Source organism: Saccopteryx bilineata, chromosome 2 (genome assembly GCF_036850765.1).
Source record: "Saccopteryx bilineata isolate mSacBil1 chromosome 2, mSacBil1_pri_phased_curated, whole genome shotgun sequence".
Lineage (NCBI taxonomy): Eukaryota > Metazoa > Chordata > Mammalia > Chiroptera > Emballonuridae > Saccopteryx > Saccopteryx bilineata.
Genome location: NC_089491.1, coordinates 40,845,419 through 40,967,314, shown reverse-complemented (window position 1 = coordinate 40,967,314; position 121,896 = coordinate 40,845,419). Strand labels below are relative to the sequence as shown.

Sequence of the window (121,896 nt, the reverse complement as noted above, 5' to 3'; positions counted from 1 at the left end):
CCCCGTGCTCAAGCTGGTGAGCCCACGCTCAAGCCAGCAAACTCAGGCTTTCAAACCTAGGTCCTCAGTGTCCCAGGTCGATGCTCTATTCACTGTTCTACCACCTGGTCAGGCTCCTATTGGGATTCTTGAACAGAAGCATTCAATAAAGGCAATTCCATATTAAAAGAGATACTTGTGAGATTGCGATTTGTAATAATATATATTTGGCCTTCATATCCCCAACCACCACCCCCCCATTTCTGGTACAGAGTTCCTAAGACCCTTAGGTTGTCCTAGGTGATGAGAGAGACAAAGATATCTCTTGTTATGTTAATTAGGTGACTTTTGGACCACCAACATGAATTATAAAACACTGATCTGGATCTGTTTTAGGAAGATGCTTAAATTACTATAAAGCCTACCTTATATTTAACACAAAATACCTCAATCTGGATAGAAACAACAGAACACCTACTATTGGGAAATGGCTTGAAATGACCATTCAAAGGGAACAACAGTATAGGTTATGAAACAACAAGGCAAAATGTACAATAAACAAAAAATAGCCTGACCAGGCGGTGGCGCAGTGGATACAGTGTTGGACTGGGATGAGGAAGGACCCAGGTTTGAGACTCCGAGGTTGCCAGCTTGAGCGCAGGCTCATCTGGTTTGGGCAAAAAGCTCACTAGCTTGGACCCAAGGTCGCTGGCTCCAGCAAGGGGTTACTCGGTCTGCTGAAGGCCTCCGGTCAAGGCACATATGGGAGCAATCAATGAACAACTAAGGTGTCACAACGAAAAACTAATGATTGATGCTTCTCATCTCTCCATTCCTGTCTGTCTGTCCCTATCTATCCCTCTCTCTGACTCTCTGTCCCTGTAGAGAAAAAAAAAAAAAAAATATATATATATATATATATGTCAACTTCTCAAGAAGTACTGTATAATTTACATGCCCCATTACTAGAAGTTGTACACTATAGAATTTTAAGATTACATACCACACATTGCTACCTAAAGAATATAAGTATATATAACCATTACATCCATATACATGTATATATGTTGAATCTTTGAAATTATCAACATTTAAGGGATTGGCAAAGAAGAAATAATAGAAAAGACTAGGATAGAGATTGAAGCCAATAAAGAGTTCTGAGCTTGACCAAGTGGTGGTGTAGTGGATAGAGCACCAACCTGGAATGTTGAAGACCCAGGTTCTAAACCCTGAATCACAGGTTTGAGTGTGAGCTTACCAGCTCGAGCGCAAGTTTACCGGCTTGAGCATGGGGTCATAGGCAATACCCCATGATTGCTGGCTTGAGGCCAAAGGTAGCTACCTGGCTTGAAGCCCAAGGTTGCTGGCTTGAGCCCAAAGGTTGCTGGCTTGAGCCCAAAGGTCGCTAGCTTGAGCAAAGGGTCACTGGAGACCCCACCCAGTCCCTTGTCAAGGCACATATGAGAAAGAAATCAATGAACAACTAAAGTGCCACAACTATGAGTTGATGGTTCTTATTTCTCTCCCTTCCTGTCCGCCCCTTTCTGTCCCTCCCCTCTTCCCTCTCTTGCTAAAAAAAAAAGAAATAAAAGAAAGTGCTCTGAGAAAAGAGTACTCCACAGGGCCCAAAGCAGCAAAGAGCTCAGAGAGAAGGACTAATGGATTTAGCAGCCAGAGTCACTGGTGACCCTGACAAAAACAATTTCAGTAGCTTGTTAAAGGCGAAAGCTGGCTTATATTAGGTTAAGGAAAGAAAGGGAAGTATGAAATGAACATTCCATTCATTCATTCATTCATTCATTCATTTTAATGTGTACTGAGTGGCTACTAAGGATACACTGGCAGTTGGTTCCAAAGGGAAGAACAGAAAGAGAAGTTGAGGCTGTTAAATTTTTCCCAGTACTTAGCATTCTATTAACCTGCAAAGCATTCAGTGTTATGATTTGCTCATGTGTGTTTTACATATATGATATAGTACAAACTGCTGAAAACAATGACCAGAACATGAATTAAGTGATAAACATTCAGTCCAGTACAAGCCTTACGTAAATACCACCATATTGGTACAAGCAAGTCATGATTTACCCACTGGGGACAATTTCTCCTTTCCTCAACATCACCCATTCCCTGTAGCTGAAGACTGGCGTCCTGAGGTCATTGAGACATTTCTTCAGGATCAAATGGTATCTTCTCAAAAGGAAAGTCCCTCCACTTTGCATATATTCTCTGAGCTCCAGTGGCAATATCCTCCACCACAAAACTTTCAATTTTTATAATTGGAATCTCAAATGTCTTATACTTCACATGGATTCCCCAGTCGTGGAGGCAGTCCTGTCTGGCACAGAAAATCTTTGCTTTCTTTTGAAAAATCCCCACGTCCTTTGGTTTGGGATGTAACTTTTTCACAAAGCACTTCTCAAAAGCATCTCCAACCACAGTGTAATGGCATTCCTATAGATGAAGGGACCGAACATACAAAGCAGATTGTTAGAACCAGTTCACAATTGTGATTTAATAAAACAAAACAGCCTAACCAGGCAGTGGCACAATGGATAGAGTGTTGGACTGGGACGCAGAGGACCCAACTTCGAAACCCTGAAGTCGCCGGCTTGAGTGCGGACTCATCCAACCTGAGCACGGGCTCACCAGCTTGAGTGCGGGTTGCTGACTTGAGTGTGGGATCATAGACATGACCCCATGGTCGCTGACATAAGCCCAAGGTCACTGGCTTGAAGCCCAAGGTTTCTGGATTGAGCCCAAGGTCGCTGGCTTGAACAAGGGGTCACTCGCTCTGCTGTAGCCCCCTGGTCAAGGCACATATGAGAAAGCAATCAATGAACAACTAAGGAGCTGCAACAAAAAATTCATGCTTCTCATCTCTCTCCCTTTCTGCCTGTCTGTCTTTGTCCCTCTCTCTGTCTTTCTCTCTGTGTCTGTCACAAAAAAAACCCAAACCAAAACAAAAACTCCACAATAATCTGAGAAGAAGATCAGGTGGGACCCTATTTAACAGATGAGGAAAGAAGGCAATATGAGTCACCTGATGGCCAATACAGAATCAATGCAGCCTGACTCCCAGTTCCAAGGGCGGAAGTGACAGCTGGGGTAAAGGGGCAAGTGAGTTGTTAGGCACATCTCATGAAGAGGAGGACTAAGAAGTTTCCAGGCAATTTAACTTCTTAAAGTAGATATTCTTACTAATTCAGAAACAAAAGGGGTATTTGTTGCAGATCTGTGAAGGCTGAGTTTACCAGTGGCCTGGCAGGCATAATCCAAACATACAAGGAAAAACAACAAAATATAAATATGGATCCAACAGGGTCAGGGACTGTGCCCACAGGCCCTGCCTGCAGCCATCTTTAGAACAAACCTGAGAAAAGCCACACCACACAGAACAAATGCAGATCCAACATAGCAGTCCCTGAGGAAAACTTACCATAAAAGGGCCCTTTTCAACAGAAAAATCACCCAGCTGAAAGGATCTTTTACAGCTAAAGAAGACTCAGAAAAGTCTGGGAATTTGCCAGTATCTCCCTAATATGCTTCCTGCTCAAACAGCTGGTCTGATGAGAGACTTCAGCTTTGTGAAGACCAAACAGAACTCTCAAGTAATCACTCATCATCTGAACCAGCCCAAGGTCCACCCAAACCTCCAATGGCAGCTGTTGAGTTATGTCCAATTTCTACCCCAGAAGATTTTTCTATTCTTAAAAGTTAAGCATATATATAAATATATATATGTATGGCTAACCTGCAGATACTGTGTTTTAAAAATAAGGAAATACTTTGTTTATAAAAGTGACCCATATCCCAAAAAGAAAGTTTAGAAAACATAAAATAGTACTAAGAGAGAAAAAAAAATCATGGAATCTCACTTCAAACTATTAATGCATGTTAGTATGTTTCCTGTAGTCTTTTTTGTTGTTGACAGCGACAGTGATATTGCTGCTATTACTCATACAGCTGCAATCAGAGCAGATTTATAATTTTGTATCCTGGTTATTTTTTCCACTTTACCATTATACTAGATAAACTTCATAGTTGTTTTGTTTAATGAACCTTATCTTGGAATAATTTTAGATTTATAGATTTGTTACACATGTAGTCCAAAGAATCCATATGAACCCTTCCCCCACCCTCTAACATCTTACATACCATAGCACATTTGTTCAAACTAAGACGTCATATCAGCACATTACTATTAACCGAACTACAGATTTTACCTCTTTTCCTGGTAATAACTTTTATCTGTTCTAAGATCTAATCCAAGAAACCACATTGCATTTAGCATAACCATTATTTTTAATGGTTGCGTAATAGTTAACTAAGTGGCTGTGCAGCAATTTTTAAAATGATTTCTTTATTGTTGAAATTAAGGGTTTCTTTTTAACTTTTTAGCTTTTGTAAAATACATGGGCCATGATATAATAAAGTTTTAAGGAAATAATAGTGATCTTATTACAAATATCTCACCAACAGTTGATCTCTACTTAGTGATAAAAGATGACCTAGTGCTCTTTGTGGAAAAGGCTGCTTACCTCCATCACTCTTATGTCAGCTGTATAACAGGCAAAGGTTTTGCACTTCCTGCAGAGAAATTTTTTAATTTTCTTATCAAGTACAGGTTGTGCTGCTTTTCCTTGATGATCCCTGATTAATTTTTCATGAATCTGTATCTGGTGAATCTACATGGAAAAAGAAAAACACTTCAGAAATATAATTTAAGTATAACTAAGATATATATAAATATATATCATTCATTCTGAATTCATATACACTTTCATGAACATGTCACGTATACCTGGCAGCTTTGTAAAAATCCCATAGATAATTTATTGGTTTTAACTCTTTGTTAGTCAATGTTTATTAATTATGACATCCAATTAGTCTAATATCCTCATCAAAGTTGCCCATAAAAGCACTAAAGATGTCCATAAAATAGTCGTGTAAATCATGCTTTCTACTTCAGTAGCTGAAAAAACCTAAAACGTCCTTCACAAATAGACATATAATATGTACTGACTGTTTCAGATATAATTACACCCACTTCCAGGACACAAACTCATTGAATGCAACAGCAAGTAGAAAAGCCCCCACTATCTAAAATATTATTTTCTCTATCCTCTTCCAACCACAGAGAGTACTGTCAAATTACAGTATAATTAAATGTATGTAGCCCAGGTTGGTTAGCTCAGCTGGTCAGAGTCTCAATATGCCAAAGCTATGGACTCGGTGCCCAGTCAGGGCACATACAAGAATCAACCAATGAGTCTGACTAGGTAGTGGTGCAGTGGATAGAGCATCGACCTGGGATGATGAGGATCCAGGTTTGAAACCCTGAGGTCATCACTTGAGCATAGGCTCACCAGCTTGAACATGGGGGTCGCTGGCTTGAGTGTGGGATCATAGACATGAACATATGGTCATTGGCTTGGGCAAGGGGTCACTGGCTTAGCTGGAGCCTCCCGGTCAAGGCATATAGGAGAAAGCAATCAATGAACTAAAGTGCCACAACAAGTTGATGCTCCTCATCTCTCTCCCTTCTTCTCTGTCTGCCCCTGTCTGTCTGTGTCTCTTTCTCACTTAAAAAAAAAAATCAACCAATGAATGCATATATAAGTGGAATAACAAATCAATGTTTGTTTCTCTCTCTCTTCCTTCCTCTCTTTCTATTTCAAAATTTAGGCCTTGGCTAAGTATAAGCTCAGGTTTACTTAAAATAAAAAATCAAAATGAAAAACTGTGACACAACCTCCACCCATGTCAGCAAAGACTGAATGGGGAACCTTGATTTCCACTTTGCAAGACTCTAACTAAGTGCCCTAACACTCCTATCTGGTGCTGTCAGAGAAGGCCAAGTAGGAAGCCAGGACTTTCATCCCTGCTTAATACTAGTGCCCCTTGCTTATGGTGTCAGTAGAGACCCAGGTGAAGAGCCAGAACTCCCACTTTCCTCCAGCAGTAACAAGCAGCCTTCCCTTAGTTGGTATCAACAGAAGGTGGGTGGGAAACCTAGACTTCTACCTCCACCTGGCAGTGATGAGGCAATATCTCCCCACTTCTCTGCCAGAATGGTATCAGAAAAGTCAGCCAAGATCCTCAGTCTCACAATATAATGTGAAAATATCCAGGTTTCAAAAAAAAAAAAAATCACTCTTTGTACCAAAACCCAGGTTGATCTAAACTGAATGAAAAAAAAAAAAAATCAATGGATGCCACCTCTAAAAAGTCAGAAACGTCATAATTATCAGAGAAAGATTTTAAAACAGTTATGATAAAAATGTTTCAGTGAGTATTCATAAACACTTTTGAAAGATAAACAACTATAAAGGCTCAACAAAGAAATGCAAGTTTTAATGTATGTGCTGCTGAAGCAGGCAAAAAATGGAAGTTGTAAAGAACCAAATGAAAATTTTAGAATTGAATAATGTTATAACAACAACAACAACAACAAAAAGGCTCAGCAATGGGTTTTACATCAAAATGGGGGACAAAATAATCAGTTACCTGGAACACAAAATAAAAGAAATTATCCAATTGAAACAAGTATATATAGTGAAAAAAATGAACATAGCCTTAGAGATCCTTAGGACTATAAATAAAAGGCTAACATTGGCCCTGGTCGGTTGGCTCAGTGGTAGAGTGTTGGCCTGGCGTGCAGGAGTCCCGGGTTCGATTCCCAGCCAGGGCACATAGGAGAAGCGCCCATCTGTTTCTCCACCTCTCCCCCATTCCTTCCTCTCTGTCTCTCTCTTCCCTTCCCGCAGCCAAGGATCCATTGGAGCAAAGTTGGCCTGGGCACTGGGGATGGCTCTGTGGCCTCTGCCTCAGGCACTAGAATGGCTCTGATTGCGGCAGAGCGACGCCCCAGATGGGCAGAGCATCGCCCCCTGGTGGGCAGAGTGTCGCCCCTGGTGGGCATGCCGGGTGGATCCCGGTTGGGCGCATGCAGGAGTCTGTCTGACTGCCTCCCCGTTTCCAACTTCAGAAAAAAATACAAAAAAAAAAAGGCTAACATTCATGTTACTGGAGTCCTGAAAGGAGAGAAGAAAGACAGCAGAGCTTAAAAAGTACTGGAAGAAATAATGGCTGAATACTTCCCAAATTAAACATAATATAATATAAACTTTCAGACTAAAAAAGCTGAATAAATACCAAACAGGATAAATCCAAAGAAATCTACACCAAGACAAATTAAAATTGAACTTCTGAAGACTAAAAACATAGGGGAAAAATTTTTTTAAGTGGCCAGAAAAGCAAGACACCTTACTTATGGAAGAAAAAGCAGTCTGAATGACAGCAGATTTCTCATCCAAGACCATAAAGGCCAGAAAGAAGTGAGATGATATTTTTCAAACACTGAAAGAAAAAACTGTCAACCTAAACCCTTATACCCAGCAATATATCCTTCAAAAATAAAAAGGAAATCAAAACAATCTGATATGAGGGAAACTAAGAGAATTTGTTCACCAACGAATGACAAAACAATGACAAGTGGAAATTCTCTAAACAGAATGAAATGATAAAAGAAGAAATCTCAAAACATCATAGCCTGACCAGGTAATGACGCAGTGGATAGAACATCAACCTGGGACACTGAGGACCCAGGTTTGAAACCCCAAGGTCACCAGCTTGAATGTGGGCTCATCTGGCTTGAGCACGGGCTTACCAGCTTGAGTGCAGGGTCGCTGGATTGAGCAAGGGGTCACTGGCTCAGCTGGAGCCGCCAGTCAAGGCACATATGAGAAAGCAATCAATGAACAATTAAGGCACCGCAACTATGAGTTCACACTTCTCATCTCTCTCCCTTCCTGTCTGTATGTACCTGTCTATCCCCTCCCCTAAAAAAAAGAAAACAAAAAGAGGGTAAAAATATAAACCTGCCATTTGGGCATCCAATTTCTAAAAGTTCCCTTATATCTAATGATATTCATTATATACTAAAATTCAGCCCGATCAGGTGGTAGCACAGTGGATAGAGCATCGGACTGGGATGCAGAGGACCCAGGTTTGAGACCCCGAGGTTGCCAGCTTGAGCACGGGCTCATCTGCTTTGAGCAAAGCTCACCAGCTTGGACCCAAGGTCGCTGGTTTGAGCAAGGGGTTACTCGGTCTGCTGAAGGCCCGTGGTCAAGGCACATATGAGAAAGCAATCAATGAACAACTAAGGTGTCGCAACAAAAAACTGACAATTGATGCTTCTCATCTCTCTCCGTTCCTGTCTGTCTGTCCCTACTATCCCTCTCTCTGACTCTCTCTCTGTCTCTGAAAAAAAAAAAACAACTAAATTTCACTCAAATATGATGAATCCCAAATATTTTAAATGTTGCTATAGGCAATGAATCCCAGTAAATTAAAACTATTATTGCTATACTTAAAACTAACTCAGTAACTGCATAAAGAGACTCTACCAACGTCACACGTTAAATCTATAGCACACTGCCTCTCCCCTCCACCTGTGGTTAAGAAACAGCCTAATTCCGCGCATTAAAGTGGAAAAAAGCAAAACTATGGGACCTCGATTGTGTGCAGTCATGAGCACATATCACTCTGGAAGTTCTTTCATCAAAATGAACTTTTTTTCACTCCAAATATTATTCTCTACTCCATGAGGATGAAAAGTGGGATTCCTCATTTTGATTTCAAGCTAGAACCATAAAAATATTCTTTATTCCTCATTTCCCCAGAAAGAAATACTCCCAAATCCTGAAGCATCCCTCATGAAGATCAGTCCTTGGATACCTCTGGACTGGAATCTACATGTTAAAATGGCTGCAGGAACCAGAGACTCCCCGGGGACCACAGCACTCTAAGGAAGGCCGGCCACATGCAGACAATGGATAATGCAGCTGTGGGGCTGGGGAAGAAAGCGTAGTCTCCCTCTCCATCTACCTGATGACTGCCTCAGAGAGCACCAAACTGTTACCCTCTCTTCTGCAATTTCTTCCTCCCATGAAAGCCAGTATTCAGGGAGCAGGGTGCTCAGATCCAACACCCAAACCCTTATCAAAGCAACATAGAAAGGGTTCTCACTGCAAGAAACATAATGCCTTTCAGTTTTAAGAATATAAAGTTGTCCCTATGTTATTATACTTCTACTAACCCTTTGCAAGCAAAGCCTTCCTCTTTCTACAGAGCAGCTGGTCATCTACGATAGGACAGGGATGATGCCAAGACTGCAAGCTCCCAGCTACACTTGTCTGGGTTCCCTCTCACTCTTGACCATCCCTGCCCATGTTCTACAATATCTATGGGGTTTAGGGAAATCCCAAATGCTCTTCTATAGCCTGGTGTAACAGATATCAATACATCATCTGTTTTCTCTTCACTCCACTCCTTGACCTAGTGTGCTGACTACAAAAGAATGTCTATGCCTGGTCCAGCCTCCATCTTCCTCAATAGACTTTTACTCTATTGCTTCTGCCATACATGAGTCTAATAAGTAGTTAGTCACCCCATGGAGGGGATAAAAATTAGTCTTTGGGTATTAACGCTAATACGGCTGTATGGTTTTTATTGGCACCATCCCTAATGTCCTATATAGGTGGCTCAGTGAAAAACCCCTATCCCTCAGTAAAATTAAGGAAAAAAATTAAGAGGAACTAAAGAATTTCTCTGCAATTCTTCTCACTGAAAATATGGAAGAAGTGTTTTAAAATATCTTGGTCTCTAGCCTGACCTGTGGTGGTGCAGTGGATAAAGCATCAACCTGGAATGCTGAGGTCTCCTATTCGAAACCCCAGGCTTGCCTGGTCAAGGCACATACCAGAAGGAACTACTATGAGTTGATGCTTCCTGCTCCTGCCCCTTTTTCTCTCTCTCCTCTCTTTAAAATCAGTAAATAAAATCTTGAAAAAATAATCTTAGTTTCCAAACTGTAGGAAGAAATATTTTTTAAAATAAGTAAAGTTGGCCTGACCAGGCAGTGGTGCAGTGGATAGAGCATCGAACTGGGATGCCGAGGACCCAGGTTCGAGACCCTGAGGTCACCAGCCTGAGTGTGGGCTCATCTGGTTTGAGCAAAGCTCACCAGCTTGGACCTAAGGTCGCTGGCTCGAGCAAGGGGTTACTCGGTCTGCTGAAGGCCCACAGTCAAGGCACATATGAGAAAGCCATCAATGAACAACTAAGGTGTTGCAATGCACAACAAAAAACTAATGATTGATGCTTCTCATCTCTCCATTCCTGTCTGTCTGTCCCTGTCTATCTCTCTCTCTGTCTCTGTAAAAAAAAAAAAAAAAAGATTAAAATGAGTAAAGTTGTATTTTTGTCCTAAAATAAGTGTTAATTTGCTTTATGTCACTCTTTCTCAGTACTTTTTGAGCATAAAGATTATGACTTTTTAAAATTGTGGACACTGTGGAGTTGGTCTACTGAATTGTAAGGCTCATTTTCATGAAGTTAAGCATGCCTCACACCTGTGTCCAATAGCAACTCTTATTTTTCGAGCACTTATTTTATACCAAGCACCATGCTAAGCAATGCATACATCTCATTTTACCCAAAACCACCCTGTGAGTTTAATACCATTATTTCCTCAAATTTACAAATGAGGAAACTGATGATTTGAAAGACAGAGTAATGACCTGAAGTCACACATCTTAAAATTGGCAGAACTGGAACTGGAGCCACTGAGTCTAATGTTGAAGTTCTCTTCTGGTTCTGCCATGTTGAATCCTTCCAGAGATTCTGTAATGAAAATCTCTGCAGAGTCTGGAAAAAAGGTAGATGTGTGTGTGTGTGTGTGTGTGTGTGCGCGCGCGCGCGCGCACGGATGTCTTTATTTTCCTTAATCTGGTTTCATGCTTCTGAGTTTTAAAGAAAATTACAATAAAATGGAGGTTACTACCAAGAGGCTGAACTGAACAGGTGTGCCACTCCAAGATATACATCCTCAGCTATGCCTACAATCTGGTGTTCCCACACCTGTCAGTGCAATGGGCCTTCCTCCGAGGACTCCCAATGTCAGAAAGAGCTCTGAGGAAAAGACCAGAACGGCGATGTCTTGCCGAGTTAGGGTGTTGGCCTCAAGATAAACTGTCAACCTAAGGGCAATTCTAGCTCAATTTCCCTTTTAGATCTAAAAACACAACATTTCAGGTATTAGCATTTATAGAATATATTTTAATCTCATTGAGACTTAAAAACACAGAATGAATTTGATGTTCACTGCGGGACAAAATTTTAAACTTAAACTTATCATTCTAATGCAACCCTCAGCCATGTGATACAAGGTGCCAACCATGTTCACATTCCTTATTTGTTACTTACAGTCAGATTCTGAAAGAGGAGCAGAGATGAAAAGGCTTACCTTTTCTTTAAATATTGCTTCATCCCATGTCTGAAGCTTTAAAATGCAGTCGTTCATCATTTTTTCTTTATATAGGTTGATTTTTTCTTTTTCAATTACATCAGCATTACTGGTCAGAAGGAAGCACTTGCTACCTCTTGCTCTTCCTCTGCCTGTCAGAAAACAAATATTTCACTCAGTGTCTGACTTAAAGCTCTGATAAATCTAAGAACAGGTAAGCAAAGGGAACAGGGTATTCCTAAAATTCAACCCTGGCTCACAGAGTCCTGCTTTCTAGGGAAGCTGAGCTGTTAGAGCACAGGCATAGAGGCCGGTGTGCACCTGCTCATTAAACATGCAGACGACCAGGGGCCCGCCGCTGACTGGCTGCCTCGCTGTGGTGTGATCGGCCACCCAGTCCTGACCACTGCCACGCTGCAGTGTGAGCAGACAGCCGTGTCACCAGAAACACTACTTTAAGAAAGACAATCTGACATGAATCCTCAGGGTGAGTCTGTAAGGGCTCTAAGATGAATGATAAACAGATTCTTCCTCAGGAGCCTTCTAGGAAGTGGAGAAATAAGCTCCGTTCCCCACCAGAATGTAGGCGGATAATGAGAAGTGCTGAATGATAGATAAAGAGAAAGAGTTGCAGATGTTCAAGAAAGATGATTGGCAGCTGGTTAGACTTTGGGACGGGTGACCTGGAGGTAGGGCGAGAGGTAACACAGCATCAGCAGCAGTACATGAGCAATTCCTTCAACAAGGAGAAAATGAGGAAGTCAGGCTGGCTGCAGTGAATAACGAGGAAAGGGACAGAATAGGAAACAAGGTTGGAAAGAAAAGGGGGTAGGTACTATACTGAAAATTTATAACATTAAGAAAATTGGGGAACCACTGGAGTTTCTTCTACACAGGGAAGTGACATGCTCAGAGCTGTTTTCCAGGAAAAGTAATGTGGCAGCTCTTGTTACAGAAAGTGAAAAAAGGAAGAGAGACTAATTAGGAGACACTCTAGTTCATATGGGACCGAAGAGCCCCTTGGAGTGTCTCTTCTGGGAAACAGGGCCCCAGCAGCACCACAAGCACAACCAGAAAAGGCCCACATGTTCATGGCCAAAGCCTCAGTGCTTGTGAGAACTATCCTCCCATAAATGTCAGTCAGTGTTGGTCAAGTATACAGTTGTGAACAAGAATGAAAACAGTGGACAAAACTGGAGCCACTCAGTCCTAAGCCACCTTTAGGGCAGTGACACCATTAGTCACATGCACAAGTATGACTGGCTAAAGAAGAAAGGCTGGAATGACAGACACACTCACAAATTAGACACATTGGCAGGCACTTAGTAATGGCATCAAAGCTTCTCTCACCTCTGGTTTGGATCATTTTGATGACATTGCCCACATACTCATACAGAATGACCAGATTGCACTGAGCAATGTCAACGCCTTCATCAGCAACTGAGGTGGCAATCAGAATCTTGCTGTCTCCACTGGCTCTGAATGCATCCAGTACACACTTCTGTGCTGGGAGGGTCATTCCTGTGTCAGAAGGCATGTACAACTCACCAAAGAGGGAATTTACCATTGGAAAAAATAGCTATTAATTATGGAATGCTTATTATATGCCAGGTACTTGGTACATACTTTATATTCATGATCTCTCAACAACCCCAGGCAGTAGCGCCTATTCTTATCATTGCTTTAGAGAGGACATTTAGGGTGGTGACAACTTGGACTCCGCCATGAGACTGCCTGAATTCAAATCCCAGCTGTGGTACTTACTAGCTATGTGGCTTTAGTCAGGTTGTCTCAAAACTATTTTTTTTTTGCAAAAATATTAATTAATCATAATGCCTATGTATGTATAGGAGTTTAGAGCTGACAAAACACTTTCATCTACTTCCTGGAGCCTCACCAAGCCCTCTTGGGTTGATGCGGTGAGTGTAATGAGTCCTCTTTATAGGTAAAGACCTTGAGGTTTTGGAAATATGGTAAACTCACAGTCTAGCTCACAGCAGAACTGGGCCTTAAATTTTTAAGTCTAGGACCCTGATAGCGTGTAGTTTTCAGCCACTGATATACTGAGAGGAGAAAAAATTTCAGTGACCACCACCTCAGAGTTAATAGAACTGATAAGTGTTCCATTCCCCCCCCCCCCAGTATATTGGCAGTCAAAATCTTGAGATGTATTTTGTGAAAGTCAAAACAAAATCTTTTCACCATCATCTTCTACTGAACAAGGAACATGCCCAAGACAGACACCATACTTCTTTATTTTCTGACCTCCCCCATCTGTTTGTTCATCAAACACTTATTCAGCATTACGGTTTGTCAATATGGACACAATTGTTAAAGGTGCACTGTTATCTGCGAGGAGCTCACAGTCTGAGGAGGAAGGAAGCTCATTCCACGTGACGAGATGAAGCGGGGCAGAGCTGGGGGTGTGGAGGGCTGGGCAGGCTGCTTGGCAGCAGCACGGCGACGGGCACAGAGTGAGTTCTAAATAAATGGATGGCTGAATAAACGAGGAAACAAAAATGTTTTCTGAGTGCTGATTCGTAGAGCAGTAACGAAGCTGGAAAATCAAATTGGGCTTATGTTGGAGTCAGATGGCAGAGAACTTTGAATTTCAACCGAATAATGTGTTGTTGGGATGTCATTTGGTAAACCAAATTTTCAAAATCTGAATTTGCTCTTTAGATGTATGAAATTTAAAATCTGTGTAAGGAGGAAGGGCAAGGGATGACTAGGGACTGACAGGGTGGGAACTGCTTACTATGAACACACTGAACAAGAGAAACTCAGCGAGGACCTGTCGCTGCTGGTCACTGAGCCGTGGGGAGCAGCACTGTGAGAATGTCACGTGAGGGCTGGCCACCAGGGCTCCTCCTGGATGATGGTGGAGGCTGCCTCACATCCTCTGACCACCCTCACTAGATTTCCAGATTGCCTGCGTAGACTATTTTTTAAATTATAAAATATTTAGTACACACAAAAATGATCTCTAGTTAAATAATAAAATAGAAACAGAACATTCCTATTTCCAGTTAATCTACTGGTGAGCAGGAGAGTGACATGCCCAAACAACATGGAAAAATAAAACTTTGGCTGGTTTTGTCTGCAGGACATATGGGAGGGGCAATGTTTACAAGTTTTTGGCGTGTGGACTTTGTGACAGCTTTTTGATATGTCAACCTGGCTAGGCTGCACTGCAGCCTCCAGTTATTCATTTAGCTGCTCTGTGAATGGAATCGACAGATGTAATTAAAGTTCCTAGGCCTGGCCCGTAGTGGCGCAGCGGATAAAGCATCGACCTGGAGGGCTGAGGTGGCCGTTCGAAACTCTGGGCTTGCCTGGTCAAGGCACATACAAATGAATTGATGCTTCCTGCGCCTCTCCCACTTCTCTCTCTCTCTAATTAATTTTTTTAAAAAGTTCCTAATCAGTTGACATTAAGTTAATCAACAGGAGTTTAGTTCTAGGTAGGCCTGACCTAATCAAGTTAGTCCTTTAAAAGAGGAGTTATACATTTCCTGAGCTCAGGGACTCCGAACAGCTCATGCCTATGGGGTTCCAGCCTGCTCCTGACCACCCACCTGCAGACTTCAGACTTGCTTTGCCAGCACAACTGTGCATGCTATACTGCTCACAAAAATTAGGGGATATTTCTTTCTTTCTTTTTTTTGTGTGTGTGACAGAGACAGAGAGAGATAGAGAGAGGGACAGACAGGGACAGACAGAATGAAAGAGAGATGAGAAGCATCAATTCCTCCTTGTAGCACCTTAGTTGTTCATTGATTGCTTCTCATATGTGCCTTGACTGGGGAGCTATGGTAGACCGAGTGACCCCTTGCGCAAGCCAGCGAACTTGGGCTCAAGCTGGTGAGCCTTGCTCAAACCAGATGAGCCTGTGCTCAAGCTGGCGACCTCAGGGTTTCGAACCTGGGTCCTCCGCATTCCAGTCCAACACTTTATCTACCGCATCACTACCTGGTCAGGCAAAATTAGGGGATATTTCAAAATGCACTTTCAAAATCAGGGAACATACAGATACTCCAGTACTTTCAGCCTTTTGTATAGTGCATTTTCACCAATGAAATAAAAGTTGGTTTTGTATCTAATTTGCATAATCGAACAACTTTCTTTAGTCATTTGCTTTTCTGATATTCTTGTTTAATAATAAAAGAAAAATCAAATGCTTCTTTTTTTTTATCACTTCATAGTCATTTTGAAATATCCCCTAATTTTGTGAGCAATGTAATGCCTTGTAATAAATTCATGTGAACACACATATATATGTATATATGCATAATCTTCTACTGCTTTTGCTTTAGTTGAACACTAACACAAGCATTAAAAGAATTGAATAGATTATATATACTCATATACAGTACACCATATATAAATACCAATGTTATGATCTGTTTTGCCACGTCCAGTCAATATGCCAGGTTTTAGAAAACTGAGTGTAGAATTTTCCTCAATCCATTTCTTTAAAGCCTAAAAATGAAAAGCAACAATCAATTAGACTCTATTTGTATACTATCTGTATTAATTCAATATTGAAATATATGCAAGAAGAAAAAACTTTAATTAGTACACAGGCAGCTTTCAGACTGATAAGCCTGAAAAAAAAGCTTCTTGGAATCAATTCTATGTAATAATTAACCATAAGTGTGTAGATCTTTGTCATCTATCATGATATGGTTTCATCTCTAAGATATTTTTTATGTGATAAAAGCTAAGTTCAGAATAATGGGTATGTAGAACGAAAAAGTGAGTTTAGCAAGATTTTAGGACCTACGATCAATATACAGAGATCAGTTGTGTTTTTGTATACCAGCAACAAGTAAAGGGCCATTTACAATAGCTATAAAAAGTAATACTTAGGTGTAAGTCTAACAAAGTATGTGCAGAATCTGTCTGCTGAAAACAACAAAACTCTGATTAAAAAGAAAACAAAACAGATGTGGTAGGTGGCCCTTAAGGTACCCTCAATGATCTGCAGCCTCTGGCATTCAGATCCTGTGTCCCCTCTCCTCAAGTGTGAACTGAACTTATTGACTTGCTTCCAATTAGTAAAATATGACAGACATGATGAGATATCACTTCCAAGTTGAAGTTATACAATGATTGTGCCTCCTTACTGGGCATTCTTTCTCAATCTCCTTTGGTTTACTCACTCTAGGGGAAGCCAGTTGCTGTGGACAGGCTCATGGAGAGGCCTCCATGAATGAGCTTAGAAGTGCATGTTCTGGGCCCTGGCCGGTTGGCTCAGCGGTAGAGCGTCAGCCTAGCGTACGGAGGACCCGGGTTCGATTCCTGGCCAGGGCACACAGGAGAAGCGCCCATTTGCTTCTCCACCCCTCCCCTCCTTCCTCTCTGTCTCTCTCTTCCCCTCCCACAGCCAAGGCTCCACTGGAGCAAACATGGCCCGGGCGCTGGGGATGGCTCTGTGGCCTCTGCCCCAGACGCTAGAGTGGCTCTGGTCGCAACATGGTGACGCCCAGGATGGGCAGAGCATCGCCCCCTGGTGGGCAGAGCGTCGCCCCATGGTGGGCGTGCCGGGTGGATTCCGGTCGGGCGCATGCGGGAGTCTGTCTGACTGTCTCTCCCTGTATCCAGCTTCAGAAAAATGAAAAAAAAAACAAAAAACAAAAAACAAAAAAAAAAGAAGTGCATGTTCTGGGACCTGCTGGGAGCCGAGGCTGGAGACCGATCCTCCCAAGTCAAGACTTGAGATGACTGCAACCATGGCCAACAGCTTGACTGCAGCTTCATGAGAGACCCTGAGCCAGAAACACTCAGTTAAGTTATTTCTGGTTTCCTGGCCCATAGATATTATAAGATACCAGCTGTTTGTTGTTTCTAGTCACTAAGTTTGGGGGCAATTTGTTATCAGCAATAGATAACTAATACAGAATTCCTATATAATTGAAGAGATTACAGTTGTGGATTGGAAGACTCAATATTATTAAGATGTTATTTCTCTCCAATTTTGTTTATAGATTCAATGCAATCCCAAAAGAAATCCCAGTAGACTTTTTCACAGATGTGGACGAGCTGATTCAAAAATATAAATGTATATAGAGTGACTATAATAGTGAAGTAAAGAAAGAACAATCTTTTCAATAAAATGCCACTGAGCCGATCTGTTATCCACAAGGAGGAGGAGGCTTACATCTACAAGTGCTCTGGTTTTCACAAAGAGAATGGTTCTTGTTTCCGGGTTTACATGGTACTCCTCTTGCAAGATGAAGCAGAGGTCTTTGAGTTTAGGGTTCTCGTTATTGGGATCCATGGAAATACTCTCTAGTTCTTGCAACTTTTCTGCAAAAGGAGAAAATTTTGGGGGGGGGGGTTTGTTCATTTTAGAGAGAGAGAGAGAAAGAGGGGGGAGAAGTGAGAAGCATCAGCTCATAGTAGTTGCTTCCCATAGGTGCCTTGACTGGGATGGGAAAGCCCAGGGTTTCGAACTGGCAACCTCAGCATTCCAAGTGGATGGTCGCTCTATCCACTGTGCCACCACAGGTCAGGCAAGGAGAATGCTTTATAAATGACTTATGAATTCTACATATTTAGAACATACTGAGCTTCAGCTATAGTTCAGTTAACCTCTCAATATTTAACCAGAATTTTATGTGATAACCACAGATTTAATGCATTCATTAAATACACCAATAAATGCATATATTTTCCCCCCAGAGAGATGGCTGTTCAATGTGAGCAGTATACCACTGAGTTACATATAGACGGCCCCCATTATTATTAACAGTAATTATCTTTGGGGAAAAAATTGGGGACAGGGAAAAGGAAAACTTATTTTTCATTTAATATCTTCTTCTATTTTCCTCAATATGAGGGATGTGGGATTTTGAGTTATTTTGGTTTTCTTTCTCACACAGAGGTATATATATATATAAGTTATAGTATTTTTAAAAACATTAAAACACATTTTTGTCTTTTTTGTAAACCTTTATAAAATTACTAAAAATAAAACTAAAATATGTTACTATTGACTAACTATTTCTGTGGACTGTATCCTTTGCAAATTCTACTATTTTTCCTTCTTAAAAATTGAAAATAAGCCACAGAGTCTTTCCCTAAGTACCAGATTTCACCAAAGTTTAATAGTTCTGCCATCCATAAGGTCTTCTTATGCCCAGGAAAACGCTCTGAGCATCACCATATACTAAGTATAATTCCATACAATTATGCTACCACTCGAGTCACCAGGCTCTGTGGCTTCCTCCTCTGGAACAACACCCACCTTCAAATCTCCGAGTGAGATCTTGCTCAATCTCATCAAATTCTGCTGTTCGGACATTACTGAAGAAGTCCTTCATGTAATCCAGAGCATCCTTTGTCCGTGCGTGCTCATTGATAATGAGGGCATCATTATATTTCTGTTCAAAATGAAAACTGAGTTCAGTATATTTCTAGCGTCTAACACAGCTGCTGTACTTAAGTTTAATTAGCTATAACTTTGCATGGAATTCAACTTTTCTCAAATCTCTTTCAGTTTAGTTTTTAAAGATGAACAGTCCCTAATGGTACTTAATAAAATCTTTGAATCAAATGATGTTTTTAAAAATCTCAATTAACTAGAATTATTAATTAATTAGGATTACCTTGGATTTTAGAGTTCTACCTCGGAAGAGAAGAAAAATTACAAGAAAAATGCATGTTGAAAATTAAAAACAAAAAAAACAAAAGCACATCAACTTCCATATATTATGCCTCATAATCCAGACATTCAACTTTATTCTCTTTATACATCTAAAGCCATCACTGATTGCAACTGCACTGGTTCAGAATGATGGCACTGATCACCTACACCAAATATTCAGTTAAGTTCATTAAAATTCTATAAATACCGGCCTGACCTGTGGTGGCGCAGTGGATAAAGCATTGACCTGCAATGCAGAGGTCGCTGGTTTGAAACCCTGGGCTGGCCTGGTCAAGGCACATATGGGAGTTAATGCTTCCTGCTCCTCCCCATCTTCTCTTTCTCTCTGTCTTTCCTCTCAAAAATGAATTTTAAAAAATAAAAAATATATTTTAAAAAAAATTCTATAAATACCTACTGATTGAATGTACTTTAAAACAATTGTGCCCTGGCTGGATAGCTCAGTGGTTGGAGCATCATCCCAAAGCACAGAGGCTGCCAGTTCAAGCCCAATCAGGACACATAAGAACAGATCAATGTTCCTCTCCCTCTCTCCCTCCCTTCCTCTCTCGCTAAAAATCAGTAAATTTAAAAAGAAATATTTTTAATAAAATAATTGTATCTTCCTTGTGTGCATGTGGCTTTATCAAAGGTAAGAAAACATGTTTCAGTCTGTGGTGGTGCAGTGGAGAAAGGTTCGACCTAGAACGCTGAGGTGGCTGGTTCAAAACCCTGGGTTTGCTGGGTTAAGGCACATACAACAAGCAACAAGCAAGCAACGAACTAAAGTGAAGTAACTATGAGCTGATACTTCTCGCTCTCACCCTCCCCTCTCTCTGTAAAATCAGTAAATAAAATCTTTAAAAAAAAAAGAAAGAAAGAAAACATGCTTCAGGGCAGGGCAACAGAAGCCACATTCTCCTTAAAGATGGTTATCACCAGTCCTGTGTCCACAATAATGGTCATAATCACCCAATTTTTTCTAATCCTGGGACTGCTTGGAGCCGCAGCATAGAATCTCCTTTTGTTTCTTTATTATTATTATTATTATTATTCAATTTACTGATTTTAGAGAGATCAATTTTCATCCTATTGCCTCTAGAGTTAAGTTTCAGAAAGCACACAAAGAAGATGATGAATGGGATAATTTTTGGAGTTGGCTTCATTAAGAACCTTCTGGAAAATTCCTAAGTGAGCTGCTGGAGACAGGATAAAAAGCTGGTATCCCCTCAGCTGCTGCAGCCCAGCTTCCAGCAGGTGCTACAATTCAAATACGCCCTCCGAAGGAAGCAGCATACCCGCAAGTGTGAAGTGTACAAGAACAGCGCTTTGCAAATCCTGCTCTCCTTATCTTTGTCCGGCAGCTTTAACACCGCGTACTGTTTCTGAACTGCCATGATCCACTGCTCATACTTCTGTGTTCCAAAATTCCGGTTTCGAATTTGAGATAAAGTTTCTGAAAAGAAAAAGTTTTTCATTGCTCCATATGTCACTTAAGGTTCAAAGCCTGCCTTTGCCTCCAATTTTCTTGCTCAGTCTCTGAACACCGAGTAGCCCTTCTCAGAGTCGGAGCGTTCGGCAGTCCGGGCTCCGTGCAGGGAGCTGGGGATAAAAGGGCGAGGGAGACACAGCCTTGTTTCAAGCACCTCAGTTTGTGAGTTACTCTGGAAACGGTTCTCCAGGACTTCTCAGTACAATCAAATTCACAGGCAAAAGCCACATTTCTGGACTCAAATGCTCTTCTTTTTAAATAAAAGGAACGGAGAAGGTTACCCAGACAAATGGCGTTGACATGTTTCTCTCCCAGCCCCAACTAAGAACAAGGTGGCCAGCAGCAAATTAAATGGATCAACAAGTACTTATTGAACGTGAGTCGGCGTGAAAATAAGCTAATTGGGGACAGGAGGTATAGAGGAAACCTCCATACATTCTGCTCAATTTTACTATGAACTTAAAACTGCTTTAAAAAATAAAGTCTAGGCCCTGGCCGGTTGGCTCAGCGGTAGAGCGTCAGCCTGGCGTGTGGGGAACCCGGGTTCGATTCCCGGCCAGGGCACATAGGAGAAGCGCCCATTTGCTTCTCCACCCCTCCGCTGCGCCTTCCTCTCTGTCTCTCGCTTCCCCTCCTGCAGCCAAGGCTCCATTGGAGCGGGGATAGCCCAGGCGCTGGGGATGGCTCCTTGGCCTCTGCCCCAGGCGCTAGAGTGGCTCTGGTCATGGCAGAGCGATGCCCCCGGAGGGGCAGAGTATCGCCCCCTGGTGGGCAGAACTTCGCCCCTGGTGGGCGTGCCGGGTGGATCCCGGTCGGGCGCATGCGGGAGTCTGTCTGACTGTCTCTCCCCATTTCCAGCTTCAGAGAAATACAAAAAAAAAAAAAAAAGTCTATTTAAAAAATACGGAGGTGGAGGAGGGTGGAGGAAAGTACAGGGAGGATCATAGTGACGGAAGGAGACTTGCAGTGGTGAACCCACAGTGCAGTGTACAGAGGATGTGCTGTGGAATCGGGCACCTGAAACCTGTGACCTCTTTAACCAGTGTCACTCCAATAAGCTCAATAAAAAGGGGAAAATAAATAAATAAATAGAATAAGCTAAGCACGAGCAGTCGACAGGATCTGGACTGCTGAAAAGGTGGAGGAGACAGGACATCAGAGGTGGAGGGAATCTGAAGATAGAAATTCATGTCCCCCCCACTCTTCTGCCACCTCCCCGAGTCAGACCACATCATAATGTTCCTGGATAATATCATGGCCTCCTGACTGGTCTCCCTGCTTCTTGCTGCATTCCCTCCAATCCTTCCTCACTCAGCAGTTAGAGGGCTTTTCCAAACTGAACATGAGAGACTAGAGCTTTCTCCCCTGCTTCAGCGCCTGTATTGGGTTCCTCTGGGCAAACTCCCACCCTGGATCCTCTGGGATGCAGCCCCGCCTGCTTCTGACCTGCATCTCCAGCCGCTCCCCTTCCTGCCTTTTACAGGACTAATGTGGGTCCCCATACTCTTTCCACCTGCCTGCTTCCACGTGCTGTTCCCGCTGCCTGAAACACGCCCATACCACCTCCCACCCATCCCCTTCCCTTATCACTTTATTTTTATTACTTACTAATTTTGGCTTTACTGTTATACTGGAAATGCCATGAGGTCAGGGGCGGTGTCTCAGGGTCCACACTGAATTCCTACCACCTAGCACTTTGCAACACTGAACAAATGAACAAGTTTATGAACATGTTCCAGGAATGGCTAAATCAAAGGACTCACCCAGGAAAGGGGTGGAAGGTAAAACTGGAAAGAGAAGCGGAACCAGACTGTGCAGGCAGGGCTCAGATGTCATGTGAGGGACTTAGGGGGCTCTGTCTGTAAGTTAAAGGGAGTCAAGCAGGACACTGACATGATAAAAGTGGCACTTCAGGAAGACCAACCATCAGAGGGGTGTGTGGGAGGGATCGGATGGAAAAGACAGTGAAGGTGCGCAAACCAGCTAGAAAGCTATTAGATTAAGTCCTACATCAAGCCGTAAAAGAGAAGCAAAATAAGTGTCTCCAAAACTCTCAACTCATCTGCAAAAACTGCTCATAGTTCTAGAACCGATTCACTCACTGGCAGGTGCCCAAGAGGAGCCTGGGGAAGTCTTCCATTCCCTCCGCTCTCTCACCCATACCCAAATCCAGCTAGCCATTAAATCTGAACACTTCCTGTCTGCAGTGCTTTGCCCAAGCCTCCTCCCTTCACCAACCCAGCCTCTGGCCCTCTTCCTTCACTGGTATCCTTATCATATTGCTAACCGGCTTAAAATCTTCAGTTGCTTTTAGGAGAAAATTTAAACTGAGCTTGGCCAACCAGGCCCTTCCCTGTCTGCCCCCCTGCCTCTCCCTGTGGGCTCACTCCTTTCTACCACTCACAATGGTGCTGAAATGCTTGCAATTTCTAAAACTCACTGTGCTCTCTCTTCCCTTCATGCCTAAAGCCTTTTTGATCCTGCTTAAAGTCAGTCCCTAACTTGGCTGACTTCAAGATCTGTCCCAGGAAGGCTTCCCTGCAGCCCAGTTCAGTTCCCACGCGCTCCCATAGCACCCAGTGTGTAACTCTGTCCTGTCTCAGAGAAACTACACACATCTGACTGCCACTGTTTGGCTGTGAGTTCCCCAAGGGCAGGGACTATGTCTTTAATTTTACTGTTCCACCACCTAGCACAGTACCCAGCCTATTAACTCCCTGGTGAACGAATGAAGGAATAAAAAGGAGAAGAACAAAACTTGGGGGCTTCATGAGAGAGTCTCAAAAGAAGAACGATCAAAGATCACCTCTAAGTTTAAATGTGAGCCATCAAGGAGAACGGTGCTTTCATTTATACCAGTGGGAGTCAACCTGGTCCCTACCGCCCACTAGCGGGCATTCCAGCTTTCATGGTGGGTGGTAGCGGAGCAACCAAAGTATAAATAAAAAGATAGTTTTACCTATAGTAAGTTGTTTTATAAAGATTTATTCTGCCAAACAGCGAAAATCCGACATAAAGTACTTGGTAAGTAATTATTATTACATGCTTTAACTTGCTGTAACTCTTGCTTTATAAATTTTATAAAGTAAAGTTACTTCCCTACTTTATAAATCACCATTACTGTGGAACCGGTGGGTGGTTAGAAAATTTTACCACTAACAGAGATACAAAAGTAGGCAGTAGGTATAAAAAGGTTGACTACCCCTGATTTATACAGTAGGGAAAAAAAGGACAAAAAATTAATTTGGAAGGTCAAAGAAGCAATAAACTGATTTAAATATATTATTTTTCAGGTGTGTATGCCCTGCTTTTACATTGGATTTACTGTAAAAAGAAAAAAGAGCAAGAGAAAATAAAGGCGGACTTAGAAGGTTCCTGAAGAACCTATAATCAAGGAAGTCAACCTCACCTGACCAGGCAGTGGCACAGTGGTGCAGTGGATAGTGTCAGCCTGGGAAGCTGAGGACCCAGGTTCAAAACCCCGAGGTCACCAGCTTGAGCATGGGATCACAGACATGATCTCATGGTCACTAGCTTGACCCCAATGTCATTGGCTTGGGCAAGGGGTAACTGGATCGGCTGGAGCCCCCTGGTCAAGGTACATGTGAGAAAGCAATCAATGAACAACTAAGGTGCTGCAACAAAGAACTGATGCTTCTCATCTCTCCCCATTCCTATCAGTCTGTCCCTGTCTGTCCCTCCCCTCAAGTAAAAAAAAAGAAAAGTCAACCCTGGATAGGGTCTTGATGTGTGAACTAAGGAAAATGCAAAGACTAGTAAACAATATACTACTCCAAAGTAGAGAGGATGCAAAATGAGATTTAGCTCACCGAGACTTACGGTACCGAGTTCACCGAAGACACTGTTTGCCAGACTCTCCGTCTCCCTCATCAGCTGAGAGATGATGCATTTAAATCTGTCGGTTGTCCGTGATTCCACTTTCCTGAAAACTAGAGGCATCGAAGGACAGTGAGTATTTTTCAGGGAGCACCCATCAGAGTTTAAAGTAGGCATCTCCAAACCTCTCTAACTTTGTTACTTCTATAAAACCTGAGGCCCTAAGCTCACAGGCAGGTAGGTCACCTAGATAACACAAATGCTCAAACACCTTGCAACAGCTCCCTCATGCTTAATGCACTGCTTCTAACATGTCTACTGTGCTCTGGGTCTAACCCAATTTCTCTGGCTTTCAGGTTACTCAACACAGAGCTCCTGCTCTGATGATGCTGGTATCCATCTTATCTCTGCAAATGCCACCCTTTTTAACCCTGTCTTTGTTCTTTGATCCTTTCCCACTATTCCTAACTTTCAGTGTTGCATTGTTTCAGCAGAAATGTTTTAATTGCCCACCGTGTGCCATACTCTGGTGATAGTTGAAAACAACACACTCCATGTTCCGGAGAGGTCTGTGCTCTCGGGGGAGAGAAAGACACACAGCCCAACAACCAGAGTACAGTGCTGAAACACAGTTATGTGCCAGTGTCATGAAGCACAGAAGAAGGAATCCCGAATTCTTCCAAGGGAGGCCACATTGTGGGATAAGCAGGACAAGAGGCCAGGGCGAAGCAGACGCAGTCAGGTACAAAGCATAGCATGGGTAAGAGCTAGAGAGAGGAAGCATCTGACACGTTTGAGGAGCCCTAGGAATGCAACAGGACTGGTTTTATGGACGTTGGGAGAAGATGGAATTCAGAGGGCAGCGGGGACCAGATTATAAATAAATGTGGACTTGTTACTATAAACTTCAGATTGTGCACCTTCTCTAAACCCCGTACAGGCAGCTCCCAGAAAGAAGCTTAACTGCCCCTCCATGACTATTTCAAGTGTGCTCGCTCCGCCTTATACAGTCATACGCTATTCAGAGAGCGAGGATGAAGACACATGTATCTCCTCGCCCTTCCCCGTCTTGCTGACTTAGTACAGCATTGGTATCCAATAAACATTTACAAGTCAATCTCATTTAAAAATCATATTCTGATTTTTTGAAGTAAGGTATGATGAATTCAGATAATTTAAATCAAAATGATCAGATAGGTAATGAAAGAATGAATGACCACACAGTATCTTCTTCAGCATGGAACACCAGGAAGGACTAAGCCTGGTTTTGGCCATTTAACAGGCGCAGATTTTCCCATAACCTCTCTCTCACTGTTAGTATCTTTAAGAGTTTTGTGGGAGTGGCACTGGCCAGTTGGCTCAGCGGTAGAGCGTTGGCCCAGTGTGTGGATGTCCTGGGTTCAATCCCCAGTCAGGGCACATACAAGAGCAGAGTGATGTCCGTCTCTCTCTCCCTCTTTCCCTCCCTTCCTCTCTTGCTAAAATCAATCAATAAAATTAAAAAAAAAATTTTTTTTTAAAGAGTTTTACGCCTGACCTGTGATGGCGCAGTGGATAAAGCATCAACCTAGAACTCTGAGGTCACTGGTTTGAAACCCTGGTCTTGCCTGGTCAAGGCACGTGTGGGAGATGATGCTTCCTGCTCCTCCCCTCCTTCTCTCTCTCTCTCTCTCTCTCTCTCTCTCTCAAATAAATAAAAAAAATATTTTTAAAAAATAAAATAAGAGTTTTATGGGCCTGAAGAATACGGCTGTTTGCTTTCTACAGGGCAGTGCGGAGGTTCATCCATTGTGTGGGGAGAAAGCTCAGTTGAGGAGAGAGGCCAGAAAAGTGACTATTTCTCAAATTTGGGGTAAATAGTTGCTACTAAAGAGAGAAAGGGTAAAAACTGACTGTTCATCCAAATGGCTCTGAACTAGTAATATTAGAAAATAACAAAGTCTCAAAGGGCTTGTTACTGGATCTCACTTACACTTCTGGGGCTTATAAACAATTTCCTCCAATTCCTTCAAGTTGTCTTTGACTGTCGATACCACTGATGTGTCGAGAGAAGCACAGAGCTTGCAGATATGTTCCAAGGCTTCGGTGACATCTCTGGCATCCCCAACGCCAACAGAGGCAGTCAGCCCAATGACCTGTGAAGAGCATTCCAACCATTAGATGTCTGGGACAAGCATGACATTTCCACAGCCCCTCATGTAACTCCCTCCTGCTAAAGTAGGCTTCCCCCTAACTTCACATGAAGAGCAAGAACATTTTCCCCCTGAAATTCTTTATGACATTGCCAATGGAAAGGTCCTCGTTAGGCAAAGCACTGAATAAATGCAGAAGTCACAACTCATCAACTGAACACCAGTCGGCATGGCAGTGCAGAGAGGAAGCCATTCCCGGGCGGGGCTTCTCTCTTCTTTACCCTTGTGTTCCCCGTGATGTATATAACATACTGAAAAGGAGAAGGCCTGAAATCAGACACACTGCCATTCCAATCTCTGCCATGTTGCACTGGCTGTGTGTCCTTGGAAGAACATCTTCCACTCTGCAAAGCTAGGTAGCAACAGCTATTTAAAATGGTAGCTGTGTGAATTTAGTAAGATAACATTTGTAAAGAATTTAGCTTAATGGTCACCTAATAAATATTTGTTTCTTCCTCTAATAGCCTCTCAATTAATATGGAATAACTGACTCGTTACCAAGGAATCTAGTTAACTATCAACTCTTTTTTTTCTAGAAGAAATAGCTGTAGGAAATGTGCTTGCTACTGAATTTTGTCTGTGGGCATCATACTGAATTTCTCCCAACTTGTGTCTCCTATAAAGCTAATTAGAGCTAAAGACTTTTACACAAATGTGAGATGAGTACACTATAAATTCATGACTTCCAACTTCACTTGATTCCCCCTCCCCAATATGCCCAGTTAATTCTTCTATGTATTAGTTCTCTCTCTTCCATTTCAAATCTTCTCAATGCACCCTCAGCTGCCTTCCCCATTCCCATCCTCATTATTCTCAGCAAATGATCTATCTACCTATGTTCCAGAGAAAAGAAGAGTATATGAGAGTTTCCCTACCTTTCCTGCTTCCATCTGAGAACTACTCTGTCTTGACTCTTCTGAAAACACCAAAAATAGCAAAAATGATTTTCATCTGGTCTCCCGTACAAATGCATCTACTTGCCCACTTATCTCAAACGTCTGGTCTTTCCTGGCACCTTGTTCTATCAATCATTCCCCCCTCCCACCCTGACTCACCTACTGCTCGTCACTGCTTCACAATCTACACTCAAGAGATATTGAGAAGCTGCGAGATTCTTGAGCACACTCTGTCCTTTCATTCCTCTGTGCCTCTGGACACACAGTAGCCTTTACTGAAAACCACCTTGTAAACTTTTGTCAATTTTTGCCAAACTTGACTTGCATTAGGGCTTGGCTTAGTTTCCCAGCACACTCAGGAGCTTTCTTTCTTCTGCTCCACAGTGTGCCACCAGGATAAATTCTGACATATTTCTTATATACGGTATTTAACTCCCCATGAAATGTGAGCTGTTGGAGGACAAGAACCATGTGTTTCTATATTTGTATTCCAGTGCCTTGCACAGTGCATGGAGGCACCAGGTTCATGTTTGTTAAGTGGATAAATAAATAAATGAATCAAAATTAATCAATGAGTTATACAGTATGGACTTGGAGCCTAATAAGGACATCCTCACTGTGGCCATACAAGCAAGTCAATAGGATTTAGAAAGGCCATAGCTCCTTCAAGGAATCCATCTGACTTTGCAGATACCTGGGGCAGTGGGTCTGAAGATCCTCCAAGTTTCTGATCTAGATAATTAAACATGATCACGTTGTAAGGATGGCGTTTATTGGTGTTGTGGCATTCATCAAATATCATCAAAGTAAAGATAGAGAGGGATGGAATAGTCCCACTTTTAAGGCTGTTCACAATAATCTGTGGAGTTAAAATGATGATGTCATTGTTCTCAACAATCTGTTCCACTGAGATTTTCTCAAATGTTGCTCCAGAAATGCCTCCAACTTTGTACCTGGAAAATGACAGAAACTACCTATTATTAACCACAGTGTGAATGAGGGACCACAAAAATATGACACACTAGATCAGAACATTAATGGATTAAGTTCTCTCTAAGTCTAAAAAGAGACAAATGCTTAGCCCGAAGTCTTATACATAGTAAGTAATTAGTTAGTGCAGGCTAGTTAAAATTGCTAAGAGTATGTATTAATTCTTTCAAGCTAGGAAAGAAAATAGTATTTAAAAAATAATAGTACATGAATTATAAAAGCATTAAAAAGTTAAATGTGTCATCTGAATGTAAAATTTCTCTTTTAAGTCATTTACTTATTCTGTAAGAGTTTAGGATTTCAGGTATAGCTAACAAAACAGACTTGAATCCATGAAGAAATTACATTTAGATTATATAAAAGCTGAATCTACTAAACATTTTTTGAATCATGGTTTTCCAAAAACAAAATAAGCAGAAAATACACAAGTCACATAAAGCTAGAGAAAAAGAAGTTGGAACAACTGTTATACCTACCCACGTCTTTCAAAATATTTTAAGAACACAGATTTCTGCTGTTCATACACTGGGAGTTGATTAGCAAAAAACACCACCTTTCCTTTTTGTCCTTGTGGAAACTTTTGAAGATGATGTTCACATATAAGAAGTGCAACAAAGGTTTTTCCACAACCTTTTAACGTAAAAAGAAAAAGAAAACATGTAACTAATATCATCTTAAAAAATTTCTGTGGAAAGGTAATTATTTTTGGCTCTCCTGAAACCACTGGGTGGACTAGTGAATTGGCAATGTGGATGGGTTAACAACAGCAGGATTTACACCATGACTAAAAAACATCAAGCTACTTCCTAAGTAATATTACTCAGCCAGAGCCTGGAGCAAGCTAAAAGATGGCCTTTTTCCTTCCCCTTGTGTTCTTTAACACACCCCGAGACTCTACTAATAGGATGGTTTTCTCAAAAGACAAATGGAACAAGGAGAAAACTAAAACTTGCCCATTTCATCCCAGTATTCAGTGAAAGGAGAAAAAGGGAAGCAAACAGAGAAACAAACCATGTAAGTACTGGCCAGCAGCTTACCAGTAGGAGCACATATTATTGTATTTTTTCCCTTGATAGCAGGAGAAGCGAGCTCTAATTGGTAATTTCTTGGCTTCATTGGGCTGTAAGTATGTGACACTTCTGAAACACAAAAGGAACAATATGACTAAATAGGTCCTGCTCTGAACAATCAAGGCAGTAGCTCCCTTGTCATACAGACAGGAATTCTGACTCCAGCAAGTAGGGCCTCATGTAAGCAAGTTTACAATTCTTGTCTCTTGTTACCATTCCAGCTTCTCCACTGATTTTAAGTACTGTACTGAATCTTCCCTCAATGACAAAGTACTGATGGCAAGAAGGAAAGAAAATAAAATTTAAAAATGAATGGCTTAATTCAGGGCAAGGCAGATGGCCAAAGGTTAAAAGAAATGCTACATAGAACAAAACAGTAACAAATCCCTCCAAGATCTTTGAAAAACTAAGACTGTAAATATTGAATTCCCAAACTAACCTCTTATTCAAGAGCAGTCATGCTTTGTTATTCTGCAGTCTCTCATGCTGTTTTCTCTCAAGAGAATCAAAAGTTTTTTAAAAATCAGAGGCTTTATCTCACTAATAGATAAGAAGATAAAATGTTAAGAGCCATCTGACTAAGGCACAGTGGATAGAGCGTAGGCCTGGGACACAGAGGACTCAGGTTCAAAACCCCGAGGTTGGCAGCTTGAGCACAGGCTCACCAGCTTGAGCGCGGGGCTGCTGGCTTGAGCATGAGATCATAGACATGTCCCCATGGTCGCTGGCTTGAAGCCTAAGGTCACTAGTTTGAACCCAAGGTCGCTGGCTTGAGCAAGGGGTCAATGGCTTGGCTGGAGTCCCCAAGTCAAGGCACATATGAGAAAGCAATCAATGAACAACTAAGGTGCTACAGTGAAGGATTGATGCTTCTCATGTCTCCCTTCCTGTCTGTCTGTCCCTATCTATCCTTCTCTCTGTCTGTCCTAGCTATGTTAAGAGCCACAAATACCTTGAAAACCATTTGTTAGGCCAAGCTATCCATTTTAAAGAGAAGGAGAATTTCTAAAAGGTTAAGAGAGTTCATTCACTAAGGACTTTTATATGTCAGAAAAGTTTAAGGCAACTTACATTTATTGATTTTATTCTGGAAACAACAAAAAACAATAACAACAAAAAGTATCATTTGGTTGCAGAAGTAATCTTATAAATTTGTTTTTTGTGTTATCCCCAAATCATATCTTTCTTCTAACACTACTCATTGTAAATCATAGTTTCTTTCCTGATGCACTTTGATAAATAGTGTTTTACTATGCCTTATTATACAACTTTCTGGTCTCCTCATGAAAATATGGCTCTAGAACCATAAGATGGGCCTTACAGGGCCACAGCAAAGGCATACATACAGTGCCCCTGTATGAGTTAGAAAAAGTGCCCCTTTTGCAGGACACAGCCCCTCAATGCCCTGTTTGACAAACAGCACAGGCTGGATCTCAATCTTCACTCAACCTTCCAGCCAGGTGCATAGTGCGGTGCACAAACGTCATCAACTTGCACTGCGGCCTGGGATCTTAAAAGGATGCTGAGTAAGTGACTCTCAGATAGTGGAAGGATTTCTTTACAACAGAGCTGATTTTTGAGCCCTGTCTATGAAAGCAGGAGTTCATAGACATTGAGTTTCTGGCAGGGCTATTTGCTATTTGTACTTTCAATGTGGACATGCCTATACTTGCTCAGTGCTGAAAGAAGACAAAAAACAAAAAAGATAAAGGAGGAAGAAGCTGATAATAGCTATGAAAAGGAGAGAATGACATCCCCAATGATTGAAAAAGGTATCTATTATAACATAAATTCTCTTTTCTTTTTTACTTTCCCTTAAAAGCCTTTTCATAAGACTGTGAGGTTTGGAACTGAAAATGTGTCCCTACACAAAATACTTGAAGGGCACCATCATGGTAAAGAACAAACAATGCTGGATACCTGAAGACGGACAGGCATTCTGACTAAGATTCTGGCATTCCGGCTCTTCCTTGTAGACAATCTGTACATCAGAAGTTTCTATCTCCTCGTCCTCAAGATCTTTCATTTCTTCTTTTGCACCTTTATGAGACCAAAAAGCATCTTAGCATTTTTATATAATTTGATTCCAGTCCTGATGGAATCATTACAATGAGGTTGTGATACTAAAACTTTAAACTTCCATTAAAATTTCTCACAGACATTCCCTCCGACTTTTACAACAATTAAAAGAACCCTTTTGAGTTTGCTATCTCAATTTGGAGTTTGAACTCGACAGTCATTTAGGACTTTATTATACAAAGTGTGGAACAGAGACCAGCAATTTCTGGAACTTTTTAGAAATGTAGGCTCTTGAGCCCCTGCCATGATGGCAAACCTTTTTAAAAAAACCCGCCCACATTTGCAGTGCTGGTCAACCTGGTCCCTCCCGCCCATTAGTGGGTGTTCCAGCTTTCATGGTGGGCCAATCGAGGTGTCTTTGATTACTGCCTTTGATTACTCTGCTACCACCCACCATGAAAGCTAGAAAGAACCCCCACTAGTGGGTGGGAGGGACCAGGTTGACCAGCACTGCAAAAGTGGGCGGTTTTTATAAAAAGGTTCGCCATCACAGCCCTAAGGAATCAGAATCTACATCTGAACAATATCCCTGGCTATTCACATGCACACTAAAGAAAAACACAATTTACCAGATATTCCCATCTTCCATTCCTCGCCTGATCCAAGAAATCAGATGTGCATTTATACAGATAATTCCTGGAACAATTTGTGATCTAAAGAAGCCTAGGAAAAGTGAAGGCCAAGATACTCAGGGTTTACCAAACTCAACCTTTAAAACAAGGCTCTGAGGTTAGCTTCAGGAAGCCAAATGGTGGTTCAGACATTTCACCACGGGGAAAGAGGGGCAGGCCCCTTCTTGGCTTAGAATGAAGAAACTAAAAGAATGCAAAGCAAAGGAGCCTGCAGGGGCAAATGAGTCAGCCAATTATAGATTAACTACTTTCTACAGTTCACTGAAAGGTTTCCTAGAGCTAGTTGCAAAACAAAGCAAGAAAAATCGGACTTGTACATAGCTGAGACCAGTGGTCTGGAAACCCCTCCCCCTTGCTTGCCCCACTGAAACTCGTCCCCTCCTGGAGTCATAAGGATGACGTATACCTCTAGACAAAGGGATCACTGGCCCCCTGCATGAACACATGTATTCTGTAAAAGGTATATAAGATGTAAGAGATCAAACTTTGGGGAGATCAAACTCGTGATTTGTTGCCTCTTTTGGGGTCACGCTGCTCTGCCAGCTAATAAAACCTACTTCCTTCATCAAGCTGTCTGGGCTACTTCGTTCCACTTGGTTCCTGCTACACCACAATAGATTCTTTTTTCCAGTCCTGTTCTAGTTCAGTTCCAGATGACTTCCAGGCAGAGAACCTAGCAGAGTCTATCATGAACGTACTGTAAAAAGGAGGTGAATCTTGGTTTGAACCTTTTTAACTCTAGAATTTTCAAGCTATTTCTCTGATCATCTAAACCCAGACAGCGAGCTCAGACTCTGCCTTCCCCAAATCCTTTGAACCAGATAAGCTAATCCTGGATGAGAAGGGTTTGCCCTGGTCCATATTTATGGGTTATATACAAACAAACTACTTCTGCAGGTAAGTAGCCACTTGCCCTCCAGAATTCAGTTTCATGCTGGTCTCTCATTAGAGATTTAGCCATGGGTGTCAGAGGAAAATGCCTCTGACAGTGAGTGAAAAACAGGCAGGCATGAAGGAAGCCCTAAGTAGAACTATGAGGAAGGCAGAGCACGTTTCCACATCCTCCCACCCTTCAGAGCTCTACCTTGAATATCTTACCTTTCTCTATAATCCACAATTCACTGAACTTGCTCTCTTCTTTCTCCAAAGCAAGTTTCAGATATTTGGGCCAGTTCTCCTTGTCTGATCTGAGAAGGCATTCAACTAGTTTCTCTGCACCTGCCATCAGCCCCTTGTTGGAACAAACCTAAGCAAGACAAAGGCAGTTGATTAACCAATTATTTCGATTTTCCTTTTATAAGTTTCTACTAAAGAAATACCAGTTCAAGTGCTATCTGATTAAAAATCATTTTATACTAGGATTCAATAGGCTTTATTTGTGACCATTTTTGCCCCATTTAACACAATCTTTTAAGAGCCCCTCTCCTTCACCCTTGTCCTCTACATGTTTGTTTTCTGTTGTTGTTTTTTTGGTGACAGAGACAGAGAGATGGATAGATAGGGACAGACAGACAGGAAGGAAGAGAGAGAGATGAGAAGCATCAATTCTTTGTTGCGGCACCTCAGTTGTTCATTGATTGCTTTCTCATATGTGCATTGACCGGGGCTACAGCAGACTGGGTGACCCCTTGCTCAAGCCAGTGACCTTGGGTTCAAACTGGTGAGCCTTGCTCATGAGCCCAATGAGCCCACATGAGCCCGTGCTCAAGCCGGCAACCTCAGGGTTTCAAACCTGGGTTCTCTGCGTCCCAGTCCGATGCTCTATCCACTGTGGCACCGCCTAGTCAGGCTGTCCTCCACATGTTACATCACCATGTCAAGCCAACCATTTTCACCTCCTCTGAGATCTTATATCTTATCATCATCAGCAATATTAGAAAAACAATCCATTCAACAGCCATTCAAAATATGCTGTATTGGTATAGAGAGACACTTGGAAGAATATAACTAAATATTAACAAATGTTTTTTTCGTGGTGGTAGGACTTACATGACTTTTACCATTATTCTTAATAACTAAAATTTATCAAGCACTTATTATTATGTGCCAGTCATATGTAAGCACTTTATACATATATTATTTTATTTAATGTTTATAAAAATAGAGTAATAAGGTACAATTATTATTTCCATTTTATTTTTAAATATATTTACTGATTTTAGAGAAGAAGAAGAAGAGAAAAACATAAATTAGTTGTTCCATTTACTTACGCATTTATCGATTGATTCTTATACATGCCCTGACTGGGGATCAAACCCACAACCTTAGTGTATCAGGACAATGGTATAACCAACTTAACTACCCAACAAGGGCTATTATTTCCATTTTATACATGAATAAACAGAGGCTTAGAGAAACTAAGTAACTTGCTTAAGGTCACACCACTAGTAAGTGATTGAGACAGAATTCCAACAAAATTTATTTGTGTCCAGAGACTGAATACTTACCCACTAGTGTCTATGGCTTTCTTTTTCTTTTCATTTTGTAAACTGCTTGATTTTATTTAAATTTTCATAAAACATTATTCACAAAGTAATAAAAATAAATTTACCTGAAAATAGGGCAAATCTGAAAAAAACTCATGACAAAAATTATTTAGTCCATAGTTAAAAGTACTACTGTAAGTAATTATACCTTAGATTTGAGGACTTTTATTGATTTCAATGATCTTTATTAGGTGTAAAACCCTGTATAGATATCTAATCTGTGGTGGCACAGTGGATAAAGTATCAACCTGGAATGCTGAGATTGCGAGTTTGAAAACCTGTGCTTGCATGGTCAAGGCACATATAGGAAGCAACGACTAAAAGTCAATGCTTCCCACTCCTCCCCATCCCCCTTGCACTCTCTCTCTCTCTTCTCTCTAAAAATCAATGAATATCCTAACCAGGAGGTGGCGCATTGGATAGAGCACTGACCTGCTACACTGAGGACCCAGGTTCGAAACCAGAGGTCGCTGGCTTGAGTGTGGGATCTTAGACATGGCCCCATGGTCACTGGCTTGAGCCCAAAAGTCACTGGCTTGAAGCCCAAGGTCGCTGGCTTAAGCAAGGGGTCACTGGCTCAGCTGGAGTCCCCCTACCCCATTAAGGCACATATGAGAAAGCAATCAATGAACAACTAAAGTGCCATAAATACAAGTTGATGCTTCTTATCTCCCTCCCTTCCTGTCTGTCAATCTCTCTTGATAAAAACAAAAATAAAAATAAATTTTTAAATGACTAAAATTAAAAAAATAAAAATTAAAAAGTACAGAAAACATTTTCCATGTTCAAATTATTTCCCCCAAATTCAGAATTCTATTTTAATTAAATTACCTGTATAATTTCTTCACAGTCCTGATTAATTAAACATTCAGATATTTCCGGAAGGATATCATTTGGATTAATTCTGGTTTTAAATTCTGGTTGCAAACGCCTTAAAAGCGATCTATACTCTTCCAACTTTTCAATTTTTTGGAAATCCCAACTTTCAATTGCTTCATAAAGTCCAGAATAACCTTAAAAAAATAAAGAAGAACTGGGGGTTTTATGAGACCAACTAAAAAGTACTGTGAGATTATTACTATCATAGGGATCATGTCTGAATGTACAGGCAGAGAACTCAAAAAATATCTGTAAATCACCTTAATTTTTAATCTTTCAAAGAAAACTCAATATTCATTTTAGTTACCCACCATTTTAGGCCCTCTAACAATATTTATCATCTCTGAGGATAAATGTGAAGTCTTACGTTTGGTCTTAGTATAAAATCTTCCTTCCACAGGAAGGAAGTCCATCCATGGACTTCACCTACAATCACCGTTTTATCTCTCAATGACTCAAACATCATGCTATCTTTGATAGGGCAATTTGAGTTAAAATTTTAGCTTTAGTAACCGTAGCTTTTAGTTTTTTGTTTGTTTGATTTTTGTTTTGTGTTAGTAGCTTTTAGTTATAATCAATAGGCTAATGATTAATGCAAATAAAAAGCTTTTTCCAGGAGTCGGGATACATAAACGGGCCCATATGACTTCATAAGGGCTGCAAACAACCCACCTTTTTGCTCCAGGCCCAGGAGATCTGTAAGTAACCAAGGCAGTATCTAAGCCCTGGTGCTCCAAATAAAGAATACAGAATTACGGGTCAGTGCCTGACCCACGGTGGCACAGTGTAGTAGAGCATCAACCTGGGATGCTGAGGTCCCAGGTTTGAAACCATGAGGTCACCGGCTTGAGCCCAGGCTCATCCAGCTTGAGTGCAAGCTCAGTAGCTTAAGTGCAGGGTTGTTAGCTTAAGTGTGGGATCATCAACATGATCCCATGGTTGCTGGCTAAGCCCAAGGTCACTGGCTTGAGCAAGGGGTCACTGGCTCGGCTGGAGTCCTCCAGTCAAGTCACATATGAAATGCAATCAATGAGCAATTAAAGTGAAGCAACTAAGAGTTGATGTTTCTTATCTCTCTCCCTTCTTGTCTGCCCATCTGTCTGTCTGTCTCTCTCTCTCTTTCTCACACACACACACACACACACACACACACACACACAAGAATTATTGGTCAATAGATGAAGAAATGCCAGAAAAATCTCTGGACTGTAACTTTTATCTAACAAATTTTTCTTAAATTCCAAACCCCTTACCCACCCTTTTCTTCCCCTTATAAAAATGGTTGGCTGAGATGAGGTGTTAGTGTGGTTTTTGGGGGGAAGAGAGGGCAGAAAATCCCCATCCTCTCAGATCTCCAGGCTTCTGAATAAATTGCCCATAAAGATTCAATCTCTGTCTCTACTTATTTGGCTGAGTGCCGACAGCATGAACACCAATATTTCTGGTTTCATCTTGTCAGTGCAAAGTAACAGAAGCAAAAAGAAATATAAATCTTAACTCTTTCCCCTTCAGAGCTTATATTCTGTATTATTCCAAACAAAGAAAACTAATATGAGAAATTTGAGGTGGAAAAATATTTCCAACTGTAATAATCCAAGAACGCTTCACTCTAAGGTTCTCTAAAGCAGAATTACCAGGCTTGTTTGACTTTAAGGCCCACACTCTTTTCATTAGAATGTAAACAGCACAACAAAATGAACACATGTGAACCCATTACCCAATTTAAGAACTAGAATATTCCATTATGTTTGTGGGTATGTGCCTCCTTTTACACTCTGTAGAGTAATATTTAAGATATTAAATGTCCTCTTCAAGCCTTAACACCATTGGACTTCTTATGTTTTGCTATCTAGTGGTTATAAAACGTTATCTCACTGTGTACCTAATTTACAATTCTTAAATTGCTAATTGGGCTGAGCATCTTTTCATGTTTATTAACCTTTTGTACTTCCTATTCTTTAAATTGCCCATTCACACACATCTGCCCTGTGAATGTTTTCTTTCTTTTTCTAACTGGTTTGTTTTTTTTTGAGAGAGAGAGAAAGGGACAGACAGGGATAAACAAGTCGGAAGGAAGAAAGAGAGATGAGAAGCATCGACTCGTAGTTGCAGCACTTTAGTTGTTCATTGATTGCTTTCTCCTATGTGCCTTGACCAGGGGCTCCAGCAGAGCAAGTGACCCCTTGCTCAAGCCAACGACCTTGGGCTCAAGCCAGCGACCATGGGGTCGTGTCTATGACCTCATGCTCAAGCTGGTGACCACACGCTCAAGCTGGCAACCCCACTCTCTAGCTGGTGAACACTTGCTCAAGCAGGATGAGCCTGTGCTCAACCAAGTGACCTCATGGTTTCGAACCTGGGTCCTCAGCATCCCAGGCCAACACTCTGTCTACTGCACCACCACCTGGTCAGGCTCTTTTTCTATTTGGTTTTAAAACATTTTAAATATATTCTATATAGTAATTCTTTGGTCATTATATATTGTGCAAATAAGCTCTCCTAGTCTGTGACTTGTTTTTTCATTTTCTAGTGTGTTTTGACAAGCAGATGTGCTTAAGATTAATATCATGGAATTCATCAATCTTCTTTTCATGGTTAATGCTTAAATGTCTTGTTTCATAATTCTGCCATAACCCAATGTCATAAAACTATGATTTTATATTCTTTTCTAACATTGCTAAATTTTTACCTTTTAAAATTAAGTATTTAATTCCTTTTGAATTCATATTATGTGTATATGTAAATGGAATGATGTAAGGAATACAAATTTATCTGTATCCAGATGGATATGAAATTTAGAGCTTGTTTTTCAACATTACCATCTTTAGGTTATCCTGTTTATATTGGCCAATTGCAATTTATCAAAGTCTCTCCTTTCTTAATGATCCTCCTTTCCCAGTGATCTATAATATAACAGGTTTCCATAAATATATGACCCTACTTGAAGGTTTTCTATTGTATTTTATTGGTCAGCTGGTGGATTCTAGGACCAGAGTGACAATGTCTCAATGCTATGGTTTTACAATAAATCTTGACATCTACAAGTGAAAACCGACCTCAGCTTACTTAATTCTTCTTTTAGAATTCTTGACTAATCTTGGGTCATAATTCTTCCATATACATTTTAGGATCAGCTTGTCAAACTTATAAAAAAGTATGTAGGATTATTATTATAACTGTATTGAATATATAGGTCACTGTAGGGAGAGATGACATTTTTATGATATCCTTTCCATGTGCATGGGTATATACCTCTACTTAGATAGGACTTCTTTAATATCTTTCAATAACATTATATCATATTCTCCATTCATACTTTACAAACTTTTGCTAGGTTTATTCCTAAATACATAATTTTTTTACTATTATAAATGATATTTCATTTTATTAATTTTTTAAAATAAATGTTTAAAAGATTTTAATTATTGATTTTTTTTTTAGTGAGAAGAGAGAGAGAGAGAGAGAGAGAGAAAGAAAGGCAGGGCAGGCGGGAAGAGCAGGAAGCATCAACTCATACTTGCTTCTTGTATGTGCCTTGACCAGGCAAGCCCAAGGTTGTGATCTGGCGACCTCAGAGCTCCACGTCAACGCTTTATCCTCTGCGCCACCACAGGTCAGGCTAATATTTCATTTTGGATTAGATTTTTTATTATTTGCTTCCAGTGGGTGAAGATTCAACTAACTTTTGTATACTGATCTTTATCCAAGACACTTGCTAAATTCTCCCATCAGTTATAATACTCTGTAGATTCTTTTGGGTATTTTAGGTAGACAATTATCTGTTTGAAAAGTCTTTACACTGCCTCAGATTAAAAGACATGAACTATATGTGGATATCTCAAACTTAATAGCATTCCACTTTTACAGCATTCATAACAGACACATAGTATACTCTGATTTGTGAGTAAAAAGAATGAACTAACCTGCATGGTAAAGAGCGTCCAAAAAGCCACGGAACCAGCCTTCCTCCTGGATCTCCAATAGGAACTTGAGAAAAAGCGAGGCAGCCTCTGTCACACCTTTGTTGTTTTTCTCAGCCTGAATATATTGCACCTCAACTACAAACAGAAGCCAGAATGACTCATCAAACTGTAGAACTACTCATTGGAAGAAAAACCTGAAAAAGGTTGTCAAACCATCTCAAAAACGGATAGAAACTGTAACAAATAACAGCAATAGCAGGAACTATGGGAAGGCAGCAAATTCTCTGCTTGTTCTTCACCAACCCATCCTCTCAACCTCTCTTAAAATTCTCCTAGTTTGGTATAAAAGTCTGGGAGAACACTCTAGGGCAGCCCTAAAGAAAAGCAGTCTCTTGGCTTTCAGTCAAGATGGCAGAGTAGGTAAACATTGTGCTCACCTCCTCCCATGACCACATCAAAATTACAACTACAGAACCACCATCACTGAGGATTGCCCGAAGTCTCGTCAAAGAGAAGTCCTGTAACCAAGGATATATAGAAGAAGCCACATCGAGATTGTTGAAAAAACAATTATTAAAAAGAAGTTTCTTAAAGATGTATGAAAAATCTCCCACAACAAGGGAGAAGCCCTGGTAGCACTGGATTAGATGGAAGAACAAAGGCTTCCTCCACCATTTTGATGGTCTCTTGTTCAAAAGTCTGAATCAACTGCAGGACTAGGAGTGTGAGGACAGGACCACTCCATGGCATCAGTAACAATCACAGTGGACTCAGCAAGCAGAGTTAGAAATAAACAAAGATATTTTCATGGTCCTGTTTCCAGGCTCTTGCTAAGAGAGTAGGCAATGTGGCAGAAAAAAGAAAGCAAAGGAGCTAAAGAGAAACACGGTGAGGCCAGGTAGCAGCTATCTACCAACCTGCAGGTTGTCATGCTGAGTTTGTACACTATCTCCGTGTCTGGGGTGGTAACCAAAGCATTGCTTTCATATGACCTGACATTTGGTAATCTTCCATTCTTTTTTCCCTATGTAAGTGGAATGTAAAGCCCAAGGGAGTAAGCCAGATGCCTGGATGTATTCTCAGAGATTAGAAGAGAACATGTAGCACATAACAGACATTCAGCAAAGGTATGTTGAATGAAAGGAAGGAATGCCTTCCTTCTCTGTTTTGGCAATGATATGATAAAATTAATGCTCTTTTTTTTTTTACAGAGACAGAGAGTCAGAGAGAGGGCTAAGTAAGGACAGACAGATAGGAACAGAGAGAGATGAGGAGCATCAATCATCAGTTTTTCATTGCGACACCTTAGTTGTTCATGATTGCTTTCTCATATGTGCCTTGACCGTGGGCCTTCAGCAGACCGAGTAACCCCTTGCTCAAGCCAGCAACCTTGGGTTCAAGTTGTTGAGCTTTGCTCCAACCAGATGAACCCATGCTCAAGCTGGTGACTTCGAGGTCTCGAACCTGGGTCCTCCGCATCCCAGTCCGATGCTCTATCCACTGCACCACCGTCTGGTCAGGCAAAAATTAACGCTTTTTTAAAAAGACTTATTTATTGATTTTAGTGAGAAGAGAGAGAAGGAAGGGGGGAGGAGGAGGAATGGGAAGCATCAATTTGTAGTAGTTGCTTCTTATATATTCCCTAACCGGGCAAGCCTGGGATTTTGAATCAGTGACCTCACCGAAGACAATACTTTATCCACCATACCACTACAGATCAGGTAAAATTAACCACTCTAAAGTGTAAAATTCCATGCTTTTTAAGAGTTGTGAAATTATTAACACTGTCTAATTTTAGTCCATTTGCATTACTGTACAAAGAAATCTTGTACTCATTAGCAGTTATTTATCCTCCCCTTAGCCTCAGGCAACCGATAATCTACTTAGGTCTCTAAGGACTTGCCCATTTTGGACATTTCGTTTAAAGGTATCATACAACTCATAGGCTTTGTAACTGAGTTCTTCTATTTAGCATACTGTTTTCTTTTTTTAAACTTTTTTTAATTTATTTATTCATTTTAGAGAGGAGAGGGAGGGAGAGACAGAGAGAGAAAGAGGAGAGAGAGAAGTGGGGGAGGAGCTAGAAGCATCAACTCCCATATGTGCCTTGATCAGGCAAGTCCAGGGTTTCGAACCAGCAATCTTAGCATTTCCAGGTCAACGCTTTATCCACTGCGCCACCACAGGTCAGGCCAGCATACTGTTTTCAATGTTCATCCATATATAGCACATGTATCTCCAGCTTCCCAAGGTAGCATTTCTTGATACCTTTCCTGTGCATTTGCTCTGACACAGCATAGTGTATAGTAACTGTTTGAGGGTCTGTCTTTTCCCTTAGACTATGACCATCGACATGCTGTTGAGGAAGATAGATGTAAGGAGAATTTTTTTGACAAGTGAGAAAAGGGAAACTGGGGCAAATGGTTAGACAAAAATCAAGCAATTCATGGTCCGCTAGTAAATTGCAAAATTTTAATATTCCCTGACCAAGAACACTTGAGAGTAAATAGTTTATACCTCTCTTCCCAACCAGAATTAACATAGCTTGAATCACCCAGGTCAAGGAGTTAGATAACAGAAAGCCAATAGTGCAATTGATTCCAGCCAAATCCAAGGATGGATAAAGTCAAAGGAATAAATAATAACCACAACAATCCAATTACAGTCAAACAAATCAAAGATATAGGCAAAGCTGACCAGAAAATGACCCTGGTCCCTCTAAACTCGTGATGGTGAACCTTTTAATAAAACCCGCCCACTTTTGCAGTGCTGGTCAACCTGGTCCCTCCCGCCCCCTAGTGGGCATTCCAGCTTTCATGGTGGGCCAATCGCGGCACTGTTTGGTTGCTCTGCTACCGCCCACCATGAAAGCTGGAACGCCCACTAGGGGGCGGGAGGGACCAGGTTGACCAGCACTGCAAAAGTGGGCGGGTTTTTTTTTGGGGGGGGTTGTTTTTTTTTGTATTTTTCTGAAGCTGGAAACGGGGAGAGACCCTCAGACAGACTCCCGCATGCGCCCGACTGGGATCCACCCGGCACGCCCACCAGGGGCGACGCTCTGCCCACCAGGGGGTGATGATCTGCCCCTCCGGGGCGTCGCTCTGCCGTGACCAGAGCCACTCCAGCGCCTGGGGCAGAGGCCAAGGAGCCATCCCCAGCGCCCGGGCCATCTTTGCTCCAATGGAGCCTTGGCTGCGGGAGGGGAAGAGAGAGACAGAGAGGAAGGGAGGTGGGGGTGGAGAAGCAAATGGGCGCTTCTCCTATGTGCCCTGGCCGGGAATCGAACCCTGGTCCCCCGCACGCCAGGCCGACGCTCTACCGCTGAGCCAACCGGCCAGGGCAAAGTGGATGGGTTTTATAAAAAGGTTCACCATCACAGCTCTAAACACCCATTTTAGTACATCAACATATTAAAAAAACACACACCTGGAAAATTAACAAATATTCTGCTGAAACTCTCCCCTGAGAACTGCCCTAAAATTCCCATCCTGAAAAACAGAGATAAGAGCCCTCAAGACAAAGGATGTCAACAGTGGGGCTGTCTGGAGCATGCCTACACCTTATCTCAGGTACGAACATTTTTGATTCTTCTAAACCAGGGGTCCCCAAACTTTTTACTCAGGGGGCCAGTTCACTGTCCCTCAGACCCGTTGGAGGGCCGCCACGTACAGTGCTCCTCTCACTGACCACCAATGAAAGAGGTGCCCCTTCCGGAAATGCAGCGGGGACCGCATGCGGCCGCGGGCGGAAGTTTGGGGACGCCTGCTCTAAACTATCACTGTCCCCAGCTTTAATAAATACATTCTTAAAATCACCTGAACTCGGCCCTGGCCGGTTGGCTCAGCGGTAGAGCGTCGGCCTAGCATGCGGAGGACCCGGGTTCGATTCCCGGCCAGGGCACACAGGAGAAGCGCCCATTTGCTTCTCCACCCCTCCGCCGCGCTTTCCTCTCTGTCTCTCTCTTCCCTTCCCGCAGCCAGGGCTCCATTGGAGCGGAGATGGCCCGGGCGCTGGGGGATGGCTCTGTGGCCTCTGCCTCAGGCGCTGGAGTGGCTCTGGTCGCAACATAGCGACGCCCAGGATGGGCAGAGCATCGCCCCTGGTGGGCGTGCCGGGTGGATCCCGGTCGGGCGCATGCGGGAGTCTGTCTGACTGTCTCTCCCTGTTTCCAGCTTCAGAAAAATGAAAAAAAAAAAAAAAAAAAAGACACATACTCGAGCAAGCAACAAGCAACTAAAGTGAGCAACTATGAGTTAATATTTCTCACTCTATCCCCAGACCCCTTCCTCTCTTTGTAAAATCAATAAATAAAATCTTAAAAAAAAAAAAAAATCACCTGAACTCATGTTAGGAAATATTTCTTGCATAAAGTAAAAAACCTACACACTACAGGCCAGTCTGAGTCTGACTTGGGCTGGTCCCACCCAGTGACAGTGTGATCATCTTTATGTTATCTTGGTATTATAATCATTATCAAAGTGCCTTTTGCAGTGCTGGATCATGAATGTGTCCAGAATATGTTACTGAAGGAATGGATTCTCAGAATACTGCTCCCCCAATGTCCCTCCTGCATATATGATTAGCCTTTGACTCCAAAAGGATATTGAAAAATATGAAAAAATATGGCTCAGCAGTAGAGCGTCAGTCCAGTGTGTGGAAGTCCCAGGTTCGATTCCCAATCAGGGCACACAGGAGACGTGACCATCTGCTTCTCCACCCTTCCATCTCCTCTATCTCTCTCTCTGTCTCTCTCTCTTTCTCTCTGCCTCTGCCTCTCCCACAGTCATGGCTTGAATGGTTTGAGCAAGTAGGCCCCGGGTGCTGAGAATGGCTCCATGGCCTCACTTCAGGTGCTTAAATAGCTCATTTGATGAGCAACAGAGCAGTGGCCCCAAGTGGGCTGAGCATTGCCCTATAGGGGCTTGCCAGGTGGATCCCAGTTGGGGCTTATGTGGGAGTCTGTCCTCTACCTCCTCGCTTCTCACTTAATAAGAGAAAGAAAAAAGAAAAAAAATCTGTAGCCCACACTCAAGTCTACCTTGAAACCTCATGGATAACCTAAGTAAAGCTCTGCATAACCCCAGTGAATGCAAGCTCTTCAAAAGAAACATGTCTTCAATGCTCCTTTCCCAATATCCAACACATAGAGAGAAGAATGATTATAAAAGAGATACAGAACATTGCTAATGTAATTAGGCATACTGCTGTATTTGTGTGTGCGCATAAGAATGTATGGGCATAAGAATATGGATAAGCTTCCACTGCCATCTAATGAAGGTAAAAAACAAAACAAAACAAAACATGAGTCAGAGTGTACATCCAGCCAGAACAGTCCTTAGTGTTTCCATTCTCTGACTGAATCCTGACTGACAAAATATATTTGTCACAGATTACGGTTAATGAATAGAATCCAGAGATTCCAAAGCAGCCAAGAAAAAAAAAATAGGAGATATAGAAACAATCTAATAGAAAACAGAAAAAGATGAGGAGAAAGCAAAACATTTATGGAGTCATGTGTACATGATAAAGTATGAAAAAATGAGCAATAAAGATATAAACCAATTAAATGACAAAAACTGCCTCAAAATAAAACTTCTATGGTACCTTTAACATTCAAAAAGAAAATATACAGTATTCTTCAGTTTGCTTTTTTTTTTTTTTTTTGTATTTTTCTGAAGCTGGAAACGGGGAGAGACAGTCAGACAGACTCTCGCATGTGCCCGACTGGGATCCACCTGGCACGCCCACCAGGGGCGAAGCTCTGCCCACCAGGGGGCGATGCTCTGCCCCTCCGGGGCATCGCTCTGCCGCGACCAGAGCCACTCTAGCGCCTGGGGCAGAGGCCAAGGAGCCATCCCCAGCACCCGGGCCATCTTTGCTCCAATGGAGCCTTGGCTGCGGGAGGGGAAGAGAGAGATAGAGAGGAAGGAGGGGGGAGGGGGTGGAGAAGCAAATGGACGCTTCTCCTATGTGCCCTGGCCGGGAATCGAACCCGGGTTCCCCGCACGCCAGGCCGACGCTCTACCGCTGAGCCAACCAGCCAGGGCCCAGTTTGCTTTTTTAAACTTACCTTTTGGTTAAATTGTGGTAGCATTATAACTATAAATTAAAAGTAACATATATTAAAAAGGATCCCACCTATGCGTTCCAACAGTGCACTACCGTTTTCCATCAAAGCACTTACCCACTTGATTATCTATTGTTTATTTAGTTACCTGCCTTCACCTATACACTCTAATCTCTATTAGGGCAGGGACTATTTCTTGTAAGTTCACCACTAATTCCTCAGTTCTAACATGATACTTCCTATTAGATAATACATGTAGTAATATGGGCAAATTCTCTCCAATGGTAGTCTAATGCCTGACACGTATGAGTTGCTTCTTTACTGAATCAATACATGAGTGTATGACAAAATGGCATTCACACGTTTGTTAGTGTTTCACTCGTTGCAGGGAATTCTAAAAGAATGTCTTGCACAGGCTTACAGTCTTCAGTGGCAGAAGCTACTCTGTGGTCATTAGGATGTTATTTTGCTTATTTATTTTTTAATTTGTTGATCGATTTTAGAAAGAGACAGAAACATTGATGTGTTTTTGTATTAAATGTTGGCTAGACCAGCCAACATTTGCACACTAGGACTGATCAACTGAGCTATCCGGTCAGAACTAGGATGTTATTTTGTTACTTCACTCTGAGCACAACTAGAAAGTGGTGGTCCACTGTTGGTGGTGTTCTCTCACTTCTCACCCGACAGCCGGTGGTTTGGTTTTGCAGAGCAACAAGCAGAAAACTTACCCGTCTGCTTTAATGCAATTTCCAAAAACTGCCTCACATCAGGAAAGATATCTAGGCACTTGCCAGATCCACTCTCATCTCAATTCCCTCTAGGCACCACCTTCCTTCTCATTCTAATCTACAGCCTATGCTCACCTCCAGCACAAAGCACTTCACTACAACTGTACAAAATGGCCATTATGCATCACCAGGTGTTTCAAAAGCTGGATGGAAACGCCCGAATTGAAGCTTAAAGCCATTCAGTCCAAGTCTTGCTCCTCTCAACTTTCCAGCTACGTACTTGGAAGTAACAGCAGAGTAATGTACTTGGAATGACCACAGAGTAGCTTCTGCCACTGAAGACTGTAAGCCTGTGCAAGACATTCTTTTAGAATTCCCTGCAACGAGTGAAACACTAACAAACGTGTGAATGCCATTTTGTCATACACTCATGTATTGATTCAGTAAAGAAGCAACTCATATGTGTCAGGCATTAGACTAGCATTGGAGAGAATTTGCCCATATTACCACATGTATTATCTAATAGGAAGCATCAACTATCCTGTAGTTCTGACAGTATTTTGTAATCATTTGTATCACCCATCCTCACCGGTGTCCCACCCCCGAAACCTTGGGCTGGACAGTATTTTAAAGCAGGGTCTGTGTTTTATTTCTCAATCTCTGATGTCAGTACAAAACTGAACACAGAGTAAAACGTAACTATTAGCAGAAATAAATGAAATGGATAGCGACTGGTTTCTTCAGCTTTAAATCTAAATAAATGTGCATCCCTAAGCAAGTCATGTCACCTCGCCAGACTCAGTTTCCCACCGGGGGCCTCCAACGTCACGCTCAAACTCTGCAATCTCTAGTCTAAAAATACTGTCGGGATCTTGCAACAAGTCCCGCGTTTCCAGGTTCCCACTAGGCTACCGTATTAATTAAAAGAAGTGGGGAAAGCCAAGAGAAAATACTTCCGGAACTGCTTTCCAGCCCCAAGTGGTGGGTGTCCCCGGGAACCACTCACCCTCCTTAAACCACGGGCCCATGTAACTCAGGATGAAGGTAGGATCCAGAATCTTCGTGACATAGTCCCGGTAGGCATGTAGATTCCGCCGCTCCTCCGCCGTCATGGCCGCAGCTGGCTCCCGGCGCTGTGCCGTCTCACCAGCGCTCCACTCCGTTTAAATCCCGCCGGAGCCGATAGTAATCCCAGCACAGAGAGGCAGAGCTGCCGGGGAAATCTTAACTGGAAAGGAAAAACCGAAACTGCAACTAGCCGAGCGAGGAAGGGCTGTGACCCTTCAGTCCCCTGGAGTTTCAATTTCCTTTCTGGCTCCCTGCTTTTCCCACCGGTGGGCGCTCGTGGACGCGGGACCGTAGGTGGACCTCTGGGAATTGCTTTTTGATTCTTATTTTATCTTATTTTTTTGTTTTGCTTGTATAGTGGTAAATTCTCAATTCTTTTTTTTTTTTTTTTTTTTTTTTTTTGAGAATTGTTTTTTTATTTTATTTTATTTTACTTACTGATTTTACAGAAAGAGGAGAGGGACCAGGCGCGAGAAGTATCAACTCTTAACAGCTTCACTTTAGTCATTCATTGACTGTTCCATGTGCCTTTACCTCTCAAGCCCAAGGTTGCAAAAAACAGCTACCTCAGAATTCCAGGTGGAAGCTTTGTCCACTCTGGCCTATGACACAGCTTGTGTACAATTCTGAATTTTGAGAAAGGTACACAGGGGAACCACTTCCACCAGGCTGTGTGGGCACTAGGGTAAGTGTGTGTTTAACTTTACAGAAACTGCCACCTGTTTTCCAATATAACCTTACTATTTTGCACTCCCATTGAGCTCCACCAGTAGACACACATCCAGTAAGTACACACATTGGTCACTTTTTGCTTGCTATCTTGGTCGATGTGAAATGGTGATGGCCACTTACATAATTTTGTGACTCATTTGCTCCAATCTTTTGCCTGATTGTTTTTTTTTAATTTATTTTAAATGTATTTAGAGAGCGAGGAAGAGAGAGAGACAGGAATATCCATCTTTCCTGTATGTGCCCAAACCAGACATTGAACCCACAACCTCTGTGCTTCTGACCCAATGCTCTAACCAGCTGAGGTATCCAGCCAGGGCTGATTGAGTGGTTTTTGTTTGTATCATGGATTTACAAGTTATTTATTTTGGATACAAGCCAACTGTCAAATATATGTATCCCAAATGTCTTCTCCCAGTCTGTGACTTACTGTTTCATTTTCTTAAAGGTTTTTGAGAAAAAAGTTTATTTTGGTGCAATCTAATTTATCAGTTGTTTTCTCTTGTCTATTGCTTTTTGTGGCCTTTAATAAATCTTTATCTACTTCTAGGCCATTAAGGTATTCTTTGTTTTCTTTTAGACTGTTTGTATTTTTAGCTTTTACATTTAGGACTATGATAATCTCAAATCAGTTTTATTGTGGTGTGAGGTAGGGGTCAATGTTTGATTTTTTCATACTTTTAATTGTTCCAGTATAAAGTGTTTCATTTGTTGAAAAAATTTTCTTCTCCCATTGAGTAGCCCTAGCCTCGTTGTTAAAAAATCAATTGATTGTATGTACACAAGTCTATTTTTAAATCTAACCAGTTTCATTTATCTCTGCTCATACTGCTTTATTCTTCTTTGTAAAGATTACAGTGGCTATTCTAGAATCTTTGCATTTCACTATGATATAAGAATCACTTTGTCAATCTCCTCGCCCTCTTCCCACACACACTGGTAACTGAGATTTTGTCAGGGCTGCACTGAGCCTATAGATTAACTTGGGGGTACTAGACATCTTAGCAGGGGGACTAGACATTTTAGCAATATTGAGTTCTAATTCATAAATTTATTTATTTGTTTTCTTTAGTTTCTCTCAGCACTATTTTATAGTTTTAAGAGGACAGGTCTTATAAATATCTATTAATTTTATCTTACCTATTTTGTTCTTTGATGATACTCTAAATGGATTTTTTTTTAATTTAATTTTTTAATGTGAGAGGAAGGAAGATAGAGACAGCGTCCCACATGCACCTCAACTGGGATCCACCTGGCAACCCCCGTCTGGGGCCAATACTTGAATCAACCAAGCTATGCTCAGTGCCTGAGGCCAACACTACAACCAGTCAAGCTATCCTCAGCTCCGGGGCTGACACTCAAACCAACTGAGCCACAGGCTGCAAGAGGGGAAGAGAGAGAAGAAGGAGAGAAAGAAGAGAAGAGAAGGAGATGGTTGCTTCTCATGTGTGCCCTGACTGGGGATCGAACCCGGGATGTCCACATGCTGGGCCAATGCTCTATCCATGGACCCAACTGGCCAGGGCCCAGAATTGTTTCTAGAGTTTCATTTTCAAATTGTTTGTTGCTAGTATATAGAAATACAAGTGTTTTTGTTTTGTTTTGTTTTGTTTTACCTTGTTTTATGCAACATTGCTAAATCACTTATTGGGTCTAGTAACTGTTCTATAGATTCCTTACATTTTGCTAGGTAAATAATCATGTCATTTGTAAATACATACATGGTTTTTACTTCTTCTTTTCCAATCTTTATGCTTTGTATTTTGTTTCCTTATTCCACCACCTATGACCTCCAATAAAAAGTTGAATGCAAGTGGTGAGACTTCACACCCTTACCTTATTACTAATCTCAGCTGAGAAATGAGATTGATGTTTCACTTTAATTACAATGTTGGCTGTATTTTATAGTTTTTCTATAAATGTAGGTTTTTCTTAGATACCTTCCCTTTATCAGTCTGATATCCTTTTATTCCTGGTTTGCTCAGTTTTTATCATGAATGAGTGTTGCATTTTTCAAATGGTTTTGCTGCTCATATATTGTTAACAAGGTGAATTTCATTATTTTTGAATATTAAACCAACCTAGAATTCCTGGGATAAATCCCATTTGGTCATAATATAATATAACTTTTTAATATACTTCTGGATTCAATTTGATAATATTTTTGTACTTATTATATATTCCTAAAGGATATAGGTCTGTAAGTTTCCTTTCTTATAATGTAAGGGTTATGCTGGCCTCATAAGACGAGAGTTTGTGTAAGATTGGTATCAATGCTTCCTTAAATGTTTTTACAGAATCCACCAATGAAACCATTTGACCATGGAGTTTTCTTTACTTGAAGATTCTTTATAATGATTCAACTTCTTTACTAGAATATAAGGCTATTCTGAGTTTAAAATTTTATCTCAAATCAGTTTTGGTAAGTGTGCTTTTTAAGGAACCTGACCATTTCCTCTAAATTATTAAATTTATTGGTATTAAGTTCTTGATATTCCTTATAATCCTTTACATTTAAAAAAAATCAGTGTTGCCAGGAATTTAACAAATTTTTTTGTCTTTTCAAAAAACAAACTTTGGCTTTGATATATATTTTTAAAACTGTTATCCTTTTTTTCTATTTCATTCCATTCCAATCATTATTCTTTTCTCCTACTTCCTTTGGGTTTAATTTGCTTTTTATTTTTTTTACTAGTTTGTTAAGGTATAAGTTTAGATTACCAATTTTATACATTTTTCTTTTCTAATATAAGCATTTGAGGCTATAAATTTCCCTTCTCTCAGCTAAGTTCTAACATCCCATCAGTTCTGATACTTTTCAATGTCATTCCATTTGACGTAGTTTCTAATATTTCTGTGATTTCTTCTTTAACCTATGAGTTATTTAGAAATGTGCTGTTTATTTTTCAAATATTGGGAATTTTCTAAACAGTTTAGGGTTAGTGGCTTCTGATTTTAATCTTGAGATGTTCAATATGTTGTAAGGTTTTGATATTTTGAATTTCTTTTTAATTTTATTGAAATTATTGGGGTAAAATCATACAGGTGTCAGATGTACAATTCTATACTACATCATCTGTACATTGCATTGTGTGTTCACCACCCCGAGTCAAGACTCCTTCCATCACCATCTAGCCGCTCTCTACCCTCCTCCACCTCCCATCTCCCTTTTCCCTCCTGCTGATCTTTTGAAATGTATTGAAACTTCTTTTATGGCTCAGCATTGGACTACATTGATGTATGTTCCAGATACACTTAAGAAGAATGTATATGCTGCAGCTTTTGGGTAATGTTCTATAAATGTCAGGCTGAGTTATAGTGTGGTTCAAGTCTCATATATCCTTACTAATTCTGTGTCTACTTATTCTGTCAAGTACTGAGAGGGGGTGTTAAAATCTCCCACTATGAATAGTTATTTGTCCACTTTTCCCTTTTTTTCTATTAATTTTTACATCATAATTTTGTACCTGTTATTAGATGCATACACATTTAAGGTTGCCGTATCTTCTTGATAAATTGTCTTTTATCATTGTAAAATATGTCAAAGTCTACTTCATGTGATATTACTATATCCATAACAGCATTCTTTTTTTAATTAAAATTTTTTTATTGATTGATTGATTTTAGCCAGAGAGGAGGGAAGAGATAGAGACAGGAACATCAATCTGTTCCTGTATGTGCCCTGACCAGGGATGGAACCGGCAACCTCTGTGCTTTGGGATGATGCTGCAACCAACCAAGCTATCTGGCCAGGGCCTTAATAGCTTTCTTATACTTAATGTTTGCATGGTATATCTTTTCCCATCCTATTGCTTTCAACTTCTCTGTTAATATTAAAATTCCATCTCTAGCCCTCACTGGGTAGCTCGGTTGGTTAGAGCATCGTCCTAAAGTAGAGGTTGCCTATTCTTTTCTTTTCTTTTTTTTTTTAATTAAAGGCAAAACACTTTTTTTTTTAATTTATTTATTCATTTTTTTAGAAAGGAGAGAGAGAGACAAAGAGAGAGAGCAAGGAGAGAGAGAAGGGGGGAGGAGCTAGAAGCATCAACTCCCATATGTGCCTTGACCAGGCAAGCCCAGGGTTTCAAACCGGCAACCTCAGCATTTCCAGGTCAACGCTTTATCCACTGCGCCACCACAGGTCAGGCCGAGGTTGCCTATTCAATCCCTGTTCAGGGCACATGCAGGAACAAAACGATGTTTCTCTCTATCTCTCCCTTCCTCTCTCTCTAAAATAAAAAATAACTTAAAAAGGGCACATTTCTAGTATATATCTTATAGTTGGGTCTTTCTTTTTTTATCAACTCTGATCATCTCTGCCTTTTAATTGAAGCAGTAAATCCATTTACATTTAATTATTGACAAGAGATTAAAACTACAATTTTGCTGTTTGTTTCATCCAATCTTGTTCCTCTATTCATCTATTCCTTCAATTTGGGTTAATCAAATATATTTTTGCTTTTACCTCTTTTTTTTTATTTTTATTTATTTATTTATTTATTTTTTTACAGAGACAGAGAGAGAGTCAGAGTGAGGGATAGACAGGGACAGACAGGAACAGAGAGATGAGAAGCATCAATCATTAGTTTTTCGTTGCGCATTGCGACACCTTAGTTGTTCATTGATTGCTTTCTCATATGTGCCTTGACCATGGGCCTTCAGCAGACCGAGTAACCCCTTACTTGAGCCAGCGACCTTGGGTTCAAGCTGGTGAATTTTTGCTCAAACCAGATGAGCCCACGCTGAAGCTGGCGACCTCGGGGTCTTGAACCTGGGTCCTCTGCATCCCAGTCCGACGCTCTATCCACTGCACCACCGCCTGGTCAGGCGCTTTTACCTCTTTTAACTATAATTCTTGGTACATACGCTGCTTAACAACAGAGATACATTCTGGGAAATGCCTCATTAGGCGATTTCATCACTGTGCAAATATTGAGTGCACTTACACAAACCTAGATGGCAGAGCCTGCTATACACCTAGGCTACAAGATATAGCCAGTTTATTGCTCCTGGGCCACAAGTCTGTACAGCATGGTACTGTATAAAACAACATAAGATTAAATCAAGCATAAAAGAAAATGGTACAATCAAGACAAAGTAAACAAGACCTGTATGAGGCTGCTTCTGGTAAAACATAGCATACTGGGTTTTAAAAATTTTTGTTTTCTGGGTTTTTGTTTTGTTTTGGGGGGGGGAGGGAGAGAGATGAGAAGCATTAACTCATAGTTGTGGCACTTTAGTTCATTGATTGCTTCTCATACATGCCTTGAAGGGGGGAGGTCAGGCTGAGCCAGTGACCCTTTGCTAAAGCCAGCAACCCTTGGCCAGCGACCTTTGGGCTCAAGCTGGTGACCCCACGCTCAAGCTGGCAACCTCAGGGTTTTGAACCTGGGTCCTCAGCGTTACATGTCCATGCTTGTAAAGCCAGTATCCATGGCCACCATTACAGCCACCTGGCCCATGCAGGTTCGCATTAGATTCGGACAGTCGGTAAAGAAACAATGGAGCCAAAAACTGGTGGGCCATCATCTTTAATCCTAGCTTGCACCTGGCGGGCAAGTAAAAACACACACTGGGCTCCAAAATCTACTCATTCAGCACTCACAAAGCTACCGACTTATCCGAATTTCCTAGAATCAAAGGTCTCTAGCTCACCAGACTTATTCACCTCTGTTCCCCATCTCCTTCCTTCTCCCTGCACAAACTCTGCACAAACTGGCTTCTCACTCAACACTCCACCATCTTGGCTGCTTCCCATGGCCTCCTCCATGTGGCCTCTCTCTGCTCTCTCCTCTAATGCTAATCACAGGAACCAAGAGAGAGCAAGTTTCCGGTCTGCCCCCATTTTATAGTGTAGAAATCAAAACCTTTAATCCAATATACAAAATAGGGAAGTCTCTAATACAAAGTCACTTATCTGAGGCACGATGGGATTGCACCACCCCACATCAAAATGTGTGGGAAAAGCTTAGTCCTAAAACCAAGCCCCAGACTACAAGTCCTGCCTGCCCAGAGACCACCCCAACACACATTAATATCACCTGGGTGACGGGCTTCCATGTGGGCAGTGCCATCTTTAACAAAGTGAGCATAATATATTTTATCTGCCCAACAATGCTCTTATCCACTGTGCCACCACTGATTAGGCAAGGTATAATTTTGATTCATTCACACCACATGGCTATTGTATTGGCAGTTGTCATTTTTTTATTTGACAGTCTGAAGGAAAAGAGGTTAGTGCCCCAACTAAACAGTCAGGTATTGCATGTTTTAAAACTTGCAGCACACCAGTGGAAAATCACTGGCCTGAGGAAGAGGGCTTCATTCACTGAGTGCTGAGAAGATGACCTTGTGGCAGGTTGATTGCAAAAATTAACACAATTCTTCACTTTTCCCAACATTTATACCTTTTACTGTAGTAAGGTACCAAAAAGCTGCAAAATTAATATTGATATTTTAGGAGGAAAGGTCAGGCTTCCCTGTTCCGTCCCTCCTTTGGGGAGGGGAGGGAGAAGAATGTAAAAGTTTCTGGCTTGCAAGGACAACGGATCATTTAGTTTTAACTATAGAGTAAAGGTTGTCTGAGGAACTTCTTTTCTTTTACTATAAGAGACAGGATTTACATACCACCCTACATTTATTTTGGCTCTTTCTCCATTCCTGAAATCTTGAGCATAACATACCTTTAGGCAAAGGAGGGGAGATAGACACTGAAAGATTTGTAAATGTCTTTGATTGTGTTACCTTAAAAGTTTTAATGTTTCTATGGATTCCCTAAACAAATGTTGTAAGCTTGTGCCATGATGTCATGCTCCCCCCAGCCTGTATGTGATCAAAGCTATATAACCAGCCTCTGAGATGTATTTGGCGTGCATGATTTGGGTCTGCATTGCCCCATGTTAGTCATATGTGGCCGGTATATTAAATAAATCTCCTCCTTTAATAAAATCCTTCAAAATTCATCTGGACTTGGTGTCTCTACGTAAACCCATGGAATTGAGGTACGGATACTTTATAACATTACAGTGGAACTTTACAGCTCTTCCCATCAACAGTGGGGTGCCTTTTCCCTCTCATTGAATCTGCCTGACTTTATGACTTTGCTAGAAGCAATGGAATGAAGAAATGATGGTGTCAATGAGCCCAGGCTTGAAAGACTTTGCACACTTCTGCTCTTTCTCTTGGACTTCTGAGAATACCATGTAAACAAGTTCAGGCTAACATGCTGGAACAGGAGTGACTACCTAGAGAGCCCAGTCATTCTAGCTAGGCATCCTAAATCAGCAGGCCTACCCAGTTGACTGAAGACACATGAGAAAGCCAGTCAAGACTAGCTGGGCAGGCAGTGTCTTTAATAACGTTACTAGAGCCTGACCAGGTGGTGGCACAGTGGATACAGTGTTGGACTGGGATGCGGAGGACCCAGGTTTGAGACCCTAGGGTCACCAGCTTGAACATGGGCTCATCTGGCTTGAGCACAAAAAAAAAAAGCCTGATCTGCGGTGGCGCAGTGGGTAAAAGCATCGACCTGGAACACTGAGGTCGCCGGTTCGAAACTCCGGGCTTCCCTGGTCAAGGCACATATGAGAGTTGATGCTTTCTGCTCCTCCCTCCCTCCTTCTCTGTCTCTCCCTCTCTCTGTCTCCTCTCTCTAAAAAAATGAATAAAATCTAAAAATAAATAAAAATAATTAAAAAAAAAAAAGTTCACCAGCTTGAACCCAAGGTCACTGGCTTGAGCAAGGGGTTACTCGGTCTGCTGAAGGCTCGCGTTCAAGGCACATATGAGAGTAATCAATGAACAACTAAGGTGTCGCAATGAAAAACTGATGATTGATGCTTCTCATCTCTCTCCGTTCCTGTCTGTCCCTATCTATCCCTCTCTGTCCCTGTAAATAAATAAATAAATAAATAAATAAATAAATAAATAAATAAATAAAATGTTACTTGAGAAAAAAAAATAATAATGTACTAGAGATATTGTTTTTGGTAAACACACAGGGTTTGTGTTTGCCTGAGCTTAATGCTGCCCCGAACTGCCTAGCCAATATGAAAAGTGTGTGTTGCAGAGTGGGAGGTTTGAAGAGGAAAAGGGTGAAACAGCAATTATACCAATGACCAACAATACTAAAGAAAGTTGTCTGCTAAGACAGTGACCCCAACCCCCAGGCCACAGACCGGTACCCGTCCGTGGGCCATTTGGTACCGGTCCACAGAAAAGAATAAATAACTTACATTATTTCCGTTTTATTGATATTTAAGTCTGAACGATGTTTTATTTTTTAAAAATGACCAGATTCCCTCTGTTACATCTGTCTAAGACTCACTCTTGACGTTTGTCTCGTAAGTTCGACAATTATATTTAAAAATACCAGAGTTTTTTCGCCGGTTGCATAATTTCATTTTGTGCACTTATCCGTCCCACCCTAAAGGACAGTCCGTGAAAATATTTTCTGATATTAAACTGGTCCGTGGCCCAAAAAAGGTTGGGGATCACTGTGCTAAAATATAACATGAATTGAGGCTGATGACTGTGTTCTTATGATGACACTGACTGCATAGTTATTGATTTCCCTCAAGAACACTTAGCACGCAGGCACAACTTAAGAGGGTTCATCCAGACTGAGGTCTTTCTAGGTAATAGGTTAAGCAAACTCTTGCTTACAGGACAAATCTGGCACATGGCTTGTTTTTCTACAGGCTAAAAATGTTTTTAACATTTTTTATTGACTTTTTTAGAGGAAGAGGAAGAGAAACATCAATTTGGTTGTTCCACTTATTTATGCATTCATTGGTTCATTCTTGAATGCCTCAGTGTCCTGACCAGGGATTGAACCTACAACCTTGGGGTATTGGGACAGTGCTCTGACAACCCAGCCAGGAGTGTTTTAACATTTTAAAAGTTTGTAGGACGGGGGGAAGACTATACAGAGACTACATGGTCCATAGTCTAAATTATTTATTATCTGACCCTTACCAGGAAAAGGTAGCTCATTTCTAAAGTAGGTGAACGAAGAGAAGAAAGAAGCAACAGAGTTAAAAGGTATTACAAATGAGTAATTTAAACATAATCCATAAAATTATAGCTGGGCATGAGGAAAGTGTAGAGAAGGGTGGTTGATAGAGTAGGGTCAAGACTGTACTTCCTAATCCATAATGGTCTAAAAATTGTACAGTGTGTCCATAAAGTCATGGTGCACTTTGCACCGGTCACAGGAAAGCAACAAAAGGCGATAGAAACGTGAAATCACCAAATAAAAGGAAAACTCTCCCAGTTTCATACCTATTCAGTGCAGTTCAATGTGGGCTCATGCACAGATTTTTTAGGGCTCCTTAGGTAGCTATCCAGTATAGCCTCTACAGACTCATCACTGACTGATGGCCTACCAGAATGGGGTTTCTCCACCAAACTGCCGGTTTCCTTCAACTGCTTATCCCACCAAATAATGTTATTCCTATGTGGTGGCACTTCGTTATAAACGTGCTGACATTCACGTTGCACTTTGGTCACAGATTTGAATTTAGCAAGCCACAGAACACACTGAACTTTCCTCTGTACCATCCACATCTTGACTGGCACGGCCGTGGGCTGATCCGCTGTATACATTATGTTACGTCATCTACTGCGCATGCGCATATGCTGCCACATCATCCTGCAGAAACTGAGGGTTTTCCTTTCATTTGGTGCAGATTTCACATTTCTATCATCTTTTGTTGCTTTCCTGTGACCGGTCAAAAATGCACCATGACTTTACGGGACACATTGTATTAGAAATCCTTGGCCTTCTGCCAACAAGAAGTCTTCCACTTGGAAGAGGGCACTCACCTGACCCCACTGGCATCAACTGTGGACTTCCAGCCTCTAGATTGTACCTTATACAGTCTCACCTTGATGCCACAGAATGAATCTTCTTTTTCTTTTTTAGTGAGAGAGAGAGGGAGGGATAGACAGGAACAGACAGGAAGGGAGATGAGAAGCATCAACTCAGTTGTAGCACCTTAGTTGTTCATTGATTACTTTCTCATAAGTGCATTGACTGGGGGGCCAAGCCGAGCTAGTGACCCCTTGCTCAACACAGTGATCTTAGGTTCAAGCCAGCAACCTTGGTCTTCAAGCCAGTGACCATGGGGTCATGTTTATGATGCCACATTCAATCTGGCAATCCTGCGCTCAAACTGGTGAGCCCCTCTCAAGCCAGTGAACTCGGGGTTTTGAACCTGGGTCTTCAGCATCCCAGGCCAAGGATCTATCCACTGTGCCACTGCCTGGACAGCCCTAAAGAGAGACGTATAGACATGCCATGTCATGCTAAGAAAACTCTTTCAGTCTTGTGCAAGATCAAGACTCGGTGTCATATTCGACTAACAGTGTTCCAATTCCTGACAATGAATTCTACAGAGAGATAATGTGATGCTGCTCTGTTCTACAGAGATCTGGATATTAGGGCCAAGAACTCAAACTTCCATGTATGTTTATAAAGTTCTTGGAACATCTTTATTTTACATGAATGAAATTTAGTTTTTACTGCAATAGGATGTTAAATTCTGAATTTACTTGTTCATAATACAACCCCCTGCCCAGAGTGGTTAGGATAAAAATCAAAGACAGGACACCTGTAATACTAATTGCTATTCACGTTATAATGCCCTGCTTGAAGCCCAAGTTCTTCCTAACCACGGGGGTACATAAGCAGGATATAACAGAGTTCTCAAAAATTTTAGCAAGAGCAGACTCTCCTATTATTCCATTATCAACAGAATAATGAATATATATAAGTATAAATTTTAATATTTCACAGAATTTTGTTCTTCCGAAAATCCAGTATCTTTAACAAATATGATACTCACATAAAAAATGGAGTTTCAATTCTCAGAGATTAAGTTCAATGGTACATAAACATAACTACTAATATAAAAATATTCTCTTTTCATAATATTAAGTGTAACTCCCAAGTAAAGAGGGAAGAATACTCAAAAGTCAATATCATTCATATACCTTCTGGAAAGTTCCAGAATAAAGATGAACTAGTTAGTCCTTCCAGATAGCTCAGTTGGTTCATTTTCCTGATAAGCCAAAGTTGTAGGGTTGATATCTGTTCAGGGTACATACAAGAATCAACTACTGAGTCCTGGCTGAATAGCTCAGTTGGTTAGAGCATCATCCTGAAGCACAGAGGTTGCAGGATCAATCCCTGATCAGGGCACATACAGGAACAGATAGTTCCACGTTCCTCCCCTCTCCCTTCTTTTTGCTCTAAAAGCAATAAACAAAAATTAAAAAAAAAACAAAACAACCATTAAATGCATAAATGGGTAAAACAACAAATTGATGTTTCTCTCTCTTCCTTCCTCTCTAAAATCAATATATTTTTTTAAGTTAATAAAAGGATAAATTAATCATCAGTTTTAAAGGGACAAAAATCAATCAAATAACCCATGAATGTTATAATGCAGAGTGAGTTTATTCTCTTTCAGATGAAATTATCTGCTCCAGAGTCCTGAGGCAGTAATTTAATAAATGCCAATTTACTAGCCTTAATTTGGTAATGTGGCCTGTAACAATATCTAGTAATAACCAAAGTGCTCCAAAAGACTTATTCAAGTATACATCAATAAAATACAGAAGGGAAGACATAAACTATCCCAGAGAGAGCAAGAAGAGACTACAAATAATTTTATTAATAAATGTAAGTTAGCACTATGTTTGGAGGGGGGGGGGAGCTTAATCAACATTTGCTATTATGGTCTCCAGAAATTTAGAATGAGTTTATGATGGAGGAAAGGAGAATGTTATAAAAAAGTTTGTTTTGTTTTAGTTTTTTTACGACAGAGAGAGTCAGAGAGAGGGACAGATAGGAACAGACAGGAAGGGAGAGAGATGAGAAGCATCAATTCTTTATTGTGGCACCTTAGTTGTTCACTGATTGCTTTCTCATACGTGCCTTGACGGGGGGGGGGGGGGGGGGGGCTACAGCCGACTTAATGAGCCTTTGCTTGAGCCAGCAACTTGGGCTCAAGCTGGTGAGCGTTGCTCAAACCAGATGAGTCCGCACTCAAGCTGGTGATCTTGGGGTCTTGAACCTGGGTCCTCATGTCCCAGTCCAACACTCAATCCACTGCGCCACCGCCTGGTCAGGCATGTTTTGTTTTTTAATGACATGTGACTACAACTTTAGGCACTTTATATAAGGTCCTTTAAAAATTTAGTAACTGGTGTCTAACCAGGAGGTGGCGCAGTGGATGGAGTGAGAGCCTGGGATGCAGAAGACCCAGGTTCGAAACCCCAAGGTCGCTGGCTTCAGCGTCAGATTATGGACGTGATCTCACAGTCACTGGCTTGAGCCTAAAGGTCGCTGCCTTGAGGCCCAAAGTTACTGGCTTGGGCGATCCCCAACCCCACCCTGTCAAGGCACATATGAGAAAGCAATCAATGAACAACTAAGGTATCACAATGAACTGATGCTTCTCATCTCTCCCTTCTTTGTCTGTTGGTCTCTCTCACAAAAGAAAAAAAAAAACTTAGTGACTGGCAGAAAAAAAAAATACTGGTTACCTATTAAGTTTTTGCAATATATGTAAAAATAAAAATTTTTTTCCATTTAGTTTTATGTTCATTGGTTGCTTCCTGTATGTGTCCTGACCAGAGATCAAACCACAAATATTTTAAACCTTTTTTTTAAGTTCAGAGCTTTTCTGTAATTTTTTCTGTAGAGTATTTCAAATAAAGTTTCTAAATTATCAAGACATGTAAATAGCATCTTTACCTTAATCAAATATCCAAACCTAGAAACAATGTAGGACTTTTTAAACATGCAATACCTTACTATCAATATTTAGGGGCACTGACCTCTTTTCCCTGAGATTGTCAAATAAAAAAATTACAACAGCCAACACAATAACTGTTGTGTGAATGAATCAAAACTATTTTTTTGTTAGATTGGCAAAAAACCATTTTTTGGTGTGCTGCTGAATTTTAGTAATTTATGTCTCCATGAGATGAGGAAGGCTGAAAACCACTGTACTACAAAGAACACATTTTGGTCTCTTTTGAAAGCTTCTCTTCTCGTGCCAGCCTGATATGTTCCCTAGAATTCTCTTTTGTCCGCTTCTCTTCTTGCTTTATTTCCTTTCGGAGGTTTCATCCACTTCCAAAGCCTCATTCCTATTCTATACCCCAGTAACTCCTAACTCATCTCTTTAACCCCAATCTCTCTTCCAAAATGCACTCGTATTTCCAGCTACCCACTGGAAATGTTGCAGTTTCGTCTGTACCATTATGCCCAATAGAATTTTCTGTGATGATGGAAATGCTCTGTACCTGTACTGGCCAACATGGTATCTATAAGTTTCATGTGGCTGAACTTAATTGCAATTAAATATAACTTAAAAATTCAGTTCCTGTTTCACTAGCCACATTTCTGGTGCTCAATATCCACATGTGCCTAGTAGCTACCATATTGGGACAGAGCAGTATTAGGCAGCTCAGTCTCAAACTGAGTTCATTTTACTCCAACCATCCCTATTACTGTATTACCTACCCTGAATATCACCATACAGCTAGCTCTCACAAGAAAGTGGCTTTAACAGTCACCGCATGTTTGCCTTTCTGATTTATTCCCTTTTTGTTGAGCATACCTGACGGATATCTCACTCTCATGTGCAGGCAAATTAGTAGGACTACAGAGGAGGCACTGTTTTTTTAAATTATCTCAAGCTTACAGGGTAGGGTAACTCAGTTGTTTAAAGCGTCATCCTGGTATGCCAAGGTTTTAGGTTCAATTCCTGTCGGGGTACATACAAGAAGCAACCAATGAGTGCACAGCCAGCTGGAACAGATTGATGTTGTGCTTGCTCTCTATCACATCAATTAAAAAAAAGTTATCTCAAGCTTACAGATAAATTACAAGGACAGTACAAAGAATTCTTACATTATTACTCTCAAGAATTTTTTAACATTTTGCTACAATATGCTTTATCATTACTTTTTCCCATGTATATTTTTCTGAACCACTTAGGAAATCACAATTATGATTTAGCTTCCCATGTAGATTTTCCTAAAGGTGCCAATCACTGGACATGTCCATACAAATTCGGACCTCAGTGATATCTACATTATCATAGTAATTTAACCAGCTAGCATGTGAATTGTACATAGGTCTAATGAGCTGAATGTTACAAATGGATCTATGCTCTGAATCCTGGTGACATCTGGTGAGGAATAACCCATCTCCATGTACTTCCCATCCTCTGCCCCCGATGTGGGGGGGCAATGGGGCTGAAGACAACCCAAATCAGGTAATATGTGGTTTCCAGTAGCCCGAAACACCTTCTGAAAAATTTACCAAGCACAGTGTTGTACTACTGGCTGGCTCAGGGTGTCCACAGCCCACATCAGCAGCCTGCAACTATTCCCCATGATGGAAAAATTCCTACTACGTATGGGCCATTAGTTTACTTTGACTAAATCCTTGCCTCCCTCCCTACACACTGCCCATCATTACTACAGATTAGGGTTAGAGAAGCCCTTAGATTATTGGCTCCCTCAAGAGCTGAGGTCGAACCTAATTTAGATTAGGAAGTAAAAGTGTAACAAGTTCTCCAGTTGTGAACCTGAGGATCAATGAATGAGCAGGTGCAAATGATTTTGGTTGTGTTTCCTTTATATAGGAAAAAAAAGTCACAAAAACACTGAAACTGAGATAAAATAAAATGTCTTAGCGACCCTCAATTCATATGAGCAAGTTAAAAAACTATAGTATTAAGCTACAAGTTTACAGTGGAGCTTGTTGGAAGCAGAAAGGTCATAGCTTATTTCTAAAAATCTCTAGAACCTACTTATTCATTCACTAAGTGCTTTAAGCTCTTCCACATGTGAAAGAAAATAGAAAAGGACTATAGCAGTACACATACACGTAATTTCCAAAGAACTTTTAAGACGATAAGACATTTAGTAGTCAATTAGAATTTGTGGTACCTGCTCTGTAGGAGTCTAGGGTTAAGACACCACGTAATGAAGAGAATATTGGGGAGGAGCACACTTTAACAGAAACCTAGTTTTACCAGAAAGGAACTGAGTTCCCAGAAGAAAAAGACCATGTACAAAGGCTGAGAATTAGAAGAGAACAGCACCTCCATAAACCTGAAGCAGGCTAGTGTGGCCAGAGCAAAAACTAGGTGACAGAAAAGCTAAACATGGAAACTGATTAGGCAGATTTGTAAGCCATATATTGGATTGTATCACGTGTAATAAATATTTAATAAGAGGAAGTTATTAAAGGATTTTCAGAAGGGAAATAAAATTAAATTTATTTTTTTTAAACATCTTTTAAGTGCTACATCAACAATGGACAGTACTGGCCGGGTAGCTCAGATGGGTAGAGTATAGTCCCAACATGCCAAGGTTGTGAGTTTGATCCCCATTCAGGGCACATACAAGAATCAACTAATAAATGCATAAATAAGTGTGGGGGGGAAATCAATATTTCTCTCTGTAAAAATCAATCAGTCAATAAAGAGAATGCATAGAAGCAAAGGGGTAAGTGTACAGCAACAGACCTACCATGGTAGTGCATGTGAGAGATCAGGGAAACTGTATGTATGATGGGACAGACACAGAAATACTAGAAGATGGTGTGATAATACCATGTATTAAGATGGCGTTTCAGTAAATGTTTAACTAAAAACATGTAAAATCAGGATGTGGAATAAAACAACAATTCAGTTTGTCATACTTAAGAAAAACTAGAGTCATTTCATAATTTCAAAGTATATTCCTTGATCAACTAGTCCAGGGGTAGTCAACCATTTTATACCTACCGCTCACTTTTGTATCTCCTGTTAGTAGTAGTAAAATTTTCTAACTGCCCACAGGTTCCACAGTAATGGTGATTTATAAAGTAGGGAAGTAACTTTACTTTATAAAATTTATAAAGCAGAGTTACAGCAAGTTAAAGCATATAATAATAATTACTTACCAAGTACTTTATGTCGCATTTCCACTAAGTTTGGCAGAATAAATCTTTATAGAACAACTTACTATAGTTAAATCTTTTTATTTATACTTTGGTTGCTCTGCTACTGCCCATCATGAAAGCTGGAATGCCCACTAGTGGGCCGTAGGGACCATGTTGACCACCACTGGACTAGTCTCACAATTTGTCTACCTCTGAATGTACTAAAAATTGTCAACATCAATTTTAGATTCTTGTAATTTTAAACCAGTTACCTTTAGGATAAACAAACTCTGAACATGGCCTACAAAGCTTGGCCCCCAGTCTTTGTCTTTTGCCTAACCCTGCCTTCCCTTATTTCTGGGAGTATGCGAGGTTTCCCTTCTGTCTTTGGATCCTGGCACATCTTTTCCTTTACTAACTGCAACTCGACATCTACTTGTTTTCTGGATTTCAATTAAACCATCACTTCTGAGATTAATCCCCACTGAACGCTTTTTATAGTAAATTACACTTTCTCTACAGAAAACCTGTTATATATGTGAAATGTTATATATAGATATATAATCTATATATACACACACACACATACCCAGGAAGGCAGGGAGCATATGTTTTGTTCTATCACTAAATCCCTGAATACCTAACACAACCCAATCAATACACAGCAGGCATTCCATTTCTGTTAACAATGAATGAATATGGTAGCAAAGCAAATTGAAGGTTAAATTTAGATTTAATACAAGTTTTGCTGTTCACTGGCAATCCTACATCAGGCTATAGATGTAAAGCAATTTTTTAAATCTCTATAACAGAATAAAGCATAAACACCCATTCTGTGTAAAAGAACTATCAATCTAAGGTCTGGTAATGGTTTTTCATTTGTTTTTAGTAAGCAAAATGCTGCATAACTTCATTTTTCTGAAGATAGGAAGCAAATAATACTTTGTAATCAGATTAAAGAACTAATCATTAAAACTGAAATGCAGCTCACCTGAAATCCAGTATTTATGCCATGAGTATATCCTTAATTATTTTCACTAAAATAATTTGACATAAAATTATATCAATACTGCATACGAAAATTTCTGGATTCTTGTTTTAAAGCATGACTGTTTTATTTTTTCTTTTGTTGATTATACATTTTTTTACTGGTAAATCAGATAAACAAGTATATAAAGGAAATAAACTTTTATTTTGGCAGAAGATAAACTGTGCAGATTAAAATGCCTCAATTTAACCTGAAGTAATGGTTTTGAATCATACAAATTTTTAAGAAGAAAAATAAAGACCATCTAAACAGATTTCCCTAGTTTATAACATTTTCAGAATCTCAAAAAAAAATTGAAAAATACTCATTAACTACTTTAAAAATGTCAATACCATATGGCTTTATGAAATAACTTCTAAAATTATATATTTTTTACTTAAAAAGAATCCCAAGTCTTAAATAAACTGCTAGCAATAACATTTCTTCACTTAAAAGTGCATATTTCTTAGGGCGTAACTTAGTTTTTGAATAAATTTTTACAAATTTTTAACACACACACAAAAAGTCACAAAATATTTTTGAGGAAAAGTGTTTTCACCAAAAGTCACCTTTAAATAAACTGCAGTAGAAGATACTGTTCTTTCTTTTTCTACCATCAGAATTCTTAGTGAGATGCTTTGGCAGTTTTAAGATTAGTCATAGTCTCTACCAAGCGACACTGACATTAATGATGTCCGTGGAGACAACTGCATTGCTGGCTCAGTTTGAATAGAGACATTACTGGGCTGGTTCTCCAAATCAGCAGCAAAGGTGCTCTCTTCTCTTACATCAAGAGTTTGTTCAACTGAAGCTGGATGGAGTGGAATATTATCTACAGTTTTGTTGGCATTATTTAAATTATGTGTGGTAATATCACATTCTTTGTCCAGAACACCAACTTCATCTTCTATTGTAACTATATCTTCAGTTTCAAATGTTTCCAAAGGAGCCAAAAACTCACTCTGTAGAGGGTCCTGAGGACCACTATGGCCATGTTCTGTATCCTCCTTTACATCAGAATCCTTATCACTATCACTCTCAATGGTAATCACAACAGGGGAACGTGAAGCACTATCTCCATGGTGTTTCTTATGCTTCTTCTTATGTTTCTTCTTTTTCTTTTTATGATGTCTAGTTGTATCAGTAGCTTTCCCTTCATAAACTATCTCTACACTTAGGCTCCGAGTCCTCCTTTTCCTCTTCTTGTGTTTTGTCTCTCTGTCTGATGATCTGCTATCTGAAAAACTGTCACTCTCATTTTTGTAATTTCCATCCAATTTTGATGAAGATTTTTGACAATGACTTTCTTTTACTTTAGTAGTAAATTCACGAGATGGTTGAGCCACTTCGTTAGTACCCTCCAAGTGCCGTGTTTTGTATTTTCGCTTCCCTCCAGGCTTTTCGTTTCTTACACGGTCAGGCCCTGTAGATGCAGTCTTTGATCTATTACTAGATAGGCTCCTTGATCTGTGCCTTTCATAGTAGTAATATTTCCTTTCACTGTGATTATTTTTTTTCCTAGCATTGGTTCTTTCAGAAAAAGACTGAATTCTAAATTCTGGACTTGAAGATTGTCTGGAATAATGAGCTCTAGACAGAGTCCTCCTCCTGTAAGATGATTCATAGCCATCCCTATCCTTATTTCTACTATAGTAAGTATATTCCCATTTATATTTGCTTCCATAGTTATTTTTTAAATAATAATGATCTCTAGTTCTACTCCGTGATCTTTTACCATGATCACTGCTATGAGACCTTGATCTGCTTGTAGTTTCACTACTTAGAGACAGAGTCTGGCTTCTTCTCGACCAACTACTATCTCTAGTTCTTGATCTATTTTTATCTCGTCTACTTCTAGGTCTACTACTCTCCCTGCTTCTGGATCGTTTTCTTTTCATCCTTTTCTTCCCATGATGCTTTCTACGATTCTTCTGATCATGCCCACTTCTACTCTGGGAACATGAATCTGAACTTCTCGATCTTCCCCTCCTTCTGTGTCTGCGGTTATATGGGGAATATACTCTGTCTTCTCTGACTGATGAGCTCAGGTGTCTGGGAGAGGATAATAATGTAGATTGTTTCTCTTCCTTCTTTGATTTGATTCCTGTACCAGAATCACAATGATCTTTATTTATTTGCTCATCCTTTCCAAGTACAGAGTGTGGAGACGAACATCTACTGACATCACTATCACCAGAACTGTAAGACTGCTCTTGCTCTTGTGTCTTCATGGTCTCCATTTTCTCATAAGAGCCTAAGTCCTCAGAATCCGAGGACAATTCAACAAGTTCTGGGGTTCTCTCAGCTAGTGGCTTAACAAACCCAACAATGACACAATTAGATGAAGAAGAATCACTGTCATTATTTAGGTCCTCATTGGTTTGTACTTCTTGTATCTGAGGCGTGGCTCTTCCTGTTACAAGTTCTTCATCAGAACTATCAGAAGAATTTAAAAGGGAAGACATGACAGCACGTACCTGCTCTGAGCTTGAGTAAGATGGTCCTGGAGTTTCATCATCCCATGGTGCCCGACTAACAGTGGCTACATTAATATCCAGCTCTTGGGTTTCAGCTTCATCTGGAGATATTGTTATGACTGAAGAATCAGAATGGCTACCTTCTTCATAGGAAGGAGCAGGACAATCATAATTAGCATGTTGATCAAAGGCTGCCATGTTAAAAGGAGATCGAGCAAAACTGATAAATTCGTGTATAAAATGCTCAGTCCGATTAAGTAAAAATGGCCTCAAATCGGACACAAATGCCTGACTCTCCAAGTCATAGCGAGTAACATTACTCATGATGATGTGCTGCACTATATTCACTAAAGATCCATGAGCTCCAAAAAGAACCGTAAGTTCACGTTTTAACCAGGGGACTAATCTGTGAAGACAAGCTGGATTTCTACGAAAAAATTCAGCTGAAATATCCCTGTAGCGACCACCATCTTCAATATTTCTAACACGAGCACCAGCTCGATAGAGAGTTCGCCTAAAATTTATAATGTCCTGTTCTTGAATTTTCCGCAAAGATCTTTCATCTGTAGTAGTAGCTTGCCTCCTTGAAATATGTCTCATAAATTGAGGAATTTCACTATCTCTGGGTCTTGTTGAAATACCTAATCCTTCAAAGAGCACACCACTATCTGGTGGAGTTGTTGTTCTTCTATTCATGGCAGGATTGGATGAATAAACAAGAACACTTCGGTCTCGATGATATGGAGGCGGCCTTAGGGTGTACTCCTTGAAATCATCTTCTGCCCTTACAGAATGGAAAATAGAATCAAAGGGCTGTTTACACAGAGGACATTCAGCTTTGTTTTTGGACCACTCCTGTACACAGCGAAAACAGAACTTATGTAAACAGCGGTCTAAGTACGACACATTATCAAATCTATCCAAGCAAATAGGACACTTAGAATCAGGAGATGCATCAGCTGGCACTGTCTGCTGCAATTTGCTAGTGCCAGCTTTTGGCGAAAAGTTGTCCATTTTAAATTCCTTAGCTGCTGATGCCATTACCTGTAAAAGGGAAAAATTTACATCAGTAACTTGGTAAAAGAGAAATAACTAAACCAAGAAAAAATGCAAATAATGACTTTAAAATATACTTTGGTGAAAATAGTTCCATTATCTCTGTAATAGTAAGGGGCAGTGTCACCTAGCAACATGGTACTTAAGCATAAGCTAGAAAAACAAATGTCCTGGGTCTGAATCCTGGTTCCATACTAGCAGTGTGACTGGGCACAAGTTACCATCGCTACGCTTTAATTTCATCTGTAGATCACTGCCTCACAGGGTTTGTGAAGATGTAAAAAGATCTAAGAAAAGATGCCTGGTACATAGTAAGCTCCCAAATATTATATAACATTCTATGATTATTTTAAAAAATAATACAGAAATATTTGAAATATACAAAAAAGTACAAAAGAAAATATTCCAAGTATCCATGTATCCAGCCCTCAGATTTTACATTATCTCATGGTTATTCCAGATTTTAAAAAATGTCCTTTATCTTACCCTCCAATCCCTCTTTAGAAAACAAAACAAACAAAACCTGAAACATCCAAGTCCGCAATTAGTGTTATTTCTTTTTCTTTAAAGCGGGGGTGGGGTGGAGATGGGGGTGGAGGTGGGAGTGTGGTAGCGCCCGGGACAACAGGCAGGGACAGACAGGAAGAGAGAGAGAGAAGAAGCATCAAGTTGTTGCAGCACTTTAGTGTTCACTGACTGCTTTCTCATATGAGCCTTGATGGGGGGGGGGGGCACTCCAGCTGAAACAATGACCCCTTGCTCAATTTAGCAACCTTGGGCCACAAGTCTATGATCACATGCTCAAGCCAGCGACCCTGGGGTTTAGGACCTGGGTGTCAGGTGGTGTTATTTCTATGTATGCTTTTATATCTTTCATATATATGTCCCAAACAATAGACTACTAATTTGTTTTATTTGTGGTAATTGTTGTAGATATACTTTTAAAAATAGATTTAGTAATACAGACAGTCCCCAGGTTACAAATGAGATAGGTTCTATAGGCTTATTCTTAAGTTGAACTTGTATGTAAATTGAAACAGGTACATTTGCCCATTGAATGCAACTTAAATGTTTATCTTAACATATTTACTTTTACCTTTCTGTGCATATGAACACTTAGCATACATAATACAGGGACTGCCTACAACTTTGTATGGTGACAGGTTGTTACTAGACTGCCCGTGGTGAGCACATCATAGGTATATTAAAGCCAAATCACTATCATGTATATGTGAAATTAATATAATACGGTATGTCAACAATATTTGAGTGAAAAAAAGAATTATTGAATCTGCATAGCAGCAAGTTCACCTGTTTAAACCAATTCTATGGTTTTTAGAGAAAGATTATTTCACACACAAAAAAGATTTTTAGTGAAAATTAAATGAAATACTAAATGTGAACTCTAGGGAAGTGCATAGCTCATAGCAAATGCTCACTAAATGTTAGCTGCTATTATTACTACACCATTGTTACTTTTGCTACTACACATTATCACTGATTCCTTTTCAGCCCCCTTAAGAAGTTTTTCTTAGCCTTTTTACTTAATTGAAAGTCATCCATTAAGTATCCTGAACTATGCATTCAGTCCATTTCCCTTATTATCTTTTCCCACAAGGATCACTAGAATCTTAATCATTTTTATTTTCTTTTAATTTATCAGTTTGTTTCCCATAACTTATAAAATGAACCTGCCAGAAATGAAATCTAGTTTGCATTACATTTTAGCCTTATCTTATAAAATCCCTTTTTAGCTGCATTTTACACCAATCATTTCATATATATTAAGTATTAGTTTCTTCTCTATGGTTTCCTGGGCCCATTATCCATCTTTCTCTACTTCCTCTATCACAGGAAGTCCCATCACTAGTCAACTACTGTCAAGTTGGTTAAATAACAGAACTCTAATTTTCTAAACAACAGACTCATTGGCATACCCAGCTCTACAAAAACAAACCCCGCAATAAAGAAGATCTGAGATTGTGAAATAAGTATTTCATCATAGATTTCAAATTAAACTTGCTCACAGGGCATCTCAAATCTTCAGATGCATAACTTAATTTGGTCTTCTATTTCCTATAGTGGAAATGCAAAAATCACCACTGTCCTTAAATAGAAAAGAATTCTAAGTATAGAACACCAATTGCTTTTCTGTTAACATATTTAAACTATGAAACCTTACTGTTGCATAAATTTCCTCCTACTTCTAATATTTTTTATTCTTCTACTCTGGAAAAATAAAATAAAAACCTTTAGGAGCCTTAGCCAGGTAGCTCAGCAAGTCAGAGCATCCTCCCAGTGTGCCAAGGTTCTGGGTTCATTTCCCGGTCAGGGAACTTAAGAGAAGCAACCTATGAATGCACAACTAAATGGAACTAAGTGGAACGAGTTGATTCATCTCTCCTCAAAATAAATGGAGGAAAAAAATCTTATAAAACCTTTAGGAAAAGAGACAGTGAGCATATGTTAAGGTAAGGAGTAAAGAGTGGGGAGAAACTAGTGAGGCCATCAGGAGACCTGGATTGAAGACAAGGTGTCACCTAAAACTAACTCTGTAAACTAGAAAAATCCACATTTAACTCTGGGTTTGCTCTGCTATAATAAAGGGATTATCATAATTTAAAAAGTGAAGCCTTGGCTGGGTAGTTCAGTTGGCTAGAGCAACATTACAATATATTGCCAAGGATACAGGCTCAATCCCCCATCAGGGCACATACAAGAATCAACCATTGAGCCTAACCAAGAGGTGCCACAGTGGACAGAGAGTCGACCTGGGAGGCTGAGGGCCCAGGTTTGAAACCCTGAAGTCGTTGGCTTGAAGCCAAGGTCACTAGCTTGACTGAGCAAAGAGTCACAATTCAGCTGGAAGCCCCCCCCCTCAAGGCACAAATGAGAAAGCAATCAATAAACAATTAAGTTTGCTCACTCGCTCTCCCCCTTCACTTAAAAAAGAAGTAACCAATGAATGCTTAAATAAGCGGAACAACAAATAGATGTTTCTCTTTGAAATAAAGAATTTATTAACCATTCCCAGTGCACACAAAAATTATAACCCACAGTGAGAAACTTATTAAAAAAGTTATTAGATAGTAAAGTTGAAATCAAATAAAACAAAACCTCAACTAAGCATTTAAAAAATATTTTTTAAATTATCTTAGTCTTCCCTGGTTTTATAAGCCTGTTAACTACACTGACAGCACAAGTCTAAAGAATATCCAGTAATGTCATTCATAGTAGGTAACAGAACAAATTGTTTTGCATTTCTACACAGGAATAACTTTAGCTACAAAGAATGGCATTCAACCAAAACATCAATGACAATGAATGTAGATCATCAAATAAGGAATTTACTTCTTCAAAAACAGTGACTCAATAGTACCAAAATTAACATATTTGCTAAGATATAAATGAAGTATAATCAGCATATGAACCAGTAATTCCCCACCCATCTATTCAAGAGAAAGGAAAACATATGTCCATACAAAAACTTGTAACTGAATATTTATAGCGGCATTTGTCATAAAGGCTCAAAAGTGAAAATAACCCAAAATTTCAATCAACTGGGGAAGATAAATAAAATGTAGCATATCCGTATAATACAGCGGTTCTCAACCTGTGGGTCGCGACCCCAGCGGGGGTCGAACACAGGGGTCGCCTAAAGCAATGAGAATACATAATGCATATCAGGTATTTACATTCCGAATCATATAAGTAGCCACCAAAATTATTTTTTGGTTTGGGGTCACCGCAACATGAGGAACTTTACTGCATGGTCACGGCATTAGAACGGTTGAGAACCACTGATATAATGTAATATTTGGCAACAAATATGAAGTACTGATGCTGCAACATGGCTGAACCTTTTAATTACGCTAAATAAAAAACCAAAATGAGTCATAAAGACCACATATTATATGATGCCATTTATATGAAATGTCCAGAATAGGCAAATCTGTAGATGGAAAGTACAGGGTTAGGTAAAGGTAGGTTAACAGTTGTTCTTATGGAAAATAATACAATAATTAACTCTGCCTTTCATATACTCACAACTGCAAGCCTACTTTTGCCCATCCCTGTAGATTGGTGGTTGCTGCGGGTCAGGAGAAGGGTTACAAAATTCCTTTCTGAGATGATGAAAATGTTCAATCTGATCATAGTTGCACTCTGCAAATATACTAAAAACTACTAGATTATATATATCTAACAGGCAAACTTTACGGATGAAATGTAAATTATAGCTCAACAAAGCTGTCTAAAAAAATACAAATTAAGGCATAAAACAGGGATGGCTAGAGACAGTTTAAGATTTTGTGGGATGGGTTCTAGGTTGAGGTAGCAAAGGTGGACCTGAGGGTAAGGTTTCTCTACACTTGTGCTCTCTAGAATTAGGACTTCAGATTCACTCCCTCCCTCCCCCCCAAGCCAGGGGAGAAGATTAATCAGTTCTTCCATTTCCTTAACTGCCTCCAAAATCTGAAATAAAGTTTAGCACCTTTAGGATAAACTGATTAAGCCAAACCTTATCTTCCCTTTGTGCCACATTTTGGGGGTGTTTCAGGTAATTAACAAGCATACATATCTAAGGAAAACGAACTAGGGAGTGGTGAAGAATCAGGAGGCTGGAGTTCAATTTAGACCACAAACTGGACATTTAAAAAACTGCACAGTGAGCCTGATCTGTGGTGGGTAAGCATCTGCAGTGGGTAAAGCATCGGACCTGGAACACTGAGGTTGCTGGTTCGAAACCCCAGGCTTGGCTGGTTAAGGCACATATGGGAGTTGATGCTTCCTACTCCCCACCCCTTCTCTCTCTCTCTATCCTCTAAAATAAATAAAATCTAAAAACAAGCAAAAAAGAACTGCACAGTGATATAAACAAAATTGGAATGCTGTAAAATTTTCCTATAAAAGTCACTTTCTATGGCATTCCGTAAATTACCACTGAATATAAAATTAAACCACCATCTGATTACATTAGGAAGTGATGTTAATTCTAATGCAGAGTCAGTGCTGAGAATCAAAACCACTCAACAGCTATGTGATCGGAAGGATGTTATTTAATTTCTTAAAACCTTAAGTAACAGTACACACCTGAAAAGGTGGTTGTGTGAAGGGATACATTCCACAAAAACATTTAGGATAGTGCTTGGTGAGCATTAAGAACTGAATAGTGAAAAAAAAGAAAAAGAAAAAAAAAAGAACTGAATAGTGCCTGACTAGATGGTGGCACAGTGGATAGAGCGTCGGACTGGGATGCAGAGGACCCAGGTTCGAGACCCCGAGGTCGCCAGCTTGAGCGCAGGCACATCTGGTTTGAGCAAAAGCCCACCAGCTTGAACCCAAGGTCGCTGGCTCCAGCAAGGGGCTACTCGGTCTGCTGAAGACCCGCGGTCAAGGCACATATGAGAAAGCAATCAATGAACAACTAAGGTGTTGCAACGCGCAACGAAAAACTAATGATTGATGCTTCTCATCTCTCCGTTCCTGTCTGTCTGTCCCTGTCTATCCCTCTATCTGTCTCTGTAAAAAAAAAAAAAAAAAAGAACTGAATAGTGTTTCCCTATGTTATGTGAAAATAAAATTTACTTTTAGTCGTTTTCATCACCCTTAAACATTATAAAGGCCCAGAGATAACAGTCTGTGACAACTAATCTTCATATTTACCATAATTATTGTATTTAATATATCTAGGCAAAGTAGTTCAAACGGTTCCCAAATGATAAACTAGAAATACACCCCAAGTATTTAAAATAACCTGGGTTCTACCTCTTCTGACCTTAAAAAAATTACCCTACCTCTCTGAACTGCAATTTAAACAATTCCAAAAGATGATATATAACTTACAGTATCTACTGACCTATAACATTTAATTCCAATTCCAGCAATAAGAACTGCTTGAGAACTATTCCCTCTACAGTACAGCCACCCATTCCAAACAAGTGTTTCTTTTGCCTGACTGTATAGCTTTGCATGTCACTGACTAAAAACAGATAACCAACCCCCCCCCAACCCTCATCACTATTAACTAAACCTTGGGTAGCTCTTTCTTAATTTATCGTAATCTTGAAAATTTCTTCCAAAAATTCTATTCACTTTTCCTCTGAAGTCACTGTTTGCCTCATCTCAGTACTGACCCTTTCCAGTGCTGGAATCTGCAGCCCACGAGAGGTACACTGACTGAATGAAGGAATCACCAGCGGGTGAGCCCAACCCACAGTGTATAACAACAGTGCAGACAGCTCCAACAGCCATGGTGACAGGGCTTCCTTGGATTGGAACTGCCAAGAGCCAGGTTCTAGGACAAGCATCGCGTACATTACATAATCACAACGAACCAAAAGACTGTTGTTCCCATTTTACAGACAAGCTCAGAAAATTAAAGAACCCATCCAAAGTCACACCTCTGACAGTGGAAATGCCACGATTCAGACCCAAACATTTTGCGTTGGGATTTTCCCCGCCTAGAGACCAGGGTCTTCCAGTACACCGCTAGGCTCGCGCCCCCTCGGCAGCGCTTCTTGGACACGCAGGCCTCCCTGGCCCACTGGCACAAATCCACAGGTGCGCCGCAGGTGCCGTCTGACCATCGTGCCCCGCCGAGGCCCATAGGGCCTCTCAGCTCCCTCAACCCTTCCGACCCCCGCGTCCCATTGTTCCCGATACCTCTCACCTCAAAGAGTGTCGGCGAATGCCGGGCAGGGGCACTCGGGGCAAGCTCCCGGCGGCCCAGGAAGCCAGGTCGGTGACGGCAGGATCCCCGGAGGCGTACCCGGCGACTTCTCCGCTGGCCCTCAGAAGCCGAAGGATGCGGGGCTGCTTCACCCTCCTCGCGAGACAGCAGAGACCCTGGCGGCTGCTGCGACCCCTGTGACGTAAAACGCTCATCACCAATGGTAGCGTGTAGGCGGCGGTAAGAGCAAAACCTAACCGGTGGCCCCCGGCGCGTCAAAACAAAACACCCGCCTGCGTAACGCATGCGCAGTACAAGGGCGCCGGCGCTGGAGGCGGGGCTTAGTGTGCTCGGCCCTTCCCCCCACTTCTCCCGCGTTGGCCTGGCATGCGGGAGTCCCGGGTTCGATTCCCGGCCAGGTCACACAGGATAGGCGCCCATCTGCTTCTCCACCCTTACCCCTCTCCTTCCTCGCTGTCTCTCTCTTCCCCTCCCACAGCCGAGGCTCCATTGGAGCAAAGTTGGCCCGGGCGCTGAGGATGGCTCTGTGGCCTCTGCCTCAGGCGCGAGAGTGGCTCTGATTGCTGCAGAGCATCGCCCCCTGGTGGGCGTGCCGGGTGGATCCCGGTCGGGCGCGTGGGGGAGTCTGTCTGACCGTTTCTAAATTCAGAAAAATACAAAAAAAAAAAAAAAAAAAAAAAAAAAAGGAACTGAGTTACAAGGATGTGAAGTGACTTTACCTCCCAGAAAATAACAATACCGAGATTCGAATAGAATCGAAAGCCAGAGCCCAACCAGTGTCCTACAGTCTGTCTTTTTTTCCTGGCATAACCTAGTCTTCAGAGAGAGATCTACTTCAGTCTGGGGATAAACAGGGATTACCTTGGAGAACATGGCTTTGAAATCTTCGCAAAACATAACGTTTTCTTCTCTCAAGATTGCCTTCCCCTTTACCCATGCCCCGAAATCAGGATTCAAATCCCTTTTTTATATATCTGAGATGCTCCGAGGAAGAGCGTCTGGGCTTGAAGCGACCCATCGCCCCATTCCACCGTCTGTCCTCGGATGTGAGCGTCCCAAACATGCTCAGAGCGGCCGCGTGCCCAACCGCCGGCCTCCAGCTTCGTATCTGATGCGCGCTAACGTTCTAAGCACTGAATAAACGCTCAACAAACACTTGTTGACTGGCAGGTACATTATGTCGAGGAACTGGTGCCACGTTATTTCTTCTTGAAGAAGGGCTCAGTTAACAGGGATTCCCACAATGATTTGTCCGTTATATAAAAGTGGGTGGTATTCTTGTTAACGTCGAAGACGGACATACGAGAGACTATCCATATGACATGGGACCAGATGCGATAGGAAACGTTAATTCTTCCAGCATTAGATTGGCGGTGTAAAACTTAAAGATTAGTTGTTCAAATAAACTTTTAAATGCACACGACGTTACATTATCTTGCATTAACACTATATTGCAACTGGAAGTACCAGTTAACGAGGTAACGTCTATCTCTCTGAGCGACAAAGAAGCCGTTTTAAAACACTCTCGTTTGTCCAACCCCTTCCCTGGAAGGCGGGCAAGGCCCGGGATCCCGTAAGCCCGCCCCAGCGCGGGGCGGAAGAGGCCCGGCGGCTCCCGGAAGCGAGTGGGCGGGCATTCGTGCCCGGATGTAAGATGGCTGCCACTGCCGCCGGCAGCCGCCGCCCCGGAGGTTACTCTAAGGCCTGCAGGTTCCGCCTGTTCCTGCGGAACACTGTCGCCTCCTTACCATGAAGCTAGTGAGTCGCCGCACCCTGGATTGGATTTATTCAGTGGTAGGTCCCGGATCTGGCGAGGCTCCACGGTGCTGACTTCCTAGGCCCGCGGGCAGAAACCCCGTATTTCCTTAGCTCCCAGAAACTCTAGAACCCATTCCTGAATTAAGCATTTCACTCCCTCATCTGGACTCCGCCTCTTCCTGGAATACACGCTCTTCCGTTTACGTAAGGATTGCTGAGTGGACTCGCCTCCCGTAATCCATTTATTCCTTTGTCACTTTAATTTCCACCATAGCAACGTACATAGCAACAGGGGTGGAGGGGGGCGGGGGGCAGGGAGGAAGTACTCTGAATTTTTTTGCTTTAATTCTCCTCTTGCACTTTTTTTTAGTTGCTCCTCGCGATCGTATTACTCTCCTGGGGATATATCATCTATGCCTCAACCGTAGCCGCTGGACGACAGCTAAGGAAGAAATACCCAGACAAAATCTTTTGGAATGAATGAAAATTTTAATTCTTCTTGATTTTATTCTATGCAAATACTTCTTTATCTCTTGCTTATCTGACATGTCTAAATTTAAGTAAAACCTATAATACAAACTTCCCAAATGTATTTTTGTAGTCCTTTATAATAGACCACTAATATGCTAACTTTTCAAATACTTTTAAATTCTCACATAACAAAGTAACCTAAAAGTGACAGCCTGAGTAGATGTAATGAAACTTGAGTTTCTAAAATAGTTCTTTGAAAGTGCCTCAGAAAACCACCTTTAAAAGTGTGTTGAAGTTTTTACTTTTTCTATCTATATGTCTGTATCATATATACTTGGGGTGGGAGAGAACTACTGTATTGATTTGTTGTTCTACTTATTTACGCATTCATTGGTTGCTTCTTGTATGAGCTCTGACCGGGAATCAAACCTGCAATCTTGGTATATGGGACAAGGCTCTAACTAAATCAAGCAGGCCCTTTTTATTTTTATTATTGATTTGAGAGAGAGAAACATCAATTTGTTGTTTCACCCATCTATGCATTCACTGATTGACTCCTGCACTCATCCTGACCAGGAATTGAACCTACAACCCTGGTGCATCCTGACAAAGTTCCAACTACCTGAACTACCAGCCAGGGCTGGAATTTCTATTCTGTTTATTGCAACATTTCATTCTGTTGCACATCTACACACCAGACTACTAGATCAAGCACTATGTATAAAAATAAAAAAATCTGTGACTTTTGTGTGTGACAGAGAGAAGGAGAGATGAGAAGCATCAATTCTTCATTGCAGCACCTTAGTTGTTCATTGACTGCTTTCTCGTATGTACCTTGACGGGGCAGGAGGGCTACAGCAGCACAAGTAATCCCTTGCTCAAGCCAGCGACTCCGTGCTCAAACCGGCGACCTTGGGGTTTTGAACCTGGACCCTTCTTCCCAGTCCTACACTCTACTGTGCCACCACCTGGTCAGGTATGACGTTTTTTATTAAGTTTTTTTTGTTGTTGTTTTTTTGAGAGAGTGAAACAGGAAGGAAGGGAAGGTGAGAAGCATCCACTCATACTTGCTGTCACTTTAGTTGTACATTGAGTTTCTCACTTGCGCCTTGACCAGGACATGCCAGTGTCCTCTAGCTCAAACCAGCAGCCCATGCTGACAATCTTCCACTCAGAGCCAGCAACCTCAGGGTTTCGAACCAGTGACCTCAGTGTTCCAGGTAGATGCTTTATACACTGTGTCACCACAGGCCAGGCTCGTTTGACTATTTTTTCTACATCTTGTTTTTCAAGAATAGCCAGAAAAAAGAGATTGCTCATATCAACTTTTTTTTGCATGTGCAGTTTTTACTGTTTAAACTCAGTGTCTTACATTGTATAGTCTTAGAAGAAACATAACACATATCCGAGAGTAAACTTTATTAAAGTTACGTTTTCAGAAAATAGATTCAGTAAATATGGTTATGTAGCAACAAAACTTGAGCTCATAGGCTTTTGACATTTAAAATTAATCTTCAATGATGTTGATCAGGAAATTCTTTCATTGGTGGAATTACTTCTCCAGTCTCCAAAATTGTATCACCCTAGGAAAACAAACATGTATTAGTAGAAAAATCTTGTCTGCAGTTGTATATCCATTTGGTCAGACCTCACACTGAAAATCTAGTTCAGCTTTGGCATTCACACTATAAAAGGTACTTAAACAAAGCAGAGGCTAAGAAGGAGAAACCAGTACTCAAAATCTTAAGGTATAAATGAAAGAATAGGGGAAGTTTCACTCAAACAAAATGACTAGACAGGGCATAAAAGTGGTCTTCAGAGTGATAAAGGAATGATGTTTATTTGCATGGCCCCAAGAAACAGGAGATACAGGAGAAGTCCTAGAAGTTACAAGAAAACACTTTCAACTCAATATAAGGAGGTTATATATTTCCAGCAATTAAATGTGTTAGGCAATCACCAGTTTACCATTTGGTCCAGACAGTACAGTACAGACAGAATACAAACTTTGCCTGAGTAGCTGGTTAAGGTGTCTTCTTTTTTTTTAACGAGAGGAGGGGAGATAGGCTCCTGCATGAGCCCGGGCTAGGATTACCTGGCAACCCCTGTCTGGGGCAGATGCTCCAGTAAACTGAGCTATCCTCAGCGCCTGAGGCCAACACTCGGACCAACAGAGCCATCCTCAGTGCCCGGGCTGCCACTTGAACCAATGGAGCCACTGGCTGGGGGTGGGGGTTGAGAGAAGTAGATAGTCACTTCTCCTGTGCGTCCTGACTCTGAATTGAACCCAGGATGTCCAGATGCCAGGCAGACGCTCTATCCACTGAACCACTGGCCAGGGCCCTCAATTAGATTCTAAAAGCACCTAGTGCCACAGGAAGCCATGAGATAATCCACTCCTTAGTAACCCTTGAACATCCAGGTCAATGGCTGGCACTCTGGGGGTGCCACTCTGATGTCTACATACTCCTAAAGTCGTTATCTCCATGGCATATCTGCATCTAATTAGATACACACAACCACCTATCCCTAACACCTCCATCTCTGTACTCAGATCCACTCTATCTACTGGGGTAAAAGGCCAGGGCCTAAGGCAGGGGTCTCAAACTCGCGGCCCGCCGAACAATGTTGTACTGATTTTTTTTGTTTTCAACTGCAGTGAGAAAAGTGTTGTGTAACAGTTGCCTTTTGTAGACCTAGTGCGGCCCGCCGAACGGCTGTGATCTTGCTCTGCGGCCCACATGCTGAGTTGAGTTTGAGACCCCTGGCCTAAGGTGTCTTTTCATACCTAGACAGTGTGTAGGTGGTAGAAAAGGCATGAGCTTTGGAGCCCAGATCAAGTGGTGAGAACCCTGGAAACGCCACCAACAACCTATAATTTTAGGCAAATTATTTAGCTTTAAAAGTTTCAGCTTTGTGTTCAAGATAGCTTCTGTTGGCCTAACAGTCCATGAATGAATGGGTAGAGTAGAATTATTCCCCATTCCCACCCATGCCATTTCCTGACCAGATACTGCTCAGGACTCTTATCCAATGAAGAAATAAACTTTTTATGATTAAGCCATTATACACTTTGAGGATAATTTGTTACCACAGCTAACTTTACCCTAACACAGAAATTAATACTCTGAAGTGGTACCAATGCTACTGTAATAAAAACTGAACTTTATAGCACTGGCTTATCAGTCTGGAGACAAGGACATAGGTAATGGAAGCTAAAAGATGGGATAAAAGGCAGCAATAACTTGGAAGCAGACTGTCTACGTGGCGTGGCTGATTTGAAAGGAGAAATAAAAAAGGAAAAAGGAAAAGTTCAGGACTATTCAGGATTAGAAAATCAGATTGCTTCTGATATAATGTTTTTATTTTAATTCAGGAATTAAGTTTAATGGGGTGATATTGACCAATAATAGCCCATAGGTTTCAAGTAAACATTTCTATAGCATCTGAACTGTTCAGTTGCAATGTGTGCCTATCACCCTAATTAGGGTTAACTCTGAAAACATTCTGAGAAACAAGCCCAAGGAAGCTCGGAAACAGTAAGCCCCTATGGCAAAGATCAGACACTGAAGTGAAGACAGCCTCTGAACCACAGTCTGTTTCAGACGGCCTCCATATACCTGCCACTGAGCTGAGAGATGCAGTTGCATGAGGACAAAGAAAGGCAGGAACTTGATAACTATAGAAAGCACAGATGCATGTGGGACTGACTAGATGCAAACGGACTCCTAACCAAGTATTTTTCTTTTTATGTCTACCCAATTTGGGAACTAGATGGTCAAAATAATCAAACACACAGACACAAAAGCCTGTGAATATCTGAGCTTAGGACAACCTGTGCCCCTCAATCTTCTCTGAGCAGAAGGCAGATTTAAAAGGCTGTGTACGACTCTGAGAAGGGCATGCTTCCCACTTACCATTTTAGATGTGGTCTGGGTTGGTAATGGAAAAGAAAGAACCCCAGGACATAGCCAGGACCAGGAAGAACAAAGAACAAGGGTGTTACTTCCAGAAAACAAAATTAGTGTCCATTCAAGTAGCTTCTTATACACAAGGAGAGTTAGGATCCTTTATGTTTGACCACGATTTCAGAATTGCCAAGAACTGTGTCTGCTCTGCTGGCTAAAACTCTACCACTGAACAATGGGTGTGGTAGTGGTAGGGGAACAAGGAATACAGCTAACTTGCCTTCTTAGTTCATTGATCCTCAGATCTCCAAGAGAAGTCACATCTAAACCTGACAGATATTACTATGCATTATCTGGAAATCCTGGATTTGGGGCTAGTTGCAGTGAAAGAATGGGACTTTGGGATTTTCCTTGGTGAAGGAACTGTGTTATTTGGGATGAAGGAAGCAAAGTGCTATTTATTACTATTTTTTAATGAGAGAGAGACAGACAGGAAGGGAATGAGATGAAAAGCATCAACTGATAGCAATACCTTAGTTGTTCATTGATTGCCTTCTTATATGTGCCTTGACCTGGGGGCTCCAGCCTAGCCAATGACCCCTTGCTCAAGCCAGCAACCTTTGGGATCAAGCCAGCAATCATGAGTCATGTAATCCCAGGCTCAAGCTGGTGACCCCCTGCTCAAGTTCATGAGCCCGTGCTCAAGCTGGCAACCTCGGGGTTTCAAATATGGGTCCTCAGCATCCCAGGCTAACTACCTGCTGTACCACCGCCTGGTCAGCGCAAAGAGCTATTTAGACTAGAAGGATGGACTGTGGCAGAGATCTCAGTTATGGGAGACTGCAAAATATGAAAAAGCACATAGCTACTTGGGACAATGAGAATGAATTCTGACGGCCTGACCAGGTGGTGGTGCAGTGGATAGAGCGTCGGACTGGGACATGGAGAACCCAGGTTCAAAACCCCAAGGTGGCTGGCTTGAGCGTGGGCTCGTGGTTTGAGCAAGGCTCACCAGCTTGAGCCCAAGGTCGCTGGCTTGAGCAAGGGGTTACTCGGTCTGCTGTAGTGTCCCCAACCCCCCAAATCCCATCAAGGCACATGTGCGAAAGCAATCAATGAACAACTAAGGTGCCGCAACAAAGAATTGATGCTTCCCATCTCTTCCCCTTCCTGTCTGTCTGTCCCTCTCTCTGTCTCTGACACACACACAGAAAGAATTCTGACCAACAGGATTTAAGAGAAGTGATGAGCTACCTCCAAGTTTAGGACTTAAAATCATCCCAAGACATCCAGCCCTGTCTTCCCCTAACATGAGCTTGGAAGCCTTATTCTAGATGGCATAACTGTAAGATTGAGGAAGATCACCTGCTCCACCATTCTCTGTGATATCAATAAGAAATCAACCTTTGTTTTGTTAAGCATGGAGATTTGGGGGTATGTGTCTTATTGTTTCTCCTGTTCTGTTTACAAACAAGTATTCTTCAGGTCCTCAAATGGGAAGTTTCTCAAAGGGGTCAATGGCATAAAAACTAGAATAACTACAGTGGCAAAAAAAAATAAGAGAAGTAGATATGATAAGTATTATGTGGTATTTTAGTTTTCTGGGGTTTTTTGACAAAGTCAGAGAGAGGGACAGAGGGAAGATAGGGACAGACAGACAGGAAGGAGAGAAGCATCAATTCTTCATTGCAGCACCTTAGTTGTTTATTGATTCCTTGTTCACTGATTGCTTTCCAATATGTGCCTTGACCAGGGGGCTCCAGCAGAGCAAGTGACCCGTTGCTCAAGCCAGCGACTTTGGGCTTCAAACTCCGACGTTTGGGCTCAAGCCAGCGACCATGGGGTCATGTCTATGATCCCATGCTCAAGGTAGCGACCCCACGCTCAAGCTGGCAACCTCGGGGTTTCAAACCTGGGTCATCCTCGTCCCAGTCCAATGCTCTACCCACTGCACCACCACCTAGTCAGGCTTAAAAGAAGGAGAGCCCTCCTTCTTTTCCTTTAAATAGTAATGGCAAAATAAATAATAAACAAATATGTAGATAGAATAAATAAATTACTCAACTGTTGAAACCAGTAAAATAATTGCCTACTGAGACTACCTAGGCCCTGATACACATCAGTAATTCACAATGAAATATAAAAGAAATCCCCTACTATTTCCTAAAGCAGAGTTCCAACTGGAAGGTTAGCCAATTTTGGTGATTCTCCCTAAAATTCCCTCCTATTGCAGTAGATAATAGATTATTGTGACTATATCACTTGAAACAAGAATCGACAGTGAGGTTTTTTTTTCCCAAAATTATAGAACTTTAGAGACTGATGGTAGTTCATAATCTGTGATTAGAAATAGGACAAAAACATAACATGGATTCTTCTGTTAAATAACCTCACAAACAACCAGTAAAAATACCAACTAAACTTCTATTGCTGAAAAGACTCATTTTAAATTAGGATAATTGCTTATATATTCGTATTATAAAATATAAGCACACATTCACAGATTTTAAATTCACAGATGGAGACATTAAGGTCAAACTGCCGTAAGAAATGATAGTTTGGAAATAGTAATAGAAATTCAGTTGCTATTACTATGCTCGGGTGCCTGCTCAGGCTAGATCCCAAGTCCGTAACTCTACACCAGGGGTCCCCAAACTTTTTATACAGGGGGCTAGTTCACCGTTCCTCAGATCGTTGGAGGGCCAGACTACAAAAAAACCTATGAACAAATCCCCATGCACACTGCACATATCTTATTTTAAAGTAAAAAACAAAACGGGAACAAATACAATATTTAAAATAAAGAACAAGTAAATTTAAACCAACAAACTGACCAGTATTTCAGTGGGAACTATGCTCCTCTCACTGACCACCAATGAAAGAGGTGCCCCTTCCGGAAGTGCGGCGGGGCAGATAAATGGCCTCAGGGGGCCGCATGTGGCCAGCGGGCCATAGTTTGGGGATCCCTGCTCTACACAAAAACAGAACACCTACCTTCAATTCACTTAAAAGTCATACAAGTTTTATAGACAGGTTGAAAAGAAATGTGCCCACCTCCCATTTTCAACTGTAACTGCTACCTGACACTGTTTACCCCCCCCCTTTTTTTTTACAATATATAGAACAGGCAATTGAACTGACAGTAAGAAGGAACATTTTAGTCAATCACTTGGGGAAGGAAAGGAGAAAGAAAAATAACAAAGGAAAAATCAGATGTTTTAAGACTTACTGGGAATATTCTGGGCTTCCTTTCAACAACGGCATATGGTTTTGTCTGTAATAAAAGTAATGCTGTTAATTATGGTTTTAGAGTTTCTTCTAAAAAGATCATATCCCAAATGTTTAACTTAGTCCCAAATTTTCACCAAACTCCAGACTCATACAACCATTTACTCAGGATCTCTACTTGGCTGTCAAATGGGCACCTCAAGTTTACTCATGTCCAACACCTAACTTTCCTTGTCCCCTATCTCACTACATGACTCTTTAGTTCTCCCAATTAGGCCAAAACCTCTGACTCCTCAGCAGAACCTGTTGGTTCTACCTTGACATTATATCCTGAATCTGCTTCTCGCCACCTCTAGTACTATTACCCTTGTCCAAACCTGTATCATTTTTCACCTGTGTGCCCTCCTATAGTCTAAGCTCTTAATTATTAGAGAAAAAGCCGAACTCCTTGCTGAGATCTCTAAGACCCTGCACAATCTGGCCCTTGGCTACCTCTCTGAGCTCCTATACCTCTCCCTCTCTCCTTGTGATAGGGGAACTTGGAAGTTCAAAAGTTGTGGCTTTAATCCTAATCAGCAGGCTTAGCGATTAAGGTTTATAAAGAGTTGTTTTAAGAGCTGCAAACAATCAACCAAACTAGCCCTGATGTTAGGAGGACAGCAATCAATCAAAAGTATTACCTGTAGAACACATGACTGGACTGAGACCAACAAGTAATTACCTTTCTCCGTGGATGCTGGCTCCAGAAGAAAGGGAAAGCAGTTCACTTTCTCCCTCAAATTCCAATCCCTTCACCCCATCCCTTTTCTCCTCCACATAAAAAAAAAAAGGCCAGATGGAGACTTAAGGAAGTTATTGTAAGGGAAAAAACCCTGCTGCCTTCTCAGATGGCTGGTCATCTGAATACAGCACCTTTAAAGATTCAATCCTGGTCTCTGCTTATTGGATTGCAGGCGGTAGGCAGCACAAGCTGAGTATTCTGGTTTCACTTGTACTATAGCCATGGAGCTGCTTTGCTATTAGCTCCATCAGTTGGGCCTGCTTGAGCCTCAGAGCCCTTATTAATGATTCCTCTACCTGAAATGCTCTTCGCCTAGTTCTCTGCTTGGTCCATATGCTCCTGTCATTTATGTTTCTCTTCAAATAGCACTTTCTCAGAGAGGTCTAATTAAAATAGCAGCCCCTGTCATTCTCTAGTCTTTTACCCTTAGTTCTTCTAATACAGACTTACCACCTCCATTATATACCTCTTTATCTAATTATTGCCAGTCTCCACGACCAGAGTAAACATTTTGTAAGGGCAGAGACTCAATCTGATTTTCCACTGCTATATCCCTGTTTAGCACAGTGCCTTACACACAGGAGGAACTACCAAATATCTGTAAAATAAATGTACTTATTAAGAATACACACCTGCATGAAATACCAAACCAAAAAATTTAGATTATTGGCATGATGTAAAACTTGGAGAAATTGAAGCTAAAAGGAGAGAAACTTAAACTACAATGTGAGGACATTCAAGTGTCTTTAAAAACACCTTACATAACCTGACCAGGCAGTGGTGCAGTGGATAGAGCGTTGGACTGGGATGCCGAGGACCTAGGTTCAAGACCCCGAGGTCACCAGCTTGAACGTGGGCTCATCTGGTTTGAGCAAAAGCTCACCAACTTGGACCCAAGGTTGCTGACTCGAGCAAGGGGTTACTCAGTCTGCTGAAGGCCCACGGTCAAGGCACATATGAGAAAGCAATTAATGAACAACTAAGGTGTCGCAATGAAAAACTGATAATTGATGCTTCTCATCTTTCTCCATTCCTGTCTGTCTGTCCCTGTCTATCCCTCTCTCTGACTCTCTGTCTCTGTTAAAAAAACAAAAACAAAAACAAAAAACCTTACATAATACAATGTGAAAACATTAAAATGTCTTTAAGAACTCTGGCCAGAGGTAGTCTTATGTATCCTCACGATTAGAATCAGATTATGCATTTTTGGCAGGAATACTGCAAAGTTGATGCTGTTTTCTTTTACTGCATCCTATCAAAAAATTTCAGTTTGTCTCACTGCAACCAACTGGCTGCATAGCTTTGTACTGCTTTGGTAATCAATATTACTAGCCCGGATGGAGGAAGAGATTGTTAGCCCTGTCACTATAAGAATGATGGTGAGGGCCCTGGCCGGTTGGCTCAGCGGTAGAGCGTCGGCCTAGCGTGCGGAGGACCCGGGTTCGATTCCCGGCCAGGGCACATAGGAGAAGCGCCCATTTGCTTCTCCACCCCTCCGCCACGCCTTCCTCTCTGTCTCTCTCTTCCCCTCCCGCAGCCAAGGCTCCATTGGAGCAAAGATGGCCCGGGCGCTGGGGATGGCTCTGTGGCCTCTGCCCCAGGCGCTAGAGTGGCTCTGGTCGCAACATGGCGACGCCCAGGATGGGCAGAGCATCGCCCCCTGGTGGGCAGAACATTGCCCCTGGTGGGCGTGCCGGGTGGATCCCGGTCGGGCGCACGCGGGAGTCTGTCTGACTGTCTCTCCCTGTTTCCAGCTTCAGAAAAATGCAAAAAAAAAAAAAAAAAAGAATGATGGTGAGAACTAACAATTGCTAATATCATGTATTCATAATGTTCCAGGGATATAGCAGTTTTCAGTTCCTGTCCCAGCTAAGAACAAGAAACAGCCTTGACCACAAAGCCCCGGCAGACACTGACTGCCCCATTACAGGAATTGAGCTGACAAAAACCAGATGGCCAACTCAAGGATACTGACCACAAAGAACCATGTCAAGGCCTTCGGGAAAATATCCTATACATCCTGTAAGTCCAGTTTTCCCTCCCCCTCTTTCAGCCCTATAAAATTTATCAACATGAGCAGAGATGTTAAGATGGGCTTTGGGACAGGAGTCCCCCATCCTCTCAGGCTACCTGCTCTTGAATACACCTCTTTCTTTACGCACCAGCACCTATCTCACGAGCCTGCCTTTTGTTGCAGCAGGCAGATGGACCTGAGTTCGGTTCCACCATTATTAGTAATGTTAATTTAGATTTCTTGATTAAGGTGGTTATCTGCCAGGTTCTCCACCACATAATCACGCTTTTCCCCTTTGTAACAAATGCTAAAGATAGATATTTTGAGATTAATTTTAGTATCCTTTCATGTTCCTTGGCTGAATAAAACATTACTATGATGATTTTCAAATTACGATTTTTCTAATTCTATTACTCCTTGTCCATTTATTATTTAGCTATCTATTATATAAAAGTTTTTTCAGCCCTGACTGGTTAGTTCACTCAGAACACTGTCCTGAAACACCAAGGTTGTAGGTTTAATCCCTGGTCAGGGCACATACAGATAGTAACCAATGAATGAACAACTAAATGGAACAACAAATGAATGCTTCTCTCTCTCTCTCTATTCCTCTCTCCCTCTCTCTCTCTAAAATCAATCAAGACAGAGTTTTCTATTTTACCCATTTATTATTCACTTATTTATATGAGTATGGACTCCTGGATTTACACTTTAGTTATTCAGTCGTCTAACATCTAATACTATCATTATTTATTTTGATGCTCAAATTGACCCAGTGGGACTCCTTTCAGACTGATTCTATGTCCTTTTGATATAGCTCCATCATTCTTTGAATAATTCTCTACATTCTGTCACAAGAAGCTCATCTTGCATTTTCCCTGCCCCTGCCCTGGAACTAGCCACTTCTCCAAAGAACTCTGGATCTTTTCTATGAAGAATATTATTTAGAAAACAAGATCAGGCTACTAGATGTTCTAATTACCATGGGGTAGCTCTGGCACCAGGGGCTGTCAGTGGACAGAGCTAAGGAATATCCATACTTACATCTATATTTACTTACATATCTATCGATACATGTTAAAAAAAATCACAATTCACATCCACTTTCAATTCCATTCCAGTAGCACAGGGTTTCTCCCTTTTCATATGTCTAGATCCATTTTCCAATAATGGGAATCCTGGGTCCCACTATTATCAACATACGTACTTATTTATTTATTAGTAAGAGAGAGGGACAGACAGCAAGGGAGAGAGATTAGAAGCATTAACTCATAGTTATTAGTTGTTCACTGATTGCTTTCTCATATGTGCCTTGACAGGGTGAGGGGGGCTCTAGCTAAGCTTGACCCCTTGCTCAAGCCAGCAACCTTGGGCTTCAAGTTAGCAACCCCGCAATCACACTGACAAACTCAGGGTTTTGAACCTGGGTCCTCAACTTCCCTGGCTGACACTCTATCCCCTGTGCCACCACCAGGTCAGGCAACATATGTACTTATTTGACCAATGTTCCTGTATATACCCAACCTCCTCCTGCCACAACCACTATAACTCCAATACAAATAACATCCTCACCTCAGACCTTTGGATTCTGACATCTTACTCTGTGCTGCCACTACCATCATTGCCCCAAACTACCCTTCTTCCAATATCCTACACCAGATTGCTGCCACTGCTACTCTCCAAACAGGGTGTACTCACCAGTACGCCCACTCCCACCCACTAATGCAGCAACCCATGCACGATCTAACAATCCTCAATGGGTACCAGAAAGCCCTCCTGCTCTCTCTGGGTTTCAACAGTCCATGCTGGGCAGCGAGCACTGCCCTCTCTTCCATGCTACTCCTGAAATTCACTACTTCTTCACCCTGTTTGGGCCCCAACTGCCACATCAAACTATCCTTAGCCTTTAAATTACGGCAACTATCTCAGTCAACCACCATATGCAAGACCTTTCAGTGAAAAAGTTTAAACTTTTTAAATATCCCGGATTCTAAAAAAAAAAAAGGAAAAAATCAGAATGAAGAAAAGGGAAATGGGATGACAAAGATAACCTTTGACAATTTTGAATTTTACCTTATACTAGATCTGTGCTCAAAAAGAGAACCAGAGCCCCGGCTGGGCAGCTTAGTTGGTTAGAGCATCATCCTGATAAGCCAAGGTTGTGGGTTTGATCCCCAGTCAGGGCAAAACAAGAGTCATCCAATGAAAACATAAATAAATGTAACAACAAATCAATGTTTATCTCTCTCTCCCTCCCTTCCTCTCTCTCTAAAACCAATCAATAAATAAAATTAAAAAAAGAGAGACAAGCAGAAATTCTTTTCTCCCTTCCTACTCATGATCTTGATTTTACACCAGTGTTATGTCAACTACATTCTGATCATTTAAACACTGTTTCTATGAGTAAGTGCATTTCAAGTTGTAAGCAACTACTGTGAAGACTAACTTTTTAAAAAACCATATATTACTTAAATTTCATTAAACCTTTTACCTAAAAGGATTCAAAGTAGTTCAAAATCAGTAACAAATGGCAGATCATCTCCACTAAATAAAGTAGGGTAAGGCATACCAAACATAGGAAATAACTTTGTTACAACATTAAAAATAAATTTTGAAAAACACATACTTAAAACATACTTACATTCACATGATATTTGAAATAATAATGAACAATCCAGGCAGGTATAAGTACATGAGTGAAAACAAGGATACTGTGTCGGTATGTCTTATAGATCTGGGGGGGAAAATCATACATAAAATAAGCAGATATCCCATGTTTTACATTTGTGGCAGAAAAAAAAAAATCAATGATATTACAATGTCATTATTATTTTTATATCTCAAAGTGCTACATATTTCCTTATAGTCTCTAGCTGACCTTACAATTCAAATATTTTTTCTAAACATAGGGCCTAATAGGGAATATACCTGGAGTTCAAGGAAGTTGCATTTTGCAAAACTATGGTAAGGCATTTATAGATTAAAAAAAAAAACTTCTAAGATATCTTTATTATAAGTTTGTTAAAGATAAAACAATGCATGATGAAAGAATAATATTAATTGATTTAACCAGAGTAATCAAACCTACAGAATTTTTCAGGTAAAGTCATCTCCCTAATCTATCAATTTCAGATACCTACAACAACACCACTTGCATCATTCTACGTGAGGCAGACAACCTGAGCACACAGATGCTGAAAAAGTGTTTTACATACTAAGATAGGAGTGTTCCAAGCCCACTTTGGGATGCCTTTTTGCTATTTTAAGAGAAAGGCAAAAGAGTTAAAAAAAAAAAAAAAAAAAACCCTGAGCTTTTCCATGGCAGCCAATTTAATTGAAACACACCTATCCTTTCAGGGAAAAGATTCAAAGTGTTGTAATAGATATGACTGTAGAAGAAAAAATTAACAAAGTCAGGTATGATAGATTTCAACAAATGATTATCTACTTCTTTACATCACTAGATGATGGGAGCTGATTTACTTCTTTCCATCTACTTTCAACCAGTGGCCACCAAAATCAATCTCAAGAAGACAAAGGGTGACAGAAGGTTGAATTAAGAGTTTGATTTTACCACCAAAAATAAGTATCTAATCCACTTTCTCAGAAAAATTTGCACCAGACTTCTTAGCACTGCAAGAAATTAGATATGCAGAGATTTCAATGTGAACTCTTTCAACCCCTAGCTCTATAACCATGGGTAAATCACTGAATTTTTGTAGGCCTTAGTTTCCACTAATTTAACATGAGAATTAGGAATAGTTTTCTACCTTACAAGAGTAAAAAATGAAGTCAAGTAACACATGTAATACCCTCAAAGTGCCACACACAAAGAAAGCACCCAAATGTTACTTACTAGTATTATTCCATTATCAATGTCATAGCTAAGTGAAAGCAATTCTGAGATACAATGTTCATGACCCATAATTGATGGGATTTAATTAATGACCTCAAGAAAATGTTCAGAGACCCTGAAAATAAAGACAACTCTGAATGAGTGATTTTCTGCAGTGTCAAGTCCAGGAATGGCATCTGTTACTGAAAATGTGTGTTAAAAGTACACAGTGGTAATTTAGATTGGGTTGTATATAGTATTAGCTGGTCTCTATAACCTCTACCTTAAAAACCAGACAAATGTCCTCAAATACTGAAACTGTATCATTTTAACTAGTGACTCCTTGGCTATCAGTCTGAGGGAAGATTTGTACAGTCAAAAGATAACCAATCGCGCAGAGTCCTGTAAAACCGAAGCAAAGACTCGCCTCCTTCTCATCACACTAGACAGCAAAGGGCAGGGCTCTCCCAAAGCCATACATGCTCCTGGACTCCTGACTCCCAGTGCAGGACTCTTGGGACAAGGCGGCGTTCCGTTAACCCTAAGTCTCGGCTGAACCTATGTCTCCCTCCGGGAATTATTGGGAGTTACGGGCGCAGGGCGATGCCAGTCTTTGGTGTGCCTACAGGAGCAGGCATCCCAGCAGACGCTGGGGGTCGCAGAGGGTTGCGTGTCTAGGGACGAGGGAGGCCCGTCACTCACCAGGTTCTTCCAGGGGGCCTGGTCCTGCAGAAATTTATTCCAGAACCTCTCCGTAGGCCACACCCTCTGAGGGGGCAGCACCGGCTCTCGGGGGCTTAGCTCCTGGTCCTTCAGCCATCGCCTTCTCAGTTCTCGCAGCTGCTGCAGCCGCAGTTTCTCGTCTGGCGTGTACCCTGTCATGTCGCCGCTAGTTGGAAACCCAGGCAGAAGCAAACGGCGCGTCCCCAGACCACGGTCTTGTCACTTAGGCGCTCGCGTTGGGCAAAGCGACCTTGCGAGGACGCCTGGGAGCGGCGCGCCGTGATGACGCCACTCTAGTCCGACTCCGCACCGGCTCCAGTCTCCCAGCGGGGGCTGGGCATGCAGAATGCTCTGCGCCCGCCGCTTTGCGGGTTCTGATAACTAGCGCGAGTGGGAGGAGCGCTTTAGCTATGGGGTAAGGGGAAAGGCTTGGATAGGAAGAAAGATGCGAGTATGTGATTCATTGGATGTGATGTCCAAATGCAAATTTCGTTACTTTCCTCTTTCACCTTGGAATTACAGTTCCCCGGACCTAGAGTCTGTGGCGTCCATTACACCCAAGGTTAAATCCCAGCCTTGTCAGTTATTGGCAAAATGACCTTAAGCAGCTGTTTCGGTATGTTTCTTCATCTGCACTGCAGAAGTAAAAAGAGTAGTTTTACTAAGAGAATTAGACGTATTCACACTCGAATCAGCAACACCCTTTCTAGGACTCTGTCCCAAATATACGGTGGTAAGAGTATGAAAGGAATATGCACGACTATTCACTGCAACACTGTTTATAATAAAATACTGGAAATTACCAAAAAATTCCTCAATAGAGAACTGGTTGAGTAAATAGTGGTACAACACAATGAAATGCTCTCTATATAACTATGATTGAGTTCCAAAATATATTAAGTGGTAAAAGCTAAGAAGAGAGAAGCATATACAACATGCTTCCTTTTATCCAAAAAGGGGAGGATGTTAGTAATAATATATATATATATTTGATTAAAGTTTTTAAATAATAGAAAGGAAACTGTTTTTTGAAAAAATGTTACCTATGGGGGAGGAAGGGAATAGGATAAAGCAGTGGCTCTCAAACTTTTTGAAGTTGGGGCACATTTAAAATCCTACAAATAATTGTAGGCGCATTATATACAAATTTCTGAGAAATATGTTATAATAATTAAGTCAAATATTAAAAATATATAAAGTCCAAGCGGGCTTTTATGGTAATTAAATGAAATAAATACAACAAAATTAAATTTATTGTAACAGTAAAAAACATTTTTATGTTACATTTTTTGTTATGCTTTTTAGAATTTGTAAAAAAGAGGGGTTAAAAAATTTAAGATGAAAGAAAAAGTTCTTTTTGCTATATATCTATAGATACATTCTTAGTAATATTTAGTAAATTTGGCAGGTCCTGGAGCAAATGTGTTGTTTTTCATTCTTGTGTTTATGAGAAACATGAGCCTGATGTGTCCTAGCGATTTCTTCAATGTTTGGGCATATATTTGACAGGCAAATTCTCATTTCCTTGTCACTACATTGAAGAATTCCTCTCTTTTTACTCTTAATTGTGTTGAGGGTAGAAAATTCTAATTCACATAAATAGGATGTTGAAAATTGTAGTAAAATGTTCAAAGTTTTTTTAGATATTGCCACATATTCTTCTTTTATAGAAATCCAAAAGGTTTCAAGAGACAATTCCTTATGTTTAATCATCAGTCCACAATCAGTGGATATAGCTGCCAGTTCTTCTTCTGTTAATGTTAAACCAAAATCACTTGAAGCTTTCATGAACGGGTTTCTAATCTAATTGTACTGTTCAGTGTTAAGTAATGGAAAATGCTATAAATTAAATTCTACCCATCAGTCTTCAAGTCCTATTTTATTTACACTTAACTTTTGTTCACTTCCAGAATCGAATTCTTCAATACCACGCTTCTTTTTGAGAAATTTATTTCTCAAAAAGATTTTATTTGGGTGTATTTATCTAAAAATAATATAATGATGTGTTAACAAAAAAGAGTAGTATTTCTGTAACTTTACACCAAACAAAGGATAGAAGAAACTTGCCTCCAGTCTTTTCCGGGAACATGGGGGGTAGTGTAAACAATCCAGCACCACAGTTTAACAACCTTTTGCAACCTAACTAGGCAAGTAAGATGGGGGGTTAGGCAGACTGTCAGTTTACAGCCAATTCCCCACACCTCTGTCTCCCAAAAACTAAACTCAAAAACCCTGTTGGTTTTTTGGTCTCCAACAGGCACATATTTCTCTGGAATACCATAGGGCGCACCTGGAAATCTAGGGCACATCAGTGTGCCCTGGCGCACACTTTGAGAACCACTGGGATAAAGAGACAGGGATAGAAGCTAAACTTCTCTATATAAGCCTTATTTAATAGAAATGACTCTACAACTATGTCAATATTTCATATTATCATAAAGTTAAATTTACAAAAAGTTCCCTTGAAAATCAAAAGTAAAAACATATGGATCTAACTGATCTGCTTGGTGGTGTAATCTTGTGACCACACACCATTTCAAGTAACTTTAAACCATCAGATGACTACATCTAGAGAGAAACATACCTCAAAAACAAAGAGAACTGCAAAAAAGTAATCATATTGTTGGTAGGGATTATAATGGAGGTATTGTTAATCTGATACTGAAAATAAATGGTTATGCTGGGATTTTTGTAATGGGAGAAAGGAGATACACATGTAAACCGCATTGCTTTAAGTAAAAAATCTGTCGTCCTGAATTTGAATTGAAAGAATCACGACCAATTCATGATGTATTTTATTTTTAAATATATATACACAATTTTATTTCATTGACTAAACTAAAAACAGTGGCCAGCCTAGAAACCATGGACATCTCTGGCTCCTAGATTATTTTCCATTAAAAAGAACTAAGGCTCCTTGGAGCAGCAGTTCTCTAATGTTCTGCTCCCCAAACTTTTTTAAACTCTTAAAATTTTTGCTGAAGACTCCAAACAGCTTTTGTATATATGAGTTATAGAGTTAGAATTACATTAGAAATTAAAACAGATTTTGAAATAAGAAAATATTCATTAACAATTATTTAGTGAGAAGAGTGCCATTGTTTTACATTTTTGTCAAGTTCTTTATCTTCTGGCTTAATAAATGACAGCAGAATTCTTACAATTACTTCTGCATTCAATCACAGTATCACACCTGCATGCAGCCTTTGGGAAACTTCATATAAATTTGTGAGAAAATGAAAGGTTAAAAGGACAAATAGCAACGTAGTATTATTATGAAGATAATTTTGACCGCACAAACCCCATGAAAGGATCACAGGGACTCCCTGAGGTCCCCCTGAGAACCATTGCCTTAGAGAAATAGGTAATTCCAGATCTGAGTCAGGAAATGTAAAAAGAACCTGAGACATCTTGTCTTAGCAAAAACAAACAAAAAAACAAAAAAACAAGTAAGTTTTGTTTTTAATTAGTTAATTTTTGAGAGAGATGGAGAGAAAAATGGGTTAGGTTCAGGTTCAGAACCCTTACCAAAAAACCTCTACTAAACCAGGTTAGACTTGAAGTGATCTGGTGCCAGGGCAGTTTCTGTAACTGCCCACCTGTGCAAATTTGACTGATATCCTACATCCCCTCACCCACCCTCCCACTGGGAAAACTTCCTCAGTAAGCATTCCTCTCACCCGAACTACTGCTTGAGCATATCCCCTCATCTCACCCCAAAATTTCATGCCAAAACTAACCTTCAGGCTAAGCTTTGCTCACTAACCCTATAAAAGCTTAAATTCCCAGCCCCTCAGGGCTGATGCAACTAGGGCATCAACCCCCCTATTCGCAGATGCATGAATAAATTTCTTATAAAACTCATTCTTTTTTTTTTTTTTTTTACAGGGACAGAGAGAGAGTCAAAGAGAGGGATAGACAGGGACGGAGAGATGAGTAGCATCAATCATTAGTTTATCGTTGCGCGTTGCAACACACCTTAGTTGTTCATTGATTGCTCTCTCATATATGCCGTGACCACGGGCCTTCAGCGACCGAGTAACCCCTTGCTCGAGCCAGCGACCTTGGGCTCAAGCTGGTAAGCTTTTGCTCAAACCAGATGAGCCCGCGCTCAAGCTGGTGACCTCGGGGTCTCGAACCTGGGTCTTCCGCATCCCAGTCTGATGCTCTATCCAGTGCGCCACTGCCTGGTCAGGCTAAAACTCATTCTTGGATGTCCCTTCTTTGGCGACCTAACAAAAGGGAGAAAAAGAAGCATCAACTCGTTGTGACGAGGGCTTGAACGAGTGACCTCAGGGGTTCAGTGGTTAAGCCCTGACCAGGAGTAGCACCAGCGACCCTGGGCCTCCAGGATGCTGCTCTATTCACTGCACCACTTACCAGGGCTAAAGTAGGGAAATTTTTTAAAAGACTAGTAGAATCAGGTCAAAAGGATTCAGGAGCTAACCTGACTAGACTTCCACTTGTCAATGATGGAACCATTTAAGCATCAATAAGTATAATGATGTCAGTGGATTGGAAAATATCAAAATACATTTACATACATAAGTTCATAGTGATTTTTAAAAACTCATTGGTCACTTTTAAGTGGTGGTAGGGAATCAATTCTTTATTTGAAAAACTGGTAAGTAAAAGAAAAATTAAGCATTTTTCTGGCCTCTTTATATTAATTGCATCTTAGAGTAACAAAATAGTTGATGAGGGGAAATTTCTTCAAAGAAGCATAAAAACCCAATAAAGAAGAAGGGACAGCAGTTAGAATGCCACTACTTTGCAAACATTAGTTGATCAATAAATCAACGCAGTGATCAATAATAGCTGCTGACTTCTCAAAAAGAGAGCATCTGCGCCTCCTGGTGGAGGGCTGCCTCACTGCCAAACAAAAAATATTGACCCTAAATCTAATCAAGTTTCTAGATCTAACTACTCATTTAATGGAAATACAGGAAATGAAGGAACTCCTATATAACACTGTGTCAGCATAAGAAACGTCCAAACTTCTAAGAATTTGTATGAGTTTATTTGAGCCAAACGATCGACAATTGCCGGGAAGCAAAATCTCGGTGGATTGAGAAAGTGCTCCAGAAGATGGCAGTTACACCGCTGATTTTAGACATCAGGGTCAAAGGGGAAGCCGTAAGGAGGTCACGTCAAATCCACTGGTGACACATTAGGGAGGTGGGAGAATGCAAAGTAAGGAAATCTTTGGGACTGGATAAAAAGTAAAACCTATAGACACATACTTTTTTTTACACAGGCAGGCATAACACAGTTAATAATTTGCATGATAATAGTAACAATGAGAGGACTTGTGGTTTCTGTGCTGGTGGGACGGTTGTGTCTTCAGACTGGAAAAGAAGATTACTCATAGCAACTGCAGAGAAACGATTCCGTTAAACAAAACATATATCAAGGGGAAAAAAGAAAATCCATAAATGAAAAGAAACAATAATAACTCAATAATAATAATAAATCTGATTTAAGAGTGGGCCAAAGGCCTTAACAGACAGCTTACCAAAGAAGACATATGATGGCAAGTATGCATATGAAAAGATGCTCCACCTCATATATCATCAGGAAAATGCAAATTAAAAAATGAGGTATCAAAAAAAAAATGAGGTATCAAAAAAAAAAAAAAAAAGACACAGAGAGAGAGAAATATCACTACACACCTATTAAAATGGCCAAAATCTGAAACACTGACAACACCAAAGACAGATGAGGATGTGGGGCACCAGGAACCCTCAACACTGCTGGTGGGAATACAAAATGTGCAGACACTTTAGAAGACTCTGGCAGTTTCTTATAAAACTAACATTTTCTTCCACATAATCCAGCAATTTCATTCTTTGGTATTTACCCAAAGGCATGGGAAACATATTTACACAAAAACCTGCACACAAATTTTTATAGCCACTTTATCCATAATTTTCAAAACTTGGAAGCAACCAGTATTTCCTTCCCTAGGTGAGTAAATAAATGAACTATGGTACATCCAGACAATGAAATATTATTTAATGCCAAAAAGAAATGAGCTATCAAGCCATGAAAAAGCATGGAGGAATTTTAAATGCATATACTAAGTGAAAGAAACTGATCTGAGAAGACAATATATATATCATATATATCAATATATACACATATATATTAGATTTTATTTATTGATTTTTAGAGAGGGGTGAGAGAGGGCGAGAGAGAGAGAGAAAGGGGAGAGAAGCGAGAAGCATCAACTCATAGTAGTTGTTTCCTGTATGTGCCTTAACCAGGCAAGCCCAGAGTTTTGAACTGGTGGCCTCAGCATTCCAGGTTGACGCTTTATCCTCTGCACCACCACAGATCAGGCTGAGGCTAAATATTATATGAGTCCAACTATATAATGTTCTGGAAAAGGCAAAACTTTGGAGACAATAAAAAGATCAGTGGTTGCCAGGGTTGGTGGTGGAGGGAGATAAATAGGCAGGGCACAGAAGATATTTAGAGCAGTGAAAATACTCTATATGATATTGTAATGATGGGTATATGTTGTTATCAGTGGTCGGATTCAGCCAGTTTGTATTGGTTCGGCAGAACCGATACCTAATTTTATGTTGAGTTCATTGAACTGGTTGTTAAAATGGCACTTGTAATCAGGGTTCTCTCTAAGGTGGGTGCCTGGGTAGCTACCCAATGTGGAAATCGCAAATTTACATTCCTTACTCTTTTTTAACGTTCATCTGTGCAGCAGCATATTCTAAGCACCCATAGCAATGTTCATTCCATCCATAGGTGAAAAAAATTGCATGTGAGGACACCAATCAAGAAGCAATATGGAAATATCTTAAATAACAGTTTTACTGTTTCTTGTCAGGTATTACTTAATATTTTTTCATTAATATTTTAACACTTTCTTATAACGTAATCTAGTTTTGTGTACCTCTTTTATTATTCTTATTTAAGTATTAAATGCATGAAATAATAAACTACTTTTGTATGTAATTTTTTATACTTAAAACGGATATTAGGGCAGAGAACTAGTTGTTAAATTATTTGAATCTCACAACTAGTTATTATACATCTGTGCAAAGTCATTGACTGTGCGACACAAGAGTGAACCCTCAGGTAATCTAAGAAGTTTGGGTGATTATAATGTAAGTTCATCATTATTATTTTTTAAAGTACTATTCTGGGAGTGATGTTGGTAATCGATAGGCTATGCATATGTGAGGACAGGGGGTATATAGGAAATCCTGTACCTTCAACTTAATATTATTGTAAACCTAAAACTACTCTAAAAATTAAAGTCTTAAAATAAGAGAGAATGAGGGAAATATGAACACTACCTCAATCTTTTATGATATTAAGGAATCATTGTTAATTTTTGTATGTGATAATGTTGTAGTTATATTTTTAAAAGGGGGTCTTATCTTTTGAATATATCCTCTTGAAGTATTTATGAATGAAAGAATAAAATGTCTGGAATTTACTTCTTAGTCTGGAGAGGGAGAAAGCATTATGGCAGAAATAGATTAGTACTGAGTTGGTAATTGTTGAAGCTGTCTGATAGGTAAATGGAAATTAATTATACTCCTCTCATATAATTTTATATATGTTTTAAATTCTTCAAAAGAAAAACTTTTTAAAGATCTGTGCCTTAAAGTAGTAAATATATTGTGCATTTAAGCTAGTCTTAATCTTCATTCTGTTTTATTACAACTACATTTTGGATGAAAATCCTCCAGCCTGCTTAGGCTAGAGCTCTCAACTCTGTTATGATGAGATCAGTGGTGGGATTCAGATAATTCAACAACTGGTTCTCTGTCCTAATGACTGTTTTAAATGTAAAAAAATGATATACCGAAAAGTAGCTTATTATTTTATGTATTTAATATTTAAATACGAACAATAAAAGAGGTACACAAATCTAGATTATGTTATAAGAGTTTTTACAATATTAATAAAAAAATTAAATAATACCTGACAAAAAAACAATAAAACTGTTATTTAAGATAATTCCATATTGTTTCTTGATTGACATCCTCACTTGCAGTTTTTTTCATGTATGGATGGAATGAACATTACTATGGGCACTTAGAAAACACGTTTGCACACATGAACATTAAAAAGGAATAAGAAATGTAAATTTATAATTTCCACATTGGGTGACTGGCCAGGTGCCCATCTTAGAGAGAACACTGATTACAAGTGCCGTTTTAACAATCGGTTCACCGAACTCAACAAAAAATTAAGTATCTATTCTGTCAAACCCATGCGAAATGGCTGAATCTCACCACTGGATGAAACCCAGATAATTGGTATTCAAGTGAGAGTAAGTCCCTGAGTGCTTAATCATCTCAGGCAGGACTGTATTTAGGTCCTCAATGAGACATTTGATAAACAAAATAAATATTTCCTTTGTGATAGAGTTAAAGACATCTAGTAATTTCTTGAATTGAGGGCCTTCTTTCTGACTTATTCTGGAAAATTACTACCCTTTTCCCACCTTCCATGACCACCACATTTAAAAAGAAAAAGGAAGAAAATCAATATTGTTGTGGAAAATATATTTCTATACCACTGGCTACTGTCTACCATATTTCCACCCCTTCCAATTTGTTTATGGCTGTAAAACCGATGAAGATGAGCTGAATAAAAATAAAGCATAGCCCTGGCTGCTTGGCTCAGTGGTAGAGCGTCGGCCTGGCATGCAGGAGACCCGGGTTCGACTCCTGGCCAGGGCACACAGGAGAGGCGCCCATCTGCTTCTCCACCCCTCCCCCTCTCCTTCCTCTCTGTCTCTCTCTTCCCCTCCCGCAGCCAAGGCTCCACTGGAGCAAAGTTTGCCCGGGCGCTGAGGACGGCTCTGTGGCCTCTGCCTCAGGCACTGGAATGGCTCTGATTGCGGCAGAGTGACGCCCCAAGACGGGCAGAGCATCGCCCCCTGGTGGGCGTGCCGGATGGATCCCGGTCAGGCGCATGCAGGAGTCTGTCTGACTGCCTCCCCGTTTCCAGCTTTGGAAAAATACAAATAATAATAATAATAATAATAGTAGTAATAAAGCATAGTAGAAGAGTGTGTTTAACTTAGCATTCCTGGGAAATGTGTACTCACAAAATCTGATGGTTTTGCTGTACCTGGATAACTAATGGATAGTCCCACAAGAGGGCACTCTAGCTCAACTGAAAAATTAATTCACTTATATTGGGTTTTATATAAGGTTCATTGACCAACTCACAAAACGTGGAAAGGGCACAGTTGGCATGACTACAGCTGTCTTAATATTCTTCTGAGATTAATATAGCAGAATAAGTTGGCTTCTTAAGCTTTTAGGAGTCCAAGGCAATGTCCATTTGTTCAAGTTTTTACTTTTGGTTGGATCCTTGCATTTTCCATGGCATTTGATGCCAATCAGACACCCCGGGAAGAGTGAGTGATTAAAATCACTAACTCTGTAACACAGAAGGCAATCTTGCCTCGAGTTCTCTACAAGAATTTCTAAATTTTGTATTTTCATTTCAACGATAATTTTTAAAATTTAGTGTGAACATATTCCAGATCATTTGGATACCCACCTTATTATAACCAAGTACCCAAATTTGCATGTACATTTACAATGGCATGCGAGCCAAGTGGAGGCCATGTGATGATAGGGCACATTATATGAATACGGAGGTAGGGAAGTGGTGAATGGAGCCACCTCTGAGCACGTAGCACCTCATGGCAAAGATCTCATCTTTGTTATGTGGACTAGCAACAGTTCATTTAGTGAGGTAATAGGCCAAATGAAAAAGGTTTTATTACGCTTTTTTATTGTTAGAATATTTTGTTACTATCACAGTTTGGAGGGTGCTGCTAAGCAGATCAGCCCAACAGAACAATAAATTAGTTAAAATTAATGTCATTGTTTAAAAGGTACCATAAAAACTATGCTTAATGACTCAAATGTTCTAGCATGTTCAAAATTAGGACAATAACCAAAGAAGCAGAAAAATGCCAAAATGCATCTTTGCACTATTCAACCCAACATCATTGCTTTTGTTTTATTAAAATATATTCATTCAGTGAATTTTACTAGTATTAGATTTTTGTTTGTATTTAATATGAAAAACTTGGTTTTGTAGTTGTTGGGCAAATGAGTTTATAAAATTTGTATTTTTTGAGTTTGCTCACTTTTATTGTTAAAAATGGTGCTGGGGAGCCATGTGTGTGCTTGCCCTCAGAGCAGGGCAGTTGATTGCAAATTGTGGATTGCATTTTTGCTTGGAGGGCATTGTTTTGCTAATGCTGAAGGGTTTTTTTTTTTTTTTTTTTTTTTTTTTTTTTTTTTTTTTTTTTGCCCCAGCCAGTTTTGCAGAAGAGAAGAAGGTGACAAATGGGGAACCAGAACTGAGAAGCTTTGCGAGCTCCCCTGAGACTCATGGGGTTTTTGATTCTAGGAGGAACTGGAGAAGATTCTCCTGGTTGTGGAACTGGAGAATGCATCAGGGCTTTGGGAGCAATGAATAAAAGGGAAGTGTTTTCCCTGCCTGTTTGCTCATCAGCCAGTGCGAGACTCTAATAAAGGAATGGCCCACCATTTTTCAGCTCCACTGTTTCTTTATCATCTGACCAAATTCAATGAGAACCTGCATGGCTACGACAGTGGTAGCCACAGGCCTTACAGTAGTGAAAAACAATATAGACAGATTATTTGTGCTTATGAATATTTAAGTAAACTTGTAATAAAAATTATTTTATTCTAGGACTATGCAGATACTTGCTTACCTTCCTTTAAAAGGGATTATTTCATTATTTAAATTTGAAAAACACTTGTAAACATCATATAGGTTTATGTCTTTTCTATAAAGTTATTAATGACCAACAAAAAATAAACAAAGGGAAAAACAGAGTGAGTGTGTAGTCAGTCCTAAGAGCAAGCTGTACTGCCTTTTGAGGTAGAATGACAACTGATTTTTTGTATGATCTAGTGTTCTTAAATGTAAGAGATCATTCTTAAATTTCAACCTAGTAAATCACATTTCATAAATGATATAGCTCACAAAACATTGGGGTAAACTGTTTAAGCTCCAAATTTTCTAAAGTTTGCCAAAAAGGCAATTTTTCTTTTTTCCTTTCATTTTTTCCACTCTATGAGAAACTAATTTTGTATTTTTTTCTTCCTTAATTTTAATTAATATTCTTGGGTGAAAAGATGGTTTTTGGAGTGTATGGCCAGGGGCCACTGCCAGCATGGCAATGCACATGGGACGTTCTCATTGAATTGGGACAGACAGTAAAGAAACAGTGGAGCCAATAAATGGTGGGCCATTCCTTTATTAAAGGAATGGCCTGAGGAGCCACTGAGCCACTTCACCCACAGGTGTTGTAAGGTACCAAAAACTACAGAATTAATATTAATATTTTAAGACGCTTGGAGAACATTTTATTAATTTGGGTTAAGGTGTGCAGAGAAATTGTGAGAATAGTCTCTGTACTGTGTGATTGGCATAACCAGGATGGCCCTTGGCATTGTATTGTAAATGCAAAGGAGAGGAAAACATGGATCCCCAGACATTCCACCACACCTGTGGGGAAAGGGGTGAATGGCTAGCCAGGTGCAGGGAGAGAAAAGCCAAAATAAACCTTTTCTTACAACTATGAGCCATTTGGGGGAATTTGTCCCCACGGAAACTACCTCTCCTATGTAAATGCATGTAGTTAACACGTGTGATTCTGGACAGAGAGATAGCAGATGAACACTAGATAATATGGGAATGCCTTTTAATATGTAAAAAGAGGCCCTGGCCGGTTGGCTCAGCGGTAGAGCGTCGGCCTAGCGTGCGGAGGACCCGGGTTCGATTCCCGGCCAGGGCACATAGGAGAAGCGCCCATTTGCTTCTCCACCCCTCTGCCGCGCCTTCCTCTCTGTCTCTCTCTTCCCCTCCCGCAGCCAAGGCTCCATTGGAGCAAAATATGGCCCGGGCGCTGGGGATGGCTCTGTGGCCTCTGCCCCAGGCGCTAGAGTGGCTCTGGTCGCAATATGGCGACACCCAGGAGGGTCGCAACATGGCGACGCCCAGGATGGGCAGAGCATCGCCCCCTGGTGGGCAGAGCGTCGCCCCCTGGTGGGCGTGCCGGGTGGATCCCGGTCGGGCGCATGCGGGAGTCTGTCTGACTGTCTCTCCCTGTTTCCAGCTTCAGAAAAATGAAAAAAAAAAAAAAAAAAAAAAAAATATGTAAAAAGATATCTTTCTGCCATTTTGTTGACTTGTAAATTTTGTTTTCTCCAAAAGGATGTATGGCTTGCAAATTGAACATGGTCCTATCATGTTAAAGGACATATGACTATAACCAATAGTGGTAAAGGGCTCCTAATTATAATTTTTGCTTCTGTACTTCCCACTTACAAAACTATAAAAACCAAGTAGAACAAAAGGCCGGGGCGCTCTCCCTCAGATTTCTGTGGGAGTTGCCGCCGCTTGGCCAAGCTAGACAATAAAGCTTTGGTGTGTAATCGACAAACTTTGTTCGTGTCTTCAATGTTTTGGGTCCCTCTGGATTAGGCTTAACATTTTGGGGGCTCATCCAGGATCAAGGGACCGCCGTCGGTCTGCACACCGGAACTTTCTTGTTCAACCCTGGATAAGTAGAACAAGGTCGCGACTGTTTGCCACGTGAGCCCTGGCTGACGGGCTGGGAAGGGGCCAGTGGCCATCTGCCCTCGGACGCGAGGTTGGGAGATTTGGGAGGGCACCCCACTTTTAGGGAACCCCGTTTGAATTTAGATATTTCGAGCTCAAGGGAAGGTGGCGCCTGTTTATCTGTGTTGGGCAGATAGAGTATATTATGCTCACTTTATTAAATATGATGCTGCCCATGAGGAGGCCGTTGCCCAGGTGATATTAATGTGTGTTGAGAATCCTTGTAGCCTGGGGCTTGGTTTTGGGATTAAGCCTTTCCTACCCTTTTTTGATGTGGGGTGGTACAATCCAATCATGTCTCAGAGAAGTGACTTTGTATTAGAGACTTCCCTATTTTGTATATTGGATTAGAGGTTGTGAAGCTACACTATAAAATGGGGGCAGAACGAGAGCTTGAGCTCTTGGTTCCTGAGGTTAGCATGAGAGAGCAGAGAGAGTAGAGCCAGCAGCGGAAGGAGGCCACGTGGAGGAGGCCAGGAAAAGCAGCCAAGATGGCGGAGTGCTGAGTGAGATGCCAGTTTGTGCAGTTTGGCGCTGGAGAAGGAAGGAGATGGGGAACTGAGGAGAATAAGGCTGGTGAGCTAGAAACCTTTGATTCTAGGAAACTCGGATAAGTCAGTGGCTTTGTGAGCACTGAATGTGATTGGGTTTTGGAGCCCAGTGTGTGTTTTTACTTGCCCGCCGGGTGCAAGCTAGAATTAAAGACTATGGCCCACCAGTTTTTGGCTCCGTTGTTTCTTTACCGACTGTCCGAATCCAATGCGAACCTGCAAGGGCCGGGCTGCTGTGATAGTGGCCCTGGCCGTGGCTCCTGGCTTTACCATCTGTTTTTGCTGTTTGTTTTTTTTTGCTGTTTGTCTATCTGTTTTTGTCACTGCATTCATCAAAGCTTTTAGAGAGTGAAGTTTTTAAGTACAGTGTGGGGGGAAAGAAGGGAAGGTGTGGGTGTGTGTGCACCGAGGGGGGCCGGTGGGCATTCTGGGTGTCACGGGGCTGTCTGTGTGTGGCGGTTTTGGGGATTCCCCGTGTGTTTTCCCAGCGGACCCGCCTGTTGCCCCGAGGTGCTTCCCACACCCGCTTGGTTTCCTCTGTGTGCGCTCGTTGTGAGCCCCACGTTTGACACCCCATGCCTCCCCCTCCAGCCTTGTGCCTCTGGCCCTCCCTGCCACGGGTGCCCGGCTAGCTCCGAGGGCACGTGCCCTCTGTTGGGCAGATAAAATGTATTATGCTCACTTTGTTAAAGATGACGCTGCCCACGTGGAGGCTGTTACCCAGGTGATATTAATGTGTGTTGGGGGCTGGCTGTGGGCAGGCAGAATCCCTATAGCCTGGGGCTTGGTTTTGGGATTAAGCCTTTCCCGCCCATTTTGATGTGGAGTGGTACAATCCAATCATGCCTCAGAGAAGTGACTTTGTATTAAAGATTTCCTTATTTTGTATTAAAGGTTTTGAATCTACACTATAAAATGGGGGCAGAACGGGAGCTTGCTCTCTTGGTTCCTGAGATTAGCATAAGAGAGCAGAGCAGAGAAAGGCCACGTGGAGAAGCAGCCAATATGGCGGAGTGTTGAGTGAGAAGTCAGTTTGTGCAGAGTTTGTGCAGGGAGAAGGAAGGAGATGGGGAACAGAGGTGAATAAGGCTGGTGAGGTACAAACCTTTGATTCTAGGAAACTCAGGTAAGTCAGTAGCTTTGTGAACACTGAATGTGAGTGGGTTTTGGAGCCCAGTGTGTGTTTTTACTTGCTCGCCGGGTGCAAACTAGGATTAAAGAAGATGGCCCTTTAGTTTTTGGCTCCTTTGTTTCTTTACCGACTGTCCGAATCCAATGCGAACCTGCATGGGCCAGGCGGCTGTGATGCTGGCCGTGGCCACTGGCTTTACACCCTCTCTCATCGCGCGGTTCGGCAGCCGCTGCCTTCCCTTTTTACTTATTAGATGTAAGAGTCTCCCCTGACCTGTGGAGGCACAGTGGATGATGAAGCGTCACCCTGGGATGCTGAGGTCACTTGTATGAAACCCTAGGCTTGCCTGGTGAAGGCACATATGAGAAGCAGCTATTGCAAGTTAATGCTTACCATTCCTGCCCCTCTCCTTTTTCTCTCTCTCCTCTCTATAAAATCAATTTTTTAAAATGACTTAAGAGTCTTAAAGTACTTATTATTAGTAAAAAGAATAAAGTATTGTGTAGGGAATCACTGATTTAACCTTTTATAACTTGGATTGGGGAACTTTAGTTAAAAACCCTGAGAGAATGTCTCTTGGATGCAAACACCAAGAAGCTGTGTGAGTGAGTGACCTTTGTGCAGACACAAAGGAATGCATGTGAACAGGCTTTAGAAAATTAGCCTAGAGCAATGGTTCTCAAAGTGTGTGCCCTAGAAGATTTCTAGGTGCGTCCTATGGTATTCCAGAAAAATATGTGCCTTTTGGGGACAAAAAAACCAACAGGGTTTTTGGAGTTTTGATTTTTGGGGGACAGAGGTGTGGAGAATTGGCTGTAAGTTGACAGTCTCCCCAACCTCCCACCTCACTTGCCTGATTAGATTGCAAAAGGCTGTTAAGCTGTGGTGCTGGATTGTTTACACATATTCCCCGGAAAGACTGGAGGCAAGTTTCCTCTATCCTTTGTTTGGTGTAAAGTTAAGATGATATGTATGGTGGGGGTTTTCTGCCGTCAACACAATTAAGAGTAAAAAGAGGAATTCTTCAATGTATTGATGAGGAAATGAGAGTTTGCCTTTCAAATATATGCCCAAACATTGAAGAAATTGCCAGGACACATCAGGTTTATGTTTTTCATAAACACAAGAATGAAAAAACTTAACACATTTGCACCAGGACCTGCCGAATTTACTAAATCTTACTAAGAATGTATCTATCTATCTATATATATATAAAGATAACTTTTTTGTCATTTTTTAACCCCTCTTTTTTACAAATTCCAAAAAGCATAACTCAAAAAATGTAACATAAAAATATTTTTAATATCAGAATAAATTAAATTTTGTCATATTTATTTTGTTTAATTACCATAAAAGCACACTTGGACTTTATATTTTTTCTTTAATATTTGACTTAATTATTATAACATATTTCTCAGAAATTTGTATATAGTGTGCCTACAATTATTTGTAGGATTTTAAATGTGCCCTGACTTCAAAAAGTTTGAGAACCACTGGCCTAGAGGTTCTAGATTGTCCCTTCCTTTGTCCTTGTTAATTAGCAAAAGAAAAGAATGTTCTGACCAAATTAGCCCTTTCTCCATGTCAGCAAAGCAGCCATTAGTCATTTTTTCCCCTTATCACTTGGCCTCCCTCCTTTATAATCCTGTTACCTTTATTCTATTTCTTATAATAAAAGCTAAGGGAGAAGGAGATTTAGGAGGTCTTTTTTGCCTCCATTGGCAGGCTTCCCCCTCTCTTCCTCTTGACATAAGTTTGTCTTAAGTAGGTTTTTCCATGCTATACTGGCAGTTCCCAGTGGGCTGGAGTATTGTAGTATTGTTTAAAAATTTTTAAATAACTTTTTTATTGATGATTTTAGAGAGAGAGAGAGAGAGGAAGGCAAAGAGAGAGAAACATCAATTTGTTGTTCCACTTATCCATGCATTCATTGGTTGATTCTTCTAAGTACCCTGTTCAGACATTGAACCTGCAACCTTGGAGTATGTTTTAACCAATTGAGCTATCTGGTCAGAGCCTAAAAAATTTAATTAACATTAATAGCTTTTATCAGCCCTGGCTGGTTGGCTCAGCGGTAGAGCATTGACCCAGTGTGTGGAGGTCCCGGGTTTGATTCCCAGTCAGGGCACATAGGAGAAGCACCCATCTGCTTCTCCACCCCTCCCCCTCTCCTTCCTCTCTATCTCTCTCTTCCCCTTTCACAGCCAAGGCTCCATTGGAGCAAAGTTGGCCTGGGCACTGAGGACGGCTCCATGGCCTCAGCCTCAGGAGCTAGAATGGCTGCGACCATTCTAGCTCCTGAGGGAGCATGGAGCAATGCCCCAGATGGGCAGAGCATCGCCCCCCCCGGTAGGCATGCTGGGTGGATCCCAGTTGGGCACATGTGGGAGTCTGTCTGACTACCTCCCCCTTCTAACTTCGGAAAAATACAAAAAAAAAAGGCCTTTATCATTATGAAAATGCAGCTATCTTCTCTTTGTGTTTTTGCAATAACATTTTGTTTTTTTGCTGTGCATAAGTTGCCTTTGATCTCCACATACCTGCTTTAGTGTATTTACGGGTGTCTAATGATAAATGATGGGAACATTTGAATTGCTTTTTTGTTCTCTTTTCTGTATTTATGAATTTCATTAGCATGGTAATGCAGTGGTCATAATCCAGAAGCAATCTTGTTATTCTCCTGACTTCCTTATTTATGTACACACACACACACACACACAACACACACACACAACACACACACCCCAGATAGATTTTGCCTACTTCAGATAACACTATCAACACTATCATCAATTTATTTACTTGGCAAATTTAAATTAAGAAACAGTATGTCTAGTCTGGGCCAATAAAGTGGAGAGTTGGGACACAAAACTAAATGAAACCCCTTTCTTTCTTTCTTTCTTTCTTTCTTTCTTTCTTTCTTTCTTTCTTTCTTTCTTTCTTTCTTTCTTTCTTTCTCTCTCTCTCTCTCTCTCTCTCTTTCTCTGTTTCTTTCTTTCTTCTTTTTTCTTTCTTCTTTCTTTCTTTCTTTCTTTCTTTCTTTCTTTCTTTCTTTCTTTCTTTCTTTTTTTCTTTTTTTTCTTTCTTTCATGTTCCTTACCACATTTTTCCCTTTTCAGATTCATGTGTATTCCAGATAAGTGAAACACACTAAGATTACATATCTGTGTCCACCAGCCTGTGAGGGAATTCCCACATGGCTCAGCTTCCTCAGCCAGGCACCGGGCATGTGCGTGAAGAAGCCAGCATGGACTCAGGAGACAAGGCATGGAGAAGAGCTGAGAAACCCAGCTGACATCCAGAATTGACACTCCATATGTCTGGCCCCAGGTGAGCCATCTGGGCCATGTCCAGTTGCTAGATCCACTCTTGCTGGGGCACCAGTCATCCTGGAGCAGGAATGGATGGTACCCAATGCACCCTGCCCAATTTCTTGACCAATAAAATTGCGAGTATTATCAAGGGGCTGTTGTTTAAAATAAATGTGATGGGGCACCGATACCAAAAGTGGAGGCACAAACGTGTTATAAAGAATGCAGATGGCCAAGGTGGGGTGGTGCTAACACTTGGGCTGCAAAGAAGAGGGTAGTCTAGATTCGGACATTGGCTTCAGCTGCTCCTGAGGTCTTAATTTTTCTTTGTTTTTCCTAGGCAAAGCACTGATTGCATAACTAATATTTTAGAGAAGCACTCTACTTTATCTGTGTACTAGGTACGACTGAGAAGAAACAGCTCATGAATGTGGACAATGACTCAACTTCAGCTCATTAAATGAGCACCCTACAGAAGCACGGCCACCTCTGCCAAGGAGCCAAGGCCAAGCAACACCCCTCTCTCCCCAATGCAAACTAAATTGTTGAGTTTTTGTGGGGTTTTTTATTGATTTTAATTTATTGTTTTTACATAGATTCTAGTGCTGCCCCGAATGCATCCCCCTTTCCCCGTATTCCCCTCAACATCTCCCTTGCCCCCCTCCCCACAGCGCCCTCCCCCCTTCCCTTCAGGTTTATCCCATCCTATCATCCCCCTTCCCTCTGTCCTCTTTTCCTCTGGTCCCTTTGATCTCTCCTCTGTCTCAATTCTGTTCTTCAGTTAATATTGTTCATTGGATTCCTCAAATGAGTGAGATCAGATAATATTTTTCTTTTTCTGCCTGGTTTATTTCACTTAACATAATAGTTTCCAAGTCCATTCATGTTGTCGCAAAAGGTAAGATTTCCTTCTTTTTCATGGCCCTATAGTATTCTATTGTATATATAAGGTCTACTGGAAAGTTCTGTCCGTTTTTGGAATAAAACAAAATACAAATTTTTCTTACTGTCAATAAATTTTATTAAATAATATAATTGCCATTATTAATGATTTCTTGCCAGCATGAGGGCAATTTGTATATCCCATTTTTGAAAAATGTTTTATCTTTTGATGCAAAAAATTGAACCAGTGCTTGTTTGATATCTTCTTCATTTTTGAATTTTTTGCCCTTCAAAAAATTTTGTAAGGACAAAAACAAGTGATAGTCAGAGAGTGCTAAGGCTGGGGGCATACGGTGGATGCGACAGATATGCTTCTGTAGCATTTCTTCCTTGTTGAAATTTGTAAAAATTACAGTGGCATAAATGAACTTTATCAGTAGCCATGGGTACACTATCGCTTCACACATAAGACTAACGTGAATCAACTTTGTTTTAGTTAATTTGCTACATCAGTATGTATACAGTAAGTGATAAAAATAGAGAGGCACACATGCACCAAATAAACATGTGCTTACGTGTCGAAACTTGTGATAGAAACGGACAGAACTTTCTGGTAGACCTTATATGTACCACTGCTTTTTAATCCACTCGTCCACTGGTGGACACTTGGGTTGTTTCCAGATCTTGGCTATTGTAAACAATGCTGCCATAAACATGGGGGTGCATTTCTCCTTTTGAATCATTGATGTGGTGTTCTTGGGATATATTCCTAAAAGTGGAATGGCTGAGTCAAAAGACAATTCCATTTTTAATTTTTTGAGGAATCTCCATTTTCCCACAGTGGCTGCACCAGTCTGCATTTCCACCAGCAGTGCAGGAGGGTTCCCTTTTCTCCACATCCTCCCTAACACTTATTCTGTGTTGTTTTCTTGATGAGCGCCATTCTGACTGGTGTGAGGTGATATCTCGTTATGGTTTTAATTTGCATTTCTTTAATGATTAGTGATGTTGAACATTTTTTCATATGCCTATTGGCCATCTGTATGTCCTCTTTGGAGACGTGTCTATTCATTTCTTTTGCCTATTTTTTTTATTGGATTGTTTATCTTCCTGGTATTGTTTTACAAGTTCTTTATAAATTTTGGTTATTAACCCCTTATCAGACGTATTGTCAAATATGTTCTCCCATTGTGTAGTTTGTCTTTTTATTCTGTTCTTATTGTCTTTAGCTGTGCAAAAGCTTTTTATTTTGATATAGTCCCATTTGTTTATCCTGTCTTTTATATTCACTTGCTCGTGGAGATAAACCAGTAAATATATTGCTGTGAGAGATATTGGAGAGCTTACTGCCTATGTTTTCTTCTAAGATGGTGTTTCCCAACGTGGGGCCCACGCCCCACAGGGGGGCAATTCGATAGTTAAGGGGAGCAATTTGAAAATGGACTCGACAAGACTTTAACTCTTTCGCCCCGGGCCATTTAAATGCAATGCTAGATATCGGTGCCAAATTTAACAAAAAATGCAATTCTTAAATAATTGCGGTAAATAATTATTAAATATAATTTCATTTGACGAGACCAAAATATCAACTGGGTGATTGGCGTCATCAAGTAAACTTCATCCTGGGTTCACCGCGGAGCGTGCCGTCTGCAGCGGGGAACCCTGGACGTTTTAAAAACTCGCTAAACAACGCAGTTATTCTCACCTAATTGGTCCATCGCAACTTCTGTAGTGTTTCACATCATTCAGTTGGTGTTAATTTGAAATAAGTGTCAGTCAAAACTGTTGTAAAAGCTCGTTGATTTAATAAATATACATATAAATATTGTATAGATATAATTGGTAAGTATTTGATTTTATTTTTATCAATATTAAACTCTTTATTAAGTACTTCTTGCATCGGGGCTAGAAAGCAATAATATTTTATAAATATTATTGGGGCTATAATAGTGCATGCACGACAATTTTAATTTTAGAAGCATAACTTTCCAGAAAATTTTGTCAAGTGGAAAAAATATAGATACCTTTTGATTTGCGGTGGTAGTGTAGTAAATGTGTTATATACATTAAATAAATATGAATTTTTAGTATATGTTTACTCTGTGTCACATTAAATATATTTTAACACTTATTTTAATATTAGTTTTTAATTGATCTTATTTTTATTATAGCCCATAGTAAAATGAGTGGTGCAAGCAAGAAAAAAATTCGTCAATATTCGGAGGAATATTTAAAATTTGGGTTCATACCTGCTGTTCATGATGAGCGGATTCCTTTTTGTCTTTTATGCCAGCAATGCTTGACCAACGAATCAATGAAATGAGGTTGTCTTGAGGCGCATTTGAAGGCGAAACATAGTGCTCATATTAATTCAGATTTGAGTTACTTTAAAACTTTAAAGAAAAATTTTGAAAAAAGAACATTAAAGTCTCTATTTACTGCTCATACTTCAACTAGTAATCGTGTTCTTGAGGCTAGTTATCAAATTTCTTTATTCATTGCTAAAACTGGAGAAAATCACACTATAGGAGAGAATTTAATAAAACTGTCAATATCAGCATTTCTTAAAACGGTTCTTGAAAAAGATGACAAAGATGTAAAAGCTATGCCACTCAGTAACAATTCTGTTAGCAGAAGAATAGACGAAATGAGTGAGGACATTGAAAAACAACTTATTGAAAAGCTGAAAACAAGAAAGTTCTCCTTGCAAATGGATGAATCAACTTTGAGAGACAGTGAGGCAGTATTGATAACTTACGTAAGATATATTGATAAAGGACATTTTGCTGAAGAAATGTTGTTCTGTAAAAGATTAGAAAACACCATTACCTCCAAAGATATATATAATAAGCTAAAAAACTACTTAGATGTCAATGATATACCAATGAAAAATATAACATCTTGTGCTGCAGATGGTGCTCCCAATATGATGGGCAAGAAAAATGGCTGCTTAAAATTGATGAAAGATGCGAATCCAGAAATGATTCTTGTGCATTGTGTTATTCATAGGGAAAACTTGGTAGCTAAAAACATCTCGCCTGTTCTGAATGAAGTATTACATACAGTAATAAAGTGTGTTAATGCTATTAAAGCTAGTGGCAAATGTGAGCGTCTTTTCAAGCTATTTTGTGAAGAACAAAATGAAGACCATGTGAGACTTTTACTTCATACTGAAGTCAGATGGCTATCTAAAGGAAACTGTTTGAAAAGATTTATGGAACTGTTTGATACTCTTAGTGATTTTTTAAGCGACAAACCTGAAATGAAGTATCTGTTAACAATAGGTGGTAAAGCATTTGTGAGTTATTTAGCCAATATCTTTGAAAATCTAAATATATTAAATAAGCAACTTCAAGGAACAAATAAAACTCTTGTCGATGCAAAAGCAAAGATATTTGGTTTCAATACCAATATTGAGTTATGTCAGAAACATATTAACAACAAAAACTTTAAACAGTTTCATTGGCTTCAAAACTGTGAAGTAACTGATACCGCTTTACTTGTTATTGTCAATCATTTGAATATTCTATCGGCTGATTTAAAAGAAAGATTTTCTGATTTAAAACAAATTGATTTCCCAACATGGATGGTGCAGCCAATGTTAGTGGATTTGTCTGATATATCAAATATGCAGTATCAAGAAGAACTCGCAGAATTGCAAAATGATGAGTCAGTTAAAGCTTTATTTAATATCAAAGGAGCGATGGCATGGCTTTGTGAGGAAACAGAAATCAAATACCCAAATTCAACCAAATGTGCAAGAAAACTATTGCTACCGTTTCCATCTTCATTTTTAGCTGAATGTGGATTTAGTGCTGTAAATGATTTACTGGTAAAAAAAAGAGATCGGCTGGATAGAACACAACGTGGAGACTTAAGACTAAAGCTAACCAAATTGGAACCTAATATAAAATCTCTGTGCAGCAAGCATCAAGCGCAAGGATCACACTAAATTAAAATAATAAATTAATATAGAAAAATCTGTATTAAAATTATTTGGAATTTAAATTTCTGTTTTTCATTATATGTTTTGAAATTTTACTTACTGTGTTTTGTTAACAATTTCATAGTGATTTCTTCCTAGAACCTATCATTTATGTTTATTAAATGAACAAATCAATTTTTTAATGTTAAAAATTATGAATGTTACATAGGGGGGACATAAAAATTTTAGAAAGGTTAAGGTGGGGCATGGCACAATAAAGGTTGGGAAACACTGTTCTAAGATGTTTATGGTTTCATGGCTTACATTTAAGTATTTTATCCATTTTGAGTTTATTTTTGTGAATGGTGTAAACTGGTGGTCTAGTTTCATTTTCTGCAGGTAGCTGTCCAATTTTCCCAACACCATTTGTTAAAGAGGCTGTCTTTACTCCATTGTATGCTCTTACCTCCTTTGTCAAATATCAGTTGTCCATAAAGGTATGGGTTTATTTTTGGGTTCTCTGTTTTGTTCCATTAATCTATATGCCTGTTCTTATGCCAGTACCAAGCTGTTTTGAGTACAATGGTCTTGTAGTATAACTTGATATCAGGAAGTGTAATACCTCCTATTTTATTTTTCCTTTTCAGGATTGCTGAGGCTATTTGTGTTCTTTTTTGGTTTCATATAAATTTTTGGAATATGTGTTCTATATCTTTGAAGTATGTCATTGGTATTTTAATTGGTATTACATTGAATTTATAAATTACTTTGGGTAATATAGACATTTTAATGATGTTTATGCTTCCTAACCATGAGCATAAAATATGCTTCCACTTGTTTGTGTCTTCCTTGATTTCTTTTATCGATGTTTTATAATTTTCTGAGTACAAGACTTTTACCTCCTTGGTTAAATTTACTACTAGGTACTTTATTTTTTTGGTTGCAATAGTGAAGTGGATTGTTTCCTTAATTTCTCTTTCTGACAGTTCATTGTTGGTGTATAAAAATGCCTCTGATTTCTGAGTATTTTATATCCTGCCACCTTGCTGAATTCATTTATCAGGTCCAATAGTTTTTTGACAGAGACTTTAGGGTTTTCTATATACAATATCATATCATCTGCAAATAATGATAGTTTTATTTCTTCTTTTCCAATTTGTATGCCTTTTATTTCTTCTTCTAGTCTGATTGCTGTGGCTAGGATTTCCAGAACTATGTTGAATAAGAATGGTGAAAGGGGCACCCCTGCCTTGTTCCTGATCTTAGGGGGATTGCTTTTAATTTTTATCTATTGAGTATGATGTTGGCTGTGGGTTTGTTTTAGATGGCCTTTATCATGTTGAGGTATGTGTTCCCTGTATTCCCACTTTGCTGAGAGTTTTGATCATGAATGAGTGCTAGATTTTATCAAATGCTTTTTCTGTATCTATTGATATTATCATGTGGTTTTTCTCCTTCCTTTTGTTTATGTGATGAATTACATTGACTGATTTGTGAATATTGTACCAGCCTTGCCTCCCCAGAATAAATCCCACTTGATCATGGTGTGTGATTTTTTTCATATATTGCTGGATTCGGTTTGCTAATATTTTGTTGAGGATTTTAGCATCTAAATTCATCAGGGATATTGGCCTATAATTTTCTTTCTTTGTGTTGTCTTTGCCTGGTTTTGAAATCAGAATTATGCTCACCTCATAAAAGCTGCTTGGAAGTCTTCCTTCCTCTTGAATTTTTTGAAATAGCTTGAGAAGGATAGGAGTTAGTTCTTCTTTGAATATTTGGTAGAATTCACTTGTGAAGCCATCAGGCCCCAGGCTTTTGTTTGTTGGGAGTTTTTTGATAACTGTCTCTATCTCATTTGTTGTAATCAGTCTGTTTAGATTTTCTGATTCTTCCAGGTTGATTTTTAAAAGATATTTTTCAAGGAATTTGTCCATTTCATATAGGTTGTCTAATTTTTTGACATACAGTTCTTCATAGTATTTTCTTACAATCCTTTGTATTTCTGTTGTTAGTTGTTATTTCTCCACTCTCATTTCTAATTTTATTTATTTGAGTCCTCTCTCTTTTTTTCTTGGTGAGTCTGGTTAAAGGTTCATCGATCTTGTTTACTTTTTCAAAGAACCAGCTCCTAGTTTCAGCTCTGTATTGTTTCTTTGGCCTCTATGTCATTTATTTCCACTCTGATCTTTCTTATTTCCTTCCTTCTACTACCTCTGGGCTTTACTTGCTGTTCTTTTTCTAGTTCTTTTAGATATGGGGTTAACTTGTTTGTTTTTTTTTTAGTTTTTTCTAGCTTCTTAAGGTATGCCTGTAATGCTATGAACTTCCCTCTCAGTACTGCTTTTGCTGTGTCCCATAAATTTTGAGTTGTTTTATGCTCATTATCATTCATTTCTAGAAATTTTTTTAATTTTTCTTTTTTTTTTTTTTTTTGTATATTTTTTTCCAAAGTTGGAAATGGGGAGGCAGTCAGACAGACTCCCACATGCGCCTGACTGGGATCCACCCAGCATGCCCACCAGGGGGCAATGCTCTGCCCATCTGGAGCATTGCTCTGTTGCAACCAGAGCCATTCTAGTGCCTGAGGCAGAGGCCATGTAGCTATCCTCAGTGCCTGGGCCAACTTTGCTCCAATGAAGCCTTGGCTGTGGGAGGGGAAGAGAAAGACAGAGAGGAAGGAGAGGGAGAGGGATGGAGAAGCAGATGGGCACTTCAGCTGTGTGCCCTGGTCAGGAATTGAACCCGGGACTCCTGCATGCCAGGCTGATGCTCTACCACTGAGCCAACCGGCCAGGGCCTTAATTTTTTTTTATCACATTGTTAACCCATTTGTTATTTAATAACTTGCTTTTTAGTTTCCAAGTCTTTGAGTATTTTTCAGTTTTTCTGTTGTGGTTGATTTCTAGTTTCATGACATTGTGATCCGAGAAAATGCTTGATATGATTTCAATCTTCTTAAATTTGTTGAGACTGCTTTTGTGCCCTAACATGTGGTATCCTAGAGAATGTACCATGAGCACTTGAAAAGAATATATATTCTGCTGCTTTAGGGTATAAGGTTCTAAAGATATCTATTAAATCCAGTTGATCTAGTGTGTCCTTTAAGTCTGCTGTTTCTTTGTTAATTTTCTTGAGGATTTATCTAGTAATGTTAGTGGGGTATTGAAATCCCCTACTATTATAGTATTGCTGTTGATCTCACCCTTTATATTCATTAAAGTCTGCTTTATATATTTAGGTGTTCCTATATTAGGTGTGTAGATATTTATAATAGTTATATCTTCCTGTTGCATTGTTCCCTTTATCATTATGTAGTGACCTTCTTTATCTCTTACTATAGCCTTTGTTTTAAAGTCCATTTTGTCTGATATAAGTATTGCTACCCCAGCTCTTTTTTTTTCATTTCTATTTGCATGAAATATTTTTTCCATCCTTTTACCTTCAGTCTATGTGCATCTTTTGTTTTAAGGTGTGTCTCTTGTAGACAGCATAAGTATGAGTCCTGTTTTCTTTTCCATGCAGCTACCCTATGTCTTCTGATTGGATCATTTAACCCATTTACATTTAAGGTTATTATTGATATATAGTTGTTTATTGCCATTTTATTCTTTAAAACTTATTCCTCTTTTGCTATATTCTTTTTCTCCTTTGATCTGTTTACAACAGGCCCCTTAACATTTCCTGCAGCATTGGTTTGGTTGTAATGAATTCCTTGAGTTTCTTTTTTTCTTTTGTCTGGGAAGCTTTTTATTTCTCCTTCAATTTTAAACAATAGCCTTGCTGGATAAAGAAGTCTTGATTGTAGGTTCTTGTTCTGCATTACTTTGAATATTTCTTGCCATTCCCTTCTGGCCTCAACTGTTTCTGTTGAGAAGTCAGATGTCATCCTTATGGGGGCTCCTTTGTAGGTGATAGCCTTTTTTTCTCTAGCAGCTTTTAATATTTTCTCTTTATCTCTTAGCTTTGGTATTTTAATTATGATGCATCTTGGTGTAGATTTCTTGGGGTTTCTCTTTAATGAAATTATCTGTGCTTCTTGAACTTGTGTGACTTTTTCCTGCATTAATTTAGGAAAGTTTTCAGCTATGATATGATTGAACAAAGTCTCTATCCCTTGCTCTTTCTCTTCTTCTTCAGGAACCCCTATGATGTGGATGTTATTTCTCTTCATGTTGTCACAGAGCTCTCTTAGAGTTTCCTCAGACTTTTTGAGTCTATTTTCTTTTTGTTGCTATGCTTCTGTGCCTTCATTTATCTTGTTCTCTAACTCATTGATTTGATCCTCAGCTTCATCCATCCTGTTTTTAATTCCTTCCGTTGTCGTCTTCATTTCTGATATTATGTTTGTCATTTCTGACTGATTTTGTTTTATTATTTTAATGTTCATTTTTATACTTGCTATCTCTTTATTTAGGTGTTCGTTATGTCCATCTATTGTTGTTCTAAGATCTTTGAGCATCCTAAGAATCATTATTTTAAATTCTGCATCCAGTAATTTGGTTATATCTGATTCATTCAAGTCCTTACGGGAGATTTCTCTTGATTCATTTTTTTTTTAAAGAGTTAATATATTGTTACCAAACTTTATTCTGTCTCATTTGTTGCTTTCTTTATTGTTCACTGAATATCACTCTCTTGATTCATTTAAGTTACATTTCTCTGCCTTCCCATTTTGTCTGTGTATAAGAAGGGTATGGCCTCTGGAGTCCAATGGGTGTGGCCTCTGTGTTCCCTAGGTGTGGTCTGTCTGCAGGCCCACCACCCCCTCTGCCGCTGCCTTAAGCGTTCGGGTAAGGGCATTGCCATTGCCGGCCCGCTGTGGCTGTCACTGCAGTTTTTGCCTCTCCTCCACGGGAGGGGCTGCGTTCACATGCCCGGGTCTACAAACCTTGGCCTGCCTTGGCCTTCACTGCACCCCTACAGGTGGGGCTGTGCACCGTGCCGGGGCTGCAAGCCTTGGCACCACAGGCAGGGCTACACACCTATGCTCAGCCATGGGTCTCTGAAGTTCCAAGGCTTTCGCCTTTGCCCTGCGGGCGGGACTGCTCTTGCTCACCTGGCCCTGCAGCCAGGCCAGATCACTTTCATGCATCCCCTCCACCCCTGCTGGGCAGGACTAAGCTCACGCTGGGCTTCAGTCCTGGCTGGCCTGTCTTCTGTCCCCACTGATGGGACTGCACTTCTCTGTTCCGCCACTGCCTGCCCTCCAGCAAGCCCTCAGCAGTGTGGGTTGGGGCACTGCAGCTCAGACCTAAGCACTTAATACTATATTTGTGAAGGCTCTCTCCTTCTAATTGACTCTGCTCTGAGTGCTGCAAGAGAGCTTGTTTGGCTGTTGTCCTGCTTCTCTTGGCTGTTATTGCTGGTTCCAGGGGAAATATTCACTTTAGATTTGGGGGGTAACTCAGCCCAGGGGTTAGGGTGGCTATCCCTTAGAGTGTTTCTCCCTGTGCCTCTTAGATTACACTCTCTTTCTGCTACTCTGGTCCTCTCATCTCTCCCTGTCCCCCAGAGCCCCAGGTGAGTGGTTGTGAAAGAGGTTTTCTACATGGTCCCTTTAAGAAGAATCCCTGGATCTGAGAAATCTATCTCTTTCTCACAACCCAGAACGCTTTTCTTAATATTTATTTTAGCCAGAATAAGACCAATGCTTGTTAGCATTGCTCACTTCATTAAATATTGTTTGAACTTTTTCCTTCATTTTTAGGGAAAGAATATTTCACTCATTGATCATACCAATATTTATTCAGTGAAAACAACTTTGTGGATAAATTTTAATTATACTTATTATTGGCATTGTTACTTTCATGTTATATTTTATTTAATGCTTACAATAATCCTTTGAGGCTGTTTTTGTTGACTCAGTTGTTTAGAGAAATTAGGGTCAGAGAAAATGGTCTCCTTCATTTCTTCCTAAGCTATTCACGATCAGATGCACTTTTAATACTTTTTTTTCTTTTTTTTTTTTACAGGGACAGAGAGAGAGAGTCAGAGAGAGGGATATATAGAGACAGACAGGTCAGAGAGAGATGAGAAGCATCAATCATCAGTTTTTCGTTGTGACACCTTAGTTGTTCACTGATTGCTTTCTCATATGTGCTTTGACTGCGGGCCTTCAGCAGACCAAGAAACCATTTGCTCGAGCCAGCAACCTTGGGTCCAAGTTGGTGAGCTATTTTCTCAAGCCAGATGAGCCCGTGCTCAAGCTGGTGACCTCGGGGTCTCGAACCTGGGTCCTCTGCATCCCAGTCCAATGCTCCATCCACTGCGCCACTGCCTGGTCAGGCTAATACCTCTCTTTTTTAAAAAAAAGTGGCCTGTTTATTTGTTTTAGTGAATCAAAAATGAAATAAAACCACTTGCCAAGATATTTTCTACTGATCTTGGATATGGTTGCTGCAAGATCAGTGACTCCTCTTGGGTGGAAGGTAAAAGTTACAAGGTCACATTGGGTCTCAAAGTATCATCTGAACTAGTGGGAGATAACTGTCAACAGCCCCTGCCATGGCTGGCCTCAGCACACCTATCACGTGGAGGTCAGCTCGGCATTGGTCCATATCCTTCAAAGCTACTACATCACAAATAATGGCATACTTACTTTTTATTGGCCTATTTATTTATTTATTTTAATATTTATTTATTTATTTATTTATTTCAGAAACAGCAAGAGTCAGAGAGAGGGATAGATAGGGACAGACAGACAGGAATGGAAAGAGATGAGAAGCATCAATCATCAGTTTTTCGTTGCAACACCTTAGTTGTTCATTGATCGCTTTCTCATATGTGCCTTGACCATGGGCCTTCAGCAGACTGAGTAGCCCCTTGCTCGAGTCAGTGACCTTGGGTCCAAATTGATGAGCTTTTTGCTCATACCAGATGAGCCCGCACTCAAGCTGGCGACCTCGGGATCTCGAACCTGGGTCCTTTCACATCTCAGTTCAATGCTCTATCCACTGCACCACCACCTGGTCAGGCTTATTGGCCTATTTATTCAGGAGAACTACTTAGAGAAGCAAGAGACTAACTATATAGTAGGCTCAATTTGGCTCATCTTATGCAAGGAAAAAAGATTTCAATACCAAAATCCAAAACATGCCTGTGGCCAAGTGCAAAGTTCTCTGTAATTTGCTTACTTCAAACAATATATCATAATAATATTCCAAATATGCTCTACTTTCAAGTTTGTGTCTCACCACGTGTGAATATATAAGCACTCTTCTAGCAACTACTTACTTACATAATTTTCTTTTGCCATCCCTGGCCGGTTGGGTCAGTGGATATAGCATCAGCCTGGGGTGTGGATGTACCGGGTTCAATCTCCGGTCAAGGCACACATGAGAAGCGACCATATGCTTCTCTCCTGCTCCTTCTTCCCCTTCTCTTTCTCTTCCTTTCTCACAGCCAGTGGCTCGATTGATTCGAGCATCAGCCCCAGGCACTGAAGATAGCTTGGTTAATTCAAGCATCGGTCCCAGACAAGTGTTACCAGGTGGATCCCAGGT

General features: G+C 40.5%; 4 protein-coding genes and 1 long non-coding RNA gene across 6 annotated transcripts; 2 read left to right on the top strand and 3 right to left on the bottom strand.

Moving 5' to 3' along the window:
- Positions 1-1,767: 1,767 nt before the first annotated feature.
- RIGI (RNA sensor RIG-I) lies at positions 1,768-75,332 on the bottom strand. Of its 2 annotated transcripts, XM_066256940.1 has the most exons (19): positions 75,195-75,332; positions 47,222-47,443; positions 39,418-39,552; positions 35,447-35,628; positions 33,228-33,375; positions 31,339-31,458; positions 29,386-29,487; positions 28,825-28,978; positions 28,053-28,311; positions 26,243-26,405; positions 24,264-24,383; positions 20,240-20,397; positions 18,543-18,678; positions 17,454-17,602; positions 15,682-15,772; positions 12,641-12,811; positions 11,291-11,442; positions 4,518-4,664; positions 1,768-2,430 (listed from the first exon to the last, which is right to left on the bottom strand). In XM_066256940.1, exons 2-19 carry the CDS (start codon positions 47,325-47,327, stop codon positions 2,134-2,136), a joined length of 2,790 nt encoding a protein of 929 aa, XP_066113037.1. In that variant the 5' UTR covers positions 47,328-47,443; positions 75,195-75,332; the 3' UTR covers positions 1,768-2,133. The 2 variants fall into 2 exon arrangements, with proteins under 2 accessions (XP_066113037.1, XP_066113038.1); XM_066256941.1 differs by lacking the exons at positions 35,447-35,628; positions 47,222-47,443; positions 75,195-75,332 and having other exon boundaries at positions 39,418-39,553.
- On the top strand, positions 47,148-49,925 carry LOC136324293 (uncharacterized). The gene is made up of 3 exons (XR_010729065.1): positions 47,148-47,259; positions 47,733-47,968; positions 49,215-49,925. It is a non-coding gene; the product is annotated as an uncharacterized lncRNA (long non-coding RNA).
- On the bottom strand, positions 65,138-77,174 carry TOPORS (TOP1 binding arginine/serine rich protein, E3 ubiquitin ligase). The gene is made up of 3 exons (XM_066256939.1): positions 76,964-77,174; positions 75,195-75,389; positions 65,138-68,512 (listed from the first exon to the last, which is right to left on the bottom strand). The coding sequence occupies exons 1-3, from the start codon at positions 76,964-76,966 to the stop codon at positions 65,645-65,647; spliced, it is 3,066 nt and encodes a 1,021-aa protein (XP_066113036.1). The 5' UTR covers positions 76,967-77,174; the 3' UTR covers positions 65,138-65,644.
- On the top strand, positions 76,838-77,555 carry SMIM27 (small integral membrane protein 27). Its single transcript, XM_066256944.1, is given in 3 exon segments — positions 76,838-77,009; positions 77,344-77,442; positions 77,444-77,555. Coding segments are annotated over 3 exon segments (177 nt in total). The 5' UTR covers positions 76,838-76,964; the 3' UTR covers positions 77,477-77,555.
- Positions 77,556-78,848: 1,293 nt separating this feature from the next.
- Positions 78,849-92,227, bottom strand: NDUFB6 (NADH:ubiquinone oxidoreductase subunit B6). The gene is made up of 4 exons (XM_066256943.1): positions 91,913-92,227; positions 90,017-90,109; positions 84,582-84,626; positions 78,849-79,027 (listed from the first exon to the last, which is right to left on the bottom strand). The coding sequence occupies exons 1-4, from the start codon at positions 92,090-92,092 to the stop codon at positions 78,959-78,961; spliced, it is 387 nt and encodes a 128-aa protein (XP_066113040.1). The 5' UTR covers positions 92,093-92,227; the 3' UTR covers positions 78,849-78,958.
- Positions 92,228-121,896: the final 29,669 nt, after the last annotated feature.

What these genes read in the sequence shown, in the direction of transcription:
- TOPORS (XM_066256939.1), bottom strand. An exon ending in ATTCGCCGACACTCTTTGAG is followed by an intron (nt 68,513 to 75,194) that starts GTGAGAGGTATC and finishes TCCCTTTTACAG; the next exon opens with GTAATGGCATCAGCAGCTAA.
- NDUFB6 (XM_066256943.1), bottom strand. Translation starts at nt 92,092, where the DNA reads ATGACAGGGTACACGCCAGACGAGAAACTGCGGCTGCAGCAGCTGCGA. An exon ending in AGGCCCCCTGGAAGAACCTG is followed by an intron (nt 90,110 to 91,912) that starts GTGAGTGACGGG and finishes TTTCCCCCCCAG; the next exon opens with ATCTATAAGACATACCGACA. An exon ending in ATTTCAAATATCATGTGAAT is followed by an intron (nt 84,627 to 90,016) that starts GTAAGTATGTTT and finishes CTTTTATTACAG; the next exon opens with ACAAAACCATATGCCGTTGT.
- RIGI (XM_066256940.1), bottom strand. Translation starts at nt 47,327, where the DNA reads ATGACGGCGGAGGAGCGGCGGAATCTACATGCCTACCGGGACTATGTC. An exon ending in CAAAATGATCCAAACCAGAG is followed by an intron (nt 11,443 to 12,640) that starts GTGAGAGAAGCT and finishes GTTTTCTGACAG; the next exon opens with GCAGAGGAAGAGCAAGAGGT. An exon ending in AAGCAATATTTAAAGAAAAG is followed by an intron (nt 4,665 to 11,290) that starts GTAAGCCTTTTC and finishes TTTTCCATGTAG; the next exon opens with ATTCACCAGATACAGATTCA.